The sequence below is a fragment of the Podarcis tiliguerta genome (assembly GCF_965153285.1).
Source record: "Podarcis tiliguerta genome assembly, chromosome: 8".
Taxonomy (NCBI): Eukaryota; Metazoa; Chordata; class Lepidosauria; order Squamata; family Lacertidae; genus Podarcis; species Podarcis tiliguerta.
The window spans coordinates 76262310-76380783 of record NC_139541.1 but is presented as its reverse complement, the minus strand read 5'-3'; the positions used below and the strand labels follow the sequence as shown (position 1 = coordinate 76380783).

The 118474-nt window shown below is 46.7% G+C and overlaps 1 protein-coding gene across 10 annotated transcripts; it reads right to left on the bottom strand.

Moving 5' to 3' along the window:
• Positions 1 to 7612: 7612 nt before the first annotated feature.
• Positions 7613 to 117895, bottom strand: POU2F2 (POU class 2 homeobox 2). Of its 10 annotated transcripts, none has more exons than XM_083455196.1 (18): positions 90519 to 91110; positions 89055 to 89107; positions 80757 to 80865; positions 33014 to 33079; positions 30913 to 30947; positions 30733 to 30789; positions 27745 to 27864; positions 26429 to 26629; positions 24928 to 25033; positions 23090 to 23181; positions 21744 to 21905; positions 19133 to 19274; positions 18049 to 18197; positions 16151 to 16327; positions 15002 to 15068; positions 12424 to 12595; positions 12039 to 12112; positions 7613 to 10064 (listed from the first exon to the last, which is right to left on the bottom strand). In XM_083455196.1, exons 3-18 carry the CDS (start codon positions 80854 to 80856, stop codon positions 9712 to 9714), a joined length of 2073 nt encoding a protein of 690 aa, XP_083311322.1. In that variant the 5' UTR covers positions 80857 to 80865; positions 89055 to 89107; positions 90519 to 91110; the 3' UTR covers positions 7613 to 9711. The 10 variants fall into 10 exon arrangements, with proteins under 10 accessions (XP_083311322.1, XP_083311323.1, XP_083311320.1 ...); XM_083455197.1 differs by lacking the exon at positions 90519 to 91110 and adding an exon at positions 90362 to 90422 and having other exon boundaries at positions 12424 to 12574; XM_083455194.1 differs by lacking the exon at positions 90519 to 91110 and adding an exon at positions 90362 to 90417.
• Positions 117896 to 118474: the final 579 nt, after the last annotated feature.

The window sequence follows — 118474 nt, the reverse complement described above, 5'->3', positions numbered from 1 at the left end:
CAAGACCACATAACACCGGTCTTGAAAGACCTACATTGTCTCCCAGTACGTTTCCGAGCACAATTCAAAGTGTTGGTGTTGACCTTTAAAGCCCTAAACGGCCTCAGCCCAGTATACCTGAAGGAGCGTCTCCACCCCCATCGTTCTGCCCGGACACTGAGGTCCAGCGCTGTGGGCCTTCTGACGGTCATTGCGAGAAGCAAATCTACAGGGAACCAGGCAGAGGGCCTTCTCAGTAGTGGCGCCCGCCCTGTGGAACACCCTCCCATCAGATGTCAAAGAGATAAACAACTACCTAACATTTAGAAGACATCTGAAGGCAGCCCTGTTCAATGAAATTTTTAATGTGTGACATTTTAGTGTATTTTTTGTCTTTGTTGGAAGCTGCCAAGAGTGGCTGGGGAAACCCAGCCAGATGGGCAGGGTACAAATAATAAATTATTATAATATTATTATATTGTAAATCAACCAGAACTCAAGTGATCTGAAGACTACGGTGTTGGCTTAAGGACTGAAATAAGTCTGAAAGGCATCTGCTACGCATACGATATGGAGAATCTAGCCTTGGTTGATCAACATTGAGAAACTCCAGCAGAAGTCCCGGAACTTGAGGGGCTTCTGCCTTCTACGGGGAAAAGGCTAAAATTGGTCATGAAAAAAGGGAACCGGGAGCAGCCATGGAAAACCTTAACAAAATGTCGTTTGGAAGCAACAGCATGCCATTGAGAACTGCTGTATTTAGCAGACCCACCAAATGTCCCCATTTTCCAGGGACAGCCCCAGATTTACAGAAGCCGCCCCCTATTTTCATCAGAGAAATATTGGGAGGGTACTGAAAAAAGCACCAGCACTATATTCTGCTATGTTTCCAGAAGTGGCATTTACGTTATGTGAAAGCTCAGATATAATGCAGAAATTAGCAGTTAGGGAAAAGTCTGGGAAAAGGAATGAGCTGCCACATGAATGGAGTCTATGTCTGCAACCTCTTTGTAGGTTCTGCCCTTTTTATCGCTTCCTGAACAACATAGCAGAAGGGTTAATGATGAACTGCACCCTAATTAGTCACCTTTTGTTCTCCCTATGCGGGAGGGCAAGTTCAATTACTGGTTTACATTACTTTTCTTTCTTCCTTTTATTGTGAAAAACTGCTATTTTGCTATACTGTAGAATAAGCAAAAGGGCAGAGAAAGGAAAAGAAACCTCTATTTAATTCATTTTCCTTTCCCCTTAAAAAAAACCCACTATGCCAGGAGTTGACTTTACAAGTCTTTAATCTTCAGAGGCAGAGTGAATAGGGGGCAGAGCCTGCAAGGAAAAAACTTTTAATTAAAGTCACAGTACAGTGGTACCTCGGGATGCGAACAGGATCCATTCCGGAGCCCCGTTCGCATCCTGAACATAACGTAAGACGCGTCAGCGCATGCACGTGACGTCATTTTGACCATCTGCGCATGTGCGAGCGACGAAACCCGGAAGTAACGTGCTCCGTTACTTCCAGGTCGCCACAAAGCGCAACCCGAACGCGCTCAACCTGAAGCGTATTTATCCCAAGGTATGACTGTAGTTCTTAGATGCCTTAATGGCACTTGCCTCTCCCCTGGAAAGGCTGGCACTCTAACAGCAGTTTTTTGGGGGGGTGGGTGGGGGAGGATCACCAGAAAATGAGTCTAGACATAAACATGGAAGAAAGTGCAGAGAACAGTCGAATGCAACCATTTGGTACGGTCATCCAGATTCTCCATAGAGAAGTGTGTGACCAGATCTGTCAAGTCTAGATAAAGCTAGTTTTAGACCCAGTGATATATCTGTTGATTTATATTAAAGACAGTGAAAAACAAATACAAATGCAGTTACAAGAAAGGAGATTCCGAGGCAACATCAGGAAGAACTTTCTGGCTGCAAGAACTGTTTGACAGCGGAACGGACTCCCTCGGGAGGTTGTGGACTCGCCTTCCTTGGAGGTTTTTAAGCAGAGGTTGGATGGCCATCTGTCATGTATGATTTAGCTGAGATTCTAGCATTGCAGGACATTGGATGACCCCCAGGGTCCTTTCCAACTCTACAATTTTACGATTCTGAAAACTCTCATTGTGACATGTGTTTTATATGCAAAAACGTGGGGAAATCCTCAAAAGGGGACCTATTGCAAAAAATATTTAAATGATTAAATTGACAGCTATGCCGAAGGACACTATAATTTTTTTTCATTAAAAAAACAGCAACCCACATCCTTGCAGAACTGGGTTGCTGCAACTTAACATAGTAGATGGAAGTTATATTTTGAAGAACAGAGGTAGAATCTATATCCCTATGAATTATATGAACAGGTGGCATAAAAAATAATGATCAATGCATAGGGTAAAAACTAAATTTTGAATTAACATGTGACTTGTGTATTTTGTATCTGTTTACCCCAAGTTAATCAATGAGATCACCTTGAGGAACATCAGAAGCAGGATTTATGTCAAGAACAAGTCATGTCTTCAGTTTTGTGGGTCCAGTTCTTTAGAACTCCATCCCATTAGAAGTCACAAATGCTTATCTGATGTTTTACAATTATTTCATGTTCATGGTAAAAAAAATTGAGATTTTCAATTTCTGGGGTTTTATATATTTTTGAGTTTAAATTTATATTTGTAATTTTGCATAATGTATATTGATATTGAAGGAAGCCACTCTTGAGATCTAAATCATGAAAAATGGGATGTGGTTTTAAAATATGTTGCAATGTAAAGGTAAAGGGACCCCTGACCATTAGGTTCAGTCGTGACCGACTCTGGAGTTGCAGCACTCATCTTGCTTTACTGGCCGAGGGAGCCGGCGTACAACTTCCGGGTCATGTGGCCAGCATGACTAAGCCGCTTCTGGCGAACCAGAGCAGCGCACGGAAACGCCGTTTACCTTCCCGCCAGTGCGGTACCTATTTATCTACTTGCACTTTGATGTGCTTTCGTACTGCTAGGTTGGCTGGAGCAGGGACCGAACAACGGGAGCTCACCTCCTTGTGGGGATTTGAACCACTGACATTCTGATCGGCAAGTCCTAGGCTCTGTGGTTTAACCCACAGCACCACCCGTGTCCCTTAATTTACAAATAATTATGTGATGGATAGAAGCATGGTGGTTCTGAGAGACAAAGTTGACATTCAAACAACTGGTGTGCTTCAAGGGTCACCTATAAATCTCCAGCCTTTGATAATATGGACATCCCAATGTAGCTTACGAAATCCAGAATCTCGTGTGGCACTTTGAAAGGAGATAGCCAGCCTCTTAGGGTCTCCTTACGCAAGGGCTCAAAGTATATTTTGCCACAACAGCCAAACACCTCGCAGAGAGTCAAGCTGTGGAATCATAGAGTTGTAGAGTTGTAAGGGATCCCAGGGTCCTCTAGTCCAAACCCCTGTCAATAAATTGACGCCATCTAACATTAGCAGGCTGGAGACATAGGTGGCGCTGTGGTCTAAACCACTGAGCCTCTTGGGTTTGTTGATCAGGTCAGCGGTTCGAATCCCCGCGACTGGGTGAGCTCCCGTTGCTTGGTTCCTGCTCCTGCCAACCTAGCAGTTCGAAAGCACGTCAAAGCGCAAGTAGATAAATAGGTACCACTCCAGCGGGAAGGTAAATGGCGTTTCTGTGCGCTGCTCTGGTCCGCCAGAAGCGGCTTAGTCATGCTGGCCACATGACCCGGAAAAACTGTCTGCGGACAAACGTCGGCTCCCTCAGCCAGTAAAGGGAGATGAGCGCCGCAACCCCAGTCGTCTGCGAAAGGACTTAACTGTCGGGGTCCTTTACCTTTACCTTTTTTTAACATTAGCAGATTCACAATAATGGAGCACAATCGCTGAGACAGTGTCACCACATCACATCTGAAATCAAAGATTGAAACCTGGAGCCTCTCTTTTTTCTTACAACTTGGAACTTTTTTTTAAAAAAAACCCCACATCTTGATTTAAATTTGATTGGGTCACCAGCAAGGGGCTGGATAAAACTGCTTCAGGAGCAGCGCCAGCCGGCTATCCATTATCAGATGTTTTAATCTGTGCATCCCTTTTACACTGCAAACCAAGTAGTAGCATGTTGAATGTCAGCAGACAATTTGGAAACACCACCGCCAGGCAGCGTGTGCTCAGGGCTCCATCCTGTTTTTCTCTCTTGTACCCCAGGACCAAAGCAGCTTCCTTTCCTTCCCAACTGCGGACAAGGAAGGAAAGCAGCCTGCGGAGTCATTTCCTGTCTGGAAAGGCCTGGCCTAGTAGTGGGAGATCAATCCTTGCTTGGAAACAAGAGGCAAAGGATGCTTTCTGACGGGCGTGTATATTAAAGCAGCTGTTGGAGCCAGTGGTCGATACAGACAAGACCTTCCCCTTTGATAAGGTAACCAGCACTTTGTAACGGTAAAAGCTGAGCCATTTCAAAGCCAGAATTAATGACCAGCGCTCCATGAGGAGCTGACTGGAAGTGCTTGGAGATTCCTTACCGTTCCTCGTTAGTCAGATGGAGATTTTGCCCCCACCCCACCCCAAATTTGATCCCACAGAAGCAAGAGCGTCTCTGATTCATCACATTCCCCACAGGACTGTCAACGCCATTCAGCCACCATGACAGACTTCCAATTCCTTTTCAACTCATCTTTGGTTGCAAGATTTTTATTTTGTTTTTGTTTTTTTAATTTAAAAAAAAGACAGGGAAAAAAAAACACAAACCACGACAGAACCAAATAAAATAACAAATAAAAAAAAAGCACTCAGAATATTTGTTACATTATCATCATCATCATCATCATCATCATCATTATTAATTTTTTTTTTTCAAGTCACTTCTAAGCCCCACAGTTACAAATAAATTAACGAGACAGGATCAGACCCCGGAAGATTTAAAAATAAAAATAAAAATAAAAATTGAATACTAGGAACTAACTACCTTTGGCAAAGTTATCACACGATTTTTCCACTGCTCCCGGGTTGGCTACAGCAACAGGCCAGTCTTGTTGGGGTGGTGGTGGTAAGGGAGTCGGGGGCTGGAGCAGCATCACTCATGCAAAGGTCAGCCCATTTGACCCACTCTTCCAGGGCTATCAAAATGTGACAGACACCCTCCCTGGTGTAGAAGCGCCTCATGAGGTTCCCTTCTCTCGTGACCCAGATACGGGCCACCGAGGACCTAACAAGCACCCAGGAGAAGAAGTCAGGAGGACAGGAAGGGAGAGATGCTCCATGGAGCCTTCAGTGGGATCTACGGTCAAGGATTTGCGCTGGATGTCGGACGGCGCCCAAGTGGAGGTTCTGGCACCATAGCTGTCCTGCAAAAGCGCCCGTTATATGAGGGCAGAACCCGCTTTATGTAAACAAGGCCCACTGAGATTCATTTAGCCCCCACGACAATTCCGACACCTCTTTTACCCAAGCGGCCGAGTCTCCTCTTCCAACACAGTGGGAAAAGAGTCTCCGTAAAAGGACACCAAGGTTTTAAGGGAATGGATCACCTTTTGGGGGGGGCCTGGGCTACAGGGAACCAGGCAGAGGGCCTGGGCCGTCCTCCTGATTTCCCTCCTGGGGGTGAGAGAGGATGCTGCCCCTGATCCCCACCGCCCCAAACAGACCCGTCCGGCACACACCCTTAATAAAGCTTTTCTATTTGGTTTATCATTAAAGTATATGAGGTATATGGCGGGCTATCTCCAAAGAGCCTTATGGTGGGTGTCTTGGCACTATGAGGGGAGGGAGGGGGTCTAGCCTGCCCCCCTCCCTTGTGCCCCCCCAACCCTGGGTCGGGCACCGGCACGGAGGCGTGTGAGCAAATATTTGGTTTTACAGCTGTACTTTAAAGCTTGTTTCCTTCCTCGTTCTGAAACTCCTAGGAGCGTGGGAGGTTGGCGGAACAGAGAGATGTGGCAGCTTTTCATAGAGGGCAGCCTGGCATCTCACGCCTGTTTTCTCTTACCAGCCATTGGGGGGGGGGGAAGTATGTGGACTAGAGAGGCAAGGATGGCTACGGAGACACAGCGAACCATCCTGCCCCACAAGACCGGTGGCCAAATCTGAAATGATTCCCACGTAGTTTTCCTCTGGACCAACCAAAACAAAATTTCCCTCCCCAGGCTAGCGATAACTCTGCATTTAGTCCTCATTTACAGTCTCCAATTTGGGGGTGAGGGAAGAAGTGGGGGTACCCCTCTGGCTTGAGTCCGCAGTTGCAAAATTCACAACCTCCCATATATCCAACTCCTAAAACTGGAGAGAGCCGGTCGTTGTTGTTGTTTTTTAAAAAAGAGTTGAAAGTGATTTGAGACAGGGAGCATCACTCACTCTGTTTCTCTTGCCCCACTATTGCCTCTGGTCAAACAGCCGGCTGGTTTTTGAAGGCAGAGAGAGGGAAGAAAGCCCACATCACCACTCTTGTCATTCCCCTTTCAACTCTCTGAAAAAGGAAACGCCTCTCTCCAGGTTCTAAGCAACCTTTCCAACTTTCCATCACCCTTTGCTTGCCCTATATATCTTGGCTGTTTCCCCTCCATGCCATTCACCCACCGCTCAGCTCCGCACATGGAGATAGGGTCATTTTTGGTCTAGAATCAATTTTTTTAAAAAAACACGTTTTGGTTTTTGTTTCTTTTTTTGTTGATTTTTTGTTTAGTTTTTTTACCCTTTTTTATCTTTTTTTTGTTGCAAACCTTTAGCGTTTGTTTGTTTTTTTGTCTTTTTTTTTTAATACAGTAAGAAGCGATAAAGCGGAACATAGAATTTTCTCTATAAAAAAAAAATAGAAGATACCCCCCAAAAGAATTTTTTTTCCCCAAAAAAGAAAAAAAGAAAGAAAAAGAGTAACAAATATCACTAAAACAGTTACATTCCACCTAGTAACACGTTCAGTAGCACATGAGAGAGAGAGAGAGAGAAATTGGACTCCCAAAATGTTTTTCCTTCTTTTTTCCCCAGATGTCCACCATAATAGCATGATTGGAATCTTAAAAGAGACAGATAAATACTCGCTGGTTCTCTCTCACTCACGCACATAATGGGATGAAAAACTTTTTTTTCAAGTCTTTTAAAACTAGGTGTTTCCTGTTTTTTGTTTGTTTGTTTCATTTTTGGAAAGTTTCACAGTATTTTTTTTTCTTTTGTTATCTCAAACCCACCTGAACGCTATAACACAGCAAAAGCAGGAGATAAAATGAGGTCGAGGGTTTTTTTTCCCTTTAAGAAAGGTTTCAAAGTTCTTTTTTTTGTTTGTTTGCTTGTTTATCTTTTTTTTCCACTCTGTCCTTTTGTTTGGTTTTTTGTTTTCTACCAGATCGCAGTATGCCATGGCTAACTTCCTTCTCTGCAACAGCAAGACTTTGGTTCGCAGGAGTTGAAAGTAAAAGACGAACATTCAAAGAGCCCCCAAAACATTGACTAAAAAAAACACACCCCTCAAACACATTTAGAAATAAAATCCCAAACCAACCAGTTTTTTAAAAAATAAAATAAAGGAAACCAACAAAAAATGTACAAAACAAAAGTTTAAAAACAAAAAAATAAAAAGAGCGTTTTGAGAAGCCATTTTTAAAGCTTTCTAGACTTCTGGGAGGAAGTTTCAGGATCCTCTGATCTCACCCTCCCAACTTCCATTGATTTGGTTCGTTTTACTTTTATTTATTTTGTCTCTTTGCCACTTATAAAATCTTGGCTTCTCAACGCACCTTTCCATGAGGTATTTTTTTTTTTCAGGACAGAGAAAGACGGTTGAGCCATTTGTCTAACCAGAGAAAGTAAAGATTTCCCATTTATTCCCACGTATTTTTTTCATCCTTTCTTCTTCAATTAAAAGTTTTTTGTGTGGTGGGTTTTTTTTTGTTGTACGCTTCCTTTGTTCACTTGGTTGGTTCTTTTTGGTTAAAAGTTTTGTCTCTCGCCTCCGAGTCTCTGTGAGCCACATAAAAGGGGGGATTTTTATCCCTCTTCTGTGGTTTCATTTTTATTCCCCAGTGGTCTTCATCTTGTTGTTTTCTGTAGTGATGTCTATCAATTTTTGGTTTTTTTCTGGAAAATGTAAAGAATGCTGAAATTCCCGTTTTTTTTGTTTTGTTTTGGTTTTTGTCAGGCACTGGAATATGAGTATTATTATTTTTTTCAGAACAGAGTTATAAAAATAAAAAGAATAAGAATAAAAATTACACATCCCCTGTTTTCAGAAAAATAACCCCTGATACTAACCTCAGGCAAAAATCAATTTAGAAAAGAAAAGCTACAGAAAAATTGAAAGAAAGAAAAAGCCGATAAAACAAAACGTACACGTTTAGTGCTGCCCATCCTGAAACAGTTGAAGGCTGAGACTTTCAATAAGGCTTCTTGTCTTGCAAAGACATGAGTATTTACATTTTGTACCCTGTGAGTAACCCAGGTGTTACTAATAAGCTTACTCCAGAATGGATTCAATTCATTCCGTCCTCGGTGGGGTAACAGGGAGAGGGCAATGCCTAGGTTCCTCCATCTGCATTCGATACACTAGACCACGATGGGGAAACTGTGGCCTTCCAAATGTTCCTGGACTCCAGCTCCCATCAGCCCCGGCAAGCATGGCCAATGCTCAGGGATGATGGGATATGTAGTACAGCAACCTCGGAAGGGGCACAGAGTTCTCACCCAGGCAGTAGATACTCTGGCCTTATGATGAATCAGAATCAGAGGTAAGGAACTAGACAGGGAGCAATTTCCCCACCACCACCAGCTCTCATTTCAAGCCAGAAATGGCTATATATGTAGGAATGCATTGATTAGCAAGCTGGTCAAAGGATGCTGTGGTCTAGAGGTTCTCGGGTGTTTTTTTTTAGTTCATTGCAAGGCTGAGTCAGGTAGAAGCAGAGATGCAAAAGAATAACAATAATCATCATTGCAGGACATCAGTTAGGAAACCATCATGGGAAGTTGGTACCTAATTCTCATTATTGCCTTTTGAAAATCCTAGCCTTCGTATCTCATGAGAATCCCTCTAAACTATAAAGTTTGTTCCAAAAAACACAGCAGAAAAGGATATTATTTTAGCATTTTAAAAAATGAAAAGGAAAATATTTATAGCAAGATCCTGAAATTAAACCAATATACCCCCACCCTGTCCAACCCTTTCTGGATCCCAAAGAAAAGTAAAAGAATAAATAAGAATAAATAAGAGTTTTGAAAGACATTCGACCAGACACAGAAGTTAGAAAAGTCTGTAAAAAGCTTTGGGTGAAGCTAGGACTGGTGATTTTTGGTGTGAGATTCATTTTCCCCTTAAGGATTTTAAATGTGTTTTTTCTTTTTTTCTTTTTCTTACAAAAAAAAAAAAAAAAAAAAGAACAACTGATCCCCATTTATTTGTTTCCTTTCTGAAACTGTCCAGGAAACAAGTGAATAAGAAATAAAGAGAAATCAATGAAAATAATTCAAGCAAACATATTGACAAAGTCACCTTTTGCAAGGCATTTTGTCCTGAACATCGGAGGGGAAAAAGAAAAAAGGAAAAAAAGTTAAAAAAAAGTTTGGGGAATTCTTTTTGGTTTCTTCCTTTGTCCCTTTTTGCTTTGCTTGTTTGGTTGCTTTGGGTTATTTTTTGGTTGGTTTTCGTTTGGCTGTTGCTGACAATTCTTTGTTTGGTTTTATATATTTTTTTGGTTTCACTCGTCGGTTTGTACGTCCGCTCCTTACTACCCCCACGTGTCGAGAAGGCGGGGAGGATGCTCCCCCCGCAGCCCTCATTCCGTCTTGGCATCCGGCTCGGTGGATCCGGGACCAGCCTGCCCCAGAGTCTGCGCCACTTCGCTGGAGGAGCTGCATGAGGAACAGGAGGAGGAGGAGGAGGAGGAAGAAGAGGAGGAGGTCAGGGTGGGCGACTTGCTGGGCATGGAGGCAGCCACAGCAGCAGCCGCCGCCGACACCAGCCCCACGCCTCCCGGGGCAGCACTCAGCAAGGGCAGGCCTGCATGGTTGAGGAAGAGCGACGAAGTCACAATGCTCTGGCTTCCAGTCGTGCCTCCGCTGGTACTGAAGACCAAGTTACCACTGGCATCAAGGCTGGTAATTGGCAGGCTTCCACCACTGGCCAATGCTGCAAAGGAGGAGGGGGAAAGAACAGCGGTTAGGGCGCATGTGTGCCAGCATGATGCCAGAGCTTCTGGTCACAGAATCGTCGAAACGTAGAAGCGTAGAGTTGGAAGGGACCACGGGGGTCATCTAGTCTAACCCCTTTGAAATATACTAGGAGGTTGCAGATTCACTTCCACCTGGAGCTGGATTGGGTGCCTCCTGTGGACCAATCAGACTGCTGCATTCTGGACCCTATTGTTCTAGGACCAATCAGACTGCTGCATTCTGAATCCTATTGTTCTAGGACCAATCAGACTGCTGCATTCTGAATCCTATTGTTCTAGGACCAGTTAGATTGCTGCATCCTGAATCCTATTGTTCTAGGGCCAATCAGACTGCTGCATTCTGAATCCTATTGTTCTAGGACCAATCAGACTGCTGCCTTTTGGATCCTATTAAACTCAGTACATAACACCCCTGCAATGCAGGACTCTTTTGCCCAACGTGGGGTTCAAACCCACAACCCTGAGACTAAGGGTCTCCTGTTCTTCCGACTGAGCTATCCCAGCCTTCAGCATGCAATGGGCCCAGAGGAACTGCATTAGCTCTGTGACTCTCCTCTTGATGTGTTGATGCGGGGGTCATCTTTTCTCAGGAGCCTCCAAGGCCCCACACCATGACAAAATGGCAGCAGCACATTTCAGCACAGCCGCAGTTCAAATGGCACCTGCTCCCAACCACAGCTCCACATCGCTGTCTCCTCCCCCCTCCCCAGCACGTTTCACATAGAAAAGGACACATGGTGTGTGGAGAGAAGGGTGAGCACAGATGATTAGCAGGTGCAATGTTACAGACGGATGTTATGAAGTAGGATGCTTTCTACCATAGGTAAGCTAAGGGATGGGATGGAGAAGAGACCTCAACAGGAATGAGAGGAGGTTCTGAGGGACTCCACTGACCTGTTGCACATATGCGCATCCGCACGACATTTGCACAGCAGCTCACATACACTTTCACCTAGACTCAAATATTTCGTGCTTGAAATCAGAGGGGGAGGCGTTTTTAAAGACAGGCCTGCACATGGGGATGGGCCCTAACTCAGTGGTAGAACGCATGCCTTGCCTACAGAAGGGCACAGATTCAATGCCCTGCATCTCCATCTAAAAGGATCTCAGGGTTGAAAGAACCCTGTTTGAATCCTATTGGAGCTGCTGTTGAATAGACAACCCTGGGCTAGACAGACCAGGGGTTTGATTCAGGGCAAGACAGCTTTATCTGCTCAATCTGTGACCCATCAAGGCAAAACACAGGCACACCAGTGATGCACCATGGACTTGACAATCCCATTTTTGTAGTTCCAAGCAGGTATTAAAAACTGGTTTCAATGAGTCTCTGATAATCCATTGTGTATGACTGCATTGGGCATGGTGGGTAACCAGTTTTACAGGCTGGTTTTAGGCACTTCTACAAGTGTGATTTCTGGCTGGTCACTGTGGGGAACAGGATGATGGACTTCAGCCTTGGACACCGAGTTTTACATCACAGACCCTGTGCCATATGATGACCTCAGTGAGCAGACAACTGAAAGAAGTGGGCAGAGAAATTCATGGTTGGCTCAATGCTGCCACCTGTTGAGAATAGGAATGAGTGAATATGTCAATTTCTCTGTCTCTCATTTTCCCAATCTTAAATTCAGCTCTCCACATTAGTTTGTGATTTAATTTTAAAAAGAAATCCTCATAAAAAATTCACCAATATTTTAGTGTGAATTTCTCCTAATACGTAATCAGTTTTGAAGAATGGCTGTGTTTCGGGTTTATGTATTCTTTCTGTGTGTATATGTTCACATACACACACTTTTTGCTTCTCTCTCTCTCTCTCTCTCTCTCTCTCTCTCACACACACACACACACACACACACACAGAGTCTTGTACAGACAGGCCAGTGGAGCAAATGGCAGTGATGACATCATGTCTGATCTTCTTTTTCACAAACCTTGTATGGTGGCCAGCGGGTTGGTGGCCATTAGCGCTGGGTTTAACCCTGCATTCACCCCTAGCACTGTGCTTCTGAAATCAAACCAGAGGCAGCAGGTTAAAGTTGGGGATCTACAGTGCAAACACTAGAGTGCCCCCACCCCCGCAATCACCTGTTCAAAATGGGTCCAGAAGGTAGCTTAAAATGACGTGTGGACATTGTTTTATGGAGAGTCTATTATTTCAGGCGAGTTCTAATTCCTGCACTGTTTGGGTTCTGTCCGCCAAGGCCCCCTCCCTCTAATGGTGTGAGCCTAGCCAGGATCAAACCTCTTCTCCCACAGTCCAACCATTGAGGAAGCTGAACCCCCCCCCCAAAGACCTTTCTCTCCCACACCACTTACCCCGTACTGGGATTCAGGCCTTGCAAGCTGATAGCTGGGTGACTGCTGCTCTGGGGGCTGGGGTTTGTGCTGTTGCTTGGGGGTGGCGTGACCGAGTTGAGGGTGGTGCCCCCTGCTCCCACCGCTGTCCGACTGGGGGTCAGGGAGCAGACTGTGGGGGACAAGGTAGTAACTGTCCAAAAGAAGAGCAAAGAAAGTGAAGGAGAGTTGCCAAGGCTGGTGGTCAGAAGCAGGAGCCCACAGGCATGGTAGCCAACCATTATTGGGAGCTGCACCAGCTCTGCCTCTCCCCCGAGAGGGCATCCGCCTAACGGCATGCTGAACTTCGGAGGCACACAGAAATGCAAGATCTCTACATGTTTCCAAGTTCCTCTGAGGCTCAGTGTGACATCTCGTTCCCCGAATGTTCAGAGTCAAAACAAAACTAAGTACATCTTTGCAGAGCACGTAATTAAAATTTAGATCTTGCTACTACTGGATACCGTGAGGCGTGGGGCGAAACTGCCGCAGTTCTCACCACGGGAGCAGAGACGCTTTCACCCCAGCGCCTTGACAACTTGTTTGTGAGGCTTTTTTGCGAGGCTCAGCTGGGGGATGGGAAATCTCCCCCCCCCCAGCTGAGCATTAAACTGCTCCTGCCAGCCCCCCCAGCTGAGCAAGCCCTATGCTTCTCCAGCTTGTGCGCGAAGCATTGGGGCTCGCTCAGCTGGGGACAGGTTTAAAGAAGCCAAGGGAGGAACAAGCTGTATTGGCCTGGCAATACAGCTCACTCCTCCCTCTGTGGTATGAAAGGCGGAGTAATAGCAGCCTCACCTGGCAGTATATTGCAGGTGAAACCGCCGCTGCTCCTGTCCCTCTGCTACCAGCGGCCCAATGTTGAAAGTGGCACTGGTAGCAGAGGAATTCAGGAGTGGCGTCAGTTTCACCTGCGATATACCACCGGGTGAAGCCACCATCATGGTCTGCCCCCATACCAGTCCAGTACTGAAGGCAGTATACCTCTGAATCACAAGTGGGGAGTAGTGCTGTTGCACTCAGGTCCTGCCCTAAGCCAACAACTCCATAGATTGTTTCCCACTGGAGGAAGAGAAGAGCAAAGCAGGAGAGTTCAAGCTGTATGTAATTTGTATAACCATGGCTTGTGGCTTAGGGCTTATCCACACTCTCCACGCACTTTAAAACTCTGTGTCCAAGCAAGCGCACACACCCTTCTTTTTGCTGCAAAGCTTTTTCTGCAAAAACCTGCTCTTTAACGCTCAATCGGGGTAAATGTAAATCTGCAGAAAACCCAAATTGGTGTTTGCTTTAGAAAAGTGCTAAAGAGCAGGTTTTCGCAGAGAAAGATCCAGAGGCACTGACCTTTTAAGCATAGACCTGTGTCTGCAAAGAGTGGGGCAAAAGGGAAGTGTGAATAAGCCCTCTGTATTTCATTCAAATAATTGGGACAGTTGGACAGTTTTCCAAAGCAGCTTTTCCCTCTGCAGAATGCCAGATGAGAATTTGCAGGGGTAAACACATTGGGAGCGCTATGGAGAGCTAAGCCAGCTAAGCGCATATGCTTTTTAGCATTAAAAAAAGCCATCACACAAATAGTTAAGATCCTCCTTGTCACATGTCATTTGCCTGCTCAAAATTGCAGCCTCCTAAGAATGTTTTTCATTAAAAGAAAAAAAAAGTTATTGTTGGATGTTGTTGCACATATTCATGCGCTAACACGTCATTGAATACATCAGCACTAGCTCGGGTTGGACAGTTTCGCATTGGTTTTATGCTGTGGTGTAACCAGACAATACAACTGCCATCACCTGAACATTGGAGCATCACCCCAGAATCCAGGCTGCAGATCTCACCAAGTTCAACACAATTCTATGTCTGCATCTGCCATAGCATTGCCAGGGGCATTACAAGTGCCAGGTCATCACAATTCGGAGGCAATTTCCCAGTGTGTGGGGTATGTGGTAGCAGCAGAGGGAGCAAAGCACAACTTTATTGCGCTCTTTTTGACCTCACCAGCACTCCACGTCTTGCTTCCAAGTCCCCTTAAGCATGTGGCAAGAAGTTAAGTTTTGCAGAGCTAAAAGGAGAGCACAAGAGTGTTGCCCTGTTTCCACACCAGGTATGGGACTGGGACAACTAGTCCCATCATCTCAAGTGAATAATATGCCCACAGCAGCATTTTCTTACCTGGTAGTCCCAGTTCTTCCCTGGCATGGAAACATGCTCTCCTGAGGCCTCTGGAGCACCTGCTGCCTTCTCTGCCATTGCCACCTCTTGCTGTGCCAAGGTAAGGTATACAGGTAAGGGCTGGGCAAGGAGGTGGCAATGGAGGCAGCAGGTGCTTTGAATGACTGTAAGCATTTTGCAAGTGCTGAGAGTGGGTCCTCAAAAGCGCTTGGGCCTTTGGAAGTCTAACATCATTCTCACTCATAACCCAACAGACTGCTCTTGTGTCATTCCCACAACCTCAATACCTTGAGCTCTCAGCAGCCCACCACTGGACAGCTGTGCTAGAAGGAGGCAAAGGAAAGGGGAAAGGGGGTCCCAGGGAGAAGGGAATGCGTCACCAAATGACAACTACCTGTTGTGCTCAGACTACTGGAAGCCTGGGAGAGGGGCAGACTTGTGCCGGTGCCTGGGCTGGTCACCTGGAGGAGATGCAGCAGAGAAACGGACTGTCAGAGACACAATGGATAAAATCCACATAAAGACCTTTCTCCCCTGACTGGGGATCATATCTAAGATGCAACTAGCAGACCAGGCTGGGGCGACACTCATGAACGATTGAAGTATGTTAGACACAAATTCTGTAATGTGAGCAATAGGAATGTACATTATTTGAGGAAGTTAAGGTAAGAAGCCTAGGGACCTGGAAAGTTTGTACCATGTATGGTTTTATCAAATGGGGTGGTAAGTGGATTAGTAAATGCAAGCTCAGTGAAGTTGCGGTGAAAGAAGACCAGGTAGGTAGGCAGAGTTTTGTATGAGAACAATCTATGCATCATGTAAAAGGATATATCAAGGAAGAAAGCTTTGTATCATATGGGGGGGGGGCAAGTAATGTAGGCATTGTCCATAAGGGGGAAGTAGTGGGGGTGGGGTTCACACTCCAAACTGTGAAGCTAAGTGTATGATTAAATGTGCAGTGCAGAGGAAAATAATACATATATGTATTAAATTTTATTAAGTGTCTATTCTCTGAAAGGAGCCCAGGGCAGCAAATTCAGAAAAAGTAGCACTATTAAGTCATCTTAGAAATAATCCTGACACATATGCAGACTTGGATAAAGGCCGCTAATTAAAAGGCTTGCTGGAAGAGGAAAGTCTTCAGCAGGTGCCAAAAAGACAAACAGAGCTAGCACCTGTCCAATATTTAACAGGTAGGTACCACAACACCTGTCACTATTATTTTAGCACATCACTGGTTTAAATTTTTTGAAAGTTTTAAACAGTTGCTGTTATCTTTTTTTTAAAAGCGATAAATATTATTGCTTTTTTGTAAAGTGCTTTGAGGGGTACAAAAAAACAAGTAGCATATAATTTTACTGAAATAAATAAGCTCTAAAGGCCAAATTCAACTATTGTGCAGAATGGACACCCTGATAAGATGGTATCTGCAAGAGGCCCTCACCTGCACAGCACAAAAGGCATGTTCCATACAGGCATATTCCATGGAGTTTTGTGCTGGGGCAGGGGGGCGGGGGGGGAGTGAACGTGTGTAGGAACGTACCATGTGAGGGCTGTAGCCAGGAGGCTTGCCCTGGGCAGGCAACATGGGAGCAGAGCTGCAAGGGTTAATCCGCTTCTCTTTCTGGCGGCGGTTGCAGAACCAGACGCGAATCACCTCCTTCTCCATGTTCAGTTGCTCGGCAATAAGTAGAATCTCCTCTGAGGTAGGCTTCTGGTTCTGCAGTTTGGGGGAAGGTGTTGGAAGGGGGGGGGGACAGGATGGTGTGACATTGGGGCAAGTCATGGCATAGAGTCCCAACAGGAACACAAAACAAAACAAATCATAGAAACATGTAGGGGGCTGTTCTACTCATTCTAAAGAACGTTAGGTCTGCTGCCAAACTATCACGTGAACCTGAAATACAGGCAGCGGACGAAACTAGGAAGGATGAGGCACAGAACTGCTGCTGCTCTGTGTCACTTTCTCTGCTCTTTCTGGTACACAGTACATGACAAAACGTCATCCTGTTGAGAATTTCCCTGCCTTTGCTTCTGACAACCAGTAAGATTTAAGCTGACCTATCAGTTAAATGCAAGAGGGTTAAATGAACTTAAAAAACAACCCAGAACACACACCTAGGCTGTGAACACACCTTGCATTTAAATACACATTTAAAGCACATGGTTTTTCAAGAATCCTCGGAACTGTAGTGCTGTGAAGGGTAAACTGTGGCTGCCAGGATTCTCTGGGGGAAGTAATGTGCTTTAAATGTATGGTGTGTACACACTTCTATCAGCTGCAATCAAATGAGAAGAGAGTCAGCCATTCATTTGGGAGACCTGGGTTCGAGTGGTAGCTCAGCCAAAGACCGGCATAAAGACTTTGGGCAAGTCATACTCTCTCAGCCTTGTTTTCCCCTTTGTTGTAAAATAGGAGTGTCATTAATTACCTGGGCTAAAAACCAGGAGCCTTTGGCTCTGTGTGAGCCACCAGAGCAGCAGTTTGGAGCACCTTCTAGGTAGGGCAATGAAGTCTTCTCAAGCTCTTACTAGGATGGCCATTGGGCCCTCCTAAATAGGAAGAGCTATAGAGGGCTTCCTGTTTGGGTCAGGAGTTTGCCAGAGCAAAGTGGATTTCCTGGCTCTCGTGTTTTCTTTGATTCTGACTCATGCCTGGCCCAGGGATGAGAAACCTCAGAATCAAGCACCGAATGTGAGGCTCCATGTCACTCTCTCTGGCTATGCCTCCTTTCTCCAGGCCCCATGCATAGCTGGCCTCGATTCTCACAAGTGTTTTTTTGCCCAGCAGGAATGAGTCCTGAACTCAGATAATGCCTCTTGTTTGTCTGGGTTGAGGTTAGAGAGGTGTGTATGGAAACTTGCCTACTGTGCAAAGGTTTACTATGTACATTGATTGCCTCACTCACTTTTGCCTTTGGCCCCACCCAAAGGCCACCACTAACATGGCCCTTGGAAGGTTGCCCAGAAAGGAATGTGGCCCTTACTTTGAAAACGGTTCCCCACCCTTGCCTTGGTTCCTCAGATTCCCATTCCCTGGCATAACCCCTGATTTTCTTGCAATTGTTGCCAAGGGCAGTAAGATTGGCCATTTTCCCCAACAGCTTTTCCCCATGAAGAACTAGAGATAAGGAAAAGTTGCTGAAAGCCTTGGGACGTGATATACAATCTAAATGAACACATTGTAAAATTGCTTAATTTTGTCTTAATTCATTTCCTTATATGTCACACACTTCCTGAGAATAAAACCGGGGTGGCCCATGCATGGTCTTATCTGCTTCTGTCCTTACAGCAGCCTTGAGATGTGGGTTCGGTGAGGAACCGTACTAGCCGAGGTCAGAGTTTCGCAGGAGAACAGGAATTTGAAACCTGGCTTTTCCATATCACTCTTTAGGTACGTGGGGGGGGGGGGGGGGGGCTGGACAATGGGAAATGCCTCACCGCGAGAAAGCTTTTTTCCAATGCGAAGCGGACATTGGTCTCAATGCTGGTCCGTTTCTTGCGGCGCCGGCCTGGCAGCCCATCAAAGCCCATGTTGGGACTGCTTAGCTGGTTGGGGCTGGGAAGTGTGGAGTCCACAGACATTGTCTCTGAAACATGACGTGTGGGGGAGCCATTTAGTCGCCTTGGAAACATCATCACCCAGTATACAGCACCCCACCTGGTGTGTCACCTCTGTTCTGTGGCTTGATCCAGTTCCGCTGTCTTCATCCTTCCCTCTACTGGGCCTAGTTTCCACTTGCTTGCCTTGAGAAGTGACACCACTCCCTTGCCTCTCTGCCATCTCCTTGTGACTTTAGAGATGGCGCCCTCCAGATGTTGTTGAGACTACAACTCCCACAATCTGTGGCCACTGTTCATGCTGGCTGGGAGTTTAGCAACATCTGGAGGGGGCTATGTTGGAGTCCTGCTTTAGAGAGTTCATACTGGATTGGCTTCTAAGCAGCCTGTGGAACAGTAGTTTCTCAGCTCAAAAATCAAAACCTTTGAACATCTATCTTAGTAGCCGTCAAGGGGCAATTTTAAAGTTGAATATATATGCTGTTTAAGCAAATGAGGAAATACTTGCCCATGCTCTGCCTTACTGGGAAGTAACCTGCAGAACTTTGAGCCCATAAGGTGAATTTTCCTCAAGGCCTGAAGTTAGCATTCTCTCCCTCTGTCATTGGAGGCTTGGGCCCCTGCCCACCCACCAGCTCCCCAAAGGCCTGTTCAGGCCTATCTGACACCTGCATTAAGCCAGACATGTGGGGACCATTCTTAGATAATGAAGTCAGTCTTTTCTATTCCGTTATGCTCTCGCCAGCCCTCACACTTGCTCATTTCCACATATTTCCTGTCCACCAACTCAATCAGGGCTTAGCTTCCTCAGCAGAAAATATGTCAGATCTTGAGCTCCACCTTCCTTCTAATTGCCTGTTCCCACCCACCCCCAAAAGCTCTTTTATTTTTGCCTCTAAGAGGCCTTAACCCGTCCTCCAGCAGACCTCAGCTTCTTCCTGCTCGCTTCCTCCTCTCCACTTACCAGCGTCATTGAGCCATTTCTCCAGTAGAGGTTTGAGTTTGCACATGTTCTTAAAGCTGAGATTGAGTGCCTCAAAGCGCGAGATGGTGGTCTGGCTGAAGTCATTCCCATAAAGCTTCCCCATGGCCAGCCCCACATCACCCTGTGGAGGAGAGAGACAGAGGTGGGGAGAGAAGCTGTTACCGAGAGTATACAACCTGCCAGGGCATTAAGATCATCAGAGAAGGCCCTTCTCCAAGTTCCATCTCTAACAGAAATACACCATGTATAAACATCAGAGGGTGCCTCAATTGTAGAACACTCCCCTCAGGGAGCTACAGGTGACACCAACATTTTCTTCTCTTTGATACATGCTTAAAACCTTTTTCATTTGCCCAGGTGTTTTAGATTATGGAATTTTTAGTTGGCTGGCTGATTTTATTCCTCTTCAGTTTTATTGCATTACTGATAACGGGTTGCATCATACTCTGAATAGACCCACTAAAATACAAGACTAACTAAAGTCCACTGATTTCAGTGGGTCTAATTGCTGAATACAACCCACTGTTTTATAATGTATTTCTACTGTTAAAAGTTCTTTAAAATATTACTGGTTTTGTACTGTGGATGCTTATAAACTGCTTAGAGAGGCATTTTTGGCTAAAAGTAGTAAAAAAGCCTGTAAATAAAATAAAATAAAATAAAATAAAAACAATGCTATGCTATGCTATGCTATGCTATGCTATGCTATGCTATGCTATGCTATGCTATACTTAAGGCTATGTATTCAAACTGGCTTGATCCCTGCCTCTCCTCAGGTTGATCCCAAAGAGAAGGTTGTGTTTATGGCAACAAACATGGGGAATGTTCTTTCTAGAGCTGCTCTCAATTCTATGTATGTTTGGGGCACTTCCAGAATGTCACTATTTTCAATTCCATCACATTCAGGCAAGATTAGGTTGCACAATTAAATGTGATTTGGTGATACATGACCACCGCTTCAAAAGATCAACATGATCTAGGCTCCCTGGGAACAATGAAGAATGAATCACTGAATCACTGAATCATAGAATTGTAGAGTTGGAAGGGGCTCCCAAGGATCCTCTTGTCCAACCCCCTGCAATGCAGGAATCTCAACTAAAGCCTAACCACCCCACAAACTTTGGGCAAACAAATTGGAATGAATGTTCAATAAACAGGTCATCTGGATGTGACCTTAGTCTTCTCCCCCCCCCCCCCAGGGAACATTGCCGCCTCAATCCCTGATGCTTCTTTCATATGAACCAACCTGGACCTGGATCATGATCCGAGGTTCTTCTTTCCTGCATTGCAGGCGGTTGGACTAGATGACCCTTGGGATCCCTTCTAACTCTACAATTCTATGATTCTTTGTGTGCCTCCTCCACAATAGCTCCAGAGGGTGACAACAGGAGAACAGGCCTTATCTGCATTGGCTCCCCGCTTGTGGAATGCTGTCCCCAGAGAGGCTTGCTTGGCACCTTCGTTACATATCTTCAGATGCCAGGCAAAAGCATTCCTCTTCTCCCAGGCCTTCGGCTAATTGAAGGCATTTTAAACTGAGAGGAGAGTCGTTCTTGTTTTCGTCTGTTACTATGTTATGTGTTCTTGTGTTTTTATGTTGTAAACCGTCCTGCGGTCCTTGGATGGAGGACGGTATAGAAATTTAATAAACGGAACAATAATTTCACAGCGAAAATGTTTGTAAATTGAGTACAGTGGTGCCTCGCAAGACAAAAAGAATCCGTTCCGTGAGTCTCTTTGTCTAGCGGTTTTTTCGTCTTGCGAAGCAACCCCATTAGCGGATTAGCGCTATTAGAGGTTTAGCGGCTATTAGCGGCTATTAAAGGCTTAAGGGATTAGCGGATTAGCTGCTAAAAGGCTATTAGCAGCTTAGTGCCTTAGAAAAAGGGGGTGGGGAGCGGAAAAAAACCCCCAGGAATCGCAAGACATTTTCGTCTTGCGAAGAAAGCCCATAGGAAATTCGTTTTGCAAAGCACCTCCAAAAAGGAAAACCCTTTCGTCTAGCGGGTTTTCCGTCTTGCGAGGCATTCGTCTTGCGGGGCACCACTGTATATAGAATTGGCAAAATTAACTTCAATTATAAGATACCAATCAAATCAAAAGTTAAGAATGGAGAGTGGAAGTATTTCAAAGATTATATGTCAAAATATTGTTCTAAAAATGACATGCTAATAGGCTTAGGGGGGAAAATGTAAGCAATAACAAAACCAATAAAGAAGGAAAAATCAGAATGTAACAAAAATAATTTATTATAGAATGCAAGGGGAAAAGGTAGAAAGAAATATAAAGAAGTCGAATTGCTGTGGAGGGAAGTAGAGGGTGGGTGGTGGGTTTTATAATTATGTGTATAATTAAGTAGCTGTTGTAATTTAGATATTATATTTTATGTGAGGGAATCATTGGGAATTTTGGTTATTATGTATACATGTTAAGTTTCAATAAAGATCTTGGGGGGGGGGAGAAAATAATAATTATTATTTCACAGTGAAAATGTTCACAGGGCAACATCTGGCACAGCCCCCTAAAGGAAACCAACAACATCCCACTCTTCCATCATGGACTAGCCGAAGCCAGACACCTTGGCCTGTACCTGTGTGAAGCCCAGCTTGATACGCCGCTGCTTGAAGGTGCGGGCAAACTGCTCCAGCTCCTCCAAGTCGCTGGGCTCCTCAGGGTGTGAAGGGGTCTCCAGGCATTTGGGCGGCTGTGAGTGAGTGAGGTGGGACTCGGGGAGGCCAGGCCGAGTCACTTGCTGGGGAGCGAAAAGAAGACACAGAAATGCTGAACCAAGATGCACGAAAGCACTGAACAGAAGGCAAAGAATACTGTATGAACAAGACCTCAGAGAAACAGCTTAGGGCTCATCCACACTTCTACCAGTCCCGTGCCTAGAAAGCATGGGACCAAATGGTCTTCTGCCTGGCTCACTCCTTTCCCAGGGAAACACTGCACTCTAGCTCCAAACTGGAGCAAATCTGGAGAAAACCCAACTTGTTGTGTGCTTCAGTTGAACACTAAAGAGTGGTTTTCCCCTCCCTGCCTCCCGGGCCAAGCAGTGGGACAAAAAGACACTGCTTCCCAGGTGGTGTCCATATTACCATATTACTTTTATCCCATTGTTGGCTCTGGTCAGACATTTCTGCAAGTCTTTGAAACAATACCTGGAAAATTGTTTAAGCAGAAGCAAAGGTGAGATGAGTGATCACAACCCTCATAGTCCCAGGGCACAGGATACAGAGCCACCATGCTGAAGCTAAGCAGGTCTAGAGGTCTGATCAGTGCCTGGTTGGAAGACTGAGTGGGAAAGGACCCCCTCTCCATGCACACCACCATGAAGTTCCATAATGGAAGGGGTGTAAATGTACTAAACAAATACAGTGGTGCCTCGCAAGACGAAATTAATCCGTTCCGCGAGTCTCTTCGTCTAGCGGTTTTTTCGTCTTGCGAAGCAACCCTATTAGTGGATTAGCGGATTAGCACTATTAGCGGTTTAGCGGCTATTAGCGGCTATTAAAGGCTTAAGGGATTAGCGGATTAGCTGCTAAAAGGCTATTAGCAGCTTAGCGCCTTAGAAAAAGGGGGTGGGGAGCGAAAAAAAATCTCAAGAATCGCAAGACATTTTCATCTTGCGAAGCAAGCCCATAGAGAAATTCGTCCTGCGAAGCACATTGAAAAACGGAAAACCCTTTTGTCTAGCGGGTTTTCCGTCTTGCGAGGCATTCATCTTGCGGGGCACCACTGTAAACAAATTCCTGATCGCCACTGCCTTCAAGGGTCTGACAAAATGATCATTGCATTGCGTTAACTGTGGTGAAACAGTCTTTTCTTCAAAGCAAGATATTCTGGAGCAGAGTACAGCATTAAAAGATGAAGAATGAGACTGCCAGACCAAGGCTGGCAATCTCTGGATTCCCACTGAGTATTTTACGCACTCACCTGTGCTGGGAGTCCTGCACGAGGCTGGTTCGGCAGGAGGCTCCCTGGGTTTTGCTGAGGTAGCTGAAAGAGATTTGGTGTCGGGAGCAGCCCTGTGAGGGAAAAGATGTAGTGAACAGCTCAGCTTCGCAAAATCAAGCACCACCTTATTCCACCGTGTAGAAAGTTACTGATCAAACCCGGAATAAAAATCTGCCAATTTGGTGCCATTCTTCAGACCCCTAAAAACCTCCACTGTTGTTATTTAAGCGAAGTAAAATCCTACTCCTCATTGGCTGAAGAGAAAATAAAAATTCGCAATGGCAGCTACTGCTGAAAATGTGCAGACAAGAAAAAAGCCAAGCTGGACACTGCAGCATTTAGAAAATGTGTTTTTTCTATTCTTCACAGTTGTTTGTCTTTGCAGTCTTGCAGACTGGGGAGGAATTTGAAGGTGAGCCTATTTAATTCACACTTTCTGAAATAAAGTGTAAACTGGAACACAGCCATTTGTTGAAATTCATACTTCTCCAAATTCTGCAACGCAGTTCTCCAGCTAGGTTATTTTGCACTAAGATTCATAAATCCGTACAAAAAATGTTGATGGAATTTTCATGAGGACTTTCTTTTTTTTAATCGCAAACTGGTGTGGAAACTTAAGATTGGAAAAATGAAAAACCGAGAGGAAGCGAAATTGGCAAATCGTCTCACCCCTACCATCCAGCACAAGATTCTAATTTGAGAAAATAAAATGCTTTATGCTGAGGCAAAGTGGAACAGATTTCTCCAGTTCCCTAATCTGCCTCTTCATTCCAGAATGGGGGGAACAAACGGGGAATTCTGTGGTGAGGGAACAGTACTTTGAAAATATTCAGACACATGATTTTATCACCTGAACATAATTCCTGGTAGACCTGGGCTTGATGAGGGTGGGGTAAGTAGATGTAGGCTGACAGTGAACTCTGGTTTGTTTGTTTTTGTCCAAGGCTTACAGCAGGGATGAGGAATGTGTGGTCCTTCAGATGTTGCTGGACTACGTCCACCATTCCTGACCATTGGCCGCACTGGCTGTAGTTTGGCAGATCGAAGAGCATCTGGAGGGGGGAGGGCACAGATTCCCCATCCCTGCCTTACAGTGCTTCCACACTAGGTGCTTACTATCCTCACACTTGGTTCACTCCCTTTTTATAGGGCATCTACATGACATCATTAACTCATTGTCTCCCCCCTGTGTCTTCTCTGTGCTGCTGCTTCTGGTTTTCGGCAGACTACAAAAAATCCCAAGTTGTTGTTATTAAAATTATTATTAATAATAAGAAGAATAAACACTAGTGGAATTTTTACAGGTGTAAATCACCGTAGTACTATTACTCTTTCATTTTCTTTTCCATCTGGTTTTGGCATCTGCTGCCTAAAGCAGCTGAACCTATTGCCATTTCACCTTCACTATTATTATTTTCTAGTCAGCATCATTTCATTACATTGTTGTTGTTTTAAAAAATGTTTTAATTAACACTGAAAATGCTTTTAGAACCATTTTTAAATATTAAAATATTCATGCCACTGCACTTCTATGAAAGAGTATTATAGCGCTGACTTTCAAATGCTGCTGTCTTTTCATCCTGTGCCAATGTTTTATTTTTCAGACTTATCACAACATTTTAGAATGTTTTTCTTATACATCTCAAAAGTTGTTGGGAAAGAGCACTTCACTGAGCTTTCCCCCCATCAGGGCATAAAGTCAATGGCAATTTCATTTGCAGCTTACAGCGGAAAAACAACGGCTCGTTGCACCCTTTTGCCAGGAGAAGCGGAGTGTGGCCTATGCAGTCTCTTTTTCACACACAAGCCATTCTTACCTTGCTGTCCCTGCTGGGCCTGTGGCAGCAGGAACTGTGCAGGCGGCTGGAGGTGGTGCCCTGGGACGAGGACTAACTGCTGGAGCTGGAGCAGCTGCTGGATGTCCTAGAACAGAGAAGTGAGTGGGAGGAAGAGTGTGGGTATATCTACCATGCAAATTTATGCCAGTTTAATGCTGGGGACTGCAGTCCAGTGAAGGTGTTGAGGATTCTCCTACTGTTGACTAGGGTCTGTTGTGGAGAGTGGTAATGTGTGTTTGCTAGAAAGGCACACACAGAGGAAGTTGGATCTCACAGGGTCTACAGAAAATCCCCCCTGTGAGAGCCACTTCCACTGTGTACTGCCAGGTAAAAGGGGCACAGTCTATATAAGCCGGTCACGTTCCCAGCCTGCTCTTTCTTTGATTCCTGATCGCCAATCTCTCTCTTCTCTTCTCTTCGATGCCTCATCAGTGACTAGGGATGAATCTGAATCTGAGTGCTGAATCTGAGTCACAGCTCAAACTCCGTTTTGATCTAAACTACTGTATATGTCTGCAACTACATTTTCAGCCTGCCTCAAGACTGCTATTGTGAAACTGAGCAAGTAAATCTATATTTACTTATAAGAAGACTGTTTGGCGTTGAAATATAATCAGAGTCGCAAAGTGATTTCATGCTCTTTATTTAGCTCATAGTGGTGAGGAGGAATGAATGAAAGTCCCCTCAAAGTATCTGCTTTATATACATTATTTACACAATGGGCTGCACATGATTGGCTAATTCTGGAATTCTACTGTAAGCCAATCAGGTTGTGGATTCACTTATATCTGGAGCATGATTGGGTGGTTCCTGCCAACCAATCATACTGCTGCATTGTTCTAGGACCAATCAGACTGCTGCAATTTGGATCCTATTGTTCTAGGACCAATCAGACTGCTGCAGTTTGGATCCTATTCAACTCAGTACATAACAGGCGTGTCTATTGTTTTTAAGGGAGAAAAGGGGGAAATAACAGGAAATACAGTCTGCAATAAAGCATCCTGGATTACTAAAACTAAAGGTTAAAGCTAACCTATCAACAGGTTCCTTATTTTTGGCCGACAAAGGGATGTACCCTGCTGAACTCCCGAAGGATAATATCTAACGAACACATCCTCTCCTAGTTTCTATGCACATCCCTACATAAGAGAAGAAATGCCGCAGCGCACCTGCAGCAGCATAACTGAACGCCTTCACCTGTCCCAGCTGCAACAAAACATGTCTCTCCCGCATCGGTCTCTAGAGCCACAGCAGGCACTGCAACTTTCCAACAGTTTGACCTCGCCCAGAAAGGCGCACCCCTCCATTGTCTCCTGAGACAGATGGATGCCACCCGTGGATCAGGCCACGTCTGCATGAGCAGCCTGTCATATGCTTTGACTTCTGCCCTGTTCTCTGTGTGGTGGTGAGCGTGTAATGCTGGGCAACCCATTCTGGCCAGACCCCCGGCAAGCTGAGCCTCCCGTGCACAAGCCCTTACCTGTGCAGTGAGCTGGATTGGCTGCGACAGGGCAAGCTGTGGCGTCTGGGGCTGGTTCTGTGGCGCCGTCAGCTCGGCCCCAGGCTGCTGAGAGGAGGCTGCGGCAGCTGCGGCATTGGACTGCTGCACGGCGGCTGCCAGGAGCTGCGCTTGGGCCTGCTGCAGAAGCAGCTGCTGTTGGGCAGGCATCAGGGCCGTAAGCTGGGTTGGTGGAAGGCAGAGAAGAGGTGTACCAAGGGCAGCATAGCAAATGGCAGGCCAGGAGGGGGTGACCAGGCAAAGGGGGAGTAGAGGCGAAAAAGGGAAGGAGGAGAAATCAACCAGGCAGAGAGAAGGAAGAAGCTGGTTAGTTGGGTCCTTCTCCCACCCAGCGCATCAGCAAGAGCCCCAGCAAGCAGAGAGCCAAGCAATATATTCCTCTTGGTTGTCAACTTCTTTCCTGACAGCAGTGCCTGTGCTTATAATTCAACACAATAGGACAATTTCACTAAGCCTGTTGTTCTTCCACGTTATGTTCAGGGGCAGGAAATCCTGTGTGTGTTGAATTTCTCCTTAGTCACTGGGAAAGGCACAGGAGGAGGAATGGAGTGGACAAACCTAAGCTTCTCACATTACTGAGAAATGCTGATGAACACACAACGCCATTCTGGGTCCCTTACTGCTTATATGAGGAAGGTATAAGCAGAATTTTGCTAGGGCAATGCAGAATGAGAATTTAGTTTCCATCTAAGCCCCTCCACAAGCCACACCTGCACTGGAGAAATGTCTACTTCCCCAGGCCTCTACCTACCACATTCAGAGGAGAGGAGAGGGGTGAGATTTCAAAATCATCATTTCCTTTTCATCATCCTTCAGTGTCCACCCCAGAGTGCCAGGAAGCCATGCCTCCCCAGCTACCATCTTCCTATCAACCCTCTATTTCCCTTAAACTATTTTGAATCATTAACTGATACCACAGGCCTTTTAGTACATGATTTCTTTAACTATTTTTTCCAAGTGCACACCTAAATAATAAACACATACAGTGTGCTTGTCAGAAGACACACACTCTCTCTCTCTCTAATCTGCATACTTACAAACCTGGATTTGTTACTACATAATCTATGAAACAACTTTATGGAAAGAGAGGAGCTTCCCATCAAATAATAACCATGCTTTTTACATAATGAACGTTGGCTTCTTGAGTTCAGGACTTTCAGTTGTTAGAAAACTGGTCATGGAAACAGCCCTTTGTTTGTATCCACCTCCCTGCCACCCCCTGGGCCACTTAAGCCAAACTCCGTAATCTGTGTCTGGCCACAGGACCTTCCACTTACCCCAGCCAGCTGGCTGCCAGCTAACATAAGCTGGGCCTGGGGCAGGTGTGGCTGCTGAGCTGGGGGAGCCGGGACTGGGGCTGGAGCTGGAGGAATTTCTGTTGGGTCTTCAGCTTTGATCTGGAGGGAGAAAACAAGATGAAAGAGAATCACTACCACTCTCTCTCCAGCTGTGTGCGACAGACACCCTTCCGCTCCTGTTGCAGCTCAACATTGCTTGTTTGAGACATAAATTTGATGCTGTCCTCCTCCTCCTTCCATGCTTCCTGACCCCCTCTCCTGTGCCCATAACATCCGAGCTACCAGCCTGGAAGAAGCGCTTAAGCAGAGCTATGGCAATGGGTAGCTCTCACAGGGTAGCGCAAAAGGTTCGGGTTTTAAGGCTACCATTGAAAATACGGAGTCCTATCTGTGTCACTGCAGGGAGAGGATGATGGCCCAATGGAACTGAGGAACATTGTCCAGGGTGCTGGGTGATGCTAAGCAACACCAAGGAAAACCAAAAAAATCAGCAACTTGAATACATTATGCTAGGTAAGCAGCCCTACATGTGTTTAATTCACTCTGCTGCTGCAAGCGACTTGCTAGAGGGACAAAGAGCAACACAAGCACCAAAATCCCAACAACTGGAAGTTGATGCTATCTCTCTGACTCATTGCTCGGTTGGCTTCCTGTTTTGCTGCTGGGCCTGAGGCACAGGGAATTCCCCCGCAAAACCAAACTTGATTCATGAGTCTCTACCACACTGATTACAAAAGTACAAAGCTGCCCACGGTTCTGACCCACCCAACCTTCCACTCAGCTATATATTATACCAGAAAAATAAAAAAAAAGTTTCTTCAGTTACTCAGAAATCAATCAACTGGGGGGGGGGGGGATATTGAATTACTTCATGATTCCAGTCCTGGGACAAAGTGGGTTTTACAGGTTTCTGTTGTGCTTCCAAACACAGCAACATTTGTTTAACCAGAAAATATAGAGGGGCTGTAAAAAAAACCAGAGTTTTAAAGCTAAGTAGGTACCGGTAGGTCAGTGACCTGATGGGAGGACTAGCCTGAGGGACCTGTAAGTTGATTTCCAAATGAAGACTGGAATAGAAATGTAGTAAATAATACTTCATGGCACTGCAGAAATGATACTTTTCCTTAGAATTCACTCATCTACAGCCACCATAGCTGCTTCTGGAATAGGGATGGGGAACCTGTGGCCCTCAGATGTCTTTGGTCTCCAACTCCCATTAGCATGGAATGATGGGAGTTGCAGTACAGCATTTAGAGAGCCACAGGAGATCTGGAGGAAACAGTTGTCAACTAAGACAAATAAACACACTGATAAACAGAGGTAGAGAACGTTTTCTGGCGAGTGGGTCGGATCCTTGTCTCTCCAACCCTGCTGGACAAAATTTGACAGATGGGTGGCAGGTCATGTTACCCTTTGCAGCCCCACTTATTGGGATTTCAAAGCACAGCACAAGCCGTTCGAAAACCCTTTTTGTAAAAAGGCATTTAAACAGCCCTCTGGGCCACTGGTCTTCAGAGAATCAAGGAGGAGCACTGAGAAGGAGAATGAAATGTAAACTTGACTTCCTGTCCTTTCCAAATTCTTTTCACTCTAATAAACCTATTGCCTAAACTTATCGGTGTATTAATCATGAAAGGCTCCCGCTGCCAGAGCACCTCCCCCCCCCCGAGACTCGTCAGCGCTCCTGGCGGCTAGCCCCGCCCCTGCAGGTGGCTAGCCCCGCCCAGTATATGCCCTGCTATGCCCTAGCTCCGCATATGCCCTAGCTCCGCCACTGCTGGTAGCCTTATCCTCTATGAATCTGTCTAATCCCATTTTCAAGCCAGCTAAGTTTGAAGCCTTCACAACATCTTTGGTAGTGAATTGCATGGTTTAAATACATGCTGTGTGAAAAAAAGTACTTCCTTTTGTCTGTCCTGAAACTTCCAACATGTAGCTTTATTGGATGGCCCTAGGTCCTAGTATTATGATGGGGGGGTGAGTTTCTTACCCACTCTCTTCATACCATGCACAATTTTATACACCTCTATCATAATAAATAGGGATACTTCAGGAATTTGTTCTTTCTGAATTCTGATACAAGCTGGCTTGATTTGCACCTCCCAAACCACTGTGAAGATCAGAATGCGGCTACCCTCTTCACGAAGGGCACTGCAAATTGATGCGGTGCTCCCTCTGGTGGCAGCTGCTAGTGAACATAGCTAGGTACCTCAGCCTCCCTTTTCACCCAAATGCTTCCACTGACCCATGTTATTATTATTATTTCACATGACATATGATAAAGCATTATTGCAGGACACAGAGCCAAGGTCCACATTACCTCCATTAGAAACTGCTGGAGTCCACATTCCAGAACATACACACATACAACTATTAACACACCTATTAACTATTAACATGTTTTACCTTTATTTTTACCTATTAATATATATATACATTTATTAAAATATATTTATTGATATATTTATTAATATATATACATTTTTACATACACACACACATCCATTCACAAAACAAGCAAATCTCTCCTCCTTGTGAAGTGGTAGTGTGGCTTGGGTGCCAAAGTTCAGAGGTTCCACAGTCAGAGGCACTGCAAAATTGGATTCCTATTTCCTCATTAATATTATAACCTGCAACCTGATTTCTTCCCTCTCTGACCTCCATTCTCCTAGACTTGGCTATGGTGGTTGCAGATGAGAGGTGGGACATTTTTATTCCCCATAGATGGTATCTAGAGGACACTTAACCTTGTTCCCCATATCGGGGAGCACAAAGAAGCATAAAAAAAGCAGCCCTGCAAACTGTTGGAAGATGGTCCCTACTGGTAGAGACCACTGTTATTACAAGCATGTATGGGGAACTGTCTTCCCTTTTGAGTATGGTGAGAACTGGCAGAGAAACATTGTCTGTCCTCTGCAGTGGTGCTAGTGGAAGCTGCAAGTGGGTTGGCTAGAGGATGCCACTTACCTTGGTGCCGGTGCTGGTTGGGGATGGGGAGAACGGGGAAGGTTTGCTCTGCTGGGTCTGCAAGGGACAAAGAGAGAAAAAGGAAGTCAGCATGGACAGACTAAGAGCATGCCCCTTGTCTGCCACAACAACATTTGTGCCACTACTTTAAACCTCCAGCTTCTGGCCACCTTTTCTCACCTGGTGGTTTGTGTCAGGTCCATTTCTTTCTGTATCTGAAAGCAAAGGAGATCATTGTCATAAAGCTTCCATTCAAAGCCATCGCTTCAATAATCCCCATTCCTTGAACCCTCCTCCCAAGGCCTACATTCCCAAATAGGAGTCCCATAGGCCACATCAAGCCTGCCATGCCTGTTTCTTCTCCTCCTCTCCCCACAGGTCCTGTGCCTTTCTCTGTCGTTTGCAGGATTTCAGTCATGGCTATGGGGTTTCTTATGGTACTGTACATGCATGAACACACATGCCCAAGTGTAAAGGTAAAGGGACCCCTGACCATTAGGTCCAGTCGTGACTGACTCTGGGGTTGCGGCGCTCATCTCGCTTTATTGGCCGAGGGAGCCGGCGTACAGCTTCCGGGTCATGTGGCCAGCATGACTAAGCCGCTTCTGGTGAACCAGAGCAGCGCACGGAAACACAGTTTACCTTCCCGACAGAGCAGTACCTATTTATCTAATTGCACTTTGACGTGCTTTTGAACTGCTAGGTTGGCAGGAGCAGGTACCGAGCAACGGGAGCTCACCCGTCGCGGGGATTCAAACCGCCGACCTTCAGATCGGCAAGTCCTAGGCTCTGTGGTTTGACCCACAGCGCCCAAGTGTAGGATCACTCTAAAATCAAGATATATATGCAACCCATACTATAATTCTGGCGTCTTGGACAATGCTGGTATGGTTTTAAAGAAAGGGACTTAATTACATTTTTTAAATGAGTTGTTATAATATAAAGGCTAGGTGGTTTCGTATGTAATATTTGCAGTAAATTCTAAAGACACAAGCTTTTTTTCTGAATGTTTAATGGACTGTACATGTAGCATGTTTATAGAGGTAGGCAAACCTCTGAGGTCTCCCCACTTTTTGTCTGATATTTGGTGCTTTCCCTTCTTTCTACCAAGGGGTAAGCTGGCCCACTAAACAGTTAAGTGGCACGGCCATGTACCAAACATTGGCTGCTTCTTCCCACCCAGCCTTCCTTCTACCATTTATTCTCTGCTTCATTCCGTCTGCTCCCCTAAAACAATCGCTTTCAGGACTTCTCACTGCTTCTCTTCTCAGTCCCCAGACACCCCACATGACCATTTTTCATCATGCCTAACTTTGCCCCTCTCCCCCAAATTTGCTTCACTAAGACTCATTTAAAAACTTCCTAGTGCAAATCATTTGTTACCTTAGTTGCATACCTATTGCTTAGTCTAATTTATTGGGTCCAAAAAACTTTTTAAAATGCAGAACATTGGGAGGATTTATTTTACAATAACAGTAAGGAGAAGGAGGAGGAGGAGGAAATGATCACCTCAGGGCAGTTTACAAAATAAACAAGAAGTGTACATATCACAAAACATGTCTTTCATATATTATATGAAGGCTAGTTTCTAAGCCTCTTGGTTTGTCACATTCCATTAGGACCAAAGAATGGAACTCAGGACAGAGCAATGCAAATGAAAGCTGAGGCATGGTCTCCCTGCAACTGTGGGGTTATGGGACAAAGGAAAATGGCTTTTGGGCACCGTTGTTGGGTGATGGGGGAGCACAGAAGTCTGTACTGAGGTGAGATCACTCTAGAGATCACTGTGCACATCACAGTAGTCTCCCATCCCTCACCCACTTTTCAAAGCTCACAATGACAGATACAGTGGTGCCTCGCAAGACGAAAAGAATCCATTACGCGAGTCTTTTCGTCTTGCGGTTTTTTTGTCTTGCGAAGCAAGCCCATTGGCGGATTAGCGCTATTAGCGCTATTGACATTTTAAGGGCTAAAAACGGCTTTTTTAGGCTTAAGGGATTAGCGGTTTTGCTGCTAAAATGCTTTTAGCAGCTTAGCACTTCAGAAAAAGGGGTTTTGGAGCAGAAAACCCCCCAAAATTTTTCGTCAATTTTCGTCTTGCGAAGCAAGCCCATAGGGAAATTCGTCTTGCGAAGCGCCTCTGCAAACGGAAAACCCTTTCGTCTTGCGGGTTTTCCGTCTTGCAAGGCATTCATCTTGCGGGGCACCACTGTATTTTGCTAGTTCATAAAAATTATAATGAACGGATAAATTCCCATCCCTTCCCTCCAGGCACTGCTACCTGTGTGCTCCTCTTGCAGCTCCAGCCGCGCCTTCTCCAGCTCCAGGGGCTTAGACATTCTTACTTCTATGAGAGAGAGAAAAGAGGGTGGAAGGAAAATGGGGGTGAGCGCTACATCAGATTGTGATGGTACACCAAGCGGCAGTGGGGGGGAATAAGAGCAGAACACCCAGAACCTAAATACTAATCTAAAGTATTTAAATATCAATACAGTAACATTTACATTACATAGAATTTGAAAATATATGCCTAGTTGGATCAGGGATGGGCAATCTGTGGCTCTCCTGCGTTATTGGATACCATCACTCATCATCCCTGACCATTAAGGCCAGCCCAGGTCGTTTTGCTGCTTGAGGCAAAAGCCCTGGAGCTATCCCCCCTCTTCTACTCCCTCCTGATCTTCATCAGCACTGGGCATCTACTGCCCAGCCCCACATCTATCCCCACCTCTCTACAGCCTACACAGCAGACCAGATGCCAGCCAAGCAAACCAGAGATTCCCCAGGCTGCCTCCAGGCGGTGTAAGAGGAGACGCAACAGTGGGGAGGACACAGTCACAGTGGCAGAGGAACAGGAGGAGGAAGAGGTAACCCAGCAGCAGTGTGTGCCCTGTGGGCAACTGGAGGTGGCATGCAGTGGGTGCACAGTGGCAGTGGTGCCACCCTTTGGAGCTTCCGGCCCTGCTGACCATTGGCACTGCTGGCTAAAGCTGATGGAAAATGGAGTCTAATAACTTCTGGCAGATTCCCATCTCTGTCTTACTATATCTTGACCAATATAATGGAAAGACATTTCAGTGGCCAACACTGAAAAGCAGTTTACTTTTTGTTGAGCAAGAGGGCAGAACACTGCTTGCATGTTTTTCCTAGTTATCTCCTGCAAGTAAAAACAATAGTTTCTTTCTCTTTTTAATGGAAGCAGAAAATTCAGAGGAGGAACCTGGAATATCCATGAGAAGACCAGGCCCCTAAAGGCGACTTGCCCTCCCTTCCAGTGCTCACTGTGGGAGGTGGTCCCCCCATCATTCAGCCTGGACACTGAGGTCCAGCTCCGAGGGTCTTCTGACAGTTCCCTCCCACAAGAAGTGAAGCTACAGGAAACCAGGCAGAAGGCCTTCTTGGCAGTGGTACCCGCCCTGTGGAACACCCTCCCATCAGATGTCAAGGAGATAAGGAACTACACAACTTCTAGAAGACATCTGAAGGCAGCCCTGTTTCGGGAAGTTTTTAATGCTTGACATTTTATTATGTTTTTATCTATTGCTGGAAGCTGCTCAGGGTGGTTGGGGAAACACAGCCAGATGGGCAGGTTATTATTATTATTATTATTATTATTATTATTATTATTATTATTATTATCATCATCACCATCATTATTGTTATCTCATTTTGCAATCTTACTGCCATCGTGTTTTTCATTTAGTTCTGTTGAATTTTTTGATTCTCCTAAATAATTTGGCATCACCAACCAACTTGACTCCTTCCCCGCTTTCCCACACCCCTATTTATACATAACCGGGTCCAAATAGCATGGCATGGCAGAAGGTGCAAAGATGAGAGCTAAAGGTTGCTTTTTTTTCTAACATGGATCATGTGCACAAAATAAATAAAAAGAGGCATACTTTTGCTTTCCAACATACACTACCTCCTCTCCTTCCCACCACCTCCCAAGCTACACTACAAAGGTATAAGATATTGCACTACAAATGCTAGACCCTAGCTTGTGTGACTTTAGCACTACAAAAACCTATTCTATAGAACACTCTTTGGAAAGGCCCAATATGTTTGGGGAGACCCCAGCAGCTCAGATCAGAAAGTGAAACCTTGCAAAAGGAGGGTCTAGGCAACCACTCACCCAGCTTCACGAAGTTGAGAAGTGGGGAATAGAAATAACAAAACAGAACTTCCACAGATTGTTAAAACCACAAAGTCATCCATTTCATTTCCTGGCCCCCAAGATCCCCACAAATCAAATTACCTAATCCTGCCCTTAGTGAACGTGCTGCCAGTAGAGGATGCAACCAAACAAGGCACACACAACACTGCGAGGGACCTGGGAGGGGAAGGTGCGATTTGGATGCAACTGGGGAGAGTCAGAGGGTGGACTTCCCCACTCTGGGCACTTTTGGTCCCGTGCTAGAACTGCACGTAGCTTAGCTTGAAGTGGGGGAAATTTTCTTAATAACAACTAGCCCCAGCTGAGGAACACAACTGTAACCATTTCGGGCACGGCTGGGCCTACATACTATGATAACTGAAAGTGATCGCAGCCAACTCTCCCTCCACCCCCACCATTCACAATGGAAAGCTTTAGTGAGCAGGTTTTACACTGCTTTTCTCGCTCCAGTCTGGCCTAAAAGCTGCTTCACCCAAAACAATTTTAAAAAAGGAACGCCCTCCTTGCTTCCAGGGTCTCTTTTGCCCTCTCCTGGCCCTCCAGCTCCTACCTGGACCAGCCCCGCAGTGCAGGACAGGGATGGGGGGGGGTAGAGAGTTGCCTTCCTCTTAAGATGTCTTTTCTGTTTCCCACCCCCAAGACTGGAGCCTTATCACCGGCTGTTCCTGTCTGATTTGCATATGCTTAATGAGTCACACTCTAATAAGGAAGCCCTGTTGAGCTAGGCTAGACCTCAGTATGCGATGTGGGGGGCAGTTGACGGGTGGAGAGTCCAAGAAAAAGTGGGGCCGCCCCCTGAGTTGGGTCCTCTCATTAAATGAATAACATCTACCAAATTGTAGCCAAAGTGCATGTGAAACAGCGGTAGCTGCACATTAAGTCCATCACAGGCAACCATTTTGCTACCTTCCGTGTGGCAAAAATTCTCCTGACAAGACGATATACAAACAGTTATACGTTTCCCAAGATGCAGTTTGGTCATCTGTATTGGTGCCCTGCATCATCCTGTCAAAGGCTGAGGAGAATTTTACCACGCTTATTTATTTATTAGATATATTAGTCACCTCATAAAACACATCCTCTAGGCAACGTGCAGCACCGTATTCTGCACCTGATCAGAAATCTGGGGGGAGCAGCTGTGGGGATGGTAGAGGAGGGCAAGGATTCCTCTTGCAGCCAGGCAGTGTGGCACAGAGAGTTCGTGCCAATGGGCAAACTACTCTGAGGCGAGCTCTCTCTCACCTGGGTTAGTTTGATCGCCTAACTCCACCAGAAAGGAGAATTTTTGCCATGCATGCGTTGGAAAACATGAAATCTGAGGTCCGGCACGGAGGGCCTTCTGGCGGATCCCTTGCTGCAAGAAGCCAAGTTACAGGGGACCAGGCAGAGGGCCTTCTTGGTAGTGGCACCCGTCCTGTGGAACGCCCTCCCACCAGATGTCAAAGAGAAAAATAACTACCAAACTTTTAGAAGACATCTGAAGGCAGCCCTGTTTAGGGAAGCTTTTAATGTTTAATAGGTTATTGTATTTTAGCGTTTTGTTGCAAGACGCCCAGAGTGGCTGGGGAAACCCAGCCAGATGGACGGGGTATAAATAATAAACTACTATATAATCTCACCAGAAGCTGCCACTGCAGTTGCTATGCAACCTTGTGGGAGCGCCGTCCCGCAGTATTCTGCCACCCGAGGCGGTTGCTTCACTCTGCCTCATGAGTGGGCTGGCCCTGCGCACTCATGTGTGTAGGGCTGGGGGGCTCTGTGGCCCTCCAGATGTTGGCCGCTGAGTCACACCAGCCTCAGGCATCGGCCACATTCACACCATACGGTTTAAGCCCTTTAAGCGGTCACGGCTTCCCCCTAAGAATTCTGGCAAAGGAGTTTGTTAAGGGTACTGAGAGTTGTTAGGAAACCCTCATTTCCCTCATGGAATGACAGTTCCCAGAATTTCCTGTGAGGAGGAGTAGACTGTTAAACCACTCTGGAAATTGTAGCACTGTGAGGGAACTAACAGACTCCTGTTCCTCTCACAGAGATACCATTCCCAGAGTGGTTCAACAATGAATCGCTGTTCCCAAGGAAATCTGGAGACTGTAGTTCTGTAAGTCCAATAGAGGTCTCCTAACAATTCTTAGCACTATGGTTCCCAGGGTTCTTTGGGGGAAGCCATGATTGTTTAAAGTGGTATGATACTGCTTTAAATGTACAGTGCGGATAGGGTCAAATACACACCAAGATTCCCCAAACTCTGCTTCCTGCTCTGCCTTCCAGCACCCTTCAATTAGCCCCATGCTGAGAGAAATAAGCAAAGCATTCTGGGTAATAAGTGGGACATGCAATAAAATGTTGCAGAGCAGTATGCTCTTGGTTCAGGGTTCCAGCCAGTCATGCCATTTCCCCGGATACTTGATTTCATCCCCACTCCAATGGACATTCAAAATTCTGCAGCTACTGAGCTTGCTGTTCTGAGGACTCTCCCCCAAAAAACTACTTTTGCAAAGCACAAGATGCCTCCAAGCTGGCCAATACCTCCCTTATTGCTGTTTTGGCTTCCTAGGGAATGGCACTCTTGAGTTCACTATTAGTAGGTATGATAACAATGTTATTGGTCGCTTCCAGGCAACCTTTTAAATGTGCATCTAGGCTGCTTTGTTTGCAGAAAGATTAGACCATGTTGGCTATTTAATAAGTACTCATCATGATTTGGCTGTGGCAAGATCAGATGACGTTTCATCAAGTGAGTGTTATCCAACATATTCCAGTGCACTTTCCTCATTTCTTCCATTTGGAGTAGGTCTGCTTGGGAGGAGTCAGTTTCTGAGAATCATATGCGCGCAGAACCAACACCTTCTCCTTGGTTGGTCTACAACAACACTACCCCAATAGGCACATCAGAGGCATTGTCTTCAACCATGAAAACCCCTCTTGAGCCTTCTCGGTCCACTGAAAGGATTTCCCACCTTTGAGGCAGTTGGTCAATGGCACAGTAAGGGAAAGAGACAATGAAGTTCCAGGAGTAATTTGTGAACGCCATGAGATGCTGAAAACCCTTCTTGGTTCAAGGTGGCTGCCTTTCCTGGGTCCATCTCGGGGGCGATGGGGATGCTGCGGTACCATGAAAACAGTGTAGGGACAGTGTGGTGGTAGCTTGCAAGCCTCTTTCTTGAAGGACAAATCCTGAAAGATGGCATACTTGGCTGGGAGTTTGTCCTTGTTTGCTGTGAAAGGGGGCAAAGTGTTTTCAGGGGAAGAAAGCGCAGTGGCTGCGGCCAACACATCCTCTGTTTTCTTGAAGTACTGCTGATAGAAGTGAAAATGCCATGGACCGATGCCCCCACGAGATGAACAAGTTGTGCTGAGTGCACCAGGGCACCCCCCTGCATAATGGGAAAGCATGGTGGGGTTGCCAGGTAAAATGTCAGCTCTTCTTGGGGGTCCAGCAACTTCAGGAGTAGCAGGTGCAGTCGCCCGCATGATTGTGCCAGGCACCGTTGCTCTACTGTCAATGGCATCCATGAAGAGTGACTCACTGAGCTCCCATGAACCAATGCCCTACTGATTGGCAATGTTCCAATCCAGGAAATTGCTAGAGGCTCCTGAGTCTATCATGACTCAAGTAGGCACCCCTTTCCCCAAAGGGGTGTGCAAGACAGTAGGCAGGGGGATGGCTGATTTGTGTGGTGGTGGAGCTTCAGGGGCCTTCTGGGAAGGTCCACACTCCTTCTGTGGTCCAAGCTCCCAGATTTTGAGTTTTCTAGTACCAGAGTTTTGACAACCACCTTGGCTGAACACACCATGGCACAGTGCCTCACCTTCCCACAACAGAGGCAAGCACACTTCTTTCACCTTCCTGTCTTCTCATCCTCCATCAGCCGGGTACATGCTAATCCGATCTGCAATAGATTCCTCGCCTGAAACTTATGATGTTTGCACAACTACAATGGGAAATGTCTGCCGGAGCGTGGTACTGGAACTCCAGGCAACCTTCAGGTCTACCGCCTATTTTCAGGCACAGCTAAATGAGGGCTGTTCAGATGCCAGGCAGAGCTGTTTGCCCCAATTCATCAAGGATCTCATCATTGAGCCCCAGCTGGTACTGCACCATATACACCTTGTCAATCCAATTCCAGTCCTGGGCCTACAGTCTAAACGCACTGGTGTAATCACCCACTGCTTTTCTCCCATGCCTTTGATTCTGAAGCCAACATGTGGGTGTCTCCTTCTTCTAAGGTTGCTGGAAGGACTTGATCATGGTTGCAATGAAGTTGTCCTAGTTGCTGCCATGCAGTTATTGGTCACCAGTCTTGATGTGAGGTCTGGGCTTGTAGGGGTTGGATCAAACTGTCCTGGTCCTCACTGCAAGCAAATGGGCTGGTTCACACTGGCTTGATCTGACTAGGAGTGTCTGATGTCATGGGGTGAAACAGTCCTCTGCCAACCCTGTCCTGGATCCAGCTCTCCACTCCCTAGACTTCTGGCCTACTCCTCAGGCTCAGGCACATCTCAAGAGTCCCAATGTCACATTCCCCATTCTGCTAGCACGCTCCCCAGGTTCTTCCATTTCCAACTCCCCGAGCTCCACCTATTCGTCCTCAGAATCCAACCACCACCCTCCATGATATCTCCATGGGATTCATGGCAATCAAGATCTAGAAAGGGGTGATGTAGATGTGAAGCAACATCAGAAGTAAAAGAAGGTTCAAAACAATACTGAGGAATATTCACAGTTAGCTTGCCTCCTTTTAAAATGACAATGACAAGCAGAAATAAAACAGCTGAAGCTTTTTTCCCTGCTGCGTTGATGAAATGATGGGCAAAAGTTCACCTACTCCATTTCTGAGTGTCAAACTGCTGTTAGAGGCAGGAGAGTAACTGCAGGAGGAACAGGTGGCAGCACTGTACACAGAATGATCAGTATAAGTGGAACTCATTGCTGCAAGCAACCTACAGTAAGGCGACCGATAGTGAGAATGATAAAAATCTGCAGTTTCTATAACCTCTGATCAAAGATAATGGGGAGGCAGTAGGTATGTATGAGTAAGAGGCAAGCAAGTTGGTTTTGAGAAAGAATAATAAGCTAAAGGGTTACGCCCCCACCCACCCACAAGATACACAAACATGACATCCAAACTCACCTTCTTTGAATGTTGTTAATCTGGTACCAAAAATGGAAGAGCCATATTTTCAGATTAAATGCACCTTCCCATCAATGGGCTCGTTCATTCAATTTACAAATACAAGGAATTAAGATACCATTCTTAAACCCAAAAGGATTAGATTTTGTTGATCAAACCCTATGAGGAATTGGTATGTGCACACACACACACCAAACTCCTAGCAAGACTTCTGTGACAAACAGAAAATTTAAAGGTGGATAGGAAAACCCTTCTGTATTGAATTTCTGCATGTCAGGGAGTTCCGGGATCAAATATTACAAAGGACTAACAAATACTAAAGATGCAGGAGCCCAGCAAGATGAAAATGTGGCAGCCCTAAAATATTTTGACAGTGGGTAAGAATTATGCCAGTTTCTCTGTTATTTATTTACAGTTACTTATTCAGCTTATGAATTATTTCCCATGAAATCATTTCAAAATAATTAACAATAAAAAACATAAACAATTAATAGAAATTCAAATCAGGTATATCTACTATCTAAAAATCTTTGCTTAAAAGGCTTGTGAAAAAAGGAAGGCGCTGAAAAATTAGGTGCCGAAAAGACAAGAGAAATGACACTTGTGTGGCATGTACAAGGAGGTAGTTCTGCAGGGGTCTTTCTCACTGGGGGAGTACAGTCTGAATGCATAACACCAATCCTGGCCCAACTGCACTGGCTGCCAATTAGTTTCCGGGCCCAATTCAAAATGCTTGTTTGACCTATAAAGTCTTATGTGGCTCAGGACCCCAATACCTCAAGGACTGCCTCTCCCCATATGAACCAACCCAGACCCTGAAATTGTCCTCTGAGGCCATTCATGGGAGGACCAGAGGGCAGCAACAGGAGAACAGGCCCTGTCAGTGGTGGCTCCCTGTTTGTGGAATGCTCTCCCTGATGAGGCTTGCCTGGCACCATCATTACATTACATTACATTACATTACATTACATTACATTACATTTTTCCCCAGGCCTTTGGCTTTTAATTTTCTGTAGCTTTGAGTGGGTGGCATAGGAGCCAACCTCTGGGGGTTGTGGGGGCATTGGCCCCCACAATAAAATATTTTAGGGGGACGGGCCTCTACAAAGTTGATGGACATTCCCATTCAAATGGTGTGTGTGCACTGCATCATGTTATCAATTTTGTGGGGCGGGGCTTACCTGGGCCCCCACAATATTTTATTCAAGTTGGCACCCCTGGTGGGTGGGGTGTTTTAATCTAGATTTTTTTTAAAAAAACAGATCTGCCGCTTAAATTTTTCTTTGTCTTTTTATGCCAGTTTTCATAGATGTGTTTGTTTATATACTGTAAGTTGCTTTGGCTTGCCTTGGTTAAAAAGCGACCAATATATTCAGTAAACAAGAAATATAAAAATAATATACGGATCGCAGGAAAAATGTGTTGTGATCTGCAAACAACAACAACAAAAACTCTGTCCTACTGCAAAGGCTTCTCTTCCTGAATTTTTACTTTTCTTGCAAATTCTGTACAGGACCTAGTACACTGCTGACACTCAGCCAAACTGAAACAGCAGCACTAAAAGTGGTAATGTGTGCATGTGCAAGATGCTTGGGGTGTTATGCATGGCTGTGTGCATCTACGTGCATGAAGTGAGTAACAGGTGTGTGTGAAAACATATTGTTTATGAACAGGATTGTTTGTATCTGAGATATATTTTTACACTATGGCTATCAGGTTACAACCCAGAGATTCTACCTTTTACTTTTTAACCACACAAAAGCAGTGAAAGCGTGTCCAGCTGTCCCAGTCAGTCCTCTGTTTGCCCTCCATCCTCCTTTCTCATTCTTTCAGCAGCTAGATGTGGGAAGGGTTAGGGTAGGAGGCCCAGAAGCAGCAACTACTTCTGCTACATGAGTATGGTTTAAAGCAGAAGTAAATTCTCTAGGTTACAATCTGGCAATTCTGTTCTTTACAGTCATATCAGACTTGTCTGAAGGCAGCTAGTGCCTCCAATACCTGAAGCATTCATAGAATCCTAGAACTGTAACGTTGGAAGGGGCCACAAGGGTCGTGTAATCCAACCCCCTGCAATGCAGGAATCCTTTTGCCCAATGTGGGGCTCCAACCTGTGACCCTGAAATTAAGAGGCTCTACCAACGGAACCATCCCACATTCAAAGATGCTTCAGCACTAGTTGTCAACTGGTGGGGTTGGTACCCACAAGTCAGTCACTGCACCCTCACCTGAAGTTGGTCAGACCACAGGCACCAAAACTCTTTTGCTTACTGTCTTTTTTAAAAAGGAAGAGAAACACACAAAGAAACAGACAATTGGAGAAGAAGATAAGGGGAGAGAGGCAGAGAGATGTTGCTTCTAAACAATCTATTTCTTGAGCAATCATCCTGATCTATTTGCAAGGAGGTTAGACTATGCTGACTTTTTATTGAGAATTCATTCTGATTTGTTTGCAGGAGACACTGATTCAAAGACGGGTTGGGCGGGGGAGTGGGATCCTATTCAGTTCTTATTTAAAGATGAATTTACATACTTTATGTACTTTCCAAAACAATACACAAACCAAAACACAGCCATTCTTCAAAATTCAGTTCTCTGAGTTAGGCAAAATTGAACAAACAGACATGTGTGTGTGTATATTAGGCAAAATTCACACTAAAATGCTGGTGTGTTTTTGTGAGAACTTTTTTCTTCCTCTTTAAGTTGCAAGCTCATGTGGAAATGTGGAGAATTGCATTGAAGACTGGAAAAATGAGAAACCCAGAGAAACCCAAATGGGCAGATTTTGTCATCCTTATTGTCAAGAGGATGTCATCATACGGTTTCCACTTTGCTTACCACAGAAAGTCTGCTTCTTTGGGGAAGCAGGTTTGCTGAGCAAGAACTCCAAATTGTGCAGCCTGAATGTGTCACTATGCGATGGAATCCCATCTGAAGATGTTGACACTATGGAAGAGCCCAGAAATGGCGAAAAACAAAGGGAGAAGAAAAACGTACAAATGGCAGAACATTGAAGAGTGGGTCTGAAGTTGCACAGCAGCGTGAAAAAGCGCGTCCTGAATCTGAAAAGGCCCAAGACTGCTGCTTTAGGGAAGTAAGACATTTTCAGGGGTCCTCCCCCTGTGCCTTTAACAGCAGCCAGACATACAAGAATTTCTTCAGAAATTTGTTGTGGAAAGTTTGATCTCCACATCCGGAAGAGCCTCACCAGCTGAATGTCTGAATCTCGAATTACTGCTATAGAGATACAGGAGCAGGGCCTATTTTTTCAAAGTGGCAATTTTACCAATTGTCACGTCACTCATGAAATAATTTCAGGAGTTTCCTCCTCACTATGGCTCTTAAATTTGCACAAGTTCTCTCTCAGGGGAACCCGGCAGCTACAGCTGGACCTGAGAGATGATGCTTCTCCAGCCTCTCCCCTCCTCCACCGCAGTCCTCCAAACTGCCGGCCACCCTTTGCTGGCTTTCACTTCTGCTTCCCTTTCACATTTTTAGATGTTTTAAAAACAGACTCCAATTTACTGAAACTCCAGCTAAAAACAGAAGCCCAGAAACCAGCCTCCGGGCAGCGCTCCTCCTACCCCTAGCAGCCGGTCCTCATTCTCCTGCCTTGGCTCTCTACAGCACCCTCTGCAGGAAAACACTGGGATGGAAACAGCTAGGGTAGCCAGATACAAAGGAAGGAACAGCTCTGAGCAATTTAGGCATTTTGCAGGAAAGCAAATCTGTTTTCGTTCCTGCAAAAATAGTACCGTGCAAGCAGCTATGACAGATACAGGGACAGTGTCTTCTTTTGCATGGGACAGCCTGCTGTCTCCTTGGATTTCAAGGAAGCCTTGCAGGAATTTGGAAGCCTGAGGGGAACAGGGAGAGTAAACTGGTTTGTTTGCTTCAATCTACAGTTATGCAGCAATGATGGGGAAGCAGTGACTCTAGAGATGTCGTTGGACTCAAGCTCTTGTCAGCCCCAGCCAGCTCGTTCAATGGACAGGGTTAAAGGGAACTGTGGCCCAGCAACATCACAAGGGCCACAGGTTCTTCATCAGTACACTGGAGGATAGAAATAAGTTTGGGACTACCCTCGCAGCCAGCTCGGTTTGCATAGTGACCAGAGCTTGTGCTTTTAACAGTACCTCGCTCTGCAGAAATCAGCAAGTGAAACTTTTCGCAGCAAGGAGATAAGCATCACTTGCTAATGGCTGTACATCAAGTTGTTGCTGAAGGCACAGCTACTGTGGTTGCTTGCAAAGTTGGAAAACTTGGCCTGTGCTCTTAGTCAGGTTGCCACCTTTTCCCCAGCAGGGCTCCTGTGACTTTAACAGCAGAAATTAGGTGTGGCGCTTCCCCCCATCCCACCCCCAAGCCCACATCTCTATGCAGGGACAAAGACATTCCAGATGGCTTTCTGCCTGGCAGGGAGCTCTTGGGCACAGGAGCCTCACTAGAGAAAAGCTAGAATGCTCCCCTCTGTTTCAAATACATTTCACCCGTAGGTCCCAGTGTGCTTTTGCTGCTTATCCCCAACTCTATGCTCCAGCCCTAACCTCAGGCCTACTGGAGTCTCTTTCCCCTAACCCTATCCTCTCTCTTCACCTTTGCACTGAGCTGCAGAGAAGACAGGGCTGGCGATAGACAATAGTTTTCAAAAAGTGCTGAAAGTGGGGTGTGACAGGGGCAGCACTGTTTGTGGCCCATGCACTCAGTTTGGCACCAGTATATCCTCTGGCACTTACCTGCCGCCCACAGCCCCGAGTTCACCATGGCAACGATGCTTCTGGTGCAGGAGAGAGAGCATTGGAGAGCCCTGCCTGCCGCTGACAGCCGGTACCTCTTCCAGAGAGGGGAAGAGCGAATGGCGGGACAAGGAAGGGCCTCTGAGCTTGGGGCAGAGCCGGGGGAGTCCCCTGGTGCTTCAGAAGCAAGAACAGTGAATGTGGCAGGAAGCAGCTGGGAGGAAGAAGCAATAGCAGTATGTTGGGGGGTGGGAGCAAAGAACACTGCAAGGACTGGCACACAACAAACACATGGACATGGGTATGTGTGTTACCTGCCAATTACCCTTGTTGCCCACAGGTGCTGCCCTCCCCTTTGTGCTTGCCATACCCAGGGCTCTGATGCATACACTCCTGGACACCCAACACAGATGTGGTGTGAAGGGTTCATGCAAAATGCACTCACCACCGCACCACATTCTCTCACACATGCTGTACTACATACCTGGGCATGAGCACAGACAAATTTTCTCTTGAATCTGGAATAATGCCCAGCCCCAATGTGAGTGGGACCATTTATAATCTTTTTGGCATGCTAGCTGAAAGATTAAGACAGCAACACAGTTCCTCTCCCCAAAACACACACAAACTAAATCCTGCAACTCCAGTCCTACATCCCACCTCAAATACTGCTTATAGCCAATAGCTTGTCAAGAGCCTTAGGACCTCCCTTGGATGTACAACACATTTCCCATCGACCTCCAGCTTGCCACTGCCCCTGACACCTCTCAGTGGACTTTAGTTCTCTTGGGTCAAGGACTTGTTCATCCAGACAATCCTTAAAACCTGGCTCCCAGGCCTACTAGGTACTCCTTCTGCAGCTGCTGTCACAATCCCTATCTATTGGTTGGCATGTCCTTAGCAGCGGAAGCATGTGTGCTAATGTGGGACTGGGGAAAAAGGAAACTGAACCCCTTTGGCGGCGGCTGGAGAAATGCTATCCAGGCCTGTGTACGCACAATCCTGTTTGCACTGCATCCTGTGTGCCCTCACCACTGCTTTGGGAAGCAGTGTTCGCACCAGGTTGGTCACAATCCATAGATATTCTGTATCTGCCTTGTCATTTCTTAGGAAAAACTACATTCTTACGCATTCCCCCAACCCCCAACCAGAACCAGCTTCGATCTGATTTTAGGGGGGGGCAAGCAGCCTAACTGTGTTTTAAGCCAGTAATGTGTACACAGCCCTAGGCAAGTGCCTCGGGTCCCCAGGTGGTACAGCAGGACTCAGACTGTCTGGATGATAAGACAGAGAAACAGCCCTGAAACGGTACATGCGATCTCTGAGGGTCTGGACCTAGCAATCCTAATCCCATCCTACCTCTTACAGGAAATCTCATAATGATGGTCTTCTTAACTGAATATCCTCACAGCTCATTGTGGATGACTCAATGTGGAGCTTATTATGTTAAGATTGTGAGGCATCTACTCAACCAGGTTTAGTTATCCCTGAAGAGACAAGAACCACCTTTCTGTCTTCATAATTGGGGTGACTCCAGACTGATGAACCCTGGAAACCCGCCCCAAACATCAGAAATGTGGGGCCTGGCTGTGGTTAACTGGTGATGAGAGAAAACCACTCTGTTTATACTCAGAGGCAGTTTTCTTATTGCATCATATGCTCTAGGGCTGACCTCTGGCATTAGAAACAGATTCTGGGGCTCAGGGTTTATCCACACTTACCTTTCCTCTGCTCTTTCCAGACACGGTCCACACTTTAAAGCTCTGAGTCCGAGCGCCCCTTTTTTTGTCCCAGAGCTTTCCCTGCAAAAGCCCGCTCTTTAGCATTCAATCAGACACAGCGCTTGAAAGCATGGACCTATGCCCGGAATGAGTGGGGCAAAAGGTAAATGTGGATAAGCTCTAAGCCCCATAAAAGCCAAGTAAGTAAGACGACAGATAGCTGCTGCTTGATGCCAGCAGTTGGTTCTGCATTTTCGCCAACTCACCACTGGGGGGAAGCAGCATGCCACCAGTTCTCACACTCACCTGTGGCGATGTGGCCTGTTCCAGTCTGAGAGACAGCACGGTCCCACCCAACGGCTCTTCCTTGCACATGATGACCATCACATTTGCTCTCGGCAATGTGACACATGCACACACACACACACACACACACACACACACACACACAAGAATCAGTGCATCCACCAAACACTACTACTCACAGTCTCACACATTTGGACAGCCAGGAATACCCTGAGTTTTGCTTTTTTCAGAGGGGTAGCTGTGCGAGTCTCTTGCAGCAAAAACAATGAAGAGTCTTGCGGCTCCTTAAAGACTAGTACATTTATTATGACCGAACCTACAGCCCACTTCATCAGATGTATGAAAGTATTATCTGGAGCTTCAGGTAAAGATATACATGGCTTGGGATGGGGTGAGGGGGGGAGTTGTTAAAAGTGAGAAGGAAGGAAAGAAAAAACAGAGAAATACAGACAGTGATAATTATGGATTTATCATTGGTTAGAGGTTTTCGTAATGCAAGTAGTCTGACCTGAGATCATTTATTTACTATATGCAAGATAAGAACGTAAGAATAGCTTGCTGGATTAGGCCAATGACCCATCTAGTCCAGTATCCTGTTCTCACAGTGGTCAACCAGATGTGATCAGATGCTTCTGGGACGATTGCAAGCAGGACCTGAGCACAAGAGAGCACTCTCGCTTCCAGCAACTGGTATTCAGAAGCATTACTGCTACTGACAATGGTTAGTAGCCACTGATAGTTTTATTCTCCATGAACCCCTTATATGCAATGTCTACGTGGGAGCAAGCCATTTGTATTCACAGCTCAGATCAGCAGCTAGTTCTGCCAGAGGGCCACTCTGGAGTGAGGGTTGAAGCGCAAAGGCCCCAATTCATGCTCACCAGCTGCCAAGTCTCATTGCCACATGTTCTGCTTATCCACATCCCACTTTTGCCTTCAGGATTGGCAACTGAGAGGCCAGACTTTGCCCAGGGGCAAAGCCCCTAAAGTACATGAGAAAGCAATTGTGCGCACACATATCCAGGAACACTGTGACACATGGCCACCCAGACACACCTACAATCTATGCCCCTAACAAGCCCATGAATAACAATTTCCCAAGACAGAAAATTGCTTACATCCCAACTTGTACACCGTTGCTCTAACCCATTTCAAGTAAAACTTGCGCCGTCCAGAAAATCACACACATGCCTCTACTAATTTAGGCTTAGACTAATTGGGTGTATGGGAGTTAAAAGCACATATCCACAGCTGCTTATGAAAGTTTAGAGAGCCCAGGGGCTGGAATAAGAGGGCTATGAGCCCCAGAGTAACAGAAACTTCACACGCACACACACAGTACCAGAACTAACAGAGCAGCCTTCTCCAAGCAGGTGCCCTCCAGATGTTTTAGACTCCAGCCCTGTGTCTTCACTTTAAGTCTCAACATTGCAAAGAAGCGAAAGAACTCTCTTTGAGTCCTTGGAGAGACACCATCAGTCAAAGTAGGCAAAGTAGGCAATACTGGACTAGAACTCTTTATATAAAGAGTTCACTTAAAAGGGCCCAGCAGCTTGTGAACAGAAGCAAGAAAGCATGGATCAAAACAAGTTATTCGTTGAGATGCCTTAAGCAAGTGATCCAATGTCAGTCCCTGATATGTAAAATGGGAACAGTGCCCTGCCTCACAGGGCCATTGCAAACAACAATGAAAAACTGCGAAAACAGTTTTGCAACTTTGAAAGTACTGTACAGTTCTTGCCCTGCAAAATGGGAACACTGCAGTTGTGATTTTGAGAGAGGGGATCTATCACGAAAACTAAACTAAACTTCAGCAGCCCAATCCTAAACATGCTTACTTGGAATTATGTCCGACTGAATTTAATGGGAGTTATTGCTTGGATAGGAGGCTTGGGACTTGCAATCTAAGCAACCAAGGCTGTTTGACTCTACTGTGACAAAAGAACAACGGACCGGTGTTTAATTCTTGGAGTAGGCGTTCCCGAATTAGACTGGCAGCAAAAACTCCTCATGATCCATTCTCACTGCATCCTTCACTGTGAGTTAGGTCAGCAGCAGTTGCTAGACAGTGGAATGCCAGTGCATTGATGCAGGATACAAGATGAAGGCTGAAGTTTGCCCTCAAACTAGGGTATCAAAGTTGTGAGATGTGCACCAGTTTGGGAATGTGATCGCAGGCAGGCTTTCCTAGCTCAGAGCGCCTCTGAACATGTACAGAGCAATCTCACCACATCTCTGGGATTAGATCCTCAGACTTTCAGGTCAGAAGAGATGCCCGCTCCCCCCAGGCCACCTCGAGTATTAGGACCTCTTTCTGCTGGAGTGGAGAGCTACAGGTTGCGACTGCGACACACCAGCCGAGCTGTTCAGGGGGGCAAAGAGATTCATTAAGGAGCCAGCCATGCTCCCTACCCCCCCCCCACAGCTCACAACCCATGCCGTCTATGAGGAACCTGTGGCTGGAATAGCAATAGGCCTGCGGGTCAGCATTGAGGGGCAAGAGCAGAGTCGCCCTGCCCGGTCCCTGTCTCCCTGTCCCCGCGGCTGGCTGAGGCGGGCGGTAATGAGAGGAGACGGCCGGTGTCGCGGGCGCTCCCCCGGGGCTGTGGTTATTGTATGTGACGCGCCGGCTCCATCGCGCTGCTCATATTTCTCCCCCGATCAATACTTTTGACTCCCTACAAGACAATAATCGCTTGTCCGCGGCCGCCAGTCGATCAAATACATTATTAGAGTGCGCTCCCGGGGGAGCAGGGCGGGGGAGGGGAGCAGCAGGCGGGGGGAAAGTACAGGGAATGGGGCAGGTTTTGGGGGAGTGAGGTGGCAGAAGGCACAACAAGTTATGGGGTGGAGTGCAGGGAGAGAAGGAGGGGGTCTGTGGCTCACTATCTCTCCCCTTGCCTATACAGTCGGCTGGCAATTTCCACACCAATGTTTGCAGGTGCACTTCTCTAACCAAGCCTGGGTCCGTGGCACGGGGGTATTCAAACCTCTGCTGTAGATTGTTATCTATATTATTTTGCTGGTTGTGTCGAAAGTTCTAGCTTTCCTGAGATTTTCCCCCAGGTGTTTCGCCTGAGGAGAAACCCCGGAATTTCCAAGCTCCAAATTTCACTTTGAATGAAATGTGGTGGCAAAAGATCACCGTGAAACGTTGTTCGTCTCATCGATGCCCTTCTGAGTTCCCTTGGGTGTTTCGCCTCTGGAGGAACACAGTGCATGTTTGCCTCGAATTTTGCTTCAGGTGAAATTTCAGTGGCAACCCTAGCCCTAGGTCTAGGCCTGAGGCCTTCTTGGCTGCTCTGTCCTACAGAGAGGTCTTTCCCCTCCTTAAGCACCTTCTCTTGGGACACAGCTTCATGTTTCTTAGACCAGAGGGTGTTGACAAGAGGACATTAACGCAAGCGAGCAGCCCTGCTTGTCCCCCGTCTGTTCACAGTATCCGCATTAATATCTTTGGTCAATTGGCAGGTTTGTTTTTTGACAGATCAGAAGGCAGGGGCAAAGAAATTGCCTGTGAGCATGTGCAGAGTGTGTGTCTTATAGAGCCAAGTACACACACACAGACCATGGCTTCACGTTGGAGATAAAGGCAAAGAAGGGGAAAACGATATTGTTGGACTCTGACTCCAATGAGTCCCAGCCAACATGATCCAGTCAGGGATGATGGAAGTTACTGGAATACAACAACATCAAGAGTGCCACAGAATCTGCATTCTTGGATTAAGGCTAAGGTAACCAGATGCGAAGTAGGAAAGAGAGCTCATGTACCTTTGAGACAGGGCTAGGGAACCACTTCCGGGTCAAATTGTGCCTGAAACCATTAGCCACGTTTGACAGATGGGTGGGGCTGATCCATGGTGCATGGGATGGGCAAATCACTCAACCCCAGCTGAAGTAGTGTGGCTTGCATCAGGCACCAAATTTAACACTGACACACACTGGCAAAGGAATAATCAGGAGCCTTACTGCATCCTCCCAATTATCCCTTTGTGAGTGTGGCTCACATCCGGCACTCTTTGAAAAGGGGAGCTGTTGGGACTTCTGCACCTTTAAAGAGTTGATCAGAAGGGAGGGGAAATATTTAGAACTTACCCTCAGAGAGCTTCAGCACTAAAACATTCCACGGACAAATTTGAAGAGCCATTGTCACAAGCGCTGTACACAACATTTAGGCCCATTGCTTGCTATAGGCCAAAACCTGCAACCTGGGGGTGTCCGGGTGAAGGAGGCAGTGGATTTCTACACAAAAAGTGGTGGAAATGGGGAGCTCAAAGTTACTGTAAAAGGACCACGAAAACTGGAAGAACACGTCGTGCAGAAGGACCAGGGTGTGACTTGAGTCCTGCCCCACTGTGCCACACAGGTACATGGTCTCCATCACTTTGGAAAGGCAGTGAGTCCACCACAGCCCAGGTAAGGTAAAAGGTAAAACTGAAACAGAATTCACAAGGCCAGGTAATGCTCTACTACGGCCCCTTTGCAGAGGCTGCTGGAACAACTCTGAGAGGATTTACTGGCTTTTGGGGCTGAGGTATAAAAGGGGATGTTGGCATTGCAAAGTGTGTCAATGTTACATTTGGATGAGAAGTAACTGATACTTTTTCCTTGAGCTGTATGCTCCCTTAAATGTTGATGTACAAATCACTGGGTTGTTGTTTTTAAAACTGTAGCTATATTATACTTTTCTTTATGTTATTGTATTACTTATTTAGACTTTGCTTTTATGTTAACTGTTTTTGAATGATTTTACACGAAGCACTTTCAGCATTGATGTAGTTGTGGAAAATGTGGCATGTAAATAACCTGACTATGACTTCTTTGGGCAAATGAACTTTCCCCCACCCCCTGCATGACAGCCTGCTCCTTGGTTAAAGATAGAGAAATCCAATCCTTCAATGCATTCAGGCCCCTTAGCACTGGAAAGGCAGAATTCAGATGCACTTTCCAAGGCATGTGTGCAATATAAAAGGCAAAGGAAGCCAATGCGTACTTTAATATTTGTGCAGAACAGGGACTTTTCACAGGTCATGCAAGGAGTCACCCTAGTTCAAAAACGAGAGGCTTGAGTTCTGGCATTCCCTGATGGATCTTCCCAGTCTTGGAGGAAACAGTTTGGCCTCTGGGCTTGAGAAGGAGCCATTTAGGGCAAGGGAGCAGATGTTGCTGAACTAAAACTCCCATCAGCCCCCATCAGCATGGCCAATGGACAGGGTTGGTGAGAGTTGCTAGGGATTCATTCTAGGACCCTTTGAGTCACACTCCCTCCCTCAATGCATTCATACAGACCTTTTCACATGACGCCTTCACAAACTAGGTGGCTGTCATTCATCACACACCTGCATGACCGTGTGAATGCATTGGCAGATACAAAAAACGGATTCTAGCCAATGTTATGTTCTTGATAAGGTGTGGCTTTCACCCTCGGCATTTCCCAAATTCAGCAATATGGCTGTGTGATACTTCAATGAGCAGTATACGGTAGGTTAGGACGGCCATTCTGGATTATAACATACCTAAATCACACTGTTTAATGTGACCCTTTCTGGATTATTTTTCAACGTGAAATCAATCCAGATCTCATTTTTGGACCATGGTCACCAAATTTCAACAGGTGTCTCAATTACAATCCAACATATCCTAGCCTTGCCAACTTTGAGCAGCATTGTGTGGTTCATGTTAGGATTTCACTGTGTAAAACCAAACCAGAAATGGCTGTGTGAACTAGCTATAAACCTTGAAGCACTGTAGGCAGGAACGTACGTGCCTCCCTGTTCTGCAGCCACATAGGACATCTGCAGAAATTGTGGGCACAGATTTTGGCATTCAGATAATCTTAACATTCCTCTGTTTTAAAAACTGCAACTTTCTGGACCGTTTTGCTGCAAAGACAGAATTGAAAGTACTTGATGAAATCTCAGAAGCTCCATAGTTAGCATAGATGGGAATGCTTTCAGGGTGTGAGGCATACATGAAAAAGACTTGGTTACAGAATAATAGAACTGTAAAGTTGAAAGGGACCCCAAGGGTCATCTAGTCCAACCCCCTGCAATTCACTATATGTGAGCGAAACTGGAAGGATAACTCGATTCCACCTTGCTTGTGCGTTTATAGCTCTCTGCATTTACACTCCTCTTCTGGCTGTCCACATTTCTGTCCTCATCTTTTTTCATACTCATTTGCTTCTTCACATACACACAGAGTCCTTGTTGCCAGCACATTTTTACTATTTGCACTTTCACACTTGTCTCTCCTTTTGCAACAGCAAACACTGTTTGTTCTCCTTAAATTCTGCCTTAAACACACATGTCATACATGCCTTATGTCAAATAAACGTTCCTCAACACACTAGTGCTAGTTTCCAGTTTCCCAAAGCACTCAGATCTTCACCAGCTCCTGCCTCCCTACACATGCAGAACCATGTGTGCAGAGAAATCAGCAGCCGTGGGGATGGTCTTTAAAAATGTGTGTAGCTGGGGCAGAAGGGAATGTTTTGATTTTGCTATCATCTTTTCTTTCCGTTTGCTCTACTCCGAGTGTGCTCCCACTGCTGGTTTGGGAAATGGTTGTACACACAACATTAGCCAAAATCCATATCTCTCCTGTCGTTTCTTATGAAATACTGCGTTTTGATGTGTTTTCCCCCCAAAGCAGCTTCAATCTGAATAGAGAAAAAGAACCACTTAGCGGAATTTGTAACTGGTAATGTGTACACAGCCTGGGATAGCTCTTTCCTATGTGGTCGTATTTGGTTGTTGTTTTCCTTTTAAAATACTCCTCCTCTTGCTTTTTTCGTCCTTTGATATCTCTTTTGTTTTTATAAATCTTAAAAAATATATAAGGGAGAAAGCAAAGGGGGCATCAAATCACCACATTTGTATGAATGCCTTTTAAAAAAGAATATTCTTGTCTCCCTCCCATCTTGCCAACAATTACACCAGAAGCATTTGGACCATTTTTAATTTCTGTGTGGCACTTCATTTATTTTATGTACTATAAATAACCATCACTGATTGCAAGGAAATGAACTCTGTGAGCATATTTGCAGCTGTAGTTGTGGGATGCGTGTGGAGGGGTGATTTTAAAAAGGGCTTGTCCACACAGGACCAAAATGTGGATTTGCACCTGCCTCTCTCCCCATTAATGTTGGGCATCCACATGACATCCTTCCCATCCCAGTGCTGTCCTGTACATTTCCCCTTTAAATTGTTGGGTCCCCCCCCCCCCATTCTTCAAAATTTCAAAAAGCTCAGAACTGAAAGACCCTGCACTTAAAGGAGGAAAGGTCCAGGACAAGAAGACAGGATCCACATTTTCCTTCGGTGTGGATAATCCCCTGGTCTAATCAGACCCAAAGCTCAGCACTCTTGTTTCAATGCCTAGGCTCAGTAATGTAGCTTGATTCTGATCGTGTGCAAAGTGCCTGTTCTAGCACTGCTAAAAAAGCCCGAAGCTCCCTCTAAATATCTGAGTTTAGAGGGCAGGGATTCAAGAAATCAGACACACCAAGCAAATCCCATGCCCATGGTAACAACATGCCAAAGGCCCAGGTAGTCCACAGTGGGTCAGGGAGAAATCATGGACTCAGGGCAGGAAGCAAAATCCGTGTAGCAGAATGCTGTGCAAACCCGTAATCATGCTTTCTTCCTTTCATTGCTTCACATGCTTTCAGTTATGTGCCAATGCTGTGCCCTCGTCTAAACAAGTCCTTCATGGCTTAGTTGGTTAGAGCATGGTGCCGATAATGCCAAGGATGCAGATTTGATCCCCATATGGGATAGCTGCATATTCCTGCATTGCAGAGGGTTGGATTAGATGATCCTCAGGGTCCCTTCCAACTCTACCACTTTAAATGCTCGGTATCTAGCATCACTTTTTCAAAAGGGGGAAAGGATCCTGCTTACTCATTCAGGCATACATTTGTGCTGATGTTTGTAATGGCAGCTTGGGGTGCTTACTTTTGATTAGCTCTGCTAGCAGATTTGAAAAGGCAGGGAACTCCCTTATGAAGATGTGCTACAAAGATGATGAAACTTTATTTAGATGCAGGCAGAAATGGGCCATGAAAGACAATTTAAACTGAATGTTTGTGTGTAGGAAAGTGGGGTGGGGGGTGGGGACACAAGCCTTGTCAGCTTGTGAAGCTCATTTTGATTATTTATACTTTCTCCTGCAATTAAAAAGTATCATCAAGCTGAACTGAAGCACCCGTGAAACAGAGAGACATACACACAGAGAGAGAATGTTTGCCAGTTAGTATTCAAGTGTAAAAGTGTGTTTTGAGCAGATTTATGGGGAGGAAAAACTAGGGTGAAAAAGCCCAGAAATAAAATTAAAAGGCACAAGCATGTGAGATGAAGCATTGATTCATGTTCAGGATGATGTGTACACAAATGAGTAGGTGCACATGGTGGTGGAATTAAACATGAGAGAATATAGGATAATGAATAAGGAGTGTGGCTTAATACATATGCCTGCATGTGGAAGTAGAAGCACACATCAGAACTGATTCAAGCAACTGCTTTATTGCTCATTTGCGATGTAGGAAGCCAAAACCGGCTCCCTTTGCTACATGACGGAGGGCGCTTATGGAATTATTTCAACACCCATTTCAACAACTCAGCCTCTGGATCACTTGGAACTTTTCTGAGGATGAAGGAGAGGTGATCTGGAGATGGGGTTGGAATAATCACACAATCCTCTCGTCCTGCTGAGAAGTCAGATGGGCTTCTAATCACAAATTAGCCAAAAATGGTTGCATTGGCCTATGTTATGTATCCGGGATTGTGAGAGAGCAGCTACCACAGAACACAGGCCACCTCCTCTTTATGTGCATGGTGTACAACTGCACACTTGAGTATTTCCCTTCACCTTCCACTCATATCTCCCGATTTCTCCTTATGAAATGTTTCAGAAACTGTTCTAAGTCCCCACAAAGCTTCTGTTGCCTTCTGTCACCCCAAGTCTGGGACACAAGTCGTGATCCGGCACCTGAATCCCAATACATGGTCCAGCACGATAAACCATCAGTTAAACTATGTATAATTCTCATTCGGACTGCGATCAGGACAGAAAAAACGGCTGGCAATACATGGTGGGGGGAGGTGGTACATATACTGGGACTTTTCCTCAATTTCGATATGGGTTCAGTACATTGGGAATGATGCCCAGACTCGAGACCCATGCTCACGCCACCCCCAATATCACTGAGAATCACATTTAACCCATAAGCGTACATCGAAAGGGTGGAAAATAAATCCCGTCCTCTTTGCCTCTCTTTAACGGTCCTAGCTGCGAGTAAGGAGGGATATCTAATGTGTGTTAAGGGGTAACTAATCCATGTTAAGGGATCTGGAGTATGCCCCCTGTGATAAGGGAAATTTGAGAAATGGGTGTGTACAGGGGGGGTGGCTTCCGATGAACAATGGTCCCCTTCAACAAACTACAAAGAAAAGAAAGGGTGGGGGACAGGGGGCAGAAAGGGAGAGGAATAGGGGACACTGGAATTTGCAGTGAGATATTATTTTGGAGGGATAAAACTGAAGCAGGGATGATAAATAGGATTAATATGATGGGGCGTGGGGAACCAGCCCCCAAGCTGCAGCATCCCTTCCCATCCCCCAGCGGCTGCGCTTTGTTGGGGGGGGGGCATCCGTCAGCCCAAGCGCCTGACAATGAAAATGGTTTCGAGCCACGGCTGCCGATCGATACTGTGCAGGGGGAGAGAGGGGGGCTGGAGCTACGGCAGGGCCAGGCCTCTCGCTCACTCGCTGGCTCTCTCGCCCTCCCCCCCACCTTTTCCACCCGACGATTTCTCCCTTCTCCTCGCTTCAGACGCATTTCATTTTCTTTCCTATTCCATTCCCTGGTTTCTGCGTTGCAGCAGACTGGGGGGTGGTGGAATGGTAGGGGGGGGCAGGTGACATCCCCACCCTGTCTAGTCTCTCTCTCTTTCTCCTCTCCCTCTCTCTGTGTCACGATTTCGCAGTTCTCAGCATGCCTTGGCAAAGCTATAATAGTAATAATAATTTTTTTCAACAAAAAAAAAGCAATAACAGCAGCAAAACCTGGGGGAACAGCTGGACTTATTTCCTTCTCCCCCCTCCCACCCTACACCATTAAACTAAAACCTGGACCAAGAACCAAGAAGTGACCAAAATCCCTTCTCTCTGGCCTCCAGAAGCCACTTACAAAGAGGCAGGTACCTCCACCGCCATCCTCAATGGTGCAGGTGGGAGGAAGACTCCCTGCCAAGGTCATACAAATACAATGGCTGAGCTGGAAGCAGCGGCACAAGTCCTAATTCCCACCCCTCTCTCTAGCCACACACTGTGCCACAAACCCGTGGGTTTAGCTAGTCCACTGAAGACCCCATTCGCTCTCCTAGAAACAGCCCCCAAAGGTCAAGAGCTGAATCCCTGTCTTGGACGGGGACTAGGCCAAGTTCTGCTTCCTTAGCAAACCCACCCAGCTTAGCACAGTGTTCTCCACCAGTCGTATTTGCCCAGGAGTCTGATGCTGTCTCTTCTCCCCTAAACCCCCTTTTCCATCTTCCTACGTATCTGATCTTGGGCACTTTTATCTCCTTCTCCATCTCCCATTCCCCTAATGCCTAGTGCTACATGTATTCCTCTGCCTTCAACTACACACCTCCTCTCTCTATATAAACCCACTTTTTCTTTCTTTCTTTCTTTCTTTCTTTCTTTCTTTCTTTCTTTCTTTCTTTCTTTCTTCCCTCCGCATTCCACCTTCTGCCTCCCTTTGTCTTCAAAGCATTTCCCTAAGTCCATGTCATTCCACTTGAGTCTTCCCTATACCCCATCCTCACAAGACATCAGCCAGCCCTCAAACTCACCTCCTGCCCCTCTCAACAAGTGTGGCTGTGTGTACCCATTACATGCTTGAAAGGCTGCTCTTTGTCTCAATTCGGATCAAAGCTGGATTGGGAGGAAACGCATCAAAATGCAGTCTTTCATGAGAATCGGCAGGATAAATATGGATTGTGTCTAACATTGTGCATATACCACTTCCCAAACCAGCGGGGGGGGGGGGTGTCACTGGATGAAGAGTAAATAGGAGGGTGTGCACAGACTGTATTGGTGCACACAGCATTCCCATCCTCACCAACAACCTTGTGAGGCAGCTTAAGCTCAGAGAGAGGGCTTGTCCACACCACAACGAAATGTGAATTTGTGACTGTCTCCCCATTACTGCAAGGGCGCAGTCACATGACATTCTCCCCATGCCAGTGTTTCTCACACCTTTCCCTTTTAAATTGCTGGGTGTTCTTTTGCAATCCTTAGAAAGTCTAAAATACCCAAGAACAACAACAAAAAAGCAAACCTGAATTTAAAGGGGTGGGGGAAGGTCCTGCACAACATTAGGGTGGGGAGGACATAATGTTGGACACCCGCCAACATTAATAAGGAGACAGGTAGGTGCAAATGCACATTCCACTCTTGTGTAGTATGGACAAGCCCATAGAATCTTGCCCCCTTCCAATGAGTTTTGTGGCCGAGTAGGCATTTGAACTTGGGTTTCCCACATCCAAATCCACTACACCACATTGGTTTACTCTACAGTAGGTTGAAAGCTCTGTACTGTGCAGCAAGAGTGAGCAGAAGATAAATTGGGATCTACTGACAGGCTTTTCGCAGTAGATCAGCAAGTGTTTCTGGCTCCCAGTTATTTAACAAGAGCAACAACAAAATGAGCCCCCCTTCCCACAGTTGAACTGCTGAAATGAACAAAGAGCTTGGGGTCACTAGGAACAGATTTTTGTGTGGAGGGACTGTGAGTTCAGCTCAGTTCTGAAACTCAAAACAAATCCATTAGCTCGGCCGTTGTTCAGAGGCACCATGTTCTTTAATTCTACATCTTCTGCACCTGGTTGCAAAAGGTGGGTTTGCGGCTGCTAGTAAAACGCAAAGTAGATCCCATACTGTAAGTCTAAGGCCTGCCCTTCCCTGTTGTCCAGCACCCAGGACGTACTGCAGCAGAATTAATATTAATGTCAGCTGCCCACCTTCTGCTTTTGCCCACCCACCCTGGGCCTCAAACCTCTCCCCGAAAGAATTTTGCAATCACAATGACAACACTGGAGCCAGCAGACAGAATGTGTCGTTTGGGGAAAAGGTGGCTTCCTCTCTGTTGCCTATTGTGGGTTCAGGTGTTACCCCTAAAACAGGCTCACAACAACATGATCTCAAGCAAGCACCTCTTCTCACAATTTCGTTCCCCAGCTGTAAAATGGGAAGAGCGGCAACCCATCTTGCAGGGTTGTTGATGTGCAGATCACAAAGGCTGCAAAGTACTTTACAAATCGTATCACAGCCACCAGTCACTTCCTTCTTTTCAGCCCGGGACAAAACACAGCAGAAAAGGAAAGATGGAGACACAGGAACCACGGGAAACCAAGGCGGATCTAGTAGCGCCATAAGAGGCAGAAGTGCACAAGAGTACCTACAGATGCAGCAGGGTCTGCTTGCCACATATCAAAGTAAGTGATGCATTACCAGCTTAAGAAATCCCCCCGCCATTATAGAAGAAGACCACAAAGTCCAAAGTCTAAAAATCCAAGCTGTAGCTCAGTGGCATCTACTTGGCCTACAGAAGGTCCCAGCCTCAATCTCTGGTGTTTCCAGATAGGGCTGAGATTGCCCCCTGCTTGAAACCCTGGAGAGCTGCTGCCAGTCAATGTAGACAATACTGAAGTCAGTGGGCCAATGACACCCATGGGACACCCATGGATTAGCATGGGGCCCGCAACCCATTGGGGCATTCTCCAGCACAGCCTCATTTAAAGGAACAGGAGCTGTGTAAGAGGACTACTCACATTTTATTTCAGTTGGATCTAGGTGAGATAGCTTGCCAGAAGATTTCCCTGTCACTCTGCCACCTTTGGTGACTTCCCACATCTACCACCCAAGACAGCCACTTAATAGGGTTGTCCTCCCCTGAAGCCTGTGCCCGTTAACCAAATTCTCCCCATGACCAGCATCATCTGTAGGCACTTGTCACACAATGCACTCAACAGGAGACACACCTGTGCATTGAAATGCATCTGTGCCCTGTTTTGCAAAGGACATAGAGACCTGGAGGGTGGGTGGCCATGCCAGCCAACGCATAAGTGCTTCTGCCAGTGGAGCATGTGCACCAAATTCCCTGTGTACATGTGATAGTGAGGTTTCTCTGTGCCAAGACAAGGACCTGCAAGGCGCTGGCCCTTGCTGGCTTTCGGCGACTGGGCCTCATGCTCCACCTCCTCCACACAATTTGCCCGATTGCCAGACCTGTCCGTCAGGCCCGCGTCGGCCGCTAGGAGCCATGCTGCGAGGTGGGGACGCTGCGCCCTCAGGGGGTCGAGAGTAGGGTCGGGGGGGTCAAGGCAAAGCCCCCTCCTAAAACAAAGGGGGTAGTCCTATCTCTCCCCCCACCCCCCGTGCCAGAATAGGGAGATTTCCAATGTCTCTGTCTTGGGATGGGAAGAAACACCACACCTGCTCTAACCACTAGGAGAACAACCCTCTACACAGAACACCATATAAAGTGAACTCTAACTCATGTCAGACAGAACCTGGATACAACTCAGACCTTATATATGTGTGAGGAACAGATGCAGCAGGAAACAAACTTTCTGTCCTTGACTAGGGGGGAAGGCACACAACTCTCTGGGCTTATGGTTGCCATCTCCTCCTCACCCCTTGTCCTGGGTCTGCTCCCATGCCACTAAAAGCAGGCTGGCACACAACACCCGCAGCTCTACCTAACACTCATCCCTATACCAGATGGAGCTTCACCTGATACATTTCAATGTATCAGGTTGCCATGAAATGCACAGGAGTAGCAACCAGAAGAAAAGGTGGCAACCCTGCTCAGATCCACTTCCCATCCCAATGAACCAGCAGTTTCCCTTTGACTTTGGGCTGCGAGCAAAGCCCACCTGCCTAAACCTGCTAATTCCCATTCTCTGGATTTTCCAATGCAAGCGCTGAACACCAGGTGCTCGGTGCTGACAGAAACTGACCCCCAACTGACAATATGTGGGGAGAAAAAGGGGATACGAAAGCAGAGCTTTCAGGGAAAGCAGAGCCGCAGCAATAGCCTCCCAGCCATAGAGTCACTGCTGCTTAATGGGAGGGGGAAGCAAGAAGCAAAGTTGGGGCTCCCCCAGTGATTCCACCTCCCTCCCCCCCCCCTCCCCCGCTGCCGGCTGCCCAAGATCCAGCCTTTTTTCTGAGGCTGGCAAGGAAGCAGCACCCCCCATCACTCCTGCTGGCGGCCAAGCCCTGTCCTAGTAGAGCAGGCTCTGAGTTGCCAGTAATTAAAACCCTGTTAAACTTCATTAAGCAGCTCCACTTCCGACCTCATTAAATGATGATGAGGGGAGAGAGCGAGAGCAGGAAAGAGCGTGCGTAAATGTGATCACTCTCTAAACCTCAGCTTGATCAATCGCTTATCTGCTCTTTCTTTCTTTCTTTCTTTCTTCTTTCTTTCGTTCTTTCCATTTCATACCTGGGTCCTTTATTTTGTCCCCCTCTTAATACAGCAGCTAGGAACCCACATGATCTAACCTCATTGTGTAATGTAAAGAGGATTAAAGCTTCACACAATAACTGAGTATGGGGTGTGTGTTTAAATAACAGGCTGTAGTCTAGAACAGGCATGGGCAGGATTGACTTTGGGGTGGGGGGTTGCCTAGACCCCCGCCCCTAGTGTCGACCAAGCAAAGCCACCTGTGTGGTGGCAGCTCAGCGTCAGAGCCTCTTAATGATTCACATCACCCCTTACATCTCCTGCCTACAGAAGCAAAAACCTAGATCTGAGCTACTAAAACAGAGATTTTAACAGCTTGTTGGGGTTTTTTTGGTTGTTTTTTTTAGTATTTCTTCATTGTTTCTGAGTCATAAACCGTTCCCAAATTACAGCAGATAAGCCAATGATTTACCATTAATGTCTGTAAGTGTGCTGGTCCCGGGGGTAAGGTACCTTGGGTGTAGCAAAGTCCACACGAAGAGGGGCAAGGTCCGAGGCAGAGTGCCGGGCGGTGAACAGGAACGCTGGAACAGGAGGCTGTGCAGGGAACAGGAACACCGGATGGTCGGGAACAGGAGGCCGAGCAGGGAACAGGAGTACCGGATAGTCACGAGCAGGGATCACGAACGCAGGAAGGTCCGAAGCCAACAACGACGTTGCTCCCGCAACCTGGGGCCGGGCTGACTGGGCTTTTATCCTCTTCTAAGGCCGGGGGCGGTCCCGGCCCCCAGGAGCCCCGCCTCCTCTGGCCTTAAGGCGAGCACTCCTCCTGGGGGCAACCAGTTCCCTTCGCCTCTCTGCTCTAAACCTCTGCAGATCAGGAGAGGCCGAAGGGTTACTGGGCCCTGGAGGAGGCTCACCTGTGGCCACTGAGTCGTCAAGCCTCTCTGGGGCCAGAAGGGCTTCACCTGGGGCCAGCTCCTGATGCACTGCCACAGGTGCAGGCTCTTCAGCATCTAGGCCTGGCCCCAGTTCAGCCGGCCCTGGAGGCGGGGACTCCCGTGCAGGCCGGGATTCCTCTGTTTCATCCTCCGAATCGGAATCCCAGGCCATCACACCATCCCCCCTCCCAGGCCCCCCCCTCAACCGAGGGTCCGGACCCGGCTTGCCGGGGTACGTCGCATGGAACTCTCGGAGGCAGGCAGGTGCGTGGACGTTGGCCGCTGGTTCCCAGGAACGGTCCTCCGGTCCGTACCCCTTCCAGTCAATGAGATACTGCAGCTTCCCCCTGCGGTATCGGGAGTCCAGGATGCGTTCCACCTCGTACTCAGGCTCTCCCCGAACCAACACTGGCTGCGGTCGGGGACGGTTCGGGTGGAACTCGTCGGGTGGGGCCACCGGACTCAAAAGGGACCTGTGGAAGACCGGGTGAACCTTCAGGGTTGCGGGTAACCGGAGACGAAATGCCACAGGAGAGACTTGGTCTACGATAGGGAACGGGCCGGTGAAGCGGGCGTCCAACTTCCGCGAAGGTCGAGAGGGGTGGAGGTGGCGAGTGGAGAGCCAAACCAGGTCACCGACGCGAAGTTCCGGCCCCACCTGGCGGTGGCGGTCGGCCTGGGCCTTGTACGCTTCCTTGGCCTGGTGCAGTTGCTCCACCAAAAGCTGTTGCTGGGACTGGAGCTCTTGAAGCCACTCCGTCACCGCCGGGACTGCGGATGTCGGCAGCACCTCTGGAAACAGCCGTGGATGATAACCATAACTGGCCTGGAACGGGGTCTGCTGGGTGGACGCATTCACCGCGTTATTGTAGGCGAACTCCGCCAATGCCAGGTGGTCGACCCAGTCATCCTGCTGGTAGCTGCAGTAACACCGGAGGTACTGCTCCAGCACCGCGTTCGCCCGTTCCGTCTGGCCATCGGTCTGTGGGTGGTAGGCTGACGAGAGGCAGACCTCCGTCCCGAGGGTCCGGTGTAGTGCTTGCCAGAACCGGGATGTGAACTGAACGCCCCGGTCGGACACCACGCGCTCAGGTAGGCCATGCAGGCGGAAGACATGCTGAAGGTACAGCTGAGCAGTTTCCTTGGCTGTGGGTACAGATGGACAGGGAGCGCAGTGCACCATCTTGGTGAAATGGTCGGAGAAAACCAGAAGGCAGGTACAGCCACGAGACGAGGGTAAGTCCACTACAAAGTCCAACGAAACCGTGTGCCAAGGGTGCGGTGGAACTGGCAATGGCTGAAGTAGGCCGGGGGGTCGCCCGGTAGGTCCCTTGGCGCGCCGGCAGACATCACAACCAGCAACGTAGCGAGCCACGTCAGCCTTCAGGCGGGGCCACCAAAACTCTCGACTGACCAGATGGGTGGTCCGATACCGTCCAAAGTGCCCCGCTGCTGGGGCATCATGGGCCATCCGGAGAACCTCCAGCCGTAGTGGCCCTGGCGGGATGTACAAACGACCGTGGTGCAGCAGAAGGCCCTGATGCAGGACCAGCCCCGGATACTGTGGGCTGGACCCTTCAGCCAGCTCCCGGAGTCGTTCCTGGGCCCAAGCGTCGACCCGCTGCTGTTCCCGCACCCGAACCTGCAGTGGCTGCGCCTCCTGGGTGGCCAGGAATGCAGCCGGAGGTAGGATCGTGGTGGGTTCTGCTTGCTGTACCGTGTCTGCGTTGTCGTCAGGTTTCCGGGACAGGGCATCCGCCTTCTGATTCTGAGAGCTAGGGATGTAGCGGATCCGGAACTGGAACCGGGAAAAGAACAACGCCCACCGGATCTGTCTTTGGTTCAGCTTGCGGGTGGTCTGGAGGTACTCCAGGTTCCGGTGGTCGGTTCTCACCTCCACCGGATGTCGTGCCCCCTCAAGATGGTGGCGCCAGACCTCAAAGGCTACCTTGATGGCCAGTAGTTCCCGCTCCCACACAGTATAGTTACGCTCCGCTGGTAGGAGCTGGCGGGAATAGAAGGCACAGGGTAAGAGTGGCGCTTCAGGACCAATCTGTTGAGACAAGACGGCACCGAGAGCCGTACTGGAAGCGTCGGTCTCCACCACAAAGGGTCGAGAGGGGTCAGGATGTTGTAAGATTGGTGCCCTCTGGAAACAGGCCTTCAACCCCTGAAACGCCTCCTCTGCCTCCTTGTCCCAGGAAAACGGCGTCTTTGGGCGCAGTAGCCGGGTCAACGGGGTGGTGCGATGAGCATAATCAGCGATGAAGGTCCGGTAGTAATTGGCGAACCCCAGGAAACGCTGTAGGTCCTTGCGGTTCCGGGGTGCCGCCCATTCTTGAACCGCTGTCACCTTCCCCGGGTCCATTTGCACCCCATCTGGAGAGAGCCGGTGACCAAGGAAGTCCACAGTCCGCTGATGGAACTCGCACTTGCTGAGCTTTGCGTACAAACGGTGCTCACGCAAGCGCTGCAGCACGGTCCGGACATGTCCCTCATGGCGAGCCGGGTCACGGGAGTAAATCAGTATGTCATCCAAATACACCACCACGTACTTGTCTAACAGGTCCTGAAACACGTGGTTGATGTAGCGTTGAAACACAGCAGGCGCGTTGCACAAACCGAAAGGCATAACCAAATATTCGAACTGCCCGTACCGGGTCCCAAACGCTGTCTTCCACTCATCCCCGGCTCGGATCCGAATCAAGTTGTAGGCCCCCCGGAGGTCCAGCTTGGTGAACACCTGTGCCCCTTGCACCCGCTCCAGCAGCTCCGAGATAAGGGGCAAGGGGTACCGGTCTGGGACGGTAATTTTGTTCAGGGCTCGGTAATCATGGCAAGGGCGGAGTTCCCCACATTTCTTCTTAACAAAAAGCACCGGCGCCGCGGTGGGCGAGGTGGAAGGCCTAATGAACCCACGCTCCAGGTTCTTGCGCAAGAAGTCCTGCAAAGCCTCGCGCTCTGGCTCTGTTAGGGAATATAAGCGACTCACTGGTAAAGGCGCTCCGGGTTGGAGGTCTATGCCGCAGTCAAAAGGCCGATGCGGCGGCAGCTGGTCTGCCCCCCGTTCCTCGAACACGTCCTGGTAGTCCTGGTACACGGCTGGGAGCGTGGGTGCTGCCTCCTCTGAGGGCGCGGCCGCCAGCGTTCCGGATTGAGCATGGGAACATGGGTCTGGGAAGTGCACGGTCCGTTTGACCCAGTCAATCTGAACGTTGTGGGCCTCCAGCCAGTCCATCCCGAGCACCAGGGGGAAGCGGGGCATAGAGGCAATGTCCAAAGTTCGCAACTCCCGGTGCTGCTGGAGACACAGGACCAGAGGCTGGGTCTCCTGAGTAACGGCACCTGAACGCAGAAGTCGTCCGTCAATCGCTTCCACCTGGACCGGTACTGGCTTGTTCCGAAGTGGCACCTGATAATGGGCGGCAAAAGCAGCGTCCATATAGGAGCGGGTTGCCCCTGAATCTACCAAAGCATGGGTGAGGATCCAGGGCCCACCTGGAGGGTATAAACGTACCGAAACCATAAGATGTTGCAAGTCCATTGGTGCGGGCCCATTCTGTACGGTTTGGGACCCCCGGTAGCTAGGGCCATCAGCTACTGGGGTTGGCGGTTTCCCTGCGGCTGGCGTTTCTCAGGGCAGGACCGAGCGAAGTGTCCACTTCCGCCACAGTAAAGACAGAGATTTCCATCCCGACGCCGCGCCTTCTCTGCGGGGGAAAGGCGTGGCCGCACTGCCCCGAGCTGCATAGGCTCCTCCGTTAAATCAGTTGTGACCGTGGGGCTGCCGGAAAAAGCTGGTGCCGTGAACTGGAAGTGTCGGCGACCCCGGGCCTGACGACGATCCTCCAACCGGTCGCCTATTTGTAGACTCCGTTGAATGAGAGTGTCCAGCGTGGTGGGGCGTTCCATTGTGGCCAACTGGTCCAGTACCTCGTCCGAAAGCCCTTCGAGATACTGGTCCCGCAGTGCCGAGTCATTCCAGGTCAAGTCCTGTGCCAACAGCCGGAACTCCGTGGTATATGTGGCCACCGTGGACTTGCCCTGTTTCAAATGCCGAATCGCCCGGTTGGCTTGACTCTCTTTCTGGGGGTTGCCGAACGCGGCCTCCAAACGATTGCAAAACCCCGTATAGTCTGCCAGCAAGGGGGAGTCTTGCCTGAGTAGCGGCAACGCCCACTTGGCCGCCTGGTCCTTTAACAAGCTAATCAAAAAGTGCACCTTGGTACGGTCGTCAGGAAAGTTCCGGGCTCGCCCCTGAATATACAGTTTGGCCTGGGCCAGGAACATGGGAAAGCTGGCCGGGGCTCCATCAAATTTCTCAGGCAAAGCCACTGGGTACTTGCCCGGAGCCGGGGCGTCGGCCCCAGAAGCCGGTAGGGCTTCCAAGCGTTGCTGAAGTGCCTCAACCGCGTCACTGAGCTGCTGCACGGTGTGAGACAAGGCCTGGTTCTCCTGGGCCAAAGCCACCAGTGCAGCCGCCTGTTCAGCCATGGCCTCTGGCTCTTCCCGAACGCACCCCGACGAAGGGGGAGTGCGGGAGGTGGCGGGAGCAAACTGTGCTGGTCCCGGGGGTAAGGTACCTTGGGTGTAGCAAAGTCCACACGAAGAGGGGCAAGGTCCGAGGCAGAGTGCCGGGCGGTGAACAGGAACGCTGGAACAGGAGGCTGTGCAGGGAACAGGAACACCGGATGGTCGGGAACAGGAGGCCGAGCAGGGAACAGGAGTACCGGATAGTCACGAGCAGGGATCACGAACGCAGGAAGGTCCGAAGCCAACAACGACGTTGCTCCCGCAACCTGGGGCCGGGCTGACTGGGCTTTTATCCTCTTCTAAGGCCGGTGGCGGTCCCGGCCCCCAGGAGCCCCGCCTCCTCTGGCCTTAAGGCGAGCACTCCTCCTGGGGGCAACCAGTTCCCTTCGCCTCTCTGCTCTAAACCTCTGCAGATCAGGAGAGGCCGAAGGGTTACTGGGCCCTGGAGGAGGCTCACCTGTGGCCACTGAGTCGTCAAGCCTCTCTGGGGCCAGAAGGGCTTCACCTGGGGCCAGCTCCTGATGCACTGCCACAGGTGCAGGCTCTTCAGCATCTAGGCCTGGCCCCAGTTCAGCCGGCCCTGGAGGCGGGGACTCCCGTGCAGGCCGGGATTCCTCTGTTTCATCCTCCGAATCGGAATCCCAGGCCATCACAGTAAGGGAGCATTTCAAAACTCCACAGTTCTTCACAGTGGCCCTCCCACCCACCACTCCCAACATACCAGCATGAAAACGTTCCAGCTCCAAGATTCTTAACCACCAAAGTGTCAGATTCCAAAGTTCTAAACTAGGGGTAGGTGGGCCAGGAACTTAATTTGACCCCTTGAAGCTTTCCATCTGGCTCCCTTTGCCAACACAAAAGAGTGAGTCAGTAGCTCTCTTCAGCCTGTTCAAAGGACACTGTGGGAATAAACTATGGAGGTCCTGGGCACTAGCCTTGCCCTCAGTACTGCAAGGGTGGTGTGGCTTTGGCAGACCAGCACCAGGTTCATTTGCACCAGGTTCATTTGCAGCAGACAACTGTAAAAGCAACTGGACTTGTCTTCCCTGTCTCTATCCCTATCCCCACTGACTACATACCCACCCACCCACCATGGGATTAGTTGCATGTTTGGCTGAATACACGAAGAAACCTTCTGGCAATCAGGAATCCTCTGCATGCAGGGTTCCCAAATCACAATCCTCACCAGAATGATTCTAAGCATATTCAGAAAAATGCATGAAGACTCTGGTGAGAGTAGAGCTGGAGGGCATAGCCCTACACACACCTTCCGTAGCTGATGCCCACATACACTCTTGCATGACTCAAGAATGCTACAAGATAGAGCCAGTGTGGTTGGCCTTCAGCTTCCACGCCTTAATTCAAAATATATCCCCCTATTCAAAAAATAAACAAAAATAAACCACTGAACATGTTTTTTAGACACAAAAATGTTCAAATCCAGCATTTCAAACTTCCAGGCCTTACATCCAAAGAGCTGTGGCTTAAGTTTACCCTTTCTTCACTAAGACCTTTTCAGCCTGAACTTTCCAGTGACACTCTGCCAATGTTCTATCCCAGGGATCAGCAAATGTTTTCAGCAGGAGGCTGGTCCACTGTCCCTCAGAACTTGTGGGGGGTCGGACTATATTTTTTTTGGGGGGGGGGGGAATGGACAAATTCCTATGCCCCACAAATAACCCAGAGATGCATTTTAAATAAAAGCACACATTCTACTCATGTAAAAACACCAGGCAGGCCCCACAAATAACCCAGAGATGCATTTTAAATAAAAGCACACATTCTACACATGTAAAAACACGCCGATTCCCGGACCGTCCGTGGGCCGGATTGGGAAGGCGATTGGGCCGGATCCGCCCCCCGGGCCTTAGTTTGCCTACCCATGTTCTATCCTTTCTATATATTACATTGGTTTCCTGTCCATCCTCCAAGGAGCACAGGGTGGTTTGCAAAAGAAACCATGAGCTGCAACCAAAGTTTGTTTTTGGCTTACTGCTCAGAGTTTGTTTAGAGGAAGCAAACCATGAGCCCAGGCTCTGGTGTAATGCTGTGCCAAACCATGGCTTAGCACCTAGCAGTGTGGCAGCAGCAGAAATAGGTAAGTAGTGAAGAGGACACTGTTTTCTTCCTGGGCATGTTTGGCTTATTGTGACGTGCCAACAGAGCCGATGACGAGCCCAAGGTCACCCAGTGTGGTTCATGGCTGAGAAGGCTTTAGACCTGGAACTAACAAAGCCAATTGTATATCCATCACACCACTCTCACTATTTCTGCACTCCCCTTTCCTTGACCTGTAGAGTGAGTTACAGCCACGCCTGTACTAATTCGCCTTCCCTGAGTAAAAAATTAACTACCTCCAGAAGAACCACCTGATTTGTTGCACCATGGAGTTGGGAACTTGAGTCCCTCATATTACCAGTTGGGCTTTCATAGTCCCTGGCCATCAACCATGCTGATAGAGCTGGACCACAGGTTCCCCAACCTAGCATGAGCCTGCAATACTAGGTACGTTTTACTTGGACGTTGCTGAAATTAAACCAGATTCACAAAGCGAACAAATTTCAAACAAATGTATTCTAATATTTGATACTACAGAACAGCCTTCAACAACCTGGTGCCCTCTAGATAGTATGGATCAGGAGTTGTAGTCCAAAGCATTGGCAGGTGGGGAAACCAGGCTGGCGAGAATCCTGTAGATATTTATATGCACCATTTTTGCTGTGGAACTTTCCCCTTCCTCCCTCCCTCCCATCCCCCACCCTGGATCTTGCTCATCACTGCAGCAATCTTGTTTCACACCTACACAGCTAGTCATTAGGCATCAATGGTAACCACACTTCAGGAAAAACAGAACCGTTGCCATAGGGGGCAAAGAAGTTGCGTCTGTGAATGAGACCCTTTGCGTCAATGATTTGGCCATAAAACCTGTCAACCTCACAAACCGTCTGCAAAACTTTCTAGCCTTCAAGCAAATCTCTAGCCACATTTTGAGCATTTGCCTCCCAGTTTCCCACTTTCTACACACACATCCCTGTCTTCTGCCCATAAGATGGTCTTTGAAAGCCCTGCTCCAGGCACACCGGGATTAGGCAAGAGGTGATCTGGAGCGGAGCCTTCTCTGTGATGGCTTCCAGACTGTGGAATGCCTCCCTCAGAAACATTTATTTACCATCCTTTCTTCTGCCCTTTAACAGGAATTAAGAACAATTTTCTTTGCCTGGACTTTTTGACAAATGACGATGCTCTCTATTTTAGTTGTGGCTTTTATCAGATTATATTGGCAGAGTGTTTTGATTTTGGGAAGCTGCATTGAAGTTCTGATAGTAATGGAAAGGGCCAAGATATAAATGTTTTAAACAACTGATGCAATAAATCCTTGCTGTTTCCATCTAATGGGCAAGGTACAAAGTCTTAACATCCTCCACTGCAGCTTTCTTCCCTAAGTGGTTACAACAGGGTTGGGATGTGTCAAAAGAATAGTACCAACATAGGTGTGGTTTCACCTGAAGGCAAAACACACAGTACCAAAACTAAATTTGCTGAAGTAATACAAATGCAGGGAACACACTTATAAGGAGAATCAGTGGGTAAAGAAGGGGGTGCGTCTACTTTACTTTGTTGTTTTTCCTCTACTTGTTGATTTCCCCCTTTGCAAATGAGTCAATTTTCCCTCCAGGCTCCCAGAGGCCAACTGGGAAGGGATGAAGGGATGGGAAAGGATGGAAGCAGCAGAAGATCTCTGCAGAAGAGAATCAACAGGCGCAAGAAGTGCTGAGCAGCCCCCACGCGTGGATTTTCTCCTGCAAACATCCTTTCCCCCTTTGCCTTGCCAGGCAAACATGAGAATGCTGTGTCTGCTTCGTAACATGGAGTTCCACCCAAAGGCAGCAACCCTACGCATGCTTATTTGAGAGTACAGTTCCACTCTGCTAAGTGGGATTTGGCTCTGCATAGGATTGGGCGGAAAGTGTATATGAAGAAGAACAGGGGTTCTGGAACATAAAAGCTGTTCCTTTTTGCCCACCTGCAGAGCGACCCATTAGACTAAGTGCACCATTTACACTACTACTACATGCCTTACTACCTGAATTCCCCAAAGTGCTCCATTCCCATTTGGTCACAACGCTGCGATATAGGACAACTTGATATTATAGAAATTATATTCACTCATCGTTTATGCGTGACTTTTAACGAGTAAAGCCAATCTTCATCTATGCCACGTTCACAGTGCCACTCATGAGACAAGCTGCTATGGCTCACAGTGCACAGATGCTCAAGCAAAAGAGGCATTTGCGCATGATGTGAGAGTGGAGACAAAAGATGTGCAAAGAGGGACCATGCACACCTTTCCTCCACCACGTGTCCCCTGGAGGAAGAGAAGCATGCAGATATAAAAGCCAGTTGATGATCAAAAGAAGGGGAAATCAACCTTTTTTTCTCTCAAGGGCCACATTCCTTCAGGGGTAATCTGCTGGGGCCCACATGCTGGTGGTGGGTGGAGCCAGAGCCAATGGCAGAAGGAGCCAAAAACAAAAGTGATCTAACTAACCCAGGATGGAGGTATGCCTATGGAGGCAAGCTTGGCTCCCTCCCAACAGCAGGGAGCAGAATTAGCCCCTATCCCAGTTATTATGCCTTGATTCAACTCCTTGCTTTCTCCAGCACACATGAACAGCTGCCATTCACTCCCATAGGGGATAATAAAGTACTGTACCTGGGGACAGTTCTGTGTTGAGGGCAAAAAAGCCCTATCCCCTTGCTTCTGAGTGGCCTGGCCTTCAACAACAGGGAACCCATGGTGTGTACACATTACAAAGAGAAGCACTACTATCCCCCCATGAGCCCTTGCAATATGCAAGTCCTCTCTCCACACAAACACACATGCCACCTGTCATAATGACTTCCTAGTAAATAAACAATCACAATGTTATCTACTGGACCATACTGTCCCTGACTTGAAATCAAAACAGAAAACCCTTTAACTATTTGCTGCAGGAATTCTATTCTACTAAGCAGTCCATACTTGTTCCTGCTCTCGGTGGTGATGTGCAAACCCACAGCAGGAATTGTGTTGCAAATTTCTCCCTTTGAGTTGCAAACCACCGAGAAAATCCATCTGCCTTCTTCTGTTCTGGCTGGTTCCATCTGTGCAACAACTATTCCTTCAGTTGCCCACTTCAATTAAAGCCTACATGTTTCTGCATATGCTGGCACTCACAGGCACATCAGATCTTGAACTTCATCGTCTCAAGGCTGCTAAAATGTTCTGCTGTTCATACACAATGGACTTCACTCTGACATAACAGGATTGGGTAAGTTTGTGGAGGATGGTTTGGAGCAAAAAAAAGATTCCAACACTGTGAGAATGCAAACACTCGCTAGCCACATCAATAAGGTAATCTGGAGGCACATTAAATAAAAACCGTGTATTTCCAAAAACTTGAATGCAGTCACCCCACAACGATTCACACACACATGACCGACTCTACCATAAAGACCAGCACGTGTAGCCATGTAATAATCCAACAGTTGTTCTGCAACTGTTCCACCAGAGCACCTTGTACATTCAATATGGTTTACCAGCAGCAAGTGGCATCGGCAACCAGCTGTCCAATAGCCATTCGTGCACATACTCAACCCAAGAGACTCAGCCTACAGCGCACAGCCACCCTTCCACAATGCTCAAGAAGATATCCCACACATGCCACACGTGTTCTGCAAGAATCTATACAAAGGATTGTATGTGTTTTTGTACTCACAGAATCCCGTGCAATCTGTGGTCATGCAGTCACATATTCCTTCCATTTCCTCCAGAGCTGGAGTAGGCAGACCTCAGATTTGCTTGCTTGCTTTTTACCTGAAGTTCACCAACTAGAGCCTGGTGTAAAACTGAAGCTCAGGTAGGCAGACATACAGTAAAAACTGAGGAGCAGGGTGTCTCTGAGCATATGCTCAGTCCAGGAATTTGCAGTCAGTACCTGAACCAATCTGAGAAGTCCACTCACATGAAAACCCACTGCTGGTCACACCCACCCACCCACCTCTCGTTTTTGTTTCAGCAACGTAATTAGGGTAAGGAGGTGGGAAGCTTTTTAGTTATTGCTATTCTTAAAACAACTGGGAGTCAGAAACTCTTGCTAATATACTGCAAATCACCAAAAGGTCTACCAGAAGATCCTGAACTAATTTCTGCCCACCTTTGCTCTAGTCTAGAGCATAGTTAGATCCTTTCTTGTTTTAGAAAATCTATTGGATGTATGCACAGATTCACTGTGTGAATCAAGTCACCCCCACAGCATGCTATGAGCTTCATGGTAGTCCACAAAATTCATCTCACCTGTCAGCAATTTGTAAATGATTCAGGCAATATGCATCTACATGAATCCCACCATTAAGACACATTTGCATCAAGTTCTACAGGATAGACTATACAAGCAGCCATTCACTGCTATGGAGGAAAGGAAAGCACTGCATTTGGGTACAGTTTTGCAACTTTTTCTCAAAACACACTTATAACACGGGCCACTATTTTTATCCCGTATAATACCTTTCAGGGAGGGGAGTGAATCTAAGAGACAAAAGGCCCCTCAAGACACCATTTGGGCACATGATGGTATCAGGGCAGTTACACATGATTTCAGTACTGTTTGCACCTGCAAGAGTTTTGTGATGGCCTTACTGCTTCGTTTCCAATCAGTGCATGTCCTGCTGTAATATACCGCTGAAATCCTGTAACTTTTTAATAGCACAAATTTTCTAGGGTTTGGGGTGGGGGATGTCCCACTTTTGTGCAATATAGCCCCTCCAGGTAGTAACAATGCAGCAGCATTGAGGAAGTATCACAGAACACTCAATAAAGAGGAACAATGTGTGGATAGTCCTTTGTAAATCCACCACTAATGCACTGTTATTGCATCAACAACATGTTGCAGAATACGCTGGTTGAAAAACAAACAAACCACGAGTCTGTCTAAAACCAGGGTATGGGTATCAGTCTCAAGCTGGCTAACCCAGTAGCTGCTCAGTGTGCTTATCCATATGCTGCTCTCACTGCCACTAGTACACACACCAGCCTAGTGACAGCTCTCATGCCCACTGTTGTTCACATCAGTACAGCAGCCATTTTACCTTAGCTATCAGAATTAACATCCCCTGTGTCCAGCCTGTGACAGGGCTGAAGAGAGAAAAAGGACAGGAAAAGGGGGCTACAGGGAGAGTTTCGGCACGTGAAAATTGCAAGAACTGGTGAAGGAGACCCACCAGGCTGAACAGAAAGGAGGACTGAAGAAAATTGGAAGAGGTAGCAGGATGGGAAATGCAAGCAGATGCGGAGATCTGAGAGGGTTCCTGACTCTGGGAAAGGTGTGCTGTCAGCAAGGCACAAGGTAGTAGGGAAGATTCAAAGTAGGAGAAAGTATTGGCGCAGGCAAATATCTGCTCCTGGTGATTTCCTGGGTGAGCCATCACCCTGAAGCAACTTGCAGCCACTGCATTGTCGTCTCTCGCTTGCTCGGTCAACTTGGCAGCTTCCACGCAAAATGTCAACAACCTGGCACACTTTGGGGCTAGGTGTTTTCTGTGGTGCTGCATCTGTTCTGAAATAGGTGTCACCACTTAAATATAAGGGTCTCCAGAAACCTTTATTTGTAGCAGCACGGGAGTGAGGGGGAACAAGCTGAAACAACTCCAGGGTAAGGGGAGAGAAAAGCATGAAAGCCAAAATATTTGGAATGAAGAGGAAAGAACTCAAGAGATGAGAAACTGATGCAGCTGGCAGGGTTGCACGTTCGGGCAAAAAAGAACAGATCTGGGGACAAGGAGAGTGGAAAGGCTTGTACAATAAGGAAGGCAGATGAAATGGGAAACATAGTGTGGAGGTGTTAGAAATGAGTAGGGCACTTTACACAGGCCAGGAGGGCAGGATATTACCAATAGGTAGTGAAAACTGTGTAAGGTGTGCATGGGGATTGTAGAAGTGGGGGAAACAGGTGCACCCTCTGCAACACTGGCCTACATCCCAAAGCCAACACCATTTTTTGTGACACCAGGTCGACACCTATATGTGTGGGCGACTTCAAGGTGCACCCACCTCACGCAGAGATCTTCTCCAGGAGGAAAAGACAAAAAGAGATATGGATGGAGGAAGGTGGACAGAGACAGCAAGAGGAAGAGAGGAAAAGAAGCAGGCAGAGGCTAAGGGGTCGGGGAGGGTGGAAAAGCTGTCTCTGCAAGAGAAGGTTTTTCACCCTGCCCTCATCTCCCCCCCCCCCTCATACACAGAGACACACACACATGAGCCTCAGCACTGACCCCCCCTCCCATCACCAATGGCCAGTCCCTTGGGAGGCCTGTCTTCCTCCCCCCCCCCAATCCTGCTGACCCTGGCGCGTGGCTGTGCCCGGAGGCTCGGCTGGAACAAAGGGCCCAGAGCTCGGCCAATCAGGGTGTGCAGCTCTCCTGCCGCTGACCTTTTTATGATTATTATTTAAGGGAAAAAGCAGAGGCGAGGAGAGGAGAAAGGAGGGGAGGAGGCAGCAAAGGGAGGCGGGGGGGAGGGGGGAAGAGGACCGGAGCTTTGCAAAGACAAGCCGGCCCTCCTGCAGCCACTGTATAGAAATACCCCCACATGCACTAATCATCTCCCATCCCCCTTGCCCAGGCTCCTTATGAGTCCATATTGTCTGGGATCAGCTAGGGCACAACCCAGCAAGGGGCACATCCCTGTCTGCCCGTGCCATAAGAAGAAACCGCTCCGCCCAGGATCTGAGCACAACTGGATCGAGAGGTGTTGGAAATGACATGGCGATTCAGCCCCGGATACCATAGGAGAGCGAAGACACTATCAAGCCCAGTGCCATAGCCATCACTTGCCTGCATACATAACCACACGCAGAATCCCCACCATACCACATCAGTTTGACTGTCCCATCTCACCAAATATCCCACTTCTAAGACAGGACCATTTGCAAGGGCTTCTAAGCACAGCTACCGAGCCTAGAGGGAAAGATCTGCCCACGCGGAGGAAGTAGGAGATTTAGGTATCGTATACAGCCATGCCTTTTTTTGACAAGTTTAAGCAGTTGCACCCCCTGAGTACGGACGTTAGTGTCTCCTCCATCTGTCTGCCTATCCTTTCTCTTTCAACCCAGTTATTTGGCGGCAGTCATTCATACACACATCATAAAGGCATGTACCATGAGCTATTACCATCAGTTGTGCATGGTTAAAAATAAAGCACTTGCAAACATACATGAGAACCAAACTGTGGGTATGGCAGACCTGAGTTTTGCACTCACCTCAACCACAGACTTCTTGGGCAAAATGGCATGTAAAAATCACCATGAGGAAGATGCCCTGAAATTCCTGTGATGTGAATGGTCTACTCCAGGCATAGGCAAACTCCGGCCCTCCAGATGTTTGAGACTACAATTCCCATCATCCCTAGCTAACAGGACCAGTGGTCAGGGATGATGGAAACTGTAGTCCCAAACATCTGGAGGGCCGGAGTTTGCCTATGCCTGGTCTACTCAGATGACCAGCTTCTGGTCAAACAAATAGCTATATATCTGGTTTGAACGGATACATATCAGAGCATTCATAAAAGGCCTCTCACCACGTCAAAAAAAGTCAAATGTTTGGTGGTTTCACAATGCACTCCTTACAATGAAAATGGCTACATGCATCGACTGCTACCGGCACATCCTAAACAAGCTATTGTCCATCCGCTTTGGTGTTTAGGTTCTCAATATATGAAATGGAAATATGAGCAACCTCTAAAGTACTTAGGCAGTAAAGTAGAGATTGCATAGCACTTTATGATGTGCTATATTATAAAATAATAAATTTCAGTCCAAAATAATGCACATTCATGGAATTTTTCCTTCCTTTCAGAAACTTTGTCCTTGAAATCCACACTCATTGAGGGCCTAGTTTGCTATTAGCAAATGTATTACTTGCCAGTGTCAACTGGGTATATGGGAATTCAGTATATAACTTGTGCTCAGATTTTTTGACAGGTGCCTGCTTTGATTTTAATCAGCCCACAAAGCAAACTAAACGAGCTCCCAGCTACCAAAGCAATGTAGCCCAAATCAAAGTTTAGCCAAATGAAAGATTCAAAGCTGAAGTTCTCCATGGGTTTGAATCAAATCCCAAAAGCCATCAATAGGAATGGATGCTCAAGTCTGAAACGGAATCTGAAATACACTGTGGAGGCTCAGGGTCAGCTTGGGGGTGGCTTGCCTATTGAGTTACAGTGCCTTTCCGAATTCTGCCATCCTGTGCTGGGTGATATCCAAGTCATAGTCAAAGCTGAAATGATTGAAATGATTGGACTTGGCATTCAGGACAGACAAAAGGAAATATTTATCCACATTTATTCACATGGTTCAAAGATGGAGTTTCCTACTGTAACAGCCAACTTGCATGGCTTTTAAAAAAGTTTAGATGCATTCATGGAGAATAAGGCTATCAATGGCTACTAGTCATGGTGGCTGTGTACTACAACCAGAATCCGAAGTGGTATGCCTCTGAATACCAGTTGCTGGGGAGAATATTTGGAAAAAGTGCTGTTGGGCTTGCAGGCTTCCCATAGTCATCTGGCTGGCTACCGTGTGAAAAGGATAATGGTTTATTTGGGTCTTTGGTCTGATCCAGAAAGACTCTTCTAATATACTTAAGTCCACTGATTCTGTGTATGACAAACACTGGATATCACCCAATACATCTGGGGAGTTTAAATAAAATCATAGCAACCTTCATCACTGCCAAATTATTTCTCATCTTTCTGGCACTTAATATTACAAAGACGGGTGCCTACTGTCTGAAGAACAGCTCTGACCAGCTCAAAAGCTTGCAACCTTATGCCATCACCAAAACTGGTGAAATGAATACATGGATCTTTAAAGTTTCCAAAGACAACATTAAAAACTAGAAGCAACACACTAAAAAGGCATGTTCCTAAACCTTAAAAAAAAATCTTTTTCAAAATGTATTATTTTTTTGAATAGAGGCATCACAATTTGAAATGCATGTTCTATCTACCATGGGTTCTTTTATTTGACTTTGGAGCTAGGTAATGCTAAAAAAGCAAAAGCAGCCTAGATCACAGCCTAAATCACATGCAAAAACATGAACTGGATGTACGTGTCACTGTAAACAGACCACAAGACACTAAGGAGGCACAACCTTGTGTAGAGATACCAGTGGCAAACACTCCTGCAAAAAAACACATTCACACATTGCATGCAGGAGGGCATGGTGTAACTATCTTAGAGCCACGGGATGCTTGTCCAACCATCTGGGCCTCTGCCTCCCACTCAGCTGACCAAGTATATATTATCACGCCCAGAAAAGAAAAGGAAAACTGATTCCCAATAACGTGAAGTTCCCCTGAATTGATCTTAGTGCCTAAAACCTTGATGGCTGCCCCATGGAGTTTTACTTTATGGTTATTTTGCCAGTGCACAACACAAATGTAACATGCCAATACAAGGTCCACAATGCGCATTTCCCCCTCGTGCACAGCTACCCAGGTTCCACACCCACCACGAAAAGAACTTTGGCTGGCTTTGTGCCATCCCACGACACCCCACATCCAGACCTAGATGTGGAAGGCGCCAAGGATGGAAAGATGGACACACACCAAACACACTGACTTCTCTGACCAGAGAGAGAGAGAGAGAGAGAGAGAGAGAGAGAGAGGGAAGGAAGGAGCATGAGAGGGTGGAGGTGGGGGCAGTTACTACAGGCTGGAAAATCGATTTCTGCCTCTGAACAAGCTTCGCTTCCCAGATCTCCGGGTTCATTAGCACGGACTGGGCTTGACACCAATACAATTTCCACACCGCGCTGGCTGCAGCAGAGCAGGGGGGGAGGGGTGTGCATGCAGGGCCAGCTCTGCAAAGCCACTTCTCTGAACCTCCACCACCCACCCGCCAGCCATAGAACGTGTCAGGAACAGATTATAAAACTGCCTCCCGTCGTTCCCCCCTCCCTTTGGGTCGCCCCGTTCTTGCCTTTACCCTTTTTCTCAGGGGTTGCTTCTCTCCCTACCCACTGGTGCACCAATGCCCACATTTCTCTTCATGCCCTGACCCTTCCCTATCCCTGATACTCCTAAATCTCCAGCTGTCAGGTCTACCAAGGAAAGGAAGCTCTCCCAGGATATAGTTCCTTAGAGTAGGGGAAATCAGTCATTAGGACGCCGGGGTCCTCTTCCATGAGGTGGAGAGCAGGAGGGGAAGGGGAAGAAGGAGATCCACCAGTCAGCAGTTATTGCTAATTTGTTCATTAATAAGCACCCACATCGCACCCCCAAAATATCACTGCCGTCCCAGTTCTTACACAGATTCTTACCCAGCACATTCCGTATAATCCACTGCCTCATAATTTTAGGAGGCAAAAGAGAATTTCCCCCCAAGGTCACCTAGAAAAGCCCTTCATAGACCTCGGGAGCCCCAGCTGGGGAGACAGCCCCCCCCACCTCCCTTCTCTAACTACTAGACCCCCATTCACCCCCCTCTCCCCTGTTCTGAAGGCCCATCACTTCAAAGGGACACATCCCCACTTATCTTTTGAGTTCACTGTCCATAGTCTAATGGTCGAGAGGTGCAATCCAAAAGTCTATTTTTAAGATGCGCCCAGACATAATAGTGAGGTGTGTAGAATGGGGGTGCACATAGCAGAATGAAATAGCTTGACACGGGGGGGGGGCAGAGGAACTATACATCTTACGCTGACAACAAACAGTAACTAGAATACAGAGGAAATGTCTAAAATCGGAAGAGGGGAGCAGTGAGCCACAAAGCAGACCCCAAATGCTGTGGGGTGTAGGAGGGGACATAAATTCCCCTTAAACACAAGGCAACGGTCCTGTCTCATTTCCAATCTGCAGCACCCCATCCCAAGGAAGACAGAGAATCTGAACTATTCACAGTTCCAGAATTTAACTTGCAGAATTGGTGGGTGGAGGAGGGTGGGCATAAGCAGACATGGGGGGGGGGGGGACTGGTCAAACTTCAACAGATTATTGTTAGAAGCATTTGACTAGATGTGGGGAAGATTTGGAGGGAGGATCTGAAGCATAAAACCAGAAAATATTGGTGGGGTGTTTGGCATGATTGCACTAGAGTAACCATTTACCGGGGTTGCACCTGAAACTCGAACAGGATATTCTTGGGGGACAATTGATGAAAAGGGGTACTTGTGGGAGGCTGCGAACAATTTGACAGAACTGGCTGGCATTGGAGAAGAGGCAGGTGGGGTTATTTGGGGGCACCTTCCCAGACTGGATCTCACAGGTGCTTTCTGCCCACCCCCACCCCCTAATTCTCTCTGGGCTAGAAAAATCCTCCCCCACCAGCCCACCACCTGCCTAGCCCTAAACCTTACTTGGTGTTTCCCATATACCGAACAGAGGAAGAACCTCATAGGGAAATAATAGCAATATAATAAAAATAACTTGATGATTGGGGTGGGAGCAAAGGCTTCACCGGTCCCCCCCCCCCAGCCAGCAAAAGTGAAAGTGTGGGGGGATCTCTCTTTTCTTTTATTTTTTCTCCCCCTTTCTTTTTTCTCTTTTTTGCCCAGTCTTCTTCTACCGGCGTCTGCGTGCTGTTGGTTTCGGCGGCTGCCTTTGGCTTCTTTTCCCTGCTTACCACCCACCCCCACCGACCCCCACCCCCTCCGTCTATCGACCGCAGGATGCCGGCGCCGGAGGTTCGATACGGAGCAGTGACACTCCGGATCAATACCGCATGAATAAAAACCCCGCTCGCCCATCTCCGCTTTCTTCCTCTCCCTCTTTCCCCTTTTTCTCCCCTCCTTTCCCCCTCTTTCTTTCTCTCTCTCTTCTCGCCTGCAAGAGTTGGTGGCATCTCTCTCATTCTCTCTCTCTCTCTCGTCTTTTTCTTTCCCCCTTTCCCTTCCTTTTCCCCATTATGTTCCTTGCTGACTTGCCGGCTGCTTTCTTTCTCTTTCCGCCCCCTACACCCCCTTCTTCTTACCGTTTGCAGAGCGCAGGGCGAGCGGCGACTTGAGGCGCCATCCGTTCTCCGGGCCGGCGGATCTTTGGAAGACCAAGGGGACCGGCAGTGGGATGAACATGTCGGGGACCTGTGAGTGACACTCCGCATAACCCCACGGAGGGAAAAAAATATAAATATATATATAAAAGGGTGGGTGGGTGAGTGGAGAGAAAGGGGTGGCGGGCGGGCGAAGTGGGGGGGGGGACACATACACACACACGCTGGACAGGTGACGATCGACCGAGGATGACAATCAACCCAGGGTGGGGGGGGGGAGTGGAAATCTCTCTCTTCTCTCTCTCTCTCTCTCCCCCCCCCCTTCGACACACACTGCTCCGCTTTCTGCACTTACACACGTGCGTGCATGGGTGTGTGCACGGGCAAGTGCGTGTGTGTTTGTCCGTGCTGCAAGGACGTGTGAGGTTTGGGCACTACAGCCGGACAGCGTGCATCGTTTTAAGGCTTTTGCAGAAAAGGAAAAGGGGGTGCGAGTGCGTGCAAGTGTGTGTGTGTGTGTGTAAAACACTGCGTGCCCCCCCCCACAGTGCCTGTGTGTGTGTGTTGCCCCTTTTCACTAGATCAACGGGGGTCCCTTAGCTCCGTCCGAATCTTTCTCTCCCCCCCACTTCACCTCGCCCCCCTTTTCCATCACACACACAGCCTACGATTCCCACTTTATTGTCTTCCCCGTTATCTCCCCCCCCCTTGCTTCTACCTCCCCTCTCTCCTTCCAACCACCCCGCTTTGACAAATGACATCCGAGCCAGCGACTTGCCGTCCCTCGCAATCCCCCCCGCGGGGGGCTCCGCTACCAACATCTCCCCCCCCTTCCTTCTTCACTCTTTGCACAAATACAGTCCACCCAGACAAAAGCAATTATTCCTTAGGTACAAGCTTAGTGTGGGTGTTGAAAGGGGGGGGGAGGGGAAAGAGAGTATGGATGAATTATTGACACCCCCCCTCAAGCAAATAATCTTCCTTCGCTTGCCTTCTTTCTAAAAAAAAAAAAAATTAACACACACCCTACACCTGACACTTCCACTATCCCTCTTTTTCCAGGGCTAAAAATAAACCCCTTAATCAGCTTCATAAGGCTCCTCCATCCCCTTACTTAAATTAATGTGTGTGTGTGTGTGTGTGTGGCCCCAAACCAGGCACTCAGCGCTCACAGCCCCTTCCAGGTTTATTATTAGAAGAAGAGAGATTTACACAGATAATTACTACTAGGCACTGTAATAATAAAGGGGTGACCTTCCCCACCCCAAAAAAATAGCCCATGGGATATATAATGAGGCCAAGAGAGTTTCTGTAATAACTCTTTGACTTCTCTCCAGGAGACTCACTTTCTTTTACTTTCCTTCAAGGGGGAAAGCAGAGGCACCTGTCTGTTCATCCCCTAGTCTCTCTCTATAAAGCTTTGGGGAGAGACGTGTGTGAGAAAGCGACCTCTTCTGTGATCACTTTGGTTCCTGGCTCAGGATCACACCGTGCTTCTCTCCCCACCCAGGCCTTATCACCCATTGAAGGAATTGGCACGTTTTTTTTTAAATGCACATGCATTCAGATGTTGCTTCTCTAGACGATGTTGGTTTCCTTATTTTCCCCCAACTGCCTTCCCCCAACAGTGTCAGGTCTGTGTAAGCTGCAGTTGGGGTCTCAACCCCAGCCAGCGCTGCTTCCTCGGAACTGGCAGGGTGGCAAGATTTGAGACAGACAATAGTTTCAAAAGGGAGTTCACCAACATGGATCGCTAAAGGCTTCGTCGCCTGTCATCGACACACAAATTTCTCCTGCACCCACCCTGCTGCCACGCTCCAAAGGGGTTTGGTAGGATTTTGCAACAAGGCTGGGGGGAAAGCCCTGCCAGACCTGTCTAACTAGAGGACCGCTTTTCCGAAGTGACTTCAACCCTCTGGAGTGGAGGGATGCTACAGGCTAGTTGGTACCTCTTTCTCCTGCTACTACTAACCCTCACTGAACCCCATCCGCCATACTTCCAGTTTGGTGCTTCTGCATCAAATCAGCCCTTGGAGAAACTGTTGTGTGGATGAGCTGTGAGTCACAGCTAGAGCCAGCCAAACCCCAAAACTTGAGTCCTGCCCCAATATCGCAGGATATTTCTTTTTTCCCATTTACTCTCTGGGTGCAGTTGGATTCTTCTCCCCACCTCCATGCACATATCCCTTATTACTCTATTATGATCTTGCAAGTCCTGTTCAACTGCATTTCAAACAAGTGGTCCAAAAGGAGATCAACAGCAGATACCATTATCTGTGTCCCATTGAACTCTCTTTTCATGTATCATTTGATTTCCCCCCCCCCTTTTTTTTTATTCCAACAGCCCTGGAAACATGGAGAGAAAGTAGATAGAGGATGGATGCAAAGATAGAAATGTGTGGGGAGAGAGCGCGGAGTGGAAGATAGACAGACAGACAATATATGAAAGGGAGGGGGGAGAGAGAGACGGAGAAAGGGATGGACAGAGAATGGGATGGAAATATATTAGTGAGAGGCAGAAGGAGAGAGGAGAGGGGTATATATGGTGTAATATAGATAGATATCAGATTGATGGAGGGGCAAATAGATGAATATGCATGGGGCAGAGAGGGAAGGAGAGAGAGGAGGGAGAGAGAGAAAGAAGAGGAAAAAATAAGAGTTGGTGGGATAGAAAGAGTGCAATTATTTGATTCAGTACCACAGTGCTGAGGTCAGAAATTAACTGCCGCTAGCCTTAAAGTGGGGGTGTTAATATGTTCTCTCTCTCTCTCTCTCCTTTTCTCCCTGTCTCTAGGTCACAGAAGATGGAATGTACACATACACACACACACACAAACGAACCAACCAACCAACCAACCAAGACTATTATAGTAGACACTTTCCAAAATAATAACAAAAGCCAAACTGGGGATGATGGCTGTTTTTGGATAGTGTTTGATCTCACCTGAAGAAATTCTCTTTCTGGAGTGAAGCTGGGAAGAGGGTACATGTGCACCCCATTTCAGCCTTCAAAGGGAAAAGGAAGGTCTGTAGATGCTAATAATAAACCACCGTAGGAAAGAGGAGCTGAGTTAATCACAAATCCACCCATCCAAAGAAACAAGGCAGTCACCTAACAGGAGGACTTGGTTCGTTTCCAGGAGAGCTGCTTCAGCCTGCATTGGAATTGCCCACCAAATGTAAATCCTGAACAGGCTACCTTGAAAATTACTCCTTTCCACGTTCTAATCTGCATTTAACAACGCTTAAAAGTATCGCTTTGTAGATGAAAGGGAGTTCTTAGAAGCACCTGCGAAAATGCCCTTATAACTGCTGGTCCAATGAGGTATTGCCCCCTCTTCTATTTCATCCCAAACAAACTAAAAGAAACACACTGCTCTTTTAAAATGTGCAGCATGGATATGCCATTTCCAATCTCCACCCTTTCTGCACCAGTATCTACTCTACTGGGGATTAGAAGGATTGTTTCAATGTGATTTATTTTTATATTGTAACTACTCTAAACCAATGGGAATTGGGTGGGGTGGAAATAAAAAATATTCATCCTAAATACATCGCTAATCTCAAATTTAATTGCTGGCAAAAGTATTTATTGTTTTGTTTATTTATTGTTTCCATTGTTTCCACCTTTCTACAACAGAACTGATGCATGGAGTAAGAGGTTTAAACAAGGAGACATGGAACAGAAAAGTGTATGGAATAATGAGTAAACAGAGGAAGGTTTTATCCCTATAAGCCAGCACCCGAAGAGTTGAGCTCAATGGCTTGTGGGTGGGTCCCTGCTTGGATTCTGGACTACAGTATTTATTTCTTGAAACAGCAAAATTTTCTCCTCCGTGTCATATTACAAACTATTTAGTTTCAAAAATGACTTCTTTCTAGCATGCCAAACTTCCTTGGGTAAGAGGATCCAGTTGTGCCGTTCTATGGATGTTGGCCTTAATTTCTCTCTGTAGACAGATCATATAGATGTGTACATACACCTGTTTGCTTTTTCTTAAATAATCCAGCTTTTACATTGTTATTTGTGCATTCAAACTTCAAATATAATGGCACGCAATTAATTAGCATGCAGGTAATAGCTACGTGCAGACTCCAAGTAAGGGGTGGGCATTCTGCGTTTCCATCTGCATCACACAAGATGGATGGGAAGGAATATCCTATCCACACCACACAGTGCTAATGCGGATCCAATCAGCAATGAAGCGCTGGGCACTGCATGCATGATTCCCAATCCAATATCTGGAACTGTATGTATAGCTGGGTGCTGGCATCCAAACAAAAGATCTGCTCATGTAGCAATTTTGCAGCGTAAACAGATCCTGATCCAGAAGAAGAACCTGCATTATGTATGGATACTTCTTGCTGGATTGGTTAAACTTGTATATCCTTTTTCTGTGAACTGATTAATCCAGAGCAAGTAGCACCAACAACTTAGATGGATAAGAATCACCACTAAACATGCATACACACTCTTTGGTCACTTCAACCATGCAGATTACGTGTACAAAAGGTTAATTGAAATAAGAGTGAGAGAGAGAGAGAGAGAGAGAGAGAGAGAGAAGCCATTCTCTATTAAATATTATTTAGAAAACATTATTGCTATCCTGCAATGCACAAGATGTTACTTTGCAGTTCTAGAGTTAGATACAGTATGTCTTTTGCATGTATTAAGATACTTCCTGTCTTCATTTAGAATTAAAAACTGGGAAACAAGAAATCTCTTTCTACCCCTACCGTATCATATTTGTTTACCATTTAAATGTTTATTGTAAAAAGATGTGCAATTTCAGCCTTTCTTCCTGTACAACCTAGCATCCTCACTACAACCTGGGCCTACCTTCAAGGAAATGGAAGGATCTAAAGGACTATGGCTTACAAGCTCAATACAAAAGAAATAAAGATTTGGAAGAAAAATTCAATAAGTGATCTAATAGAGCAATTAATGGACCCTCTGAAAAATTACCAAGAAATCTGGAATGAACACTCTTTTCCAGTTTTTCATTCCAAATCTTATTAAGATTTGGTTGGTTCATTTTATCTTTTTAAAATGCAATTTGCTAATTTGGAGGCAATAGTGGGGAAATCTAGAAAGAGGTTTGGAGGAGGTGATAATTTAAAGAGAGAGAAAGAGAGATTGAGATTTAATCAGAAATAGTTCTCCTCCTACAGAAAGGAACATACAATTAAAAGAGGAAATAAAAGGAACAAAAAGAATGGAAGATGGGATTTCTTTGTTGCTGCGGAACTCTCGCTGGGATATCGTCAATGAATGGGGGGGGGCATCATTCTTTGGCTGTCTTCCACTCTATCTTCTTTTAGGGGATAGGGAGATACCTGCAAAGCGTTTTACCCTCATTCCCCAGTTCCTAAAAAAGGGAAGGTAGGAAAGTGGATGTGATATTTGCAAAAAGATTGCTGTAGTGGGAAACTAGCAAATATACAGAGGAGTTTTCTCACGTAAGACATGGAAGAGAAAATATTTGGGGTAAGCCTTCATCAACAGGGGGCTGGGCCTCCATGTTCAGCTTTGCTTTATCCCACACATGGGCTATGAGATCAGCTTGGTTTTTTTAGAGTGATCCTTTATGATTTTGGGGGAAAGGTGTCATCCTGAATTTTTCCACCGAAATTCCACTGCAGTAACCTGTGCCTTTTAACATGATCAGAAATTGTACAGTTTGATGCTTTACACATTAAAAAAATGTTCAACGAAACAATAAAGCCAATTTCAACCCACCCTGAAAAATAAGTAATCGGAGACTGTCACTTATTTCAAAGTACAGTATTGTGGATTCAGTGGGCCTTGTTAAGAAGAAAAGACAACATGCACACCGGAATCACATTCATAGGTATGTTTCACCTAGTCCCTCCAGCCCTGGATCAGAAGAAAACAGAGGCCAAATCCATTTTCCTTGCCACTTTGTAGAAAATGTAGACATTTGGCCTGATTGTACAAAGATCTGTTCTTGATCCCTGCTCCTCTAACTTGAACTATTAGCAGCAGGCAATAGTGAAAATGTATGAATAAAATCCCATGTCACAGAATCAAACATAGAAGTATTTTTTTTGTATGATGATGTATTTGGCACTTATGTTCCTTACAGTTTCTGGCCAGCAAGCGAAGAAGGGGCAGGTATGTTCAGGAAGAGGGGAAATGCCAGCACTGCAGCAGCTCTCACCAGTGAAATATCAAGCCACTGTTCACTTTTTTAAAAGAGGCTTCTCCCATTGTCAGCAAAAACAGCAAGTAAAACACTACCTGTGTGTGGGGTCCATCTCCTGCATGCATATATTTGGACCCTACCCCTTTAGCTCTTTCATCTTCCCGAGTTCATAACCCTGCAAGGTTAAGTATTATAATTCCCATTTTACAGACATAGCAACTTCTCCAGTGCCAGCCAAGGCACCCACGGATAGATACCGACAGCATCAAAATTTCACATGCCTGGCCAATCAAATAGCCAAGACTTCTCCAGACGTCATTGTATGTGCTTAAAATAATATAATGGTCCTGCCACCCACAATAAGCTCTGCTCCTGACACAGGACACAGGTTAAGATCCCTTGGAAGAATGCAGGCAAAACTGCCAGATGTCACTAAGCATGTCCCCATCTTCAGCCAGAACTCACAGTGATGCCCATGAACCATCCCTGCCCATCAGCTTGCCCAGAAAGTGAGATGGAATCAAAAAAGAGACAGTGGGATTCCTCTAAGGGTCACACGAACAGTCGGTGAGCAGCAAGGACAGAGTCTACCCACAAGGCACTTAGTCAAGGCTTGCCCACCCATACATATTTTGGTTATTTTGGTTTCCTAGCTGTGTGCCCTAAAATCAAAGCATTAATTTCCCTCAGAAAATTTAGAAATCTGGGTGCTGACGGTATCCCTATCCTAAAAGCAAAATACCTCTGTCTGCTTATCTTGCTAATAGTTTAGACCCCAACTAGACATGATATTGGAGTGGCATTAATGCATCTCTCAGCACCTTTTTCCTTTCTAGGTAAGTAGCAGCTGTGGGAAAAGTCAGTTGGGGCTGCAGAACAGCAGAAAGGGAATTAACCCTCTGCATGCCAGGTGCTGATTTCACCAAAGAAAACCTCATGCACACACCTACTGCTATTAGCTGCAGGGGGGGGGGACAGGAAAGTACCTATATTATACCTCCTACATGGCTAATAGCTACTCTTGGGATAGGGGTAGGGGCAGGAGCAGGAATGCAATTTGAATCTGGGTAGAAGTGCAAGGAGAAAGGGTTAAAGGGCCATACTCCTGTAGTTCTACACTGAATCAAGACCCCCCAAGTGGCTGCTCTTAGAAGAAGAAAATTATGTCAGGAAATCCAATCGCTGATCATCCAGTTAGGCTTTTGGGGTCAGGGTTAGCCTCAGAAAGTTGGAGCACGTGCCTCTGTATTTATTTCAGTAGGATGGCCTCCTTCATTCACACTCCAGTGATATTTCCATACATAAAATGTCCGGTGTATCTACACTACAAATATTGGTTTTGAAAAAGTCCCTTTGTTATGGCTACTCCCACAGAATCCTGGGAATTGTGATATGGTGATGGGGTTGGCAGTTCTTCCTTGGAATTTCCTAGTTCCCCTCACGGTACAGTTCCCAAGGGAGAAAGAAAGACCCTGGAACCAGCTTACGCTTAAATTGGTGCATACCTTGAAGAAAAGCCTACGTTGGCCATACGTGCTTTTCCTTCCGTATTCTACCCTGCACTAGTGATATTTACAGCGTAGCTTCGCACTGCATGCATACGTGGGTATCAAGAGTCTGACAACTAACTGTTTCGCCTAGGGAAAAGCCAACTTTTGGATGGCAATTTTTGAGCAGAGAAGTGGCAGGGGTGTGCTTAATCCCTTCCCTGCCTGTGGCTCCAAATCACACACACACCCTCAGCCCCTGCAGAGAGCATGCACGTTTTTGGCACCGGAGGTGCACAGGGCTGGCTTGGAGCGGAGCAATTTGGAGTGGAGAAGTAGCAGCCGAGAAAGGATTCGGCACACAAGGCACACTCAGCTGCTTCTCTGCTCGAAACCACCCCCTCCCCAGTGCTGCTTTTGCCCAAGAAAAGCAGCCATCTTTTGATAAAGGCCTGTGCATGTAACACGTCGTTCTGCCGCTGCATCTGTCACTAATACAATGAGAGAGTTCCAAACGTGGTTTTTAGTGACTTTTTCTCGTTGATTTTTCTTTACGGGTGGGGAGTCAATAGCCTCCCCCTCCCCTGCTCACACGCCCCAGAAACAAACTTTGCAGAACTACTGACCTTTCAGGCAGAAGTGGCAGCTGTAGTACATTCACTCCAGTCCAGTCCAGAACCTGAGGAGAGAACAGAGTGTCAGAAAAGGCCTGGGATGACGACACCACTCTCACGGGCACATATCAAAGGAACAGCAATGTATGCACAAATACTGCACAACTTGCACACAAAGAAATGAGATTTAATTGAATGCTCAGTAGGGCCCACTGGAAGCAGACGTTTTTAAAAGCGTTATTAAAAAAGTATCTTTACCTCAGTCGGACACACACGCTCACATTTATTTTGCCTCACTGTCATCTCCAGTCAAACAGACTTTGAAAGGTTTTCCAAAAACCTGCACAACCTGTTTGATCGGATATGCTAATAGCACAGGAAAAGCGAATCTCCATAACCAGAGAAAACAGTGGTTCTCTCCAGCAACCTTTAACCATCTGGGAACAAATATATAATCTGTTTTTAAGCTAGGTAAAACATTAAAGGTGCCACCTTCTTTCCCCCGCAGAACAGAGCCTGTGTCTTACGAGACTCTGTGGTCTCTTCCTAGTCTCTGTGTTATGGTTTGGGGGTTTTCCTTGGTGCTTTTTTTTTTTTTAACTCAGACCACTCTCCACCAGGCTCAAATGACTCAAGACAAAAATGGTTTAAACAGTGGTCTGTCCCAATCATGTATAAAGCAGGGGTGCAGCCATTTTCTAGAGCAAAGCGATATGTGGACGAGGGGAGCTGAATCCTTACCCGCCCCCAATCTGCCACATATCTCCTCATAGCATCTCGCCACAGACACTTTTCTCTCTCCTGAGCTTACTTCCATGGTTGTGGCCCAGAAGTGGGGAGAAGTGACTTCAGGAAAGAGACTGTGAGAAGGGAAGATGCATTCCTGAGGTAGAAGGTTTCTCAACAGCTTTGAAACGCCCCCCCCCCCCCCAGACCTCATGCCTCAGAAAACCAGCCCCCGCTCCCCCATTTCAAGTGTGACTAAATCGGGCCTAGATTTAAACACAGGCACTGATCACATGGAGTTGAGCCTCAATAAAACTCAGGCCGCACTTTCACCCCACTAAGACACTACTGTAAACAGCAATGGCTTCCCCCAAAGAATTCTGGGAGTTGTCATTTGTGCTGAGAACCGTTCCCCTCACAGAACTACAATTCCCAGATTTCCTCCTGAAGAGGGATTAATTGTTAAACCGCTCTGGGAATTGTAGCTCTGTGAGGGGAATAGGGTGTTTCCTAACAACCCTCGGCACCTGTGACAAGCTACAGTTCCCAGGATTTGTGGGGGGAGGGGAAGTCATGGCTGTTTAAATTGGTACCAAGGTGGTGTGCATTTGTGGCCTCCTTCTCTGACAGTTTCATTCCTGGATGCCTCACACTCTTCTCCCACAGAACCAATCCTGCACAATGGTGCTTAATGGTGGGGTCGGCCATGACAGGGCCTGTTACTAAAGCAACTTAACTTTGTAGGTATACCTCAGACAGAGGTGGCCAACCTTTCTGGCAAGGGGGCCACATATCGAGAGATAGTATGCACCTCTCCCCAAACGCCTCAGAGTGGAGTTGCTTCCATCCTACGGAAATGCAAAGGGTGTAGGATCATAGCGTTGCAAAACGGCAAGGCAGAGAAAAGGCCCCGGCTAGGTCTATGCCAACCACAGCTGGGTCTTCCCATTTTTTTTATCTGTGAGTACCACAAACCTCTGGTCCCAGCACCATTTAGCACCAGTGCCAACAGTAGCCTTTGCCAAACTATATGCGCACCAGGATAGAAAAACCCAGACTCTCTGTACCTAAAATAACAGACCTGCAGACGTCAGAAAGCAGGATACTCCTATAAAACTTTGCTGGATCCTAAGATTCCCCAATGCACAGAACATAGAAAGGTAGGCGCACTCATAGTGAGCTACTGCAGCAGAGAGGCACACAAATTCTACAATCCACAAACGGGCCTCTTCCAAAGTTGCATTTATCCTCCCTTGTGGAGAAACAGGGAGAAGCTAAAGATCCACATTAATTTTTCGGAATCGGTACTTGAGAAGAATAAGCAGAAATGCAACGCTATGGATCTTTCTTCGAAAATACACACGGATGGTCAATTCAGATGAAACATTTTCCTCGGAGCATTTTTCAAAACAGGGCTCATAGCGAAGAATTCCTTTGTAGAGGAATAAGCGCTGTTGTCATAACAGGGACCACCCAAAAAACGGCCTTGCATTTGCAAGAGCTCACTTGCAAACACCCAACCCATCTCGTAAGGCCACACCCAAAGTGTCCGACCACAACTGTCCTCTTAGGACCCCCCACACCTCTTCCAGAGTCCTGGCTCGTAGCTTGTGGCATTCCTGCTACGGCCCACTGAAGCCCACTCCCCATTCCAAGTGCCGGAATCCAGGTGTCCTGGTTCTTCGTACCCTCCAGAATTGACATAAAACTCCCCCCTGCCCCTCGCACCCCCCACCCCTGGCTACGCAGCGTACCCACAGTTGTTCCTGCTAATCAGCCGATGTCATCTGCGGAGTGAAGTCTTTGCTTAAAGAGATTTAGGGCAGGAATCAATAGGAAATTTAAAAATCAATGCGGTTAGTATGAGAAAATCAATGGCGTTTAATCGGCCTGCCGATCCCCAGTCACAACAATTAGAAGGCTGGGATGTTCTACATCCCGCTACACACCATTAGCGTCAATATTTGTGTAAGTGATGGCAGGGGGCAGTTGGGGAGGGGAAAGGGGGGGGGAACCCCAGTCTGGCACGAAAGCACTTGAAAGCTAGAGGAAGCGTGTGCGGAAAAGGCGGGGGGGGATCCCGGCATCTTCTGCTCGCTGTTTCCCTTTGGGAAGGAGCTCCGCTTGTTGCGTTTCTTATTCCTGCTCGCTGAGTTCTTAGCGTGAGCTTCCTCTCTGTGCCTTTCTGGGGTTGCAGATTTGGGGTTTGGGGGTTCTACGCCTACCTCCTGGTGTGTGGACTGGGAACGTCCAGCATCGCGACGGCTCGACTCTTTTCCTGCAGCCCTAGAAGGAGCTGCAGACGCCGTAGTTAGGTGGAGAAGATGAACTGGCCTTGCCAAGAGCTGATCCGGAGGGTCGGCCACAATGGTACTTTTTCAGCTCCCTTCCCCTGTGGTCGCTCGATGCACAGGCCTAGGAACAGCAGGGCTTAGGGTGTTGATTCCCATCTTCCACACCACTGTTCAAGGTGCAAGACCCCTATCCTCTTTTGCATTTGCATCCCCCAAGATGGAAGGGAGGGCCTTGACAGAGGTTGGAAAGGGTGTAAGCTGTAGCAAGCAGGGCCTATGCAGCGCAGGTGGGAGAATGAAAGAGCAGAAACCCCACCAGGGCCAAGAGTGTTGTACTAGGACCTGGGAGACCATGGTTCAAATCCCTGCTAGGCCATGAAACTCACTGGGGGTGACCTGGAGCCAGTCACAGTCTCTCAGCCTAGCCTACCTCACAGGGATGCTGTCTGGATGAAATGGGGTGGGAGAGTACCATGTATGCCACTGTGAGCTCCTTGGAGGAAAGGCGGGGTATAAATCTGATAAATAAGTAAAATGAATTTGCAGGGGCAGAGAACCTCCATTGTCAATGATGCAGTTGTTGGCTGTATTCTTTACTTCTGTGGGGGCACTGTTTAGAGTTCGGCCTCAGGCACCAAAACCTCTTGGGCCTTTGCTTAGGGAAGAGGTGAAGGAAGCTCTGGGATGTCCTAGTCCTGGGGTAGCTCAGTCAGTAGAGCATGAGATCTCAGGGTCATGGGTTTGAGCTCCACATTGGGCAAAAGATTCCTGCCATGCCGGGGGTTGGACTAGTTGACCCTCAGGGTCCCTTTCCAACTCTATGATTCTCTGATTCTACGTTAGGCACTCTGAGACACAGTGCAGAAGGAGGAGGGGTGGGCATTTCAATACTTTGCCTCAAACTGGGGAGTCAGGTCCCTCTACTGTTGCCACTTGTGGGAGACATCTGTGGTCTAGCGGTTCAAGGAAGGGATCACAAATTGGGCATTTTTAATCCCAGCAAGTATAGCGACAACAAAACCTGGCGCCTCTTTTTTATATATATATATAGCTTCCCAGCCTGAGTTTGGCGCGGAGTGCATGCGGCTGGGACAGGAAGGCAGGCCTGCAGCAAAGCGCTGACAGAGAGTTCGCTCCCGGGAGCCGGATCAATGTGTCAGCGCGGGGGTCGCTGGGAATCCCCCAAAAAATCAATGCGCTGGTGTTTCCGGGCTGTGGCCGCCTAGATTAGCCTGGTACAGAGCTGACAGGGGCACTAATCAGGCTGTCAATAACCCTGACCCTGGGCAATTAACCTATCGACAGGAACGGGGCAAGGGGAAATACATGGGTTGTGGGGTAAGAAGGTACAGGAAAAGACCCCTGTGCAGGGAAAGAGGGGGCAGGGGAAGTGAACATGTGAAAAAAAGAGGCCACTTTCCCAACTCTTCGCCCTGTTGCCATATACTTGCTTAGTAATGAAGACCCCCACAAATGAGAGAGGGCCACAGCTATAATGTGCTTATTTCAATGGCACACGTTGTTAATAATGCTTCCATACAAAACTCCCACAACTCTGGCACTGCTTCATCACAGCCATCGTGTACTTTTCCCATCGTGTATTTTTCTTCTGGACCTGTTACTCTAAAACTTAGTGCAACTCATAAAATAGCACTTCACAGGCATACATCTATAATAATATGCGAAGTGTGCTTCCTAATTTCCAATCCTTTACCATGTCTGTCCAATTTTAAATCTAAATCTTATCTCTACCCTCCTGAGGTCTAGAAACTTTGTTTGTTTGTTTCTGAATGAAACTTAGGATTCTAGAGCTTTAAGTATCCATCAATGTGCCCCACAGTAAGTCACTGAGGGGACAATCTGGTGTTGCCCATTCTGGTTATATATCTGTATCAAGGTCAGAAAAATATCTTTTTGCAGACAAAATGGGCCAGAGGAGCTTGACTGCATGTGAATATGCATGTCAAAGGGAGCATGAATGAAACAGATGAGGAAGTAAAGAGAAAGAGATCCAGAAATACAACTGGGGCGGGGTGGTAGGTGAAGGTTTCAGATTATGGCCTGTTTTTAAGCCAATTGCATCTTTATCCTTTATCATAGATAGATAGATAGTCAGACATATTGCCATGCACAACTGGATACCACAACACCTGGATTTTATCTTACATATACCAATTCTGCCTTTAGATAAAATCTGTAAATAATTCCCAGCCGAGTGTTTGCCAGTCCATCTTCTCACACCTATCTAAGCTTGCTGTTTGTAGCCCGTTGACAAAAAAGTACCCACTGCCATCCATTTTACAAAATCTTTATTGCTTGGTCACCTGCAGACAAAGCTTTAACTCGCCACAGGTAACCTTGCAAGTGCCTACTTGTAAGCCTGCTTTATCTCATCCTAAAATTCAGATAATCTGACTTCTGAGAGGCAATTAGCATGTAATCTGCATCCCATTCTGTGCAGCCATGCTGGCCTCCGTGGTGTATTCCTTTGGAAGGGTAAACGCCACATGATGATTTGGTGCAAATATGCAATAAGTCAAGGATCCCAAGTAACCGAAAACCCGCATCAACCTGATGTGCCTTTGCCACTTAGAGTAATAGAATCACAGAATTGTAGAGTTGGAAGGAAACCGCCCAAAGGCTCACTTTCAGATGCGCCCAAATACTGGTCCCAAAAGACAGCTTGACCACATTCAAGTGCCTAGCTCAGTTGGTAGGGCATGAGACTCTTAATCTCAGGGCCGTGGGTTTGAGCCCCGTGTTAGGCAAAAGATTCCTGAACTGTAGGGGGTTGGACTAAATGATTGCCATGGTCCCTTTCAACTGCACAATTCTATGTTCAGTGCACAACTACTGTCTACAGATTACAGGGGTCTGGATGGGGAGAGTTAAGTGTGTGTTGCACAGCAAGCTGGAGAACGGAGATGGGAACTGGCTTTTAGGATATTGTCATCTGCAGACACCCTGGTGCCTATTTTAATTAATTGTGTACATTGTGTGCATTGCTCATGGTGCAGGACAGCATAGTCACACTCCAGTTTGAAGATACTAACACATTTTATTTTTTAAAAAAGCTTAACAGTGTGCTGTTGGCTTGTGCTGAAGCAGTGCATGTTCTGCTTTGGAGAGATGGACTGGTTTGGATGCCCATATGGCTTGCAGTGTAGAAGAGGGGTCATGTTTACCCTAGATCCCATTGTGTTGCCCTGCACGCCCCTCCTCCCCTCACCCCCCACCTTGTGACCCCATAAATATGAATTCGAAACCATCCTGGTGAAGGTCACAAGGGCAACGAACGAATAATGGCTCGAGGACGTGACTGGTGATGGGGCTCTGGTGTTTCCACCGGCCACAAAATATGCCAGGGCCGAAGAAGAGAGAGGAGGAAACTGGAACCAAAGCAGTGGCGAACAACCAAGGATGTCCAGACAGAAACAGCATCACAGCACATAAAAGGAAAGATGTACCGTATTTTTTGCTCTATAGGGCTCACTTTTTCCCTCCTAAAAAGTAAGGGGAAATGTGTGTGTGTGTTATGGGGCGAATGCAGGCTGCGCAGCTATCCCAGAAGCCAGAACAGCAAGAGGGATCACTGCTTTCACTGCGCAGAGATCCCTCCTGTTCTGGCTTCTGAGATTCAGAATATTTTTTTTTCTTGTTTTCCTCCTCCAAAAACTAGGTGCGTCTTATGGTCTGGTGCATCTTATAGAGCGAAAAATGCGGTACTTCTCCTGAGACATGCAGACACACTGGAACTGATACAAAGCAGAGGAATTCATCCATGTTGCAAAGCATACAATGGGAAGGTATAAAACCACTGGCCCAAGAGGGTGGGGGCTGTGTTCTAACCGCTCCCAAATAGGCAATAATGTTTCTGCCCTGCTGGCTTTTTTTATTTTTCTTAAGATGGATCTGGCAGATAGCTGCTTATTTTTGATAACTGAAAATGATTTGGGAGAGGCATCAGTTCCCGTCTTTTGCCTCGCTGATCAAACAGGTTTGGTAGGTTTTTGAAACAATACGAAAACCTGCCAAACCTGTTCGGCACCGATGAAACTTCACATGACCACCAGCAATAGCTCTTTCGAGGTGTCTCCAGCTATCTAGGAAAACACACGAGAGACAATTGTCTGGCTCCAGATTTAGTGAAGCAAGCAAGGGGAAGAATAAAGCAGAGCAAAACTTCATGCACTTCAGGGCTGAGTTGCATGATTTAAGAGTGCTTTAGATTTAAACGATGCTTGCTGGATAAGGCTGTGAAAACTGCCTTACGAGATCAGACAAAGGTCCATTAGATTCCAGATTCCATCCAGATTCCAGTGTTTGGCCATTGTTGGAAGCAAGATGCAGAGATGGATGGGGTGTGCTCTGATGCAGCAGAGCTCTGTGTACTTTCTTATGGTAGAGCCAGGTGCAGAGTACTTGGAAAGCCTTATGAGGTGCCACAAAACCTTTTCCCTTCATTCATTAGGCACTGCAGGAATTCTTGGTGTGGGAAAAGCATAGCACTGAGCTTCATCCCAGATGTAAATCCCCCATCCAACAGGGCCCACCTTTGAAAACTGGATCTCCACACATCCAAAGAAACACGCAATCCCAAGTTGTTCTGCGGCAGGCTAAACGGCGCTTTTAGTGTCACACATGCACACCATCATGTGGCTGTGTGCAGACTTTGTCCAAACGTGTCCGTAAGAATGGTTGAAGTATACGCAGGTTTCCTGGGAACTGTGACCCAATGCAGATTCTGTCGATTGTCTACAAATCTGCATTTACATATTCAGAGGTATCTTGCTTAGGAGCGCTGTCCGACGGTCTGGCCGTGGAAGAGAGAACACAGCTCGTGCTAAGGCCATCAGGAAGCAAGACGAGAGGAGAAGAAACTGCCCCATCCTTGGACCCCATCACCCCCAAGCGTCCTTAAGGGAAGAAAGGAGGTTCATCCATATACTTTCTTCCTACTCCCTTCTCTCTCTTCGCTTGCTGCCAAACTGCTGGACCTGAATAAACAGGGACAGGGCAACCGAAGAACGGCGCAGCCCACCATCCCCAGTCGGGAATTGCTGAACCTGTGAAAATCTGCTTCAGAAATCCGGTTAGTGGAATCCAGTTACATTCCAACTGCATCAGGAGACTGGAAGGGATGGTCTGGGGGAGGGGGGAGCTGAGGCAAGAGGTTTCCATGTTCTGGGAAGGGTGAGGAGAAAGGAGGAGTCGTCGAAGCACAGATACAGGTATATAAGTCTGGCGTTTCTGAACTCTTGTATGATCAAAAGTTGGGGGTATTTTGGCAAGCTCAGCGGAAATAGTCCTGGAATACTAACCCGCCCCCCATGGTTTTCTATCTGTCAAGTTTTTTACATACCTTTTCATTCTCACAGTCCTTGGGATTCCAAAAATCTGTGTTTGGGTCTTTATGTATTTATTAAGCCAACCAAAATGTCATAAAACATAATACAAGTTTTCCCCCCCAGGTTTTCCAGAAGTTTTAATCAAGCTATACGGCAAACAAATAAAAGAGGGCAGGGGGCAGTAACGTGGCTGACAATTAAGTTTTTCCACCAACACCCCAGCTTTGTTTATCATTTAGCATGATGAAGAGTTCTAGATAACTCTAAAGCTCACACACAATTTGCTCAAGTACAGACTCCTCTTCTGGGTCAACATGGCTAAATTTTTGGGATGCCTAGATTTTGCCCCTTTGGCAACCAATAATACGCTGGGATAATTTAGGCACGGAAATTAGACATTCGGCCACAGAACTGTGCACTCTCTTATGGCAAATGAGGACTTTGCATGGCTGCCTTTGCCTTCCATCAGCGACAGGGGTTGTGATCCTCTACATCAGAAGAGACGTGGTCCACTGGTTTGTCTCATTTGGGGGAGACTTGGGGAAAGAGTCTCTCTCTCTCTCTTTCTTAAGGGGGAAGGGGGTGTTGCGAGTGGGTGGCTGGTTATTTTGCTGGCTCGTTTTAAACAAAAGCTGTCTGGATCAAAGAAGAAACTTGAAAAAGATTTTTTTTAAAAGAAGACGTAGAAAGCTGGCCAAAGAAAAACACAAGGACGTACGCAAATGAGCAAGAAAGATGTACAACAGTGAACACAACAGGAAAGAAAAGACAGAAGCAAGAAGAATGGGAGAGAAAATGGGAAGAAAGAAATGCGTTTGCACCAGGTCCAATCTTGCAAGCATTGCTCTATTTCCTTTCTTACCAAACCCCTGAGGCTTTCAAAGCTATTTTTTTTTCCTGCATGGGAATCTTCTATCAGGGGCAGCAGGATGGGGGCTAATTATGAAATAAAATTAATTAATCACTGCAAACCACAAGGCTGGCCCAGCGGGGCACTAAAGAGATGGCTTTTCTTCCCCTCCTCGGGGCACAGAAATTATTTGCTGCCGATGAATTATTTAATGATGCGGTGTTCATTATGTATTATTGATCAGGAAGGATGGTTATTGTCGCCGAGATAGCCCAAGCTCTTACCTAGCCTCCGATTCACTGTCACGGATGAGGACCTGATCTTGTAAGCTCTTATTCCTCCCACTACATCTCCATTGTTTGGGGGAGACACACACACACCCCTAAAATAAATCTGCGGTTAGCATCTGGCTTATCAGCCCACGCTGCAAACACTTCGGTCTTATTCTCACCCGATGGGGCTCAGGGTTGATCTTTACACGAAGCTACTGCACCCATTCCAACCGCCTTTTTCATGGCCTTATCTTTACTTATTTTAAACATTTATATGCTGTTTTTCAGAGGCTCAAGACGGCTGACACCGAGACAAAACCTGGGAAATAATTCTTTCTGGGGTGTGATGTTTTTTGGGTTGGCCCTCCTTACCAGCAGCTTCAAAGAAAACACAATATTTGAGTGCAAGCACATAGTTAATTTTATGCCATGCTTTTCCTGTCCCACAAACTCGCATGGGTTCTGTTATCTTTGAAAAGCTCCCCCCTTTCAAAAGCCTTCCCCTAAGGGGAACTCTCTTATACCAAAGGTGGGCTTGCCACCACCACTCCACATCAGTTTTCCTTCTTTATTATTGCTATTTAGTTACTGCATTTATATCCCACCTTTTTCTCCCGGGAGCTCAAATCAAGAGATTGGCTGATTTTGCCCAAGGTGCTGCTTTCAGGGGCCACAAATTGGCTGGGGAACGAAGCAAGTTGCTATTATTTTAAATCACTAGGTTTATTTCTGTTCCAGACAAGAGGAGGAAAGGTTGCCTATTCCTACAGACCAGCGGTAGCCAACATGGTGCCCTCCAGAAGGTACTGGATTCCAACTCCCATCGGCCCCAGGCAGCTTGAAACCAACAGCGTTTCAGGCAGTCCAACAAAAACTGGCCAGTACGTCATCAGTGAGCCATGCTTTGCCTTCTACACTAACCCAGGGCATCACAGTCCCAGGGGGAATAAGCATCCCTCCTTTTTCCGCAGCATGTAAAAGATGTCCTTCATTTCAGACACCACCAGGGCGCAAGAGCATCCCATTATTAAAAATTTGGCAGCACTGCTCAACAGTGTAGTATACCCATAGAAATAAAATGCAGGAGTAATAATACTGGGCATTACTGCAATACACGTGAAAGGGATGTGTGCACTTGTTCATTTCACCAGTGTGCCCTTTGATTCTCACGCACACCCCACAACGGCCAGGATTTCCCAGCAATTTTGCCGTGCCGAAAGCCAAAAGGCTTGGGAGAATTTGAGATTCCCCCTCGTCTTGAACTCCATGCCTTTGTCAGGTTGCCAACTTTCCCACTGGCTTTTCTTCTTGCCATTAAAACAGCAACCACACACACACACAGAGAGAGAGAAATTAAGCAAGACAGATTCATGACAGAGAAAAGATAGTAGTTCTTCTCACAGGGCATAATTAACTTACGGAATTGACTACCACAAGATATGGTGATCGCCACTAATTCAGCCGGCTTTTAAAAGGGGATTAGACAAATTCATGGAGGGCAGGTCTATCAGTGGCCATTAGTTTCGATTGCTAAGTGCAAGCTCGATGTTTTCAGGCAGAATACTTCTGAATTGCCAGATGCTGAGGACAAATAGGTGACAGGGTGCCGTTGCCTTCCTGCCTTGCTTCTGAGCTTCCCAGAGGCATCCGATGGGGAACAGAATGCTGGACTGCATGGAACTTCTCTGGAAGAGCTGCTCTCATGTTCAGTGGCGCCATCAGGGAAGGATTTTGGGGTGGAAGTTGAGGGCCTCCAGCCACAGAATGAGCAGGAGGCTTGCCCAAACACAGCAAGGCAGCTGACGTACCACATTTTTGAATGAAGGGTAGAAGGAAGTCATTTTTGTTCTTCTTCACACAGTACCATAGTAAAAACTACGAAATCCACAAGATGCAGTAATTTTTAAAGGGGGGGTTGGATAAACTCATGGACAGGAAAGCTAACAGCAGCTACTACTCATGATGGCTATATTACCACCAGTATTAGAGGCAGTGTATCTCTGCATACCAGTTGCTAAGGATCTGGTGCGGAGATTATTGTGCTCACGTCCCACTTGCAGGTTTTCTATGGGCATCTTGTTGGCCACTGTGTGAAACAGGATGTTGGACTTAGACCAAGCATAGGCAAACTCGGCCCTCCAGATGTTTTGGGACCACAACTCCCATCATCCCTGACCACTGGTCCCAGAACATCTGGAGGGCCAAGTTTGCCAATGCCTGACTTAAGAGCTTTGTCCTGATCCAGCAGGTCTCTTCTTTACATTCTTGCACATTACCATATAAAAAAGGGGAGGGTATTAGAGGCTAACATTATCTAACTGCGCCACTGGTAGGCGAAGCTTTCCCCCTCGCTATATCAACATGCCAGGAGAAAACTTCAACTGCTTAAAGCACAGGAGCAGGCTGGTTAAATAGCTGACAACCCTTACACCTTTGGGGCATGCAGAGCCTCTGAATACATACTAGAGCTGGGCATTCTGCAAGCAGGTTTGCAGGCACCCAGGTGGACTTCCATAACAAAAGACAGCCAAGTGGCTAGCTGTCCATTGCATTCTGCCTTCATTTGCAAGGGTTCCCTTCGCATTCCAGCCTGGCAGGGGCTCCACTAGTGTGCCAAACAGAGGAAATACGCCCTGAGAGTGATGTGCATGGATTGTGAATCCATCTCCACTGTGTGTTTTTGTCCAGGGGAACCTAATTCTGCAGAGGACATGCCATGCCGAAGTTATGAAAGCCCTACACATCAATTGTCGCGGACAGGGAAACAAGCAATTATATCAGGAAAATGTATGTGACAATGTGCTTTCGCCCCTGGTGAAAGTGGAATTACTCGCGACAAACTTAAGGAATGGACTTCTACCATTGATGGCGTTAGGCAACTACTTTCCCAATCTGCTGTTTCTGTTTTCTTCCCCTTTATTTGCTTGCTAAAAATCAAAAAACCTCCCAGGGCCCTTGGCAGCTGCTGGCTCAATATGGCCTCAACCTTCCCCAGCACCAGAGCAGCAGCGAAATAAAATGGGGAAGGGGCAAGTCTGGGGCCCCAGTTGCTAACCAAAGGCAAAAGAAGGGTGGGGAGGGAAGACTGGCTAGGGCAACCAGCCGGTGGTCTTCTGTTCTCAAATTAGTCCTCCAGCAAACTTTGCTGCTGTCCACACTAGAGCAGTGATAATGCAATGATTTTTAAAACCCTGGATTTCCTTGGAAGCTTAGCAGGGGGTTCCTCAATGAAAAGATCAGAACTTGTGGGCAATAGTGCACTGAAAGTGGCTAGCCTGCCCCACCAGAACTTCCCCTACAATCCACCGTTGCAAGGGAGTGCTGATGTGCTCTCAGTAGATATGGGGCAATGGTGAGACCCAGTCATGAATATATGTTCATCCTAGAACCACTGGTGGTCAGAGCCAGCCATCAGGTGTGGGAGGAAACTCATTCTAACTGTGTCTCCATCCATTTGCCGGCTGAGTTCTGCAATGGCAACATGGAGATTACTGTGGAAGAAGCTGGCAGGCATCCTCTGGACTCATAAGTAGGAAGGAAGGCAAGTGGTGGGTGGCTGAGGGCAGACTGAGATTGGTGAAGTTTCACTGCCAAAAACATTTACTAGGATCTTCCTCAGCAGGTAGCGAGTCCATGGCCAAAATTCTCCTGGGTTATCCCTGAAGATGGAGAACTTCAACAGCTCTTTCCTTCCCTGGCAGGGCTTTGACTAGCCCTTGGTGGTGCAAGGAACAATAGTTTTGTCCCCTTGGTGGCATGTCCCCATGTCATTTCCAAAGAGAGAAGGAGAAAGGGACTCCCTTTTTATTATTATGTATTAAATTTGTATACTGCCCTTCATCTGAAAATCCCAGGGTGGTTCACGAGAAAGTAAGAGTAAGACAGAGGTTCTTTGCTTTTCATAGCGGAGACCTGATAACACTTTCAAAGGGTGTATACCGAAAGATCAATATTACTATTTATCATTTCTACATTGCCTCTTAGCATTTTATTGCTCGTGGCGCTCTTTAATTCTGAAATAATTATTCCAGACTGGCCATCAACCCCCTCTGATTCGATCTTCACGATATCCAGCATAGTTCACAATTGTCACTCAGTGCATAAGCATCCGCAGAGAAGGTGAAGGAAAGATCCATGTTTTAACAAGCTTGGCAGTGTGTACAAAAGCATAATTTAAAGTGCATCATGGTGTGTCTTATTAAAGTCCTTTCTCCTCCTAGGCAGAATCTAATGCAAAGGCTGGGTTTTTCCAAGCCCCTTACTCAATTTCCAGGGAATACAGAGCAGCCACCGATGCTGAGATCAGCCACTAACTAAGCAACCAGTTTTGGAGGAAAGAAATGTGAACACACCCTTAGATACTTAATGATCTCTTGGCTACACTGCCAACTTTATTTTCAAAATGTGTTCTGGGCAGCACTGAGTTCCTCAGAAGCTTCCAATGGGTTCGTTGGTGAAGGGATCGGTGAAGAGATTGGTAGTGGCAGAAAATAGTTCCTGGAAAAAGCAGCTTGCCAACTCTACCAGCGCTTCCCCTGCTACTACATTTAAAGCAGTATTATGCCACTTTAAACAGTCACAGCTTTCCTCAAAGAATTCTGGGAACTGCAAATGGTGCTAGTTTTTTAGGAGACCCCCCTACTCCCGCGGAGAGCTGCAATTCTCAGCGTTTTAACAATCAATCCTTCTTCTCAAGGAACTCTGGGAACTGTAGCTCTGTGAGGGGAACAGAGGGGAACTGTAGCTCTGTGAGGGGAACTACAGTTCCCAGGTTTCTTTAAGGGAAGCCATTACTGTCAAATATATAATATAATACCACTTTAAATGTGGTATAATACCACTTTAAATGTACAACACAGATGCAAGCCTTAGCCAGGCGTCACCACAAAGGACCTATTTCACAGAGGGGGGAACTAATGAAAACAAGCGAAACTAGCACCAAAGCGCAAAAAAACCCCTCAATTTAAAAAGGGGGGCTGTGGGCTTTGTGGTGCCAAGTGGATTTTCTGAAGGTGCTATGGTGCCCATGGACACTGGTGTAGGAAGGGGGTGCGATGGGTGCGGTCCGCCCCGGGTGTCATCCCTGGGGGGGGGTGACATCGCTGTCCCGCCCCCTGGGACACTCGCAGCCCCACCCCTGCGGGCAGCTAGCCCTACCCCCCAGGTGCCAGAGCAGCTAGCTCCACCTCTGCCCATGGACACCATATTAGAGACCCCAGTTTTTTGTCATTCCCTCAGTTCAGGTGACACAGTAGTGAGGTCCAAACAGTTCCAGCCTGTGTGAGCATACTCTAGAACATGACCCAGAATCCTGTGGGGTTTTGTGGAACCTCTGTAGTGATTCCTCCACAGATGAGTTGATGTGCAAAGGAATCCTGAAGGACTCTAGACCATTGTTCTATGTTATGAGATTACAGTGGTACCTCGGGCTAAGAACTTAATTCGTTCCAGAGGTCCGTTCTTAACCTGAAACTGTTCTTAACCTGAAGCACCACTTAAGCTAATGGGGCTTCCCGCTGCTGCTGCACTGCCGGAACACGATTTCTGTTCTCATCCTGAAGCAAAGTTCTTAACCCGAGGTACTATTTCTGGGTTAGCAGAGTCTGTAACCTGAAGCGTATGTAACCTGAAGTGTATGTAACCCAAGGTACCACTGTATATTCTATACAGCACCCTTGCAAAACAGCACTGTTAAGACCTCGGTTTAGATCTTCACTCAGCCACAAAACTCAGTAGATGACCCTGAGCTAGTCAATGTCTCTCAGACTAAACTACCTCTTAGGGTTGTTGTGCATTCTGCATTCTCTGGATGGAGGACAGTATGAATTTCTAATAAATAAGTAAATTCCAATACCGATACAAATCTTATTTTGGACAACAACACAAAGGGGAAATCCAGACGTATGGCTCAAAAACGTTTTCGGTGTTTGTTTGTTTTTATCTTGCCAAAGAAAAGCTCGACAACTTTTCGGTCCTGACTCTCACTGTCTGAAATATGGCAACCCTACATTTACACTTTAAATTCATTTTGTACATGTATAACAGCTTTAGCATTCGGTGAAAACCATAAATGAAAATGTTGCTGTATCAGGTATTAGGCTTCTCTGTTTCTCATTTTTCCATTTTAAGTTTGCCACATTTCCATAACAATCTGCATTTTTAAAAAGTGAAAAAGTAAAATAAAACCCTCACAAAAATTTATCAGCATTTTTGTGTGCATTCATCCCAATATACGATTTTTTGTAATCAATTTTGCATGATATAATGCACTTTTGTGAGTTGTTTTCACCAATAAATTCATTTTCACGCACACTTTTCCATAATATGTACGTTTTTTCACACCTTGTTTTGTTTTAGAGAACTGCGTTGCAAAATTCAGAGAATACAAAATTTGAGGACATAGCTATTCCTGTATTGTTTCGGAAAGGGCGAATTAGATGGGTTCCCATTAGAATGGGAACTGAATTTCTTCCCTATCCCTGACGGTGACAGACAGATAATACAGGAGCAATGAGCCCTGGTCTGAGAGGCAAATGTCTAGGTTAGTTCCTTTTCTCTGCTACAAGCTTCTTGAGTGACCTTGGGCAAGTCCCTTGGGACGAAACGCGGCAGGTGAATGTACAGCGTGGTTTTTTTTATAAATACGATAGCCAAGAGGTGTCAATTACATGCATTAATCAATCTCTGCATGTGGCAAGGTGTTTAAACGCTGTGTTTTGTTTCGCCAGCCCCTTCACAAAGAGGTGGGTGGGCTTCAGCTGACTTAGCTGACATGCTTAAAACATAACTCACCGGCCAACAAGCCATATTTGAGACCTGCCTATCGGAGCCACTCCCTTTCTATAGACCTTCAAGAAGGCGATTATACATTCAGGGCCAGCCACATACATCTTCGCACCTGAAGCGCAAACCCAATACACTCTTGGCGAGGGGTGGGACTCCACTTTAAACACAGTGAGTGAAATTACGTAGTATTGCATCCTTTGCTCTGCAGCTCTGGCAACACATACATCAACTAATCGCCTAGGTAAGGCACAGGGACTCTCAACTTATTTTATTTAAATACTGCTTGTTACGCATACCTCTCCAGGCAGCGTGCAATAATATATAAATAACACAACGCAAGCACCAAATATACAATATAGTTGAAACTGGAATACAGTACAATCAAGGAGCGACAAAATACCAATAAAAACTACAGTGTTTCTATTGCAAGCACTAAGTAGTGTGAGACTTTTTCCCAGTGTGGTGATGGGGTGCTCGTGGTCACTGGTTGTGGCAATCAGGACGTCCCAATTTTCCTAGAGGGTGTGCCTATTTTCATATATGAGCTGTATGTTCAAGTGATTGTGGCGGTGTAACAGGTTGTCTGACTGTAAGCACCCTGCGCGTGGAGAGAGGAAAAAAGGACTTAAAAGAGCTGCCAGTTTTTCTGCCAAGCATGACCCAACAGGCACTTACGAAAACTATGAAAGTGCTGTTTCTTCCTTCTTTACCCCAAAACAGGCACCTTATCACACACTTTTCAGGTAACCACACTCCTTCCTGCGCCTGCAGCAACCCAGGAACACTAAGTTTACTCTTGTGTTGCGATACCTTAATTAGGGTCCGTTTAATTCCACAGCCTCCCTACTTTTCACTCTTTGCAGGCTTCTAGTATATTTCCAAATCCCTCACAACTACAGACTTGGCTACCTTACCTAACAGCTATACAGCAGGCAGCAATTCAATAGACGTGCTTTTTTTCTGACCTAAAAAAGCAGAGAGGGCCTGCCCCTATAGAACTTCTGCGTAGGAGCCATTAAAAAATAGCCTCTATTAAGGGTATAAAAAAGTGGCTATGGTACCTTAAGTATAGCCATTGACTTGCAATAAAGGATCAGCGCTCATGTTCCTGATCTGCAAGGTACCAGTATTTCAAAAGAAGTGCAGGCGTGGAAAGACTTTGGACTTGTGGGGTCTATTGGTTTTGCTTTTTTTACTAGCACCCTATGTGGCTCACCAGCTGGAACCCAGTGGGGCAAAATGGTGGCTAAGGGGGATGGTGCCAGATGCAAAATGGTGGTCAGGAAGACAGACAATTGCCTACTACTGCACCCCACAAGCCATACATTGCATCAGAGTTATTACAGGTCAGGGATATACTAACAGCCTAACGTGTGTGTGTGTGTGTGTGTTGAGCAATTAGAAGTCCGAAACTGTTTCCAATCTACTGCAAACGACCCAGAGATCTACTGACAGATCTCAATCTACTTTTTGACCACCACCCCAAATCAAAATATATACCCACAACAGAAAGGCTATAGTGAAAATACGAACAGAAGACCCTTGTCTACAATGTACAGAATCACTGATACTTTTCCATAGACTTAAATATCCCCATCTACCAGAGGCTCCGGCCTTCTTGTAAACACTAGGTTGCCGCTGCGAACCCTTTTCCCCATTGTACTCCTTACTATTGTCTATATTCCTCTGCCAATAACCAATTTCCTTCCTGCCCCAGTCACATTCCAATTGCTGGGATCTTAATCTGCAAATCCATTTAGGGTTGGTGTTTTGTTTTTTTACTTTTTCCTTGAACACTGCCTCGTTCACGTTCTTCTCTGCTTTGCTTTTGCTCTTCCAGAGTGGTAGTTTTCAGAAATAAAGGACACCCATTAAGACCAAAGAAGCAGTAATGTTCCAGAATAAGGAACAATCATTTAACGTAAGTAGTGCCCCTTAAAATAAGGGGCAAAGAGGGGAGCAACCCCAGATTGTGGTGGCCCTGTTGTGCCTTGACAAAAGAGCACACCCCTTTACTGCAAATTAGCTAACTTGGAATAACTACCACCCCTGGTTCCACATTCAAAGTCTCCAGCACAGGTTTACCATCCCCAATACGCACTCCTAAAGAGGCACAGGGAAAGGTGGGAATTACAATTTCGGAGACTTGACTCCAAGCACCAAATGAGACTAAAGTGTACCAGCAGATAATGCTGTGCATTTGCCTATGGTACACACACACCCGGCCAGCACAGACACCACCCGTTTACAGTTTTGTCTGAGGAGAAGAGAACAAATGGAAGTTACTCGCACACCCTCAAGCACTTTAGAAAGCATCAAATGATCAACGTTATTATTACGAACTTTAATTAGAAAGGTCTCCTCTGAAATTAGTGCACCCTCAAACCCACTCAACGCTAAATCCCAGTAATTTTTTTTAAAAAAACAACAATCAAGGGTGATTAAAAAGTGGGGAAATAAGATTTATTTTTTTGATCCTCTCACATTGTATAGTTATGGGCAAAGTAGAATTCCAATCCACTGCAGTGACTGCAAGCACACAGCAAAACTATGATGGCTGGGTTAATTACCACAGAATACAATGGTTTGTACATGCATGTAAGGATACAGTTTTCAACCACACAGACACACCCCGTAAGAATCAGAGGAAACCAAAAAGCAACACAAAACTGCATCTTCTCACAAATCATTCAGAATACAAGCCTTCGTTCAAAAGGAATTATTTCTGCTTTAAATGTTAGAAATATCAGGTGCAAGATTGCAATCAGTTCTAGCTTATTTTTTGCTGTTTGTTCTTTTGAAAAGGTAGGAAGAAAAAAGAAAATTAGGGGAAGAAAGTGGGGGAGAGGCAAATCCCGAAACAAAACAGCCAGTTACTTTTTTTTTTAAAAAAAAAAGGCACACAAACATGAAATTTATGATTTGCAATTATTTTGTGGGGGTGGTGGAAACAAACATAAAATATTTTGCAACACACAAAATTCAACAAGGGTAAAAGGTGGGATTATTTCACTTCATAACAAATAAAAACATGTTGCAATATCCCAAGACTGCATCCTAGGCATTTTTTTTTCTACACTATGCAGAATAAAATACCTATCAGCATTTACCTTACTATTTCAGAGGCAGAAGGAAATTGTTTCGGTTTCAAAACCTACAGATGTACTGGCGTCAATCTGGAGCGAGGGTCTTTACCCCATATTTAAAATAGGGAGTTGGGGGGGTTAGCATGTAGATTAGATTTTACACTGGGCTATAATTCACTGCTACTCACCCAATGATCTACATGATCAAATCTAGAAGGTAACATTTAATCCCAACTCTGTACAAAGACTACTGATCTAGCTAGATATACACTCAAAGGCCACCGAATGAAGCAAAACATGTTTCTTAGACTGATCCACAAAACCAATTAATTTGAAGTACTTAGATTTAAAGCGAGCTGGTCCTATTAACTACAATGCAACTAAACTGGCGATGCCCCCGATTTAGCGAGCTTGCTTTATGTGGCTAAGTTTAAAATGGGTCTTCTAAGGTACTTTTATTCCAACTTGTCAACAAGGTCGTCAGGAACACAGCCAAGTCACTGGATCAAAATGCATGACCCATTTTTATGTTTAGCCAGGGCTGTGGTTGGAATATGAATGGGGCATGTCATCACAAACCTTCCGAAAGTGTTTTGCACAACGTTCTGCCCAGATGTGGCGGGGCCCACAGAGGAGGCTTCGCACAACCACCATACGTTACGTGCAAACTGCAGTCTAGGAAGGGGTAAGAATTTGCCTTCGTTGAAAGCAAGGTGTCAATTATATAGCTGTTAGGCTTCGGGGCTGTAAAAAACTGTCTCACTTCTGGTCCAATATGCTTCCTGAAGCCTAAATTGTCGACAAAAAGGGCGAGAGGGAAAGTGTTTTACAGACCCGAATTCACCGTAGTTTTCAGCGTAGGGCCACTGTCGAATAGAACTCACGCCGTGGCGGCACAATTATTTTTCTCAACATAGCGTACAACAATCCCGTCTGCTTCCTGCGCTGGGTTCCATTAATGTTCATCATTGTTCAGAACATGGAGGCTGTTTCCTTCCTGTGCGGTGAGGTGGCAGTGGCTGTCTTCACAGCTGTGGGGAAATTTAACATACTGGTTGCCAGCCTAGTGTGAGGAGCCGAATGGCTCCGTTCTCTCTAAAGTAGCAGGCTGAGGGGTAGACCGGGAGGATTATTGGGACAGCAGGGGTGATATTTGCCTCTTCACACATCCAGACAAAGACAAATGCAATGTCCAAAAGGTATGGACCCTCTGAATTTTCTTAAAACATGTCAAAAGTCTAACAAGATCTCCACGCATCTAAATTTCACCACGGTCGCCCTTCCTCTAAACCAGGCTGCTGAGTTTTTGCACTCATTCATCTCGTCCTCTCCACCTCCCATCCCGTTTTCCATTCGCACCAATCCTGTACCCCCTTTTCTCAGCCACGTACCAATAACACTGGACCCACCTCCAAAATCTTCAGAAGAACATTCCCTCTCGCACTAACAATTCATATCTGTGCAATAATTTACATATTAATCCCATCGCAGAATGTTCAGATTAGAAGAATTGTGAGGGTTTTTAGGGAAGATTAAAATAATAATTTTGTTAACTGATGAAGCCATTTTTCAGTGTGTAATTCTACAATGTAATTTTCTGAATATCTATATGATGTTTACCCTCGATTTCCTTACACATCTGGTATTTAGCAGGTGCCCAGATTCCGAAATAAATCAGAATCATGCCAATAAAAGATAGAAAATAAAAGAGGCACATATAAATCTTTAATTGCAGTGATCTCTGTAGAAAGGAATAATCATTACACGTCAAGGCACCTAAAGTGTTCTCTTTAAAAAACTGTATGGCATACGGCTTTTCTATATATTTATGCCTTTTTTTAAAAAATGGATCTATTGTAGCTATATATTTAAAAACACATACAAGTTGATTATATATATATATATATATATATATATATAATTTAGCCGATCCAATAAAATAGATCTCCCCCCCCCCCGGCCCCATTATTCTGTATCTATGATACCTTAAAGTATGATTTGGAACTGGGATAACTGATTATGGGTTGGACTTAATTTGGCTGTGACAGATGACAATAGATAAGCAGATAGACAGACACAGACAAGAAAGCCAAAATAAAGAGAAAGTAAAAGGAAAGAGAGACGCGGTTATTAATATTGCACCACAATTTGGCAGGGGACGGCAAATACTTCTTAATTATGCAATTTGTTTGCATCTGAAAATGTGGATGCAAATCTATGCAAACATATTTAGAAACAGACTTATTATTTATGGCCTACCACTTCATTCCTGTTAAGGCTCTTTTTAAAAACTGCAGGCAGCGGGCCCGATCGGCTGTTTCACAATAGTCCTTTTACACTGCATAAGTGCTTTGAAGTGCTCTTGGTGTAATGGAAAATGAAGGACGCAATGTAGTGATGTATATTATTTATAGGTTTGTAAATCGATCCCTTTATATTTATTGAACTGTATTCTGGAGATAGATACCGGATATTATTGATACGGATGAATGTATTTACTGACTGATCCTGTTATTGATAGATCCATTACAGAAGCTCAAAACAAAAGACACTTTCAAATGTGGAATTATATGTAGAGTTAACTCGTTTTGTTTTCATTATTGGAGCACTGATCTTGTTTTTTACAGATGTGTTGATCTCGAGCAAGGCACCTGCTATTTAGGACAGGTGTATATATTTGCATAATACTGTACTGTACTGATAGGGAAAGGCAAACTGAGAGACTTTACATACAAATCTTCAATTGTAATACATATATATATAGGAATAACTGCTATACCTACAATTCCAAAAGGTTCTGTTTTAAAGATACAGGCTGGACGTATCTTGATACTTCCATTTACAAATCAATCTGCTGTTTATAGATTAACTGGATCTATATATTTACAAGCAAATCCATCTTTTTCTAGCTACATTTAAAAAACTTTTCAACAACAGTCCCCTTATTGATTTGCAAAAAGATCGTTATATTTACATCTGGAAGATGCAGATTTAAAAATAAATTATCTGATGGGGAAATCAAGTTTTAGAAAGAGTGGTAATTAAATTGACTGCCTCCCATTTAACATGCATCGATTTGTAAATGAATCTCTTGGTCACACAATTACACAGACTGCACAACAGATAAATTGTACATCAGGAACAAGAAAGACGATGGGTTTTTACTAATTGTTACTGGGGCCTGCTCTTCGTTTTAAGATGTGCGGCTGCCTTTCTATCGCTCCCCTCTTATATTTCTATCTGTCTGCAATTTTTACTCTTTCTTTTAAAAATTCCAGCTGTTCAGGAGAGCCAAGGTGAACGAAAGAACGAATCCTTTTATGCACCTCTTTCTATGATTTCTTCCTTTCCCGGATCCCTCTATTCTTCCAGGACTAGAATGTGAGGCTGCTTTGCTTGTGATAAAGCAAACAGACCCCTGATTTCAGATACATTTTCCCTTTCTGCCTCCCCGATACGTCCTAACACCAACCACATCCCTGGCCTTCTGGCCGCCACCACCACCCCAGAGAAAAATATGGTAAAGGTGTGTTTCGGGGGGTGGGAAGCATCTAATTCCCACTGAAACTGACACCAAAGTGGTGCGGGGGGGGGGGGATGGAGTGTTTGATGGCTGAAGGGTATGACTGCTTTTTCTCTCTCTCCCTTCCCCTCCTCCCCAGGTGACATTCATGGAATAAATGACCTGGACTCTTTGTCGGGTGAGATGGAGCTGGCGGTCAGTTTCTTGACCAGGAAATGGCTGCTCTTATGTAGCAGTGGAGAACTAGGGATCGCTTTTCCCACTAACGCGTCATCTCTCACAATTGGGAGTAAAGCACCCCACTAAACCTAAATTAAGAGTCTGGGTTCGGATTAAATAAAAGAAAACTACTTATTTGTTTTTAAAGGCTCTCTCTGTGCCACTGCATCTCACGTTCTGGATTTTAGGAAAGCCAGGTCGAAAAGAGGCACCTTCCGTTCCCAGCAGAAATACGACTTCCAGCGCGGCCTAAGGGCGAAATATAGTTTGGACAAAGGGGACCAAGTCCGATGGTATAATAGGAACAGAATTTGGAGGGGTTTTGTCAGAGAGGTTGGGAAGGAGGTATAGCCAAAGGAGACATAAAAGGAGAGAAATGGGTGATAGAAAGGGGAATGGAAATGGGGGGGGGGGGGATAATGCAATGACAATTAGAGGGGAAAGTAGAGGAAATTAAAAGGGAAGGTGAGGAAAAAACAGCAAAAGAGCAAGAATAAAAGGTATGACGCACAAAACACGGAACTGGCAAAATCGTGCAGGGGTTTCAAAGAATATACGGATCATATAGAAGGAGGGATGTGGCAAAATATATACATATATACTGAAAAGTCCTAGTGCTCAGGACAGGGGAGAACGAGGACATTATAAGGGTGTCAACATCTTGTCAGGCTGCCACACAGTTCCAGACAGACAAGGGCAAGCACCGAGAAGCTCACAGAGCAGCGTGTATTGGGACTGGAAATGTAGGGAAATGGGGCAGCGAAGGACACCCTGTTGCCAAGGGACCGGTAAGCAGGTCGCTTGAGGAAATCGCAGGCCAGGCCCTGGAAGGGCTTCCGCACTGGACCTAACCAGTAGGGTGAGCTGTAGAGGAAGACAAGGGGCAGAGGCACTGCAGCGCTGAAAGGGTTACCGAGGCACCCGCACATACAAATGCACATACACATGCCAGGCAGCAATAAAAAAAAGGTCACTGCAGAGAAATGAGGTCTCACTTGACAACAGTAGATGCACACCCAACAGAAAAAGGAAGGCAGACACACACACAAGCAACCGCACCGACCCACAGAGCAACACACAACAACAGAACAGTGCGGCGCTTCTCATACCGGGCTGCTCCAACCCTATGCGTAGCGTCTAGCGGACACTGGGGGTGGGCAGGAGAAAGACAAGGCTGTACTAAATACATAAGACGATACAATTAAATCACAGGAGTCAGACACACAGACAACACACAGCAGATGTGGGTGCCATAAAATAAAAGGACACCGATTCAACACCACACTTCTATAGGGGACGTTCTCCAAATATATATATTCAGCGTTACTGCCTGCCGATACTCATCAGCACACCGTATTGCACACATGGGGATGGCGCCCCCTTTCAATTTATACTCGTGGGTTCTAATCCAGATTAGCAATTGCAAAAACTCCAGGGGAGATTCCGCAATCACTGCTGATCAACGAGCATGCAGAGTAAAGGAGTGATCTTGTGTACATGGCTTCAAGCTTTAACCATTCTGCCTTCTCCACTAGGCCCAGCTCTCACAAAGTCAGGGGCACTCCAATCCCCTCAGTCACTATGGCTCCTCATGAGAGAAATCCGACACAGAAACGCAAATTCTAGCTCATAGCTCCCTCCTCAAACCGTCCGGGTTACCAGCCGCAAGGAGCTGCAACTTTTCCAGATTAAAAAAAAAAACCAACCCAGATTATTGGGATGTAATTTTGAAATACAGTGTTTCAGTTATGGGTCTATGAAAACGAGGCCTAGTAAACAGATGGGGCCGGCCCTATCATGAGGTAGAGTGAAGCAGCCACCTGAGGCAGGTTTCGGATGCCAGGAAAAGGCAGCAAATTCTGAATCATTTGATTTTTTTATTATTCTGTTTTATAGGAAGTGGGGGCTCTTGTGAAATATTCCAGTTAGGAGCCAATTAACTATGCACCTTGGCTTGAGAAGGGAGGGTGAGGGACATCTGCTCTTCTCCCTCCCACAGCAAAATGTCAGGGGCCGAGCCCAACCTTTTGACAGAACCAGACCTGAAGGGGACAACGAGGCATTCTCTGCAGTTCAGGCAAAAGGAGCTCTTCCCGTGATTTGCACCCCACACCCAAAAGGGAATAACCCTTTGCAGAATCCAAGGAAAAGGCAGTAATAGCAAAGAGATTTGGGAAGTGTCTGGCGACTAAAGGACTTGTTCCAAGAAAGACCTGCACCATTATATCAACAGACGCACACACCACAAGGCCACGCACAAAACAAGAGGGCACGACAATGTATCGCTGCTACCGCTTGACACACTTCAACAACCCTTTCGTACACACACAGGGCACACACCCATTATCACTTAATGTAGATTAATTACCCCATAGTGAGCTTTAATCACACTGGACTCACAACCCGAGTGATAAAAGGCTGGGAGGGGGGCTGTTCACCCTTTCAATCCATGTTTATGGATGAAGTAAAAGATTCTAATCCACATTAGCGAACAAGGAGGTGTTAGTTTCCTCCGATTAATTAATATGGAGCACAAGCGTTTGAACTTGAGTGCACAAGATTAGGGTAATGAAAGAATGATAGAAGGTTAGAGTTTTTTCCAGAGTTTGACTTAATCTTTATACGTGTGGTGGCAGTTCCAGTCTGTTTTGTGAGGATTAATCTAGGAAAATACAGGTGTTTCCCCATAAATAATCTGAACCAAAACTGTGTGGTCTTTTTTATGTGCTCAAGGAAACTTACCAGCCCCACAACTGACATGCCAATTCAGACACACAAGGAACAGAAAGGGATGCAATCTCTATAGGAAAATGTAAACTCCCATAGATGACAAATAGATGGATTATGCACACCCACAGGGGCAATTTGTACACTTGCAGGGACATAAGACACACACACACACACGCACATCTCAAATTGCAGAGGCCTGAATGGGGATATTTAAGAAGAAATAAAAGCTGTTGTGTCACCCAACAATGCAACTGGCAGGGGAAAGGACTGTTACAAAACTCTTTGCGGCTTCTGCATTTATTAGGTTTTTGCAGAACCTACTCCAGAGTAATTTCCACTTCTCCCTGTCACAAAAGTAAGAACCGTGAATTATCTACCAGCGCTGCTTACAGGTAGACTTGCAACTGCTTAAAGAAAAATGCAACAGTGCTGTTGGTGCTTTAAGCAGCCAAGAGGTAAAAATGTGGTGTCTTAAATGAACCCACTGACAAAGCACCGGGGGCGGGGGTCAGTGGCAAGCAGCCTAGCATGTTGCCAGCTTCACTTACACCAGTGCCCACCTGTCAGGACTAAGGGGGTCTTTACAGCATATAACCACTGCTCCCCATTTCCCCATGGCAATGTCCTGTAAGTGCCCAGCCCATCTCACCCCACCTCACCCCATAAGCAAAGCCCAGTTAGTCATTTCTGAACTCCAAGTAACTATGGACAAGTTAGGGAATGCCAATGAAGAGAGAGAGAGAGACTCGCCAAGGATATGCCAGGCTCTGGGACAGCAGACCAGAAGGCATCCCTCAATTCGCTCACTCTCTAAAAACTCAAGAAGCAGAAATAGCATCCGTTTTGGAAAACTGGGATGGTGTTCCAACTTGGCCTGGCAGACAGCTATCGCACCAAACCTGAATTTGGGGGGTAGGTGGTTCTGGATTTAGGGGTTCAGGATGGTGGAGGTAACAGCCACACCCCTAGATCCATTATTCTTAACCCTATTCTTAGGAGATGTGTTCCCTGCTCTCTGTCTCCTTCCCTCACAACCCACACACTCACTTTCGAAATTTTGGTCCATCTCCATTCTTTTGGCTGTATCTTTCCACCTCTCTCTCTCTCTGCCCCACTGAATCCAGACCACTGAACCCCCTTCCTTCACCAGGAGCTCCCGTCTCTTCTATCCAGCAGTCTTTCTTTCTTACCCAACTCTCTTCCCCTGCCTCAGCCACACACCCTGCCCCCCCCAATATCCACCTCCTCTCACCTTCCCCTCATATAGGTCCCCTTCTCATACACTCACCCACCCCGAAAAAAAACACAGAATCTGACCTCTTCACCCATCCAGCCACTACCCCAGGTCTCCCCTGCGCCGCCCCCCCCCCACGCTCCCACCTCCTCCAGATCCTGGCAATATCTCTCCCTCCACACAATAGCTGCCATGGGCTGCTAATAATTATTAATAACATTCTTCCTTTCCTCCCTCTTCTCCACCCCCACCCAGTCCATGGACAAAAGAAGAGTCCAGTTCTCGTTGTATGTATCTGCCTCCCCCTCCTCGCTTCGGCCATTGCACCTTCTCTCCCCCCCCCCCTCCAACAACCTTCACTTTCTTCCCCCCCACCCTCAACACCGGTTCTTTGGACAATCCAAACCATTCCATCTTCGGTTCGCACACCCCCCCCCCCGCATTATGCAACTTGAGTTTATAATAGAGAGGGGTCTAATATACTCACTTATACCCCAATAAACACAGAACACCCCCCTTAGTGTATGAAAGCAATCGCCGCTAATACACAGCACAACCCACCCCCCTTTTCAGGGGCGGGCGGAGGGGGGGTTAGGAATCCAAATATTGCAATACATTTCCTAACAATATATGCCCGCTTTGCAAAACCGTAAACGCCGGAGCCACAACCCCCCATCTCTTCAGGTTCCTTCTGTCTATTCCTCCTTTTTTCCCCTCCCTTCTTTCTTCCATCGCCAGAGCATCAAAAGCCGAGCCACCGCCACAGAAAAGCAAAGAGACATTTACAGAAAATCCTCTACAGCGTTTTCTCTGTCTTCTGATTTTATTTTCATCCATGCAAAAAAAGCCTATATAGATATATTTTTTAAAACATTCGCTCAGTGCACAAAGCCATTTGCAAAAGGAAAGAACGGCCAGCAAATATCATTTTTTGCCATTGCAAAAAACGCCTCCCCTTTGCAATGAATAAAAATGCCCTTTAAAAACACGCCTGTATCATTTTTGCATTTTATTTGTTTTTGTAAAAAAATAAAAATAAAATGCATTTTTATATATGCATCTCTCCGTTATTATTTTCCCCTCTTTGCAATTTTTTTTTGTCCGTTTCCTTAAAGGCTGAGCCACAGAGACCAGCAAAAATAATATGCCAGGGAGAGGAAAAAAAGAAAGCTCTTGGAAGGAACAATTGCAGCTGCTGTGTTGAGAGACGAAGAGAGAGAAAGGAATAGACTGCCTTGTGTGTGTGTGCGTGTGTGTGTGTGTGTGCAATAGACCAGCTGCTGCATTAAGCATTTTGCAATCAATAAAGAGCGGGTGAGATTTATGCAAAGCGCAGATATTAATATGCAAAGTTTTAAAGATTTTTAAATGGGAGAGAGAGGGAAGGAGACAGGGAGGAGGAGGCGGGGTGGGGGGGATTGCATAGAGACTGCACCTACCTCTGCTTCCATCGGTGGGCGCAAGCTGACTCCTCCATGCGCGCATGGGTGCAGCCCAGATACACAGGGGCTGAGGGGGAAGCAGCAGCAATAGCAGAAGCGGCGGCGGCGGCGGCAGCAGCAGTCAGAGCGCGAGCCAGGGCGCGCGCCGGATTCTCTCCATCATTTCCCCCCTCCCCTCTCCATTCCCCGGCTACGGTTGCCCGGGCAACGAGAAAGATGCAGCAGCATCAGCACCAGGATGAAAGATGCTCAGGGCAGCAACAGCAGATGGGGATGGAGATGGGGCGCGCGTGAAAGGGAGCCCTGATTGGAGGGGGGAGCAGATGGGAGGGAAGAAATAAGAGGAGCTTCCGAATTTTAGAGTGGGGGGGCTGTTTCCAAATTTGTTAAACTGAGGGACTGAGTGGGGGGGGCAGCGGGTCTTTGGAAGAGGGAGAAAGAAAAATGCCCAGAGTGTTTTCAGCTGGGGCAAGGACGGGGGGGAGGGTGGGGGCGGGGGAGAAATGAAGGTAGGGGCAATACAGAAAGGTGAGGGTTATTTACGATCTGGAAATGAGGTGTAGGGAAGGAGGGCATCAAAGTCGGGGGCATGAGAAAGGTGCTTCTGAACTTTAAGACGGGTGGGGGGCGGAATTATAAGATTTAGGACAGGGTTAGGGTGAAAAAGCCTTAGGGTTTGGGTGAGAGGGGAAAGCTCTCTTGAGTCCTGGAGCAGGATGAGCCCCCCCCCCCCTTAAAATGGGAAGGAAAATAGGAATGGAAAAACGGCAGGACTTCGGAGAGTAGGAGAGGCTAATGGCGAGGTTCTCTTTGGGCATGCTTAGGATCCTGGGGTGTATTGTATGCAGCGTGTGTGTGTGTGTGTGTGTGGTCTGTAAACACCTTCCTTCTGCCCTCTCCTTATTTTGTACCTTAACACTAT

Excerpts from the sequence above, each read along its gene's own strand:
- POU2F2 (XM_083455196.1), bottom strand. The coding sequence starts at position 80,856 with ATGTTCATCCCACTGCCGGTCCCCTTGGTCTTCCAAAGATCCGCCGGC. Across the intron at positions 12,596-15,001 it reads CAGTAGTCTGAGCACAACAG|TTACTACCTTGTCCCCCACA; the intron begins GTAGTTGTCATT and ends TCTTTTGGACAG. Across the intron at positions 10,065-12,038 it reads CCCGCTGGCCACCATACAAG|CATTGGCCAGTGGTGGAAGC; the intron begins GTTTGTGAAAAA and ends CCTCCTTTGCAG.